The 122,701-nt window shown below is 29.7% G+C and overlaps 12 protein-coding genes and 1 pseudogene across 15 annotated transcripts; 11 read left to right on the top strand and 2 right to left on the bottom strand.

Annotated features, from left to right (window-relative positions):
- Positions 1 to 27,583: 27,583 nt before the first annotated feature.
- LOC113871836 (proline-rich receptor-like protein kinase PERK2) lies at positions 27,584 to 28,744 on the bottom strand. Its single transcript, XM_027508931.1, has 4 exons — positions 28,435 to 28,744; positions 28,128 to 28,154; positions 27,924 to 28,007; positions 27,584 to 27,810 (listed from the first exon to the last, which is right to left on the bottom strand). Exons 1-4 carry the CDS (start codon positions 28,727 to 28,729, stop codon positions 27,584 to 27,586), a joined length of 633 nt encoding a protein of 210 aa, XP_027364732.1. The 5' UTR covers positions 28,730 to 28,744.
- Positions 28,745 to 30,798: 2,054 nt separating this feature from the next.
- On the top strand, positions 30,799 to 31,959 carry LOC113873126 (non-specific lipid-transfer protein-like protein At2g13820). The gene is made up of 3 exons (XM_027511117.1): positions 30,799 to 31,195; positions 31,542 to 31,580; positions 31,675 to 31,959. Exons 1-3 carry the CDS (start codon positions 30,877 to 30,879, stop codon positions 31,794 to 31,796), a joined length of 480 nt encoding a protein of 159 aa, XP_027366918.1. The 5' UTR covers positions 30,799 to 30,876; the 3' UTR covers positions 31,797 to 31,959.
- A 14,243-nt stretch (positions 31,960 to 46,202) lies between these two features.
- On the top strand, positions 46,203 to 49,183 carry LOC113872103 (FCS-Like Zinc finger 8-like). Of its 3 annotated transcripts, none has more exons than XM_027509372.1 (3): positions 46,203 to 47,116; positions 47,230 to 48,097; positions 48,709 to 49,145. In XM_027509372.1, the coding sequence occupies exons 2-3, from the start codon at positions 47,295 to 47,297 to the stop codon at positions 48,806 to 48,808; spliced, it is 903 nt and encodes a 300-aa protein (XP_027365173.1). In that variant the 5' UTR covers positions 46,203 to 47,116; positions 47,230 to 47,294; the 3' UTR covers positions 48,809 to 49,145. The 3 variants fall into 3 exon arrangements, with proteins under 3 accessions (XP_027365173.1, XP_027365176.1, XP_027365174.1); XM_027509375.1 differs by having other exon boundaries at positions 46,251 to 47,116; positions 48,675 to 49,183; XM_027509373.1 differs by having other exon boundaries at positions 46,251 to 48,097.
- Positions 49,184 to 50,737: 1,554 nt separating this feature from the next.
- LOC113872153 (folate-biopterin transporter 1, chloroplastic) lies at positions 50,738 to 55,638 on the top strand. 2 transcript variants are annotated; one of them, XM_027509470.1, is made up of 9 exons: positions 50,738 to 51,063; positions 51,328 to 51,563; positions 51,805 to 51,869; positions 51,976 to 52,138; positions 52,963 to 53,111; positions 53,228 to 53,482; positions 53,608 to 53,776; positions 53,869 to 53,961; positions 54,664 to 55,638. In XM_027509470.1, the coding sequence occupies exons 1-9, from the start codon at positions 50,847 to 50,849 to the stop codon at positions 54,961 to 54,963; spliced, it is 1,647 nt and encodes a 548-aa protein (XP_027365271.1). In that variant the 5' UTR covers positions 50,738 to 50,846; the 3' UTR covers positions 54,964 to 55,638. The 2 variants fall into 2 exon arrangements, with proteins under 2 accessions (XP_027365271.1, XP_027365270.1); XM_027509469.1 differs by having other exon boundaries at positions 50,840 to 51,063; positions 51,334 to 51,563; positions 54,664 to 55,562.
- Positions 55,639 to 66,123: 10,485 nt separating this feature from the next.
- Positions 66,124 to 69,355, top strand: LOC113873242. The gene has a single exon (XM_027511288.1). The coding sequence runs from the start codon at positions 66,413 to 66,415 to the stop codon at positions 66,773 to 66,775; it is 363 nt and encodes a 120-aa protein (XP_027367089.1). The 5' UTR covers positions 66,124 to 66,412; the 3' UTR covers positions 66,776 to 69,355.
- A 2,969-nt stretch (positions 69,356 to 72,324) lies between these two features.
- On the top strand, positions 72,325 to 73,684 carry LOC113871837. Its single transcript, XM_027508933.1, has 3 exons — positions 72,325 to 73,047; positions 73,156 to 73,305; positions 73,394 to 73,684. Exons 1-3 carry the CDS (start codon positions 72,325 to 72,327, stop codon positions 73,682 to 73,684), a joined length of 1,164 nt encoding a protein of 387 aa, XP_027364734.1.
- Positions 73,685 to 88,810: 15,126 nt separating this feature from the next.
- Positions 88,811 to 90,005, top strand: LOC113873337. The gene has a single exon (XM_027511416.1). The coding sequence runs from the start codon at positions 88,998 to 89,000 to the stop codon at positions 89,586 to 89,588; it is 591 nt and encodes a 196-aa protein (XP_027367217.1). The 5' UTR covers positions 88,811 to 88,997; the 3' UTR covers positions 89,589 to 90,005.
- A 2,056-nt stretch (positions 90,006 to 92,061) lies between these two features.
- On the bottom strand, positions 92,062 to 94,493 carry LOC113871838 (protein OBERON 1-like). Its single transcript, XM_027508934.1, has 4 exons — positions 94,082 to 94,493; positions 92,679 to 93,259; positions 92,548 to 92,602; positions 92,062 to 92,459 (listed from the first exon to the last, which is right to left on the bottom strand). Exons 1-4 carry the CDS (start codon positions 94,491 to 94,493, stop codon positions 92,062 to 92,064), a joined length of 1,446 nt encoding a protein of 481 aa, XP_027364735.1.
- A 2,714-nt stretch (positions 94,494 to 97,207) lies between these two features.
- On the top strand, positions 97,208 to 98,553 carry LOC113873456 (late embryogenesis abundant protein D-34-like). Its single transcript, XM_027511586.1, has 2 exons — positions 97,208 to 97,531; positions 98,101 to 98,553. The coding sequence occupies exons 1-2, from the start codon at positions 97,208 to 97,210 to the stop codon at positions 98,551 to 98,553; spliced, it is 777 nt and encodes a 258-aa protein (XP_027367387.1).
- A 5,336-nt stretch (positions 98,554 to 103,889) lies between these two features.
- Positions 103,890 to 104,426, top strand: LOC113871839 (transcription repressor OFP12-like). Its single transcript, XM_027508935.1, has one exon. It carries the CDS (start codon positions 103,890 to 103,892, stop codon positions 104,424 to 104,426), a length of 537 nt encoding a protein of 178 aa, XP_027364736.1.
- Positions 104,427 to 109,328: 4,902 nt separating this feature from the next.
- LOC113870772 (pentatricopeptide repeat-containing protein At4g14850) lies at positions 109,329 to 111,890 on the top strand. The gene is made up of 2 exons (XM_027507223.1): positions 109,329 to 111,047; positions 111,291 to 111,890. Exons 1-2 carry the CDS (start codon positions 109,462 to 109,464, stop codon positions 111,754 to 111,756), a joined length of 2,052 nt encoding a protein of 683 aa, XP_027363024.1. The 5' UTR covers positions 109,329 to 109,461; the 3' UTR covers positions 111,757 to 111,890.
- A 2,937-nt stretch (positions 111,891 to 114,827) lies between these two features.
- LOC113870775 lies at positions 114,828 to 116,447 on the top strand (annotated as a pseudogene).
- A 1,466-nt stretch (positions 116,448 to 117,913) lies between these two features.
- Positions 117,914 to 119,522, top strand: LOC113870774 (geraniol 8-hydroxylase-like). Its single transcript, XM_027507227.1, has 2 exons — positions 117,914 to 118,801; positions 118,911 to 119,522. Exons 1-2 carry the CDS (start codon positions 117,914 to 117,916, stop codon positions 119,520 to 119,522), a joined length of 1,500 nt encoding a protein of 499 aa, XP_027363028.1.
- The last annotated feature ends 3,179 nt before the right edge of the window (positions 119,523 to 122,701 follow it).

The raw sequence follows: 122,701 nt of genomic DNA on the forward strand, positions 1-122,701 counted from the left end.
TTTACTATTACAATAACATAAAATAAAAAGATTAAAAAAAATTTCTACAAAATTTAAACTGAAAGAGTCAAGTATTAAAATAATTTGTGTTTACTTTCTGAAAATGCCACAATATCTTTTATTTAGTTTTTTTAAGTACGTCCAATGTTATATAATGATAAATAATAATTTTTTACTAAAATTATCATATTTAATAATAGTAGTATATTAAAATTTATAATTTTTATGAAATATATTATATATAAATTTTTATTATATGTTATTAAATATGCTTCAAAAATTATTTTATTTCATTTAATCAGTGTGATATTGTTTTTATAACGCTGAAATTCTCCGATCTCTTAAAGCCTTGAAAACCACGAACATTGCAGCATGACCCGTCTGATTTTCCGGGCCTATAAAATTCTCACTGAATCTAATATCCATAGCCAGGTTCAGTTCTTCATTCTTGAACCACCCCTGTCCTCTTCCAATTTTACTAATTTGCCTCGGCGAATTGCCAAGAAACACATGGCCCACTTTCATCGGCTACCACTCTAATTCTTGGCCTTCTTATTATATTCAATATTTCAGCGGCTTGTTTGTCACTTTTTTTCTTCTTTTAACAATTTTTATAACATGATAGCATATCAAATTGTATGTGTACCTACGGCTGCAAAAATATATATGTCTACACAGAGAAAAAATGGTCTAGAACTTACACATTATTACAAAAAAAATTTAACCGTCTACTAAATTTCACTCTTTTGCAGTCATATCCAAGGCGAAGACCTGTGAACTATCTGTGACAGGAGGGGGTTGTCCAGATATAGAAGAATGCAAAGAAAAGTGTCGTCCTTGTTATCGGGGCATATGTAAAATCCACGTATATGTGTGCCCGCAGGTGAGGCATTCCCTTTGATGAATGTATTTGCAGAATGATGAAAGGTGCAACCTGTGATCCACTTGGACCACCGCGGTACCCCAGACAATGGCCACCTACGGCCACTGTTGGCACCAACGACTCTAACTCACAATGCCACTCTTTAAAGACTGCTAACCTACACAATGCAGATTACTTTTTACGCTATGTGACTGATAGTAACCCTTTACATTTCAATAGATAAACAATGTACGAGATTTTATATTCTTATCCAAGTTATTTTTCAACCACTTACAACAAAACACAAAAGAACAAATTTATGTTATCATTTTTTTACTGAATTAAAAATAAATATATTAAAAATCATATTTTTTTAAAAAAATTTGCATGAGTTACTATAAAATACTTTTATAAAAATATCATTTCTGATCAAATACTCATTTATATAGTTTAAAACATAAAACAAGATACAAACTTCGTATATTCATGCTGCTTGAAATGTCTATACTTTCATTTGATATAATTATAAAAATGACTTTTTATTAGACAGTATTTTGTGTGTGTAAAACTAGTAATTATTCTCACATTCTTTATTACTCACTGCTTTCTTAAACATATTACAATATTATATCAATTTTAATTTTAATCAAATATATCATGTGTATAAATTTAATTTTAATTCTCTCGTTAAATGTTCTTAAACATATAATAATATTACGCTATCGATGAACTTTTTTATTAAAAAATTTCCCATAAAATACAATGTTTCATATTGTTCTGGTATTAAATATTTTAAAATTAAAATCATACATAATATTACATATAATTAATTTTTTATTTATTAAATATATATATATATATATATATATATAAAACATCTTCCCAAATTAAAAAATATATATCTATTTTAAATGTCAATAAAACAATTTCCAAGCCCAATATGATACATAATTAATTGCATAAGTTACCACTTGAGATAAAACCATTTTAGAAAGATTAATAAATTTTTGTTTATAGAAACTTAGATAAAAAAAAAGTAATATAAATTTTTTTTATATAGAAAAATAATATAATTTTATTTAATTTTTAAATTTTTTTATATATACTCAAATTTAAACTTAAAATTTTACTTAAACGATATTAAGCTACTTTTCACTTAAAATAACTTCCGTTGGTAAAATAATATTATAAAGTAATATAATTTTTAATACAATATGTTATCTATTTATTCATTTAAAATATATAGATACTTATCCCACGAACTAACTTAGACAAATCCTTAACAGCTTATCTATTTGGACATATAGACTTGTTCCACGCGCGCAAATCAAATAAAAAAATCTTAAGGTACTACTTTTAAACGCATATTATGACGCGGGCTTCATTCGGTCTGATTAAAAAAAATTTAACTTTAAAATTTATTAATTCTCTTAACTTCAGTTTTTAAGATTAAATATAAATATTAAATACAATGATTTTTTAAAAAATAATTTTTACATTAAAAACAAAATTATAATAATTTAAAACAAATATATTTAAGTGAATACTCGTTTTACCTATTATATTGGGGCAAGAGAGAAGAAATCAAGGAAAAGAAAAAATAGTATAAAAGACTGGATAATTTTAATTTGAATAATAATTTTTCCTATTATTTTAAAAATACTTGCGGATGGCATATTACACACAATATTTATTGAATATTTTAATTAGAAAAAAATTTATATATATTTGAGATCTTCAAGAAACTAGATAATAAAATTTAGCTTAACCAATAAAAATAGAATGCAAAGTGACTCATTATCACTTAATTAAGATTTTATATTTGAATCTTTATATATAAAAAAAAAATTAATAATAAATTTATTCATCACATCCAATTACATCACATGAAAAAAAAATTAAACTTAATGTGTAGCAGAGACCGATAGATTGATAAAAATAAAAGAAATTCATGGATGACATTTTATTAATATCGTCGTCATTGTTGTTAACAACAAGAGGAGCCAAAAAGAATTAGAACGCCTGTCTACAAATACAATGCTACATCGCTACAGATTCTTAAAAGCTATTCAAAAACCATTGTAGTCAACTTCGGTGCATTCTACCAATCAACCCTTGCCACGTCCTTCGGTTCCTTTTCGGCCTTTTTCTATTCTTCCTTTTTTGGGTCATCCCTTTTCAGTTTAATGCAGCTAAACATAAATAATCGGAGTTATTTAACACAAAAAAAACATGATAGAAAATCAGTTACTTATCATAGAAAGCACCTTCAGTAAGTAACGATTTTTTCTTTAAAAATATGAGTTTCACTGTTTATTATTATTGAGATAAGTATGAGTTGCAGAATTAAAAATGGTCTAGTGCTTCTCGTTCTGGGCTGATATGAAGTCCTGGTAGTCTTTCTCAGTTGGTACAGGTAACGTGCTTGATTCAATGTTCCTTAAGCCAGCCGGTGGTGAATCTACAACAACGTAAAGAATAATAATAATAATAATTAATTAGTAGACTAAATAGAACAACAACGTCGACACTACTATATTATCTGTTATTATTTTTTTAATCTTAAAATATATATAGGGAGAGAGATAAGATTAACAAGGAAACAAAAAACTTACGTCCCCAGAATGGTGAACCTTCGCACTGGCCATCACACCACCAATTGCAGAAGCCCGTGGGGAATACGCAATTTTTGTTGCAACGAGCGGTGCACTCTTGTTTGCGTTTGGTCTCATCCTGAGCATTCACCTCAATACCTGCAGCCACCACAAGGCACACCACCATTAACACTGCAACGTATTTATTTCCCATCTTGGTTTTCGGATTTCTTTTGCTCTTGTTGCTACTTTATTTTATTCACTCCTTCCTCTCCTTCCATGGTAGGTATATATAGCTTCTTAAATGGTTCATGAGCCTCACAGAATGTCATTGTTCGTTCCTCAAGTTTCGGGTTCTTGTTAGACCCAAGGCCTCCTAAATTAAGAAAAAGAAGAATTCGAATTTGATGAATTGTTACAAATGGCACACTCTTCATTGCCTTCCTTCCCCAATTCTTGGTATCTTCGCATGGAAAGTGCTTCTTAACGTGGACCCAGTCTAAATTTATAGAATCGACTTTAAGTTTAGATGATTTATTTGTCTAAACAAATTTTGTAACATATTTATATTATTATATTAATTGATCAGCACTCCCTCTCAAGTTTTATGACCTAGTATATTTACCTTCCTTAAAAAAATAACTCTTTTTTACGTAAACTTTATATCATGTTAAAAATTTGAGATGTACGCTTGATTCAAATTTGAGAGAAGGTAAATTTTAAATTTGAGTAATTTATTTTTTAAAAATGTTTTCAATAATTTAAAAGTCATAATTATTTTATTTATATATTGTTAATCAGTTAATATAAAAATTTTATTATCTAACAGTAAATGCACGTTAAATAAATATAAATTGGAGGTGGTCGTCCCGGATATGAATTATGAATGAATGTATAGAATCAAAGTTTTCCCTTTAACTGGGGATATGCGAATTGTCGATGTGTGTTCCCATCCTCGGGTGGAGAAATTCCATTTGATGAATGCATTTGTAGAAAGTAAAGTAAAAAAGATGTTTTTCAATGAAAATGAAAATTAAATCACAACAAACATCCATATTTTATCAAATAATTAATTTTAAATGATAATAAAAAATAATTAATTTTAATATGATAATGTCATAATGATCTTACTTATTAGAATAAGACTTAATTAATTATTATTATTGTTGTCATCTTTTAAATTTAATACTTTAATCAAAATAATTAAATAGTAAAAAAATGTGATTTAAATTTTTATGTTATGTTTTATATTTTTTAAAATATATTTCAAATAAAATTTGTTTTAAATAAAAATTATTAAAAGTGTAATGTGTTATTTGTGCAATAATTTATGTACCTAAATTGCGAACATAAAAATCCTGAAGTTTTTTTTATTATGTTTTACAAAAAAAATAAAGCTTAACATGCTATAAATAAAAATTTATATTTTATTATTAAACACGTAGATCAATTAGCATAAAATTATCTATAATTCAAGTTTTACATATTTAGAAGAAAACTCTGTGCCATAAAATATGATTATTTGTAGAAAATATTTGTGGTCTGAATAAAAAAATAAAAAATTATATTTTGAGATATTTATAGTCTAAAAAAAATATAGTTTGATTTTAAACAAAATAATTAATTAAATTGGCTTCCTGTAAATCCAATTATTTATGCTAGCCTTGGTAGCACAAATTGAAGACTGCGCAGAGTTAACCTACAATAATTAACTTTGAAAAGCGAAATAATTAGAGGAGAGAACATGAACTTCTATAACTTAATGAATAAGAGGAGAGGTGTGAGAGATAAGAATAACAAATTGAACTTTATTATTTGAAAGCTGAAGGAAAAGGAAGATATAAGCCCATGTATGTATAAATACTTCACCTTCCGTGTAAATATAAAACTGCAGGTTAAAGTAATGCCTACACATTGAGAAAGTAATCAACTACTTCTTCTGTTTTTTTTCTCTTTTTAATCAAAACCATTTTTTTAAATTCTTTTTTTGTCATTTTATAAATTCAAAAAATTATATTTATTATTTTTTTCGTATCGTATCTTTAATTTTTGCAAACTAATAACTAAAAAAGTTAATTAATTTAAAAGTAGAATTAGAAATTAGATAATAAATTTTATACAAATTATTAAGACATTTATTAATTTTTAAAAACTGTATAAAATAGCTTAATTAATAGTTAAAAGAGAGAAAGAGAGATGGTAGTCAATTTGCAAAAATCTACACCGAGTCCATGGTTTTTAGTTTTTACCAGGTCAAGCAAACTTTTACAATTCTTATAGCCTTGCTAATTAACCTGGTCGACTTAATTATTGAAGTGGGCACTTTCTTTCATGTATACCTTGGACCAAAATTGTATGTCGTGTGGTAATGGAATACCAATATTCCATAAATGTATGCTCAGTTTAACCTTGAAAATCCCAAATTATTCCTTGCTCTGAATTTTTTTAAAAAAAATTAACCAAACATGGTACATAATTAAGTCGAGCAAGGATTCAAAGCATTTCTTTGTAGAACTCATCACCAACTCACTTGAAAGATTAACTACATGAATAATGAATAATAAGCAAGCGCTGACAGTTCTATTTTATGGGCATGAATCCTCTCCAATGAAAATTTTACTACATTGAGATAATGAAAAATTTTCACCATCTTTTTTTTATTATTATCGAAAATACTTGTTTATTATCTTTCGAATAGAATAAGTTAAATATTTTAATGACCGTGATAAAACTTACTAGAGAAGATATCCCAACACTACACTACATATTTGAATAGAGAAGAAACCGAGTGACATTAAAAAGTAGTCGGGACTTGGATATTTGATAATTTATTTTTTTATCAATTTTATAATATTTTAAAATTACTAATCGATAACATATCAATGCAGATTAAGCAATATATAATCTTATTATGAAAGGAAAAAAAATTATGAAGTACAATTACTCAATGAGAAGAAGAAAAATAGAATAAATTAATGATATTTAAATGGTATTATTACGATGGTAGTTAATGGGAAATGGAGGGAAAGAGGATAAGGACGAATATAAATATATAAAGGCTTGTCTTGTGCTCCCTCAATGAGTTGTCTCAGGCAAGTGGTGGTGGCATGTGAGGTTTCATGCTTCGATAGAAAGTCTGGGCCGAAAGAGGTGATTGGGCCGGGCTTAGGGCCGATTGGTCTTGCTCAGTTGGGCAGGAAAGCCCCTCATCATTGCGTCACGATCTAGTAAGCTAGCTGCAACACACAGAGAAATTTCAAATGTTTAGAAATAATGCTTTTTTTTTTTTTTAAAGTTATACATGGATAGTTAGCACAATGAATAATAAATATTAATGTAAATAGAAAAGCAATTTCAATATTATTATATTATTTATTACTATTTTCGTTTAGAGATTTTCAGGACAAATTAAAAACAATGCCAAATGATATAAAAGTAGAAATACGTTATTTATATTGTCCAAAAGATAGATATCCATGATGATGCCTTTTTCCTTTAAACAGTTAATATTTAACAAAATAAATAATAAAATTTTAAAATATTAGAATAAAAATAGTAATAGCTTGTTGTTGGAATATTGCACAGGGTCTAGAGATATATGAATGAGAAGGGAAGAAAGAATAAGTATCGTACCTCCCCAGAGTATTGGGTATTGCTTCCCTTTTGCTGTTCTTCCTCTTTTATTTTTCCTCCTTCCCTGCCTTCTGTTTTTATGTGTGTGGGGATGTGGGTCATGTTTAATTTTTTTAATTTTAGTATCATTTTTCTTAAAATTCAGCATTTTTTATTTTTAGTGATGATATTACTTTTACTGAACAAAAAATTGATGCGTTATAAAAAAATAATATATAGCAACGTTTTAATTAGTTATGTAATTATTAAAGACTAAAAATATTGAACTTCAAAAATTAAAAAACAAAAACTATGTTTAAATTTCTTATTTTTGTTTATAACTTTAATTTATACATGATTTTTTTAAATTTTCACACTATATTTACATGTAATGAATTTTTTTCAAATCAAATCAATCTTCTTTGACTATTGAGCTAGAAATACAAAGGCTTTGCCCAGAGTATGAGAAGTGAAATAAAAAAAAATTAGAGTTTAAATGAATTGAAATAAGAGAAGAAATTAAAAAAATAACCTTATATTTAGATGAAAAAAAGTAATTAAATTATATTAAATTTATTTATAAAAATGTCAAAACTAATACAAAGATTTTAATCATAATAATATTTTAATAAAAAATGTAATTTAATATTTTGTATATTGTATAAATATTTATAATAAACATGACATGATCAGTTTCCGTAAAACAATCTACAGAGATATGTCATTCTAGTAATCGAGCCATAAATTTATATTATTAAGTCTTTTCATAAGTATGAAATTATTTTTATTGGAACTTTTCGTTCTCAATTTAATGGTGTTCATAATTTTGAGAACGTGTCAAAAAAATTTATTTATTCTATCACCAATATACCAAAGTTAGTTCTATTATATTGTACATGTCTTAAGCTCAAATATAACTGCCACTCATAAAATACACTTGTAATTCTATACTTTGGATTTCTAGCTCAAATATATCATATTTATATTTGTATGCATACATATGTTCATATACACAAACGTTTGTTCCTTTAAAGTGACACTTATATCAATATAATTTATATATATAAAAAAAACATATAGTTACAACCAAATTAAATTACTGAAAAAAATTATTGAAAACTAATGTTTACAAACAAATATAGATTTCATAATAAAGATTGACAAATAATAAAAAAATATTCATATGTTTATTTAAATTGATATTATTTCTATCATTATTATAAATAAAATTATTTCAATGATTATGAGACATGATGATGATAATAATAATAATAATAAAGGAGTGATAACTCTTAATAGAGAGAGCTCAAAGAAATAAGGAGAGGGATAGAATAATTTGGATAATAATTTAGTGGTATATTATTTTAATGGCAATTAATGACAGGGAGAGGGAAGTAGGGTTGCATTTTCTTTGCAATGCTTTGCCTCATCCTTCAATTCTTTAACTCAAATTAGTATTTTTCAGCTGGCACGGGGAAATTCCGCAATCCGCTATTTTCTACATTTTCTGCTGCATAAAGACGCATTTCAAAATTACTAAGTTTAAAAATAATAATAATAATTAAGCTTACTAAATTCTTTTGTCCGTAAAAGTTTATAATTTTTTATTGTACGATAATCAAATAGAAAATCTATTATATTTATAAAGATTAAATGATAAATTTATGATATTTATAGAAATTAAATAATTTTTTATAATATTTAAATAAATAAAAAATATTTAGTAAAAAATATATGAAATATAAAATATGAATTTGAAAAAATATTATTAAGAAATTAAATGAAGAGCAACAAATTTTTAAAATAACAAAGACATAATCAAGCTTAATATTTTTTATAATGTTATACACAGATACAAGAAGTATGGTTAACAATAAACATAAAAGTGAACAGAACAACAATGTCAACAACACTATTATTTTTTCCTATTTTCGTCGAAATTTTATCATGCCAAACTTTTCAGACAATTTACACAAGAATGCCTTTATTTTCTTTAAATGGTTTTAATTTATTCATGAATAATAAAAATAAAAATATATAAATTATGTGTGATTTTTTAAAAGAAATTACGGGTTTTTTTAATATTTTAATCTTAATTTTTATGATTAGGCCACTCAATTTTATTTTTTATTTTTATTATTATTATTATTATAAAAGAAGCATAATGTAGTTATCAAACAATGAAGGGAGAAATAAAACTCACATCGGTCAGTAGACGTTCAGAATTCATCTCCGGCGGCAGCTGATTTTGGCTGGTATTAAAAATAAAAAATAAAAATAAAAACAATGCTAAAACAGCATTTGCTAATAATGATGATTAAAAAAAAATACAGATTTGATAATATTCTCTGAATAGAAAATTCTAGAGCGAGAGAGAAAGAAATAAATATACCTGAGAAAAGTTGGGTTATGGCAGCGGCCATCGCACCACCATCGGCAAAATTTTGGTGTGAGAGGACAACCATGGTAGCAAGTTTTGTTGCAATCTTCTTGGAGCTTGTTTATGTCCAACCCCTCAACAGTACTTGCAGCAACTATGAAGCACACCACCAAGAAGAAGATATTGTATTTGTTTACCATTTCTGTTGGTGGTGATTTTCTTTTCCTTCTCTCCCGTCCTTTGTTGTTTAGAATGATAGGTATATATACAGCTTCAATGGTGCTTCGGCCCCACATAATCTCATGGTTCTCTGCTAAAATTGGACTTCTCTCTAATTACTCGTTAGTTCCTTATTTTAAGAAAAAAGAAAAGAAATTGACTAATTAGGGTCCGTATGAATCTCTTAGCTTCCGTGCGCTGTCCAAAGACAATTCATTGAGGGTACGATTGGGTGACGGTTTTTGAGGAGGGGGCTTATTTTAATATTTTAAATAAATATATTTAAAATTAATAATTTTTAAAAATAAAATATATAAATTAATATAATAAAAAAAATTAATATATTAATAATATATTTATTATCTTAAATAATATATAATTTTTTTAATATAAAATTAAAAAATAAGCCCTTACTTCTTTTTTAAAAAAAATTTCAAACATATTTTAAATATTCTGACTCTAAAATTGAACAATTTACCTGTAGTTTATTAAAATAGGTATTTTTTTGGATTATTTTACCCTTCAGCCTGTGAAGTAGATGCAACACCTGTTATATCTACTCACGTACGATTATCGCATTACACACACAATAGTATAAACAAAAATGTAAAGATGAGCTTACAAAAATAAAATCAAATTATATATAGAGAGCAAAATATTACTCACAGTAACAACCTTATGCATTCCCAATCCATCTAATGCACAGCATGAAAATGGTTTTCAACTGATTTCACAACCTAAGTAATAAAAAAAGAACTGAGGTTTTAAAAGAATTTATACTCACGACACTTGTTGTCGAAAATTTTTTACATTATTTACTTATTTGATTAAATAAATAAGAAAGAATATAAGTATAAAATTTACTTTTCATTTAAAATAAATAGAATTTCTTATGATAAGTATTTAATAGAACAATATAATATTACATTTAATTCATAATACTCAAAATACATAAAAAAATTTACTACATTACTCGCTCTATATGAGGTCTTAAAATATAAAGAAAAATGACTTTAATGTATAATTACTCGACTCCAGCTTCTAACATTTTTCCATTGACCCCTCAGCTTGTGAAATAGATGCAACACCCGCTATATCTACTCACGTACCACCGTACAATCATCGCAGTAAACACGCACACAACAGTATAAACAGAAATGTAAGGGTGAGCTTACAAAAATAAAATAAAATCATATATATAGATCAAAATATTACTCACAATAACAACCTCATGCATTCTCAGCCCATCTAATGTACAGCATGAAAACGGTTTTCAACTGATTTCACAGTCTAAGTAATAAAAAAAAATTGAGCCGATCCGGGAGCGACTCATTCCAGTATCTGGATCCAGACAGAATAACACAGTTTAATATGCTCTATTGTTATACGTCTACCACCTAAACGTGTAACTCAGTTCTATAATAATGTAAGATATATATATATATATGTTGAATAAAATAAATTACTTTTAGTAATGTAATAATTTATAATGTAAAAAACTTTTACTTGTAAAGTGTTTGACTTATCGTTTGGCGTTAGTTTAAGAATAAAATTTACCTTCCTTAAAAATTAGACATTCTATTGTTAATCAAAGAGAATCACGTCGTACTTATGTATTAATGTTAGATGTTGAATAAATTTTTCAGATCTTTTAAATAAAAATGTTTTGATTCATTTTTAATCATTTTTTACTCTAAATTTTATTTGATTTTCTTATAAGAGGCATTATCCCAATTTTAACAGCAGTTATATACAGATATTGTTTTGGTAATATAAAATTAAGGAACATATTTCCAATAAGATATATTTTCATAAATCTTATTAGAATTTTAATATACTTGAGCTTGCTTTTATATTTTATTTTTGTTTATTTTAAAACAACGCTATCGAGTTTTGTCTCTCATTTTGTATTAATTGAGTGCAACTTTTTTAGTTATACGATGTCAATAATAAATTTAAATATATGAAAGATAACAAATGATCCAACAAAAACATAAATATAAAATGTGTAAAAAGTTGTATCATTTTAATTTATCATCAATTAAAGAGTAAATGACTTAAAGATGAATAGTTTAATAAATATATAATTCTTTGTGATAGATAATATAGGAACAATTCTATGGTTGTTACCATGTCAAGCAAACTTTTTCTGTCCTTATCTCCCTAGCTAATTTTGCTGGATTAACTTGAATAATAGAAAAACGAAGTATGGTAATAAAAAAAAAAAAAAAAAAAAACCGATCCAACGGAACATTCCATAAATATTGTAGGTTAAGTTCAACTTGAAATCACAAATTAATCTCATGTTTTGAGAATTTTTAAAAATATATGTATCAATCAATGATTGTACACATATATATTAATCTGGAGGCAATGATTCAAACGATTTCTTAGAAGAATGCATCACTAATTTGAAAGATTAACAAGTTTAGACACTCAATATACTAACATAATGAGTTATAGTTAGTGGCGCAATGTGCCCACTCTTTTGCATGTCATCTGTATTTGCGGATGGGAAAGAAAAAATTCAAACAACAGAAAAAGCTAGTTGGAAATTTAATTTTTTATAATATTTTAAGAAATTCAGATTCAATTACGTTAAGTATATATTAAACTTGACATTTATATAATTTAACAATTTTTTTTTATAAAATACAAGATAAATTATCTTATATTATCTTTATAATTATATATTAATTTTTATATAATTTAAATATTTATAAATATGTAATACAAAATTTGAAATTTACTCATATTTTAAAAATATATTATTTGTTAAATAAAATAGTATAATAAAATATCAATTATATTTTTTTATGAAATTTTATGAATTAATCTACTTGAGAAAACTCTTTGGCGCAACGATTAGATTAATTATTTTTATATTATATAAAAATTTCGTATGTGGTATAATTTTTAAATTTGACATTAAATATAAGGAAACAAATAAATATGACTCTTTTAAATATTTTTAAATAAAAAAGTATATTACGTATCTTTTATTTCTTGTTAAATCTACGCGAGAAATTAAATCTTAATTATAAGTTTGATTGCACGTATAACCTATGTATGTGCAAATTATATATAACCTTTGAAAGCATAAGAGGAAAGATAAAATAATAAAAAGTGTAATTGCTGAAAGAGAATAAGAAGCGAATGGATAACATTTCAAAAGATGTTATTATGATGATGGTAGTTAATGACAATTCCAGGGAAAGAGGTGAAGAACAGATGTAAATACGACAAGAATATGTTCTCTGTTCTAATTCATGAGAAAGTCTTATAACAAGGTTTAGTGCATTTTGCCCCTCATCCTTTGATTCCATATCCATCCATCTCAATTTTTCTTCACCTTATGCACTGCAGGGGCCATAGCCTCCTCAGGTCCCTTTACAGCATCTGGATGAATCTTCCTTGATACAGCACTATCTTTTCCAGACTTGGCTGCAACACATAAAGAGACATAAATAGTTATACATTGCATGAGAAGCATAATTGATAAACAAAAAGTATTAGAGTTAAATTCAAATATCTGACTGACAACTGATCGTGGAATCTAATATATTGTTAAAAACTATTCTTCAACAATAATTATCTTACAAATTATATTTGAAATATTGTTTAACTAGTTGATCGAGAAATTTAAAAAGTATAAAAATAAAGAACTAAACAACGATAAATAGAGAACAAAAATACAATAAAAAATATTTCCTTTTCAAGAAGGAAGGAGAATGCACCTGTAACTCTTGTTTTGTGACTTAAATGGAAAAGAGAAAAAATAATGCATATTTTCTTATGCAAATTTATTTTTTAAAAATTAACTGCTACTATAATAATAATAATAATAATTCATTATTCAGAATATTTATTTATTAAAATATTAAAAATAATAAAACTGAGGATAAACAAATAATAATAATAAATAATTATATTTTATAAATTTAATATAATAAATATATTTTTTAATAAAAATTTTCAATGAATACTTAAATTCAAGCATAACAACTCAGATTAACAAATCTCTTAAAATATTCTATAGAAAGACGTAAACAAACAAAGTGGATGCAAATTAACTCAAAAAATATTCAGAGTTAGGTTTGAACGTACTTTAAAATTAAATAATGTTAACATAAAAGTTATAATCAGTGACATTTGTAATAAATGCAGATGCATACTAATAAAACGTAAATTCATACACCTACTTACCGTCGGTTGCTGGGATAATGCAGATACCACCACAGTAATAATAGCAGAAGCGATTGTGGAACGTGCAAATATTTATGTGGCAATTATCTCTGCATTTCTTTTGGGCTTTTTCGATGGGTGAGTCTCCTTCAGCAGCTGCACCGACTATAAGGCACACCACCAACAACAATGCAAAGCATTTCTTTGCCATTTCGATTATATGATCCTTTGTTCTTCCTTTGTTGTTGGTGGTGATTTATTTATTTTTCTTCTTTCCCTGTCTTTCTTTTTTCCCATTGATAGGTATATATAGCTTCATATGCGGCTCGTGAGCCACAAATAATAATGTCACGCTTCGTTGCTAAAATGTGGGGTTCTAATGGATTGTCCTAATTTTAAGGAGAAAAAAAGAACTGGAATTGGAAATTGACTAATTATTAATTGCCTAAAAATAAGATTTATTGCTTTTCTGTATTCTCTTAGCTTCAGTGTCTCTCTGGCTAGCCTTGTAGAGAGAGAGAGAGAGAGAGAGAGAGAGGAAAGAGAGGGCTATAAGCTTGAAAGCCAAGTCATGAAGACGGAGAGAGTGCAGCCGAAAAACCGGTGAGTTCCATAATTAGGATTTATATTGATTTTAAGATTTTTTGAAAAAAAAACTAATTTAAGAGATTAAATCCTTTTTTAATAAAATTAATTAAGAAAAAACAATAAAAGAAGTCCATTTTATAATTTAATCAATTATCGCGTGAGAAATCAAAATAATTTAAAAAAAAAAATATAAAGTATAATTCTTTCTAATCCTTTTTATAAAAAACAAAATAAAATATTTTTTTATCTTTATTATAAGAACATAAATTTAAGAAGTATTAATTATTAAATTTTTTTATACTTTTTTATTAGTATCATTAATTGTACAAATTACTAATTATAACATTTAATATTATGAATATTTTTAAAATAAAATTTATATTTATAAAAAATATAAGTGACTTAATTACTTTTTTTGTCTTAAAAATTTAGTCTTTTATTTTTTTATAAAAAAGACCAAAAATAATATAAAATAACATAAAAGTTAATTTATTAATCAAATTTATTTACTTAAGATTTCGTGAGAGATTTTTTTATTTTATTTTTTATTTTTTTAATTTAAATTAATTTTATATGTTTAAAAATAGAATATCAATAATTTATTATTCACTAAGTTTTGAGATAAATGTAAATGATGAATATTTTTTCAAAAATTTATTAAAAAATATTTTTTTAAAAACATAAAAATTAGTTTGAGACAAAAATATTCCTCTTCATAATTTTTTTTCTTAAAATATCTCCGTAAATATAACCATCGTGTTTAAAGATGGAAATTGAGATAATGATAAAAAATAGAATATGATAAAAAAAATATTTAATATTTAAATAAGTTTAATAAACAAATAAAATTCACTTGTTTAAATTAGTAATAAAGAAAATGAAATAAAATAATTAAATGATATTAAAAATATTTATGAAAAAATAAATTAATTAAATTTTTTATCTTATATAATATTTTTCTTGATAAAAAATTTTATTTTTATATTTTTTAATATTAAATAAATATTAATAAAAATAAAGTTAAAATTAATCAATATTTTGAATATTTTGAATAAAAATTAAAAATTCATAAAAAATTAGTTTTGATTGTTTAAATTAATCGAAAAGCAAGTATAAAAAATAATTAAATTGTACTAAAAATATTTATAAAAAAATAGAATTAATTTAAATATTTTTAATTTTTAATTTAATATTTTTCCTCAATATTTTATATTTTCAATCTTATATTAATATTTTAAAAAATAAAGATTGAGAAATAATATAAAAAAAGTAAAAAAAATATTTAATGTATGAATGAGTTAATAAAAAAAGAAAAATAATACAATTATTTTTATTTATTTAAACGAGTAAAAAATAAAAATTGTTAAATTATATTTAAAATATTTATAAAAATAAAATTAATCTAATTTTTTTATGACATGTGCTTTTTTTTATAATTTTTAATATTATTGATATTAACAAAGAAACTTCTTCTTCAATCTTACAAGGAAGATATTTATTTCTTACATTAGTTCCAAAAGAAATCATTTCCTTCTCTTTTCTCTATCCATTCAAATATAAAATTTGCTTTATTTTTTTTTCCTTTCTTTATTGTTTCTTCTATCCAAACAAGTCCTTAAAAATAAATTAGAGATTGATAATTTTTTAATTGTAAAATCTTTATCTAAATATAAAATTATCATATTTATATAAAAAATTTGAAATAAGTTTAAATTAAAATAAATACAACTGTATTCAATACTAAAAAAATTATTATTTACTGTGATTTATTCGACTCAAATAAGATTTCTTTCAATAAAAATATAACACAAACAAATAAATATAATCATATTTATAAAAAAATTTGGAAAAAAATCACAAATTTTCTCACAAAACCTGTCTTTAAATATGAAATTTAGAGAATATTTAAGAAGAATTTTTTTATGCAAAAATTGTATCTAAATATGTAAATTATTTTCAAATAATGAGTTTAAAATTAAAGAAAAAAATTCTCTAAACCAACATGTAATTAATCATGGCAAAAATTTTAAAAGATAATATTAGATAAAAATTTAAAAACAAATAGTTTCTCTATAAAATAATATGAATTTAAATTATTATTTTTTGCAAAATACTTCATCTCTAAATTATTTCACTACTATATTTTACTTAATATTTGAGAATTTACACCTAGAGAGAGAAATTGCTAAGATATTTCTCTTTGTTTTGTCACTTATTTTATATGCAACGCATTTATATAAATATATTGATTAAAATGTTTTGTTATTGATGATTATATTTTTTAATATTTTAACTTTAATCTTTCACAAATTTTTTAAAAAAATTTCGTTCCAAAATTAATAGACTTCAACACTTTTGATTTTAAAATTTGACATATACAAAACTTTTAATTAATTACGTCATTACTATGAATAAAAAGTCAGTGTTATAAGTTCAGAAAATTCAAGGGCTAAACAAACTAAAATAAAAAAAAATGTCACAAAGATATATAAATTAAAAATATATTTAAATCTTGAATTTATTACGACTTATTTTATATCTCGCAGATTTCTGGAAAATAAAGATAATCTTGAAAATTAGTTGCATCAATTTTAATTTTGTAATTGCAAGCATATAAAATTTAGACATCATTTACTCATCTCTTACTTATTAAATTAGAACCGTCCTCTTTGACAAACTCAAAAATGAGTTAGACTGAAGAGAACTTAAATTTATGATATTAGAATTCATGATTATTTTAAGTTTATTTTAAAATCATCATTAGTTATCTTTCTTATATTCAAATGTTATTAATACTAACAGTTTATTGCATGAATTTAGAGCATTTTTACTATTTAAAAAAATGTTTTAGATATATTTTTTTCATAAGATATTATTCAAAATTTTGAAAATAAAATAAATTCACTCATTCACAAAATTTTAAAAAATGAACTTAAATAAATTGATGAAGAAACTAAAAGAAACATTATTATTATTATTATTATTATTATGACTGTTATTATGTATTTGTTAGCAAAATATTATTAAAACAGAGAATCTTGTTGGACATAAAAGTAGAAATGAGTATAAAGATAAAATAGAAAAAATAAAAAAACAACGCGAATGAAATAAAATAAATAAGAAATGAAACGGAAAATATATATTATTTGAAGGGATAAAAATAAAAAATAATTAAAATTTTAACTTTTTTATTTATATTCTAGCAAAAAGATTATTTATCACAAACTACATATCTAAATATTTTTAATAAATAAATTTTGATATATTTTGAGAGAAATTTATTTCTTCTTAAAGCTAGATAATAAAATAAAATGATGTTTGATTCCGTGTTTATGATATGAACGTGCGTTTTTCCAGAAGTACCTGAGAGTAGTTTATGAAGTATAAAAATATACTAATTGGCATTAAAAGAACGCAGTAAACTTTTATAAGTTTGATAGCACGAATGACCTATGTATATACGCAGATTAAGCAATACATAACCTTTAGAAGTTAAACAGGAAAGATAAAATAATAAAAAGTGTAATTGCTGAAAGAGAAAAGAAGAGAATAAGAAGAGCATGATGATATTTCAAAAGGTATTATTATTATGATGATGGTAGTTAATGACAATTCCAGGGAAAGAGGTGAAGGACATATATAAATAGTACAAGAACATGTTTTCTGTTCTAATTCATGAGAAGACCTTGTAATAAGCTTGAGTGCATTTTGACCATCATCCTTCGATTCCATTTTCATCCATCTCAAACATTCACCCTAGGCGCGGGGGCTATAGCCTCAGGTTCTTTCACAGCACCTGGATGAATCTTCCTTGATACTGCACTATCGTCCTCCACCTTGGTTGCTTCGGTATTGGCTGTTGCAACACATAAAAAGACATTTCAAAATTGCAGTAAAAAAATAACACGTTCATGAAGTTATACATTGTATGAGAAGCATGATTGATAAAAAGTATTAGAGTTAAATCGAAATATTTGACTGACAACTAATCATGGAATCTAATATATTGTTAAAAATTGTTCTTTTACAATAATTATTTTAAAAATTGTGTTTAAAATATTATTTAACTAGTTGATCGATAATTTTAAAATGAGTAAAAGCAAAGAACTAAATAATGATAAAGTCTCAGGTATTGTGGAGAACAAAAATACAATAAAAAATATTTCGTTTTCAAGAAGGAGAATGCATATGTAACTATTGTTTTATGACTTGAATGGAAGAGAGGAAAAAAAAAAAAAACAACCAATACATATTCAGAGTTACGTTTGAACGTACTTTAAAATTAAATAATGTTAACATAAAAGTTATAATCAGTGACATTTGTAATAAATGCAGATACATAACTAATAAAACGTAAATTCATACACCTACTTACCGTCCGTTGCTGGGATAATGCAGATACCACCACAGTAATAATAGCAGAAGTTATTGTTGAACGTGCAAATATTTAGGTGGCAATTATCTCTGCATTTCTTTTGGGCTATTTCGATGGGTGAGTCTCCATCAGCAACTGCACCGACAACAAGGCACACCACCAACAACAATGCAAAGCATTTCTTTGCCATTTCGATTATATGATCCTTTGTTCTTCCTTTGTTGTTGGTGGTGATTTATTTATTTTTCTTCTTTCCCTGTCTTTCTTTTTTCCCATTGATAGGTATATATAGCTTCATATGCGGCTCGTGAGCCACAAATAATAATGTCACGCTTCGTTGCTAAAATGTGGGGTTCTAACGGATGTCCTAATTTTAAGGAGAAAAAAAGAACTGGAATTGGAAATTGACTAATTATTAATTGCTTAAAAATAAGATTTATTGCTTTTCTGTATTCTCTTAGCTTCAGCGTCTCTCTGGCTAGCCTTGTAGAGAGAGAGAGAGAGAGAGGAAAGAGAGGGCCATAAGCTTGAAAGCCAAGTCATGAAGACGGAGAGAGTGCAGCCGAAAAATGGGTTGAGTTCCATCGCCCCGCACAAATGTGTCAAAAATAGGATTTAGACTGATTTTAAGTTGTTGACGGAAAAAAAAGAGAGACTAATTTAGAGAGATTAAATGCTTATCTAATAGAAATGAATTTAGAAAGGACAATTAAGAATTGATTTCTAAAACTTTTGAGATAGATTTAGACAGGGAATATTTCTCTAAAAATTCTATCACAAAATCTTTTCCTTAAAGCAGGAAGATAAGTTTGAGACGAAAAAATATTTCTTATTAAATTTTTAAAATTATTAATTATTAATTTTATAATTTTTAATATCATATTAATGTTTTGAAAAATAAGAGGATGAGAAATATATTAAAAGTAAAATTAAAAATATAGAATCATTAGATGAGTTGAAATAAAATAAATATTATATATTTTTCTCTTATTTAAATGAATAAAAAAAAGTAAAAAATATAATTAAATTATAATAAAAATATTTATAAAAATTAAAATTAATCTAAAAAATATCGGAATACTCACTTTACCTCTAAATTAACTCCCTGCTAAATTCTGCTAGAATTTACTCTTATCCAGAATTTACACTTAGAGAGAAATATCTTTATAGCAATTTCTCTCTCTATTGTTTTGTCACATATTTGATGAAAATCACATTTATATAAATATGTTGATTAAAATTTTTTTATTAATGATTTTATGAAAAAAATTAAAAAATTTAAATATATTTAGTCATTACATTGTCTAAATTTAGATATTTATATAAATCAATGTTATAAAATTTTAAATGATTATATTTAAATTGCTTTATAAATTAAACAATGTAAGAGAAAAATAAAAAAATATTAAAAATATAATGTTTATGATTAAAATCTCAATGACTTATTTTAGACAAAAATTGGTAAAGTATTTTCAAATTGACTTATTCAAAATTGCATTACTAACTTAATACCTATATTTTAACTCGTAAAATTTTTTGTCTATCTAGTTTTAATTGTTTGTATTCAGTTTTTCTAGCTTTTTAATTATTTAAATTAAGTTTTATATCTTAAGTTTTTATTTAATAATTAATAAAAATATAATCAGTGTATAATATACTATTAATTTATGAAAATTAATAACTAAAATATTTAAATAAATGGTATGAAAGGTATATAATTATTAAGTTTTTTATTTAATTATTTTACATGTTTTGTTTACGAATTTATATAAATCAATGATATATTGTGATTTTATTAATTATTAGATGAAAGTTTAGAGTGGTAGACTTTATTAAAATAATTAAGAAACTAGATAGAGTAAATATAAACGATTAAAACTAAAGAAACGAAAATCATATATAAGTTAAAAATACTTTATTCAATTGCTGTCATTCTATACTTCATTGTTAATTTTCTTTATCATTTTTATTTATTTAAATATTTTATAATTTAAATATAAAAATAGTAAATATGTTAATTTTTTTTTAGTTTTAATTTGATGAAAAAGTAATCGATACATGTACCAATTTATACAATATTTAATTTAAACTTGATTATGTTGTAGTTTCTATATTTTTAAAAAAAAATTAATTTTAATCAATCACAAAAATTATTTGTGAGTTTTAATTCTGAATTTATTTCACTTCGAAGCTTTTGATTTTAAAGTTTGACATATCAAAAACTTTTAATTAGCTACGTCATCAATATGAATTAAAATTCAGCGTTAAGTTCGGAAAATTCAAGGGCTAAAAAAAACTAAAATAAAAAATGTCACAAAAATATATAAATTAAAGCATATTTAAAAATTGAGTTTATTACAACTTACTTTATCTCTTGCAGATTTCTGAAAAATAAAGATTAAACATCTTAAAGATTAGTTGCATCAATTTAATGAGACTGATATTATTTTTTGCTGAAAGACTGATATTATTTAATTTTGTATTATAAAGCATATTAAAAAAAAAATTTGCTACTTAAAGCATATTAAATTCAGACCATTTATTAATTTATTATATATTAAATTAGATCCGTACTCTTTTTAACAAACGCAGGGACGAGTTAGACTGCAGAGAACTTAAATTTATAATATAAGAATAAATTATTTTTAAAATAATAATTAATTCTTTTTATTATATTCAAATATTATTAATATTAATTGTTTATTTTGTGAATTTAAAGTGTTTTATTATTTTAAAAGAAAAATATTTTAAGGATATTTGCATAAGATATTAGTTAAAAATTTGAAAATAAAATATTTAAAAAACGTAACTTACATGAACATTATTATTATTATTATTATTATTATTTATTTGTTAGCAAAATACATTTTAAAACAAGAAATTTTGTGCACCCTAAAAGTTTAAAAAAAAAAAAGAGTATAAAAATACAATAGTTAAGAAAACAGTGAAATAAATGAGAAATAAGACAAAAACAATGTGTTATTTGAATTAATAAAAATAAAAGGAAAATAAGTAAAAAATTAATAAAAATAAAAGGAAAATAAGTAAAAAAAAAAAAAACACTTTACTTATTTATATTTTAGCAATAAATTTTTGTTCGTCATAAACTATATATCTAAATATTTTTAGCAAAATTTTTTGATGTATTTACAAAAAAGTTTATTTCTTCTCTAATTTTAAATAATTTGGTAATATATCTGAAAGCTACGTAATAAACTAACATTATGTTTGATTCCGTGTTTAGACGTGGAGTGCATTTCTTGGAAGTAAGTGAGAGATGCTTATGATCTAAAACGTTCATATAAATAACATGACATCCAAAAAACGCAGTAAACTTCTATAAGTTTGATAGCACGTATAACCTATGTATAACCTTTGAATGCATAAGAGGAAAGATAAAATAATAAAAAGTGTAATTGCTGAAAGAGAAAAGAAGAGAATAAGAAGACGAAGGATAATATTTCAAAAGATATTATTACGATAATGGTAGTTAATGACAATTCCAGGGAAAGAGGAGAAGAACAGATGTGAATACTACAAGAATATGTTCTCTGTTCTAATTCATGAGAAAGCCTTATAATAAGGTTGAGTGCATTTTGCCCGTCGTCCTTTGATTCCATTTTTATCCATCTCAATTTTTCTTCACCTTATGCACTGCGGGAGCTATAGCCTCAGGTTCCTTTACAGCAGCTGGATGTATCTTCCTTACTGATACAGCACTATTTTTTTCGGAATTGGCTGCAACACATAAAGAGACATTTCAAAATTGCAAAGTAAAAAAAGAACACAAGTTCACCAAGTTATACATTGTATGAGAATGCATATGTAACTCATGTTTTATGACTTGAATGGAAAAGAGAAAAAAAATACAATGCATTTAATAAAACGTAAATTGATACGGCTACTTACGCGGCGGAGGGATGAAGCAGGCAGCAGCACAGTAATAATAGCAGTAGGTCTTGCCGACGTGACAGACATTTTGGCGGCAATTATCTCTGCATTTCTTTTGCTCTTCTGCGAGGGTTGGGAGACCTTGGTCAGCAACTGCACCCACTATAAGGCACACCACCAACAACAATGCAAAGCATTTCCTTGCCATTTCGATTGTTTGATCCTTTGTTCTTCTTTTGTTGTTGTTGGTGATTTATTTTTCCTCTTTCCCTGTCTTTGTCTTTTGCCATTGATAAGTATATATAGCTTCGTTTCGTTGCTAAAATTTGGGGTCCTTGTGTAACGGATTGTCCTAATTTTAAGAAGAAAAAAATTGAATTTAAAACTAAATAAATATTAATTAAAAATGGGATTTGTTGCTTTTTTTTATTCTCTTAGCTTCAGCATCTTCCTCGGTAGCCTTGCAGAGAGAGGAAAGATAGGGCCATGAGCTTGAAAGCCAAGTCATGAAAATAGCGGAATTGGAGCCGAAAAATTGGAGAGTTTCATCGCTGCCCTAAACAAACTTTTCAAATTGAGGATTTATACTAATTTTAAGATTCAAATTTAGACTTGAGTTGCTCGCAATAATAACTTTTTTAGTGAGAAATGGCTTTGTTTTGTATATGAAAAGAAAACTTAAGAACTTTTATTATGCTTGTGTATTTGAATATATGATTTTGTAAGTAAAATTTATTTTTTTAGTTCTCATTTATTAGACTTAAAACTTATAATTTATACAATAATTTATTACCACAATTATGATTTGATTTTAAATTCTTGTTGGATAGATTGGTGAATTTCTGAGTTTTAATGATTTAATTTTTTAAAAGAAGAATATTAGTATTATAATTTTTTAAATTTATTTTTAATTATTTATTAAATTTTATTGAAAATTATAATTGAATTAAAAAGTAACATTAATAATTTAAGGAAAAAAATGAGACTCACATAATTTTTATGATTTTTAATATATTTTAATTAATAATTAAGACTGTGCTGCTAATATTTTTCTATTTTATAATTATTGCATTGAATATATAATTTTTTTTCTGCACAAAATGTTATGAAAATTAGAATATAATCAGGCAAAGTATAGAATCATAGTATGAACATTTTAAACCAAAAAGAAAATTTGGATGGGTTAAAAAACAAATAAGCATTCATGTATAAATTCATTATCCACGTCTTGTCATTTTAAGTGCAGAAATAATTATCAATTTTTCAAGTCTTAACTACATAAATTTGCTACTCACATGAAATTAGATTGACTTACCTGAATTGATACCTTTGAATGCGAGAGGAAAGAACACTAATGATATGGAAAATTTCTCATGCTTTTATTTATATATGCTTTAATCTCTTTACTTTTAATTATTTTTATTTAATTTTTTAAATGCTGATCAATTAATTTTAATTTCTTATTTTCACATTATGTTTAATATTTACAAAAAATATAATAAATATGCAATATATTATTATGATAAATAGATTTAAAACATTACATAAAATATTTACAAAATAAAAAAATACATATAGAACAAACTATGAAAAAAATATTTATACCTTTTTGTTATTTTTCTGTATAAATTTATGTAGATTAATATTATATCACTCGGGGAACCACATCGTGCAGCTCCGATCTTTCTTTATAAATGTTGTATATATATATCATTTTGTTTTTATGTGTTTTTATTAATTTAGTCTTTTAATTTTAATTTTTGATTTTCAATCAGTCCTTTTATTATATCATTGTTAAATATCACTAAAAATTATAATTTTCATTTAAAAATCATTAAAATTTGTTGAAAAAATTCTCTAAATACTGTATTGCGATTTGTGTACTCATTTTATCGATTAAAATAAAATATTAAATTTCGGGAAGAGTTATTGTTTTTATCAAACTTGAGTTTTGAATATGCTGATTTTGCATGAAATGCCACAGATTTAGTTGGACCACATATGAATTATGTTCCATTTCTAAACTAAATAAAAAGGCAAAAGTTTTTTAAATCTAAGAACGGTAATGATATGGTTTGATGATAAAGAAGTTAAGTTGTTGCAAGGAACTAGGCTAGAGAACACTGTTCTGTTTCTGTGGAGAATCTATCAACCCCCTTCTGTTGACATAAAAGGAATAATTTTATTACTCAAAATGGAGGCCCCTCTAACTAGTTTCTGTTTTGAAATTAGATAGAAATTAAAAAAACCAGAAAGCTTTTAAATTTAAGAAAGGTGATGGTGCTGTGGATAGGTTCGATGGTAATAAAGGTATGGTGTTGCAAGGAACTAGGCAAGATGATAGTTAGGCAAATCACTGCGGAGGAATTGTGTCTTGTTCATCCATAACTTTTTGTTTTCAGTAGAAGACTTGTGTTCTACCAACTTGTCCTGTACTAGGACAGCATAACAATTACGATACAGTTGACAACTCTCAACAACCTATGTACTGTCTGATTATATTGATACAGTTCTTGTTATGACCAAATTAGTATGTATTTTCTACCAATCTCCCCTACCCCCTGTCTTGTTTCAAATTCTCATAAGATAAATACGCCCCCTATTAAAAATTTTATCCCTTCCTTACAGAAAAATCGAAGACTAGGGAATATGGCATAATTTTTCAAAACAAGTGAGCGTACTGTAATTAAAGAAAACCTTGGAAACTGGAATCGATCCCAGGTTGATGGAATTTCTAATTTAATATTCAATTATGGTTGATGAGTGTTTCGATTTTGCATGTAAGTTCACGTATTTAGTTCTATCTTATTCTTGGTGTTGGTCTCTTGGTCTTGTTCTTGTTTTGTTGGTTTTATTCTTATGTTCTTGTTCTTCGTAGGTCTTACTCATAATCTTGTTCTTGTTCTTGGTCTTTCGTTCTTGATTTCGGGCTTGTCCTCATTTGTTTACTTGTTCTTGATCTTGCCCTCATTTTATGTTCTTTTTCCTGTTTTGTTGGTCTTAATCCTAATCTTGTTGTTGGTCTTTCGTTCCTGCTCTCGGTCTTGTCCTCATTTATTTACTTGTTCTTGATCTTGCTCTCATTTCTGTTCTCTTTCTTGGTCTTGATCTTGGTCTTGTTCTTGCTCTCGTTTGTGTTCTTTTTCTTGTTCTTGATCTTGGTCTTGGTCTTGGTCTTGCTCTCGTTTGTTTGTTCTTTTCTTGTTCTCTTGCTTGCTTTTATTTGTGTTCTTGATCTTGCTCTTGTTCTGTTTTCTTTGTTCTTCGTTCATGCTTTGTTGGTCTTAGTCTAGTGATTGTTCTTGTGTTCTTTGTTGGTCTTAGTCCTAATCTTGTTTTTGTTTTTGGTCTTGGTGTTGTGTTCCGTGTTCTCGTACGTTCTTGCTCTCGTTTGTTTACTTGTTCTTGCTCTAATTTGTGATTTTGTCCTTGATCTTGGTCTATTTCTCGTTCTTGCTCTCATTTGTGTTCTTGTTCTAGATCTTTCCCTTGTTCTTGCTCTTATTTGTGTTTTTTTTTTCTTTATCTTTGTCTCGTTCTCGATCTTGCTTTTATTTGTGTTCTAGTTCTTACTGTCATTTGTGTTTTTGTTCTTGATATTGGACTCGTTCTTGCTCTTATTTGTGTTCTTTTTCTTGTTCTGAGTCTCTTTTTCTTGTCTTTTCTCTTCTCTATTTCTGTATACTTATATACTTATCAGTTTTACCTTTGGTGACTCTTGCAATTTATCAAGATCAATACTTCTTCTGCTATAAAGCTATCATAGATGAACTGAAAGACCTTGTATCTCAACAGTAATAAGAGTAGCGAGGTACGTATACTGCTTCTACTATATTCTTTAATCTACTATATCCTTGTTAAAATTATTCTTTTTTCTGCTGATGAATTACTGTACTGTGTGATGTAAATCCAGTGTCGGCCAAAGGTATTAAACTACTTGCTTCTTTCATATTCTATTTGGTTCCAGCAATGCATTATGTCTCCCAGCAGCTGAGTCTGAAGCATTAGCATTCTTGAGATAATGTCATTGTGATCGACTTTTTAAAAGAAAAAATGATCATTTTTTAAAAGTAGAAATTTATTAGAAGCTGATAGAAAGTAATTATTCTCTCAAAGTAAGTTATTCTTTGGACATGATCTGAAACTTCTAAGGTGATTGTTAATTACCTATTTGTAAGTCTGTTAACATGATCTATCCAATAGATTGCAGATAATTGTTGGGTGTCAATGGGTAGGGACGGACAACAAAATGTATCAAGAAATAAAACACCCATAATAGTTCGTTTTAAAGTTATGTGAAATTAATAGAATTAATTTTAAATTATTGAGAATTTAAAAAATATAATCAAATTAATTTCATTTATAATTTTACATTGGAACATATGTTCATTATTAAATAATATGAGAATTGATTTTTCAATATATTCCAAAATAAACAAGGTTACATAAGGTAGTCCGGTTTAGCAAAGAAAAAGTCTCAAGCCATTTGGAAATTTAAAAAAAAAATGAAAAAAGAAAATTCCCATGGAGAATAGATCACAGAGATAAGACTCTATATTCAGGGCAAATGATTGATAAATATTTTTCCCCTTCCTTTCTTGGTTCAGAAAAAAAAATGAACAAACTGATTCCTAAGTTCTAACAGAATACAAATAACTTAATTAACTTCTAGTCAATAAAACAATAAGAACTCTAGTATTCATTTTTTCATGTACATTGCAATGCAAAAGCTTTTTTATTTGATAAATACTCCTCAAATATGGGGTCTGAACCAATCATATAAAAATCCCTACGCAATAACCACACTGGAAAGAATATGTAACAACATATACATATATATATAGATACTTGTACATAGGATATGCCAAACACACAACCTAGTAGTATTTGAGAACAGTATATCCAAGTGCAATCAATAGAAGTGAAGATGGGACATTGTAAGATGTTATGGCAGATGATGGAGTCAGATCAGTGCGGCCACTTCCCGTTGATACAGATGGGTTGCCAGAATCCACCGATGGAGATGGTGGAGTCAAAAGAGGAGGAGTTGTGTCAGACTGTGGTGCCACAGAAGGTGAAGTAGGAGAGGGAAGGATAGTAGAAGCTGCTCAAAGAAAAATTAGTCTGATATTAGTATCATACACTATATATTGAAGCTACTCTTAGCACTCAAAACCGTTACAATATTTGCATCTATGTATTAATGAAGTTAGTAACCTTGAGGACTAGGAGTTGGAGTAAATCCAGGAGGAGAAGATGGAGCTGATGCAGGTGAAGGAGATGGTCCAAGAGCCACTGGTCCTGCGAATATATATCAAAATCATTCAATAGATTAATTACAATGGATTAAGATTTATATAAGAATTTTTTTGCAATATATATATATTGAAATAGAAATGGAAATTTTGCGTTTTGGCTTACCTGGAGCAGGGAGTGGTGAACCCGAGGCTGCAAAATAAGTAAGGGGAAAAGAATAACACATCTTAGCCTTACCGATAAACATGAATAAGAATAAAATTTAAGAAGATTTTTATGTAATTATATAGTTTCTCGGCTTATTTTTACAAATGTGTTTTATTATTAAACTTCCAAAAGATTAGATTGAAGTGAAAAACATTACAATTATAATTGAAATCATGTTAATAAACTTAAAAATCGTTACTAAATTAAGTAAAGACAATGAAATTATATTACATAAATAAAAGAAAAAGATTGAAGAAAAAATTACCTTTGCATTGAACTGGGACACCAGGCATGTTGCATGCACGAGGGAGAGAGATGGCCACGGTTCGGTTAACTGGAATTCTGAAGGGAACGCTGCCAGTGACAACGAGACACAAACAGTCCATGCCACCACTTGTGAGGGACTTGAGGGCACTGCAACACTCCGTAGTTGGTGAGGTGCCATTGGGACTACTATTTGTGAGGAAATTCATACAAGGTGTGAAGAAAGTGCTTAGCATTGAAACGTTACATGGGGTGCTAATTTGGGCGTATGCTGGTGCACCCATCACCATAGCCATGGCTAGTACTAGGGCTAGAGGTCCACATTTTGCCATGTGTGTTGTCCTTTATGTTTTGGCAAAGAATTTGGAGAAATTAAGAGAATTTGTGGGGTTTAAGATGTACAGAAGAAAAATGTATTAGGAAGTTTTGATGGTTAGGCTAGAGGAAGATTAAGGGAATTTATAGAATGGAAGGTATCAATGAGAGAAACGAAGATTAGGAAGCTTCAAAGTTGGTTTAGAAGCTCAACTACCTAAACCAATCAATGCGAAATGGAAGAGTTTGAAGTAGGTTTGATTGGCATGTTATTAGTGACATCGGCAGAACCCACTTTAGCCAAGCATTTTATGCTCAACAAGTGGCATCCAAAACGTCTTACCCTGATTAGGTGTCAAACAATGTTGGGTTTTTGACATCATCCATGTCATATAATGCTTTGTTAGTTCAGCTGTTCAGGTGGATAACTGAATATTACACCAGCTTCCTAGTTCCTTTTCTTTCTTTGTTTCCTTTATTTATTGGCTTTTCATTGTATTTTATTTTCGGCAGTACCAATATAATATATTTATCTCCCATAGTCAATAATTCTTCTAATCCTTTTTTCTGGATCTTGCATTTTTAGTTAGGTCCGTGTATTAGTTTTACTTCCCATTTTTGGTCTCTGTGTATGCATCTTTTGAGATTAGGCTCGGTCAGTTGTTTTTTTATTCTTTCGAACAAATGTCAGTAGCCTAGTCTTAGTTGTATGTTTTTTTTCGGGGGGTCAAACTATGACTTAGTTGAAATGTGCTACTGGGGAACACAAACCCACCTAAATGGCCTTATACCCAGGCCTGCTTTTTCAGAAAATATATTTCAGTGGAAATTCAAGTAAAATTGGGCTCTGAGAAAAAAAACTAATATTGGTCTAAGCCCAAGCATCTGCCATCAAATATCTAACCTTGTTTTCTAAATATATTTACACACTAAGCTTTATACAGATGTTTCGGCTATGGCCCAACCTTCATTACTTCAAAAAGGATCAAAATATTTTCGCCACAGGCTTGTATATATAATTTTGAAAAGTCACAAGATAGCATTTCGTTTGGTAATTATTTTAACAATGGTTCATATTCTATCCACGAGGCTCTTTAATATATTTTAAATATTAATTATATTTTAAAAAAATATTATTATGGACCAAAAAATTATTTATTATTAAATACATTTTATGTGAAGTCTATTAATTTTTTTTACACTTTAACAATTTAATTTTTTTTATAATTTTATAATCAATGAATAATCTTTTCTAAGTTTATCCTTATCAACGAATGAGCGTTTGGTTAAAAATATGTTTTTCTTTTTAGAAGTTATAAGATAAACGAAAAATATAACAGAAAATTAAGTAATGTTTTTTATAAAAATTAAAATACTAACTATTTTTTTACTATAGTATAATATCTTAAACGTCAAAAGGAAAAAAAAATGAAAGGAGAACAAAGGCCAAGACTTTTTCAAAAGTTAAAGAGTGTAGTACAAGCAGTTGAAATTAACTAGGTTCTCCATATGTACCAGTCTCTCTTTTTCAAAAGACACTTGTACATGGTAATTACAAGAGAATTCCATACCCAATTCCCTGGACCTGCTTAGTTGCATCTTAAATGTGGCATCCAAATTTCCCTTGACGCTGTTTCCATTCCACAAATTTCTTATGTTGACTTCGGATTGCCAAAGACAAGTTACACGAGCCAAAATCAATAGATTAAGCGTAAAAAACACGTAGTTCGTTTTATGGAGTCATGTTTTCAAAGTCCATGATTTCAACTTCAAACAAAAAATGCTCGACAAAGTTCCATCAATCTAAAATCTTAAAGGTTGGTCATCCACATAACCGATTCATCCTCAGACTTTTCTATGCAAGCTAGCTAATTTAATAGACCAAGGGTCCAAATCTAAGCGTCTGAAAAGCTTAAAATACAAGGGTGCCACCAAATACCAAATACTAATAGATCCCATTTGGGATTAGTTAACCCACATAACCTGCCTATTTTTCTTTCTTCCCCTCTCATCACTATAAAAAGCCAAACAACCATCTCTTTGTTACACCAAATACTAGCTGAGGTTATAGTCATAAACAATATCCGCTTCTCAGTTAAAAGGATTGAACCATATTTGTATAGTTCCAATGGCACAGGGGAAAATGAAGATGGGTCTAGTTTTGGTAGTAATGGGCATCCTATATGGAGAAGCTGCGGCACAATCAAGTTGCACAAGTGTGTTAGTGACCCTCTCACCGTGCCTTAACTACATCACTGGGAACTCCTCAACCCCATCTTCAGGATGCTGCTCACAGCTAGCCAGTGTTGTAAGCTCACAACCACTGTGTCTGTGTGAGGTTCTTAACGGGGGAGGATCATCACTCGGAATCAACATCAACCAAACCCAGGCTCTAGCCTTACCTGGTGCTTGCAATGTGCAGACCCCACCCATCTCCCAGTGTAATGGTAAGTAAAATCACTAAGTTTCTTCTATGCTCATCATATTAAACTGAATTTTCCTGTCACACGTACTTGCCAAATATTCACTCTTCTAACAATGTAAATAAAAATGGGATTTAAATCTTTCCAAGTTGTTAACATGGTCATGAAAACGAAAGGAAAAGTATGACTTTTATTAAAGGAACTACCATGATTAATTGAAAGACCTACTGATTAAATTTAATAGCATTTAAAATATCTAAATTCATAAATATTAACCTCTAACATCAATAAGATAGAATGTAATTATAATTCATATATATATATATATATATCTTGGTGCTAATTAAATTGCATAATGGTTTGTGATCAGCTAATTCGCCAGCAGAATCTCCTAATTCGGATCCATCAGGTAAACAAAGTTAATTCAACAAGTTGAGAAAGTGATATTTGCAACCCTAGTTTTCCATGTTAAGCGTTAACAATGATTTGACAATAATTTGCAGGAACCGTACCCACAACAGACAATGGCGCGTCCGGTGGAACTTCGGTCAAGTTATCGATTCCTCTGCTGTTCATTGTTTTTGCAGCAACATATTCTTCATCAATCCGTTCTTCTCTCATTTAATATGATATCGACTACATGTGTGTGAAAATGGATATGTCATTTTGTTCCTTAGTTTCAAGAGTACGCCCATATTCATTTATTTGACCTGTTCTTGGTTACATAATTTTGTATTGTCGAGAGATATTCATTCTCGCCTTCACCAATAAATATGGATTGTTATTTGTACATGTTTAGTTCCTTTAAATTGAAGAAATTGCATTTTGAAAGATAAATTTAATTATAATTGTTTATTAAAAGATTATTGATTAAAATTTTAATGATTTTATAATTTGTTATACATGTATATTTAATCTATCAAATTTTCAATTTGTTAAAAAAGTAATTTAAGGATTATAACTATACTTTTTTTTAAGTGCAATCTTCATTTTAGAGGATATAAATCTTATTAGATTTAACTTTGATAGAATGTTAGTATAAAAATAATTATGTTATTAACTAGTTAAAAGTATCTTAAATATAACTTTTAAAGAAATTATAATATTTTTTAATTATATTACAATTTATTATTGAATAAAGATATAAAAAAATCATGATCAATGTATTCTAATAAAATTCAATATTATTTTATTAAATAAATAAGTTTGTTAGTGATGCACTTTAGAGACAATTCCACATCAAGTAAATAATTAATTAAATTTAGACTTATGTTGTTAAGTAATATGATATAATAAACAATTTTTAATAAAAAAAATAATATAGTTATAGAACTCATTATTAAATTTGCTAAAAATTATATATCTTTCTCTCAACCTCGTTATCATAATACTCAACAATACAATACAAGATGATTCAAATTTAAACCAATTTGGTTTCCTAAAAATATTATATTGATATTATTCCTGTTAAAAAATATATTGTTTCATAAGGGTTTGGAATGTAAATAATCATTTTTTGTAACTCAAAAATGTTAGGGGGAATATTATTAGTATTTTGAAGACAAAAAACATTGATGACACAAAAAAAAAGAAGAAGCATTACATAAGTCTTTAAAATACGTATTCCGTTGATTAAATTAGTACTTCATTTAATGACATTAATAATTAAGTTGACACGCATATTTTAAAATATTTATTTAACATTTATAATTATTACACTTTAGGAAATAATCAATAGACAGTGTACAATTGTTAAAAACTGATAAGAGGTATCCAATCCAACCTTTCTACTATAAAACAATTTGCGACATCAGAAAATATGAAACAATTTATGCAAGAGGGGAAAAATGATAAGCTGTGAAATATTAAAGAATTAAATATATTTTAGATTCATAATTAAATTTTTAATAATTTAAATTTGTTATTATTTCTAGCCTTATAAATTTTGAAAATATTAAAAATAATTCTTATCATTTTGTTAATAATAACATAACATGTATTTATGTCACAAGAACAATTATTTTAAAATAATATGAAATATAATATGCCTATGCATATATAATAGGATTTAATTAGAATTCATTAATAGTATAATTTTTTACGAATTATAAATTGTTATATCAATAAAATTATTATATCAATAAAATTATTATTTTTATAATAATTAATTTGGAAATTATATTTATAATGTATTATAAATAATTAATAGTATAAAAATATTTACAAGATACATAGTAAGCAAACCTTAAATGATGTGTTATTAATAACAAGTGACTAGAATTTTATATCCGTGCAGCCCAATCAACAATTAGTCGCCAAGACCACACTAAATTTGTATTCGGTTTTAAGAAGACATCAACAACTTTTTGTCAAAAGAGAAGACCCCACCACCTGAAACACTGTGATCAGCAAAAACAATACGGGCTATTTTTTCTAGTCCATTGTTGGGCCAATCTCTGTTGTAAAAACTAGTAGGAGACATGTTGGACAAAACATTGTGGGTATCTGTAGTTTTTGTTTTCGTCAAAATTGCATTCTACTGCTTCATTTGAACGTTAATTCAAATACATAATTTAACTATCTTCATTGACACCCAAAAAAAGTTCATATGTTAAATGAACTACAAATTACATTAATAAGTTTAATGAATTGGGAAATAGCTACTTCAAGTTCAGTGGATTTCGTAGTCCTAACATTGGTGCAAGTTTGTACGTGTGTGTGTGCATATATATAATGGATGAACGATGAATCACTATTAATGCAAGAAATGAAAACAAACATTTCCATATATTATTGAGAGGGAAGCAATACACAGTCCATGACAAATGAAAATTTATTATATAGATGCACCTAGGCAATGTACAGAAACCATAGGCTACCTGCTTACAGTTTATCATTTCAATTGAGCCTCGGAAAATGACATATCCAATATGGCGTTCTTTTCTTTTGATGTTTTGCTTCCCTGCCTATTGAATTGCTAATTGGTCCTACTTGTTTTTCTTTTAGACTTTCAACTTCTTTTTCATATAGCTTCATTTTCACAATTCAATTTGTGACTGGACCAAAGATGTATATATGATGCAAATTGTTTTTTGTATGACCCACATCCACATATGGGAATTGAGAGCTACATACAAGTGGGCTTGGATTATAATTTCAATATTTGGTCGCAATCAAGCTTTTGTCATGACAAGTAATAACCTCCTTTTCCCTTTTTCCTTTTTTTTCTTGCGTTTTTCTGCCATCCCTCTCTATTTGATGCCTTGAGCATCTTCTGGCTGTATGATTTGAACTTGTTTAGACATTTTCAAATAATTATATCAGTTTTCATTAATCATTAAAATATAAAAAGGGATTTCGTCTTTCATAATTAGAAATCACCACAGTAGCATCCTTCATATGTATTTCAGTGTTAAATAGTAATTAATTAATGTACATTCTCTCGTTCCTTACATTATCTAGTTAACTTTTCATTTGCTAAAGCATGGAAAGTAAACAAAATTTAAATCCCGAGGGTGTGATTCGTTTGATAAATTAAGCTTCATGTGACGTACTTTACATATATTGTGTAGAATGAAAATATATTTAAAGTAGTTTTTAATTAGAGTGATGAGCATGCATGTCTAAAAAATCTATACATATGTAGTATGTCTAAATGAAATTTATTCTGTACCTAACAAATGTGGTGATAAGAAAATAAAATATTAGTAAATGCGGATATATACATATTTTTTAAAATGAGATACAAAGTACAAAATGTTTTTTTAATATGATGTCAGCGACTATTATAATTAATTAAAGAAAAATATAATGTGTTTAAGAAGTATCATTGTCAAGGGAAAAAATACAAGAAAAAGAAAGATATTTGTTTTACTTCTAATCTTAAACTTGAAATGATTGACATAAATGAAAAATGTAGCCTCTGCTTTTTTATTTTGCTTTTTCGTTTTTTTATTTCTTAAAAATCTATAAAACACTGTTGCGCACTGTATAGGCACACATTTGATGGGAGGTTTAGTTCAATTATTTAGATTTATGGATATTTTCACTTTAATTTGGTTTATTTTAATGTATGATTTCAGCAATTATTGTCCATACTTAAATGCATGACACAGTAAAATTAGTAAGGTCCTTGATTGGCCTACTCTAACCTAGCTAGAAACCGATAAGAGACCAATAAGAAGGGCTTGGTGGTTGATTTAATAATGATGTAAACCATTTGATAGTTAAGTTAGAAGGTACTTGTAAGAAAACTTAAAGAGACAATTGATTATGAAGAGAGAAAAAAGGAGATAAAATCTACAGTGCTATAAGCTCTTCTGAAAATAAATGTACTTTAAAATATAAAGTATAGATATAATTATTGATTAAAACATTAACCATAATTAAATTTATGATATAATATATAGACATGTATAATAAATTATAAAATTATTAAAATCTTAACTGTTAATTTTTAATCAATAAATACCTTATACTTTACCGATCATTTATACTGCTTTTACTTTTGAAAAATCAAATTTTGTATTCGGTACGTATAAACTTACTTCTCTCAAGCATATATATTGTTGTGAGTGTGTTTCTTAATAATGCAGCATAGTTCTTTTGGCTATAATTTTCAGCTTAAGAAATTAAAAGGCTGAAAAACAGTTTGTTTGCTTTTTTTCGAAAAACATAAAACTTGATGATTTGAAATAATTTATCTCGAAACAGTTTTCACCGAGAGAAGAAAAAACCTCGATGACAAGAGCACGGGCATAAACAATACCTAGATCCATGGATTTAAAATCTGGAGAAAGTTGAGCAGCTATATATTGCCATTAATTTTTTGAGATTACTTGGAAACTATAAACTGTGAAACCAACTCTTGTATTCTTAGGAACTTTAACCTAAGTTTCATCAGAGTTCCTTACTTGATTTACCAAGCTATACCATTTACGTATTACAAGAGTTATTTATAAAAATACCCAAAACGTATTCCTGAATGTTGTTATTTTTAATAAAATCTGGCAGAGAGAAATCAAGGAACGTAATGCGAGCTCTATATTAATTACATGGAGAGTCCTTTCTGGTGCCTTTTTAAGGCATAAAAATCTTTAATCTCTTACAACGAAAATAGTTCATCACAATTAACAAATTGTAGGAGCGGAGCTAAATAAATAAAAATCAGCGGGCATTCAATTCCTTATTAAATAAATGAAATAATACACTTTCACAGGTTATCGGATTCATGGATCAATTGAATTTGAAAGATCAGAAGCTGCTGAAACGGTAGACCCATGATAATCACTGAACCTCATGGAAAAAAGTTATATATATAAAGAAAGATTTTTTTATACCAATATAAGTATTAAAAACTTTTATATTTAATGAGTTTTTTTATTTAATTTCTATTTACTAATCGGTAAAATAATAAATAATATAAGAGTTTTTAACTTTAAATTAGTGTGAAAAGATGTTGCTGTATTAATGAATGAAAATGTTGCATCGATCTGGATTTGGATTCCAACTTAGTTGAGCTATAGACAAAAGCAATGGATCAATCCACGTCAATTCTCTAAAGAGGGCAGGATTGTGAATTAAGCGACTTGTAAATTTTCTTATCTATTTCCAGGGGCTTGAAGATGTAAGGTCCTTTTCTAAAACATAAGAAATGATGCTACCCCTCTGTCTCTTCTTTTATCTTGGCAAAAGTTAAAGTATTAGTTTAAAATATCAAAAAAAAAAATAATCGAAAGTGTTATTAATAAATTATATTATAACTTTTATTATATCTTAAAGTGTTTTTTAATTTTAAAATCATTTATTAATTTCTTCACTAATATTAGCAATTTTTTTAATCTTTAGAATTCCCGTGTTAAAGCAATTATTGCTCATGCCGAATTAGGATAATGGTTGAGATATGTAAATTTATTTCTTTTTCTTTTATCAGTGGAATGATTTGCATTTTAATGATTATATGTGTCCCAATGTACCTCTCAACTTAGACAAGGATATATAATAGCCTCAAATTTGGTAAAGATGGCGTAATAATAAATGTGAGTAAGCATGGTGTGCATAAATAGTATTTTATTTTAGAAAACATTTCTATTTAATTCAATTGTTTATCATGTATTTAAAAATAAGTAACATTTTTATAATTAAAAATCGAAAATATTTTTAAAAATCAAATAACTCTTGAAAAAGGGTCATAGCTGGTTGGAGTAATCATGGCTTAGGTTGGCTAAAACAAACTAACAAAATTTTCTTACAAGATACGAATATTATTAATGTTAAATATGACTTTATATTTTTAAATTTGTATCTCGAGCCAGCTTTAATGAGTTTAAAAATCACAAACTCAATACCCAACTTGAGGTGTGTTTGGTTTAATGTTAGGAAAATTGTCTATACCCAATCGTCCAAATTAACCAACCTATTTTAGCTCCCGTCAAGTCAGATTACTTTTGTTGATCCAGTCAACTAATTAAACTCGTGATCATCCATAATAGCTGGTGATGATTTCACAACTAAATATGAGTTATTGGAACGAAAGTCGTAATCATCAGTTAATAATGATAAGTGAGAACCGTTATTTCAAAATTTGGATTGAATCAGCCAATTTGTCAATTGAATCAAAAGGTGATTAAGTCATCAGTTTAGAGACAATTTTAAAAATAAGAAATTAAAATAATAAAACTACTTAATCTAGTCTCGAACTAACAAAAATTATTAAAATTAAGTTAGAACTTACTCAAAAATCAATTTAAATTAATTCTTTAAAATTGTTTTTTGAATAATTTAATTTAAAATAGATAAATATTCACACATGAAATATATAACTAAAAGGTTTTAATTATTTATTTGAATGTTTGTTTATCTTATGTAACGTGTGTAATATGTTTTATGTTAATTTAAAAATGTATTTATTTTTTATAACTTTAAATTTATTATTGATTTAAATTAAATTAATAAATTATAAGTCAGTATTTTATTAATTTTTCTAATTTAAAAGAATATTTAATTATTGTAAGAAACGAGGACATTGAAGGGTCACCACATGCATGATTTTGAATCAAACCCGTCGAAGGAGAGAAATAGTAATAATAAATATAAAAAGGTGATATACAATATAATAAAGATATTAAATAGAGATTATTATTTTAATATTTATAATCATGGTTGATAAAAATTAGCATCCAAGTCTTCTAGTAAAACCAAACCAATGACAGTGCAGCAAGGTGGTGTCTACTCGTCAGTCTCATCAATTTTTTGGTGTTGTAAATTGTAATAAAAAGAAATGATAGATACGCAAAATTTTATCATAATCCTAACATGAAAAAAAGACATAAGTGGCTGAGTTTAATTCTGACGTGGGTTCAAACAAGATCCAAGTCAACGTAGGTCCCTCTGCTCAGTCCACGTTCAAATGATTTTTTTTTAATATTACAAATACCTTTTAACAAAATACTAATAAGTGTCTTAAGTATATTAGCTTAAAAAATAAAAAATATATAAAACACACACACACACCCCTATATATGTGTGTGTGTTTTATTACTTATTTATATATTTTAAAAAAAATTAAGCAATATATTTAAAACACTGATTAACAAGACTTATAATTTTTATGAAGATTTTTTACATTCAGTGAGCTTAAATTTAATATTTCATTTAATATATATATATATATATATATATTATATTACTCAATCAATTATTAATAAATAAAACTAAATTTATATATATTTATATCATATATACGTTTTCAAATTACACCTGAAGGATATTCATTAAAATGATATTACTTATTTAATTCCTTTTATATAAATTTTCTGAAACAAAATAAAATAATATTTGTCCTTCTCCTGTTACTATTTATCCAAATAATTGAGTGATTATCATTTATCTTAATCAAAATAAAAGTATTTATAATCTTAATGTGAATTTTTGGCATTATTTATTTTTTTTGTACACGTTAAGAATTATAATATTAATAAATATGTTTAAATACAATAAAATGATTAAAAGATATGTAAAAATATTTACTTTAGACTAGACAAAAAAAATATTTAGTTTAGGGCATAATTTTTTTTTTAAAATGATAAAATATATGAAAAGTTTTCTTCACTTTTATTTATTTTACAGCTATTTAAAAACTTGTATATTAAAATTTCAATTAAACATTATTTATGTTTTTGTAAATATGTGATATTTTTAATTTTCTTTAATGTTGTTATTAAGAAAGATAAAATTCGCTTGCTTTTTACGGAGAAAAAAAAAACTCACTTATTTTAAGTTAAATGTAATGAATAAAAGCCAAAAAATTTGAAGATAAATTAAGTTTGAAAAAAATAAATATATTTTCCTATGTTAAGAATACATTTAAATTCTAAAATAATTATAGTATAATTTGTATTTTACGCTCGTTAATAACATACACGTATTTAATTACAGTCTTCCAATTTTGTCCAAAAAGTAAAATAAAATTAACTTTACTTAAATAATAAATTTTGTGAAATAATATTTGTACATAATACAAGTATTAATAATGCTATACATATCTTAAGAACAAAAGAAAAAACTGGCCTACATTTTTCCAATCCCAAAAATACAAAAGACAGTTCATAAAGGACCATTAGTATGTGTGTCTAAGTAGGGTTACATCATTATTTGAGTTTGAAAGTTGTTCACTAACTTCAATCGGGATTAAGGTTTTAGGTGGCATAATGTCGACACTATGTATTTTAATTTTCTTCTTAATTAATTTTTTCAAAGAGGATAATCTAGTAGCTACCCTTAAATCTGCTGAAATATAAAAGATTCCATAAATAAAAATTAATTACAGTTTTATCAAACAATTTATTTAAATGTATAATGTCATTTTTAAAATATAAATTAGTATTTATCAAAAATTATATTTTTATAAACATTTAATTTATTTAAAATTAATATACGTTATTAACATGTTAATATCATATTATTTAAAAATAAAATAATAAATTTTAATATTAAAAAATAATTATTAAATGAAGTAAATTAATAAAAACACATTTACACTAAATCTTATATAGTAAGTAATTTTTCATAAAATTCGATTTTTCAATTCAACTGCTATATAAACTAAAATTATACATTGGTTAAATTATTTATTTTAAATTTTATCAAAATAAAATACTATAAAAATATAATTAAGTTTTTTAAAATTTTTATATTTTAGAAACATATATTATATTAATTTTAATATATATATATATAAATAAGATATTAACTAGTTTTATATTAACTTAAATTTTATAAATTTTTTTATATACAAAATCTAACAATTATTTTGATGATAACATTATTCACTTAGAAATCGGAGCGTGGAAGTTGGAACCAGTGGTGAAGAAATCTCTTCTCTGCTTCTAAGCAGTTCCTGTTTGATGAACGGATAGCTCTGAAATCGACGAACAAAAAGAGTAAGAGAAATCATTAAAACAATTTTATTAATATGTTATGTAAAAAATATAATTTTTTAATTGAAATATTTTACTATGTACTATTTTTTAATTTAACTTTATATATGTTAATAATTTTGTATATATATATGTAAAATTGACCCTAAAAACTATTATGAATAAAATTCATACCCACCAGCGATCTTCTACAGTGCGACCATTGCCCGCATAGCCTGATTACAGTGTCATATTATTTATTAATATTTGGCTTAAATATTTTTTTATATTTTTTTTTCAGTCTCTTGAAATGAATTTCTTATTTTAGTCTTTATTTTTTATAATTTTTTATTTTTACTTTTTAATGGTGACGTGATTAAACAAAAAATTAACACATAACATTATTTCAAAGAATTAGATCAATTTTAAAGATTAAAAAATAATTTATTAAACAAATTAATTATTTAAATAAATAAAACAAAAAAATTATTTAAATATGAGAATAAAAATATATTTAAACGGAAAAGGAATCAGCTTTCATGGGGAATGATAACATCTTTTTCTTTTAGCAAAATAATATTAAATCTCAACACTGAAAATATTAAGAAATATTGGCTGCCAAAACTAAGTTGGCAAGATCTGACCTTTAATAACTTATTTAGTGTAATTTATTCCGTTGTTAGGTTGACTGTATTTGGACGCTATACAGCATTATTAGATGAATATTTTTATTAAAATTATATTTTGATTATTAATATCAATTTCATTATATGAAATATTAATATAAAATTTTAATTAAAAATAGTGTAAAATACATAAAATATTACACTTAAGATTTATCTTTGTTTAATTGTTAAACCAAGGAGTAAGTAGAATCCATTATTACTGCGTAAAAACATGATCGGCTAATATTTCACCTGTTTATGCAATGAAAAGAATATATTTTCACGTAAATATGGTTAGAACAAATAAAACTGTGATTAGACATTACGTTAAAAGAAGTGTGCATCATAAGATTAGAATCTTAAATTGGAAATAATTGAGTGCATTATGAGATTATAACAAATAATGTTTAAAAAACTGATTATAATTAATCCGTATTGATCATGCAATCATGCATTACATTATATATATTAGCCAGTTATAAAAATTCGCCACGGCGTCGTCAAACACTCACCATCTCTCCTGAACAAATGCACGAGGTTAAGGTGCAAGTGTCATATTTATGGTAACTTGCATGGGAATGTCATGCAAGAAGGGAGGCAAGAACTAATAAGAACATTATAAAAATAAATTAAAAAAGGAAAAGCTAGTTTGCCTAATAGATAGGTAGCTATATATAGGGGCATTATATCCACCAAACATATGTAGGTGCATTATTTACCAGAATCAATCAAGCAACCCACCAGTGACCAACCTTTTGAATTTGATATACATAAATAGTGGGAAGGAATCATTGCACCTTATTTCTTCAGAGTTTATTATTAATAATATTTTTTTAAAGATTACATTAAGTATTAAACTGATGAAAGAGATCATTTCTAAACTACTAATTTTGTCGTAGTCGAATTGATATTGATTTGGTAATAGTAAAACATATAATTTTAAATATTACACTACATTGAATGATAAATTACTATCAGAATATAACAAATAAATTAGGTAAATTTTTTAATTAATGTAAATATTTTATATTATATTTTTTATAAAATAAAAGACGTTCATAATAAATAATTAAAAATAATAATGATAATCTACACATAGATTCTGCCTATGAATATTCAATTATTTATAAATTATTTCAAATACTCTTTAAAACAAAAGATTTTATTTTAAAATCGCATGAACCAATTTTTTTTTTATCAATTTCTATAAATTTTTATTAATTTTAACAAATTTTTATATATTAGATCAACCTTTTACTCTATTTTCTAAAATTAAAGATTTAAATTGGTTTTAATTTTGTTATATGAAAGACTATTGTTTTAAGTTTTGTTAATATTTATTTTTTAACAAAGTAAATGAATAAATCTTAGTCACTGTTGTTTACTTTCATCTATTAAGTATTATTAAACATGTTAATTTATTGTTGAGAGGTTAACTTTGTTTTCATAGTAATTTTTTTTACTAAAACAAAATTGTCTTTAATAAATGATATTTGTGATCTAAAAAAAAAATATTTATTAAGTATTGAATTGAATAGATTCTTAACATGTTAAACATATGCTAACTCATATCACAGTCAAAATACAACATTTTTAAAATAATTTAAAATATATGTTTAAACAAAATTTTTGTTTATTAAAAGTTTATTACTTAGATTTATTTTTTAAAATAATTATTATGATTTTGACTATAATAAATTAAATAAATAAAAATTTTAATCTTTATCGTTAACTCATGTGTTGTGTAAGCTAAAAAAATTAATTTTAACATTGTCACAATCACATTTGTAATATATTTTTATTTTAATTAATACACACTTAAATTTTATTTTAATTAATACATTTTATTCACAATTTAACTTATTAGAACTTGTTTAAAAAACTTTTTTATTTTTAAAAATAAAAAAATTAAACATAAAATTTAGTTTTACTTTATCTTTAATTTTTTTAAAATATTATTTTTAAAAATTAAAAATCAAAACAGAAACAAACAAGCCTTAAAATTTTCATTAAAACACTGTTAGAAAAAATCTTAGTCTATTTTTTTTATTAAATTTGTTTAGTACTTGTAATATAATTTTTACTTGTATATTTTAATTTTAAATTTTTTTTCATGCTCTATCTTTTTTTTTTAATGTGTTAAAGTTATAAGTGGTTTATATCATATACTTTTCACTGAAGGGTGAGTATTTTGATAGCTCTGTTTTCATTATTGAATTTTGAAAGGAGCTTTTAAAATGTTTACAACAATCAGCAGTGCTTACAATTCTATAAAAGAATACATTGAGCTTTTAAAAATGTTGACAATAATATTTTGAAAAAATATTTTGATAAAAAATAAACAAGTATTTAATAATGTTTTAACAAAAAACTTAAAATGAATTAAATTGTAATCCAATTTAATTTATTTTTAAAAAGGGAGGGTGTTATATAATTTTCAAATAAAAAATAGTAATGTAATATATGTATCTTTTAAGAAAGAAAAATATAATTTATTTTAAAAATTAAAGACATGATTAATTTTTATTTAATTATTTTTTCAAAGCTTATTTATAAAACATAGAGGTTTGTTTTATATATGAAAACACAGAAAAACACCAAATCTTGCTTGCTTTTATAGTTGTATACAAGTTATAAAAATATTTTGAGTTTGGTTAATTTAATCATGCTTGAAGCACCCACGCGCCTCCTGGCCTCCACTTATTGACTCTTTCATTGGACGTTGCATGCACCAAATCCATTAAAAGAATGAAGAGAACGCCGCGCATAAAAACGGTGACGCAAAATTGAACCAACCAATGGGCTAGCTGGGGCCAGAGGGATGGGTTCGGTATGGTTCACTGGCTTGGTGTTATCATGAACCATGATTGAGCCTGTGCTGGCTGGCTAATCCCAAAATGGGTCCCCACGCGCTCCCTTTTCTTGTATGGGCATTTTAGTAATTATGTTGTGCTAATGCTTAAAAAACAAATTCAAATGCTATTTCATAGGGGTGAAAAAAAAAGAGATATAAAAGATCACTGATAATTATTTTGATTAAGTTACTTTATTAATTATTTTAAACTAATGAATAATTTTTTAAAAAAATATAAAAGGTATAGCAATTTTTTAGTTGAAGAATTAAAAAAAGAAGACGTCCCATTCTCATTAAAAATGCTAGTAATTGTAAACGAGACCAAGGGGTCCGAGTTAAGTGACGTACATGGACTCAAGAGTTTAATATGAATAAAAAAAGAAAAGAAAAGAAAAGAAGTGAAGTGGGACCCGTTATTATTAGGTTGACGTAGGACAATGGTAAAGTATTTTAGTGATATTTGATATGATGCTACTCTCTACAGACGGGTCCGTGAACTCCCCACTACCGTTTCTGTGGTAATTTTTAATATTTTAGAAAAGGGCCCCACGCAAATGACTATGAAACTTCACTCATTCCTTCTTTTTTAGTCTGTTCGTTTTTTTAATTCGGAGAATTAAAATTTATCAAATTAAATTGAACCGGTCGAGTATAAATAACTGCTATACATTAGAAAATGTTATTATATATGCATTTCTTAAGCAGGATTGCATAAAGATAACTTAAAAAAGTATATATAATGTATTTTTAATTTTTTTAAATATATATAAATAGATTCAAGTAGATAGAAGAATAAAAGCATGCTTGATTTTATTTGTATTATATTATATTTTTAAAAACATAACAATGACCGGATCGCTATTTGTTAGGAAGAAAGCAGTTACCACATCAGAACATATAAACAGTTTTCTTAAAAGCACGATCAGAGTTCGTTTGTTTAAAATGATTTCACAAGAAAAGTACTTTTTCAATTTTTTAAATGTTATAACAAAATTGAAAGGTGAAATATATATATTTTTTAATTAAAATAAACACATCTTAAATTTAATAATTATTTAATTTATCATTATAATTTATTAAAATAAAGTTTAAGCTCGAGTGATAACAACTAGGGTTCTACAATATAGGAGGGCTTAAGAGAAATAATGTCAAAAGCGCAATTAAGATCATTTATCCTAAAATAAAAATATAATCACCGCAAATTTTTATATTACTAAAGGCAATGTACGAAACTTTTTTCAACTCTGGATGAATCAGAATTAAATATATATATTTTAAAAATATAGTATAAATAAAATCACTGTGTAATAGGTATAAATAAAAAAATTGCTGGTGAGGTATATTTTGACAAAGTGAGTATAAATTTTCTCTCTTAATATAAGAATTAAATATATTCATTTTTTTAAATTAATAATGCCTATATATATTATTGATAAAATGTATATAATTTCCTCTCCTAATATAACTTAGTTGACATTACTATGAAATATGCAATAAAATTAAATAGTCGTGCTCAAATCTCAAATCATGAGTTTATTTGGAAAAGTTATGTAAATTGTATGAAAATAATTATCTATAATGTTTATATTTATTTTAATAATTTTAATAATTAAATTTAAAATAAATTTACGATTAAAGATTATTAATTAAAAATTTAGTTAAACTTTGTATTTAAGCACATCCTATGTCATGTCTTCTTTCGAGTTCTTTCCCCGTAACTTTCTCCAAAACTCACCTTACCAATAAATATTTCTCTAGGCTTAAAAATAATAATTGGATTTTTTGAACAAGAAATAGGTGAGATTTATGTATTTAATTAATTTAGAGTCTCGTGACTGCCCCTAACGTACGATGGTATATGTACTCCCATAATACACTCTGCCTCTGAGAGAGTTGAGAGTGAAAGATAAAGATAGCCGATCGGAAAATCCACTCACATAACGCCACCTTACCTTTGTTTCGTGACACAAACAACCTTGGTAAAAACTGCCATTGCTGAGACCATAGTGTGCTTTTTTATTAAAATAAAATCACTGAAAGTCTCCTGAACCAACACAAAAATAAAATTTAAGTTAAAATAAAAACCACCGATTCTCAAGCACACGCGTCTCTATAAGAACCCACCAACCAGTTACTCCCATTCCAAACCCAAACCGCTTTCTTATCTCTTGCCTTGTGTCCTTTGCTTCTTCTCTCTTTCTCTGCAACTAGTTACCAATTTTTCATGACTCATGATGGAAGGCTGAACTAGTGGGCAAATAAAGAGTACTGTGAAAAAGATAACCCCACTACTCATAAAAGGGAGAAGAGAGAAAAAGAGAGGGGCTTTATGAATTATCATCACGGTTTCTTTTAATTTTTTTATTTTGTTTCAGAATTTCCCTTTTACGTTTCGGTGCTGAAATGGGATTTTAGGGACCAGTTGTTTTGGTTTTACTCTAGAGGGTGTTCGGCTTTTTACTGGTTAGGCACTAATTATTTGTGCTGAAATAGGAGTCCAAGACAGAAATGCAAAAAAATTGAAAGAGAGAAATAAAGGTAGGCAAAAGAAGGAACAAAAATACAAACTCTTCTTTGTTCTGCTGTCTGATGCATGCACGTCTGGTCCTTTGATCATGACCACTGAGGCTCTCTTTGCATGTCGTTTTTGAGCCCCATCGTGATTCTATTCTCAGAAACAGGAGAAGGGAGGGCGAGAAAGCCGGGGAAAAAGTCACCTTTCTTTTCTTTTTTAAAAAACCCTATTATTTTCTGTATTTGTTCCTCCAATTTTCTCAGTGGTTTAGGAATGGAGGTCACAGAGGTTTAATATCTCAGAGAAAAAGAGAGCTTTCTATCCATGGAAACTTGTTTCTGGCTTTCCTTAGAATGGTGGATTTGACTTGTGGTACACCTCCAAGCCTTCAAAATTTTATACCCTCTAAAACTTCTTCAGTGAAGCTTCAAGTTGGTTTTGATGTTGCCTTCTCAAACTCATGCCAGTGTCTAGGTGACAACCTTGTCCTTTCAGGTGATTCCTATAATCTTTCTGTCACACACACACACACACACAAATACTGTTATAAGCACTACAACTTAATAAGGTTCTAAATATCTGGGATATTCCGTGTATTGGTTTCACAGTGGGAAACATAAAATCAAATTATGCTGAGTGAGAGATCCAGGGCAACGGTTTGTGAGAAGCTCTAATGGCAGATTCTGGTTCCTCAACATCACTGGCAGAAAAGTACAAGAAACCCACTTCATCTTTCTTTAGTTCTCCGAGGTTGTTCACCAATTTTTCACCACAAGTGTTTCATGAAACCGAAACTATGATGAGCCCTACCTCCATACTCGACAGCAAGCCTTTCTCTGGCTTCAAGAACCCTTTCTGGTCCGAAACAAACAGCCCCCGAACCCCAGGGGGTGAACACAAGCGTTACTGGGATAAATTGGATTCAAAAGGCGTAGGTCTTGGCCTAGTTGATGCTCTTGTTGATGAAGACAAACATGGTGAAGTGAATTCAAAACCAGAGAGCCGAATGGTTCTGTTTGGATCCCAGCTCAAGATTCAGATTCCTCCCCTTTCTCCGTCTGAATCACCCAAATTTATAGTTGATTTGGGCATCAAGATGAGAAATTCTCAATTGGGTTCTTCCTCTGGGAGCTTATCACTCTCTCCGATGGAAAACTCTGCATCTGGTTGTGCCAATCCACTAATTGAACCCTGTAATTCTCACCAAATTTTCATGGGGTGTCTCTCTGCAAGCGAAATGGAACGCTCTGAGGACTACACTCGGGTGATTTCGCACGGGCCTAACCCAAGAACCACTCACATATTCGATAACTGCATCATTGAGAGTAGTTGCTTTGATGTTGGGTGCCCTGCTTCTTCTGCCAAGGAAAATGGGGGTTTTCTTGATCACACCAGCTTTCCCTCTCAGACTTTTCTTAGCATCTGTTTTCACTGCAAAAAGAATCTTGGGCAGGGTAAAGATATCTACATGTACAGGTAATTGCTTGTTGCCTTCTTCTTTATCCCTATCTTTGATTACTATTTGGTTAGGAGTTTGTTAGGGTCATGATATTATACTTGTCTCGAATACTTTTTTTTTTTTTAAATACTAATTTGATTGGCATGTATGTGAGAATCGAGATATCAATTAACTGCAAAATTGGCTCATTTATGTGCTGAAAACTTCCTTTAATCTCTGACCGACAAAGGGTACAGCTTTACCAGATTTCTGCAGCATATTAAATTTAGTGTCATAATGAATAAGTTTGGCCTTGTGTAGCTAATTTCATTTTGTTTTCTTTGTATTTTTGGGTCTGGGCTTATTTCTCAATGGTTAATAACCATTCCCACCCCGCCTCCCAAAACAAAACCAAAAAAGAAGGGGAATTGTGAATTAGGTATTGGAAGCACAAGTGTTTGTTTTGGTATAAAATATGATGTGATTCTCAATTATAATCAACGATGTCTATTAATTTTACGTTTGGTTATTGTTGATCAAAATAAAAGTATGCTTTGCTAATTTGTGTTTGATTGGAATCATCCCTGGAAATAATGGCATAATGAACCCAAAAAGATCTTCAACCAAGTTGCATGGTGTTGTGTTGCAGGGGTGAGAGGGCATTTTGCAGCCATGAATGTCGTTACAAGGGGATGCTGTTGGAGGAAGAGATGAGCAACTTGGAAATCGAGGATGTTTATGGGACTTAGCTCCATTCCTTTAGTCCCCACCCACCTAAAATCATTCGATCTTGCTTCGAAGTGCTTAGAATAACACCCTCTTTTTTTATTTTATTTTATAGTTTTCTAGGTTAATTTCTAGGACTAAAAATAGTCCTTGGAAATCCTGGATCACTGTACCTGGTTTTGCTATTTCTGCTTCTCACCCTCTCTGAGATAGCAGTGTAGAAGATAGAGAGGAATTGAAAGGCTGAGACACTGTAGAGGTGATTTTGTTGAAATTATGAATTAGGGGATTGCTGTTGGGTTGGGCACAGTTTTGTCTTTTGATTGATGTGTAATGATCACTATGTATGACTTGAGCTTAGCTCACATTATCTTTCTTTATTGTTATATATAAAGTATTCCACAATAATAATACTATAATCACGCACATAGGACCAATGACATCATCTCAAGTAGATTCTTTTTTCATTTCACATCGTTTGATTGTTTGTCCTTTTAGCACATAATACAGTACATGACGATCAGACTTCTTTGTACATAGCATTTTTTTTTTAGATAATCCGTAGATTTGTATATCGTTTTGAGGGACTGGAGCACATGTAAGTTTTGGAAAGGGAACAACTTTCTGACTTGTTCAGAAGAATGAATCTGTGAGGGGGAAAAAGAAAGAGGTGGAGAAGAAAGGATGAAATATTATATTTTTATTATTCGTTTATGGGAAGAAATCGAAAGGAGGAAGTCGTTTCTTGAGATAAAAATAAACTTCAACAGAGTTTCTTTTGTTTTGTTTTTTTTAATTTTATTAAATTCAGTCTTGAGAGTTGAGTGTAAGTATATATAAAAATTATTTTTTATTTATAAAAACAGTATACAGTATATAGTTATTGTATCAAAATTTTAAAAATATTATAAATATTTTTTTAATAAAATTTTATTATTATTAATTATTTATTTTTTATCTTAAAAGTTCTAAGAATTGAGAATAACAAAATATCTTTTTTAATAAGTTAAACAAAATTTTTAACAATGTGAAATAAAAAATAATTTCACATTAAAATAGTATAATAAAATATTTTTAATTAGTAATATATATATATATATATGTATTTTTTTATTCATTTAAATAAAATTTTAATTTCTTATTTACCTTGTTTATCTATTTGTGGATAAAGTAAAACGAGTCCGCGTCTATATTTGTTTTTCTTATATTTAGAATTTTGGGTTCGGTAAGGCACACAAACCTTTGTGTTCCGAGTCCAAGTAAACTGTTATTATTAATTTTTCTTCAAATTAAAAATGAACGTCCTCAGTTTTTTCTCTGGGTGGTGAAACCTTTATTAAAAAGGAGAAAATCACTCTGCGTGGAAGTGTACTCCTTCAGAAATATCAATTGTATATCATTACCATAATTATTAGGTAAAACAACGCTGCACAATTCATTATATTTGCTAATTACGGGCACACTCGTGTTACAAACTTGGTATTTCAAGTAAACGTGTGATTGCGTGTTTGTTTGTTATATATCTAAGTATCATTCTTTTTGTTAACAGTAGCGTCTCTATTATTTTGTTGGAAGAAAGACAGAGTGGGAAAGAAAAGTGTAAAATCTTGTGTACTAACATGTAAGCATTAATCACCAAAAGGATCCTCAATCGTCCAGTCCAAGCAGAAACCTGAATTGATTCGACATCAATTGTCTCGTTTCGTTTTTGACGCACATTTACGTCAAATCTTGATTAGGCCCTTGACAATGATATCAAACCCAACTCATTGCGAATTATTGTTGGAAACACTTCGCAGTTGGGGCATTTTGTAGGCCCATAACATACCTTTCCTATATGGGCTTTGAACTGTTTTGTTGAAGGCCCTAGGAAGATGAATTATCCAAACCCCAACTTGAAACACCACCACTCATCCGTACCTTATTTATTCAATTTCACACAGAGGTGCAGCAAGGACTGTGAGACTGTGAAGTGTGAACAATAATAATAACATGCTTGAAATTTGATTTGTTTAGCTCCTTAATTTAATAACACTAATGTTAATAAAGTAAAATATAATAATGACTTGTGTATATATTTTGTCCTTAATACCAATCTTACCCTCCAAATTTTCTATTTTTTATCCCTCTCGCACACGCCACGCGCCGATTGTCGTTCACTCGCCGCGATTCCGCCGGAAATTGCCGGAAATGGAATTCTCCGGCACCGTTCCGAGGTCGGGCTCCTCTTTCCGACTTAACTGCAATGATGGTGACCCTTTGTTGGGTTCTCGTGCCGGTAAGCACCAAAATTGAAAATTCTCTTCCATGGAATTCGCAACAATTCGTGCCTTTCATAGCGTTTCTTCTGATTTAATGTGATTTAATTTTGCTATGAAAAAGTTTTAAGTTTCATGGAATCGATTATGCCAAGTGATATACTGTTTAGATTGAGCTTGAATTTCTTTTTTATTTATTAAGTTTTTAAATTCATAAATGTATATTCAAAAGTGTTAGAAGGAAAATTATTGGCAGCATTGTTGGATTTTGATTTTTGTGGCAGGTGCAGGAAAAGGGGATGCTTTAACTACTGAGACTGATCTAGAGGCATCCTCCTCAAGTAGAAATGCTCCTAGAAAGCAGAGATATCGTATGAGCAACATCAAATTGTTTGGGGTAGAATTATCCCCAGATAATGTTGCTGTTGCGATGGTATATTTTGTTCAAGGGGTTTTAGGACTAGCAAGGTTGGCTGTCAACTTTTACTTAAAAGATGATTTGCATTTGGACCCTGCTGAGGTATGTCTCGTTAACAACTAATGGTTTCATATGCAATTCAAACACATTTTTTTTGTCAGTTTCATTTGAATTTTATAACTTGTGCTCGTTTACTTAATCTAAGGTGTAAACAGTTGAGTGTGGGCCCTTGCTTGGATCAAATGTAGAAACCAAAAAACTGAAATTCGGCTCCTTTTCCTTTTGGATTGAATCAATTATACACTAACATTAGAAGGACTGACATGTTACATATATTGACCAGGCAGCTGTGATTTCTGGTTTCTCTGCATTGCCGTGGCTTGTCAAACCTCTGTATGGGTTTATTAGGTGAGTCTAAAACTGTATTACGTTGTCCTCTTCCTCAACTGTATGGTTCATCATTTTCCCTTCTTTTATCTCTCGTTATTGAAGTTGTTGTTAATATGGCATGCAGTGATTCTGTCCCCCTCTTTGGTTATCGAAGAAGGTCATACCTAGTTCTATCAGGGCTGCTTGGTGCACTCTCATGGAGTTTGATGGCTACTTTTGTTGATAGCAAATACAATGCTGCTTTTTGCATCCTTCTTGGATCTCTTTCTGTTGCCTTCTCGGATGTTGTGAGTGTCTCCTACTTAGTAGTTCACATATGCCTGGAATCTTTTAATTGTGAATAATGCTTGGTACACATCCACACCAAGCAGTCCACTTCATCATCTGTGTGAGGTTACTGGGTTAGATTGTTGGTGTACAGGAAATGAGGTAGGACCATTTGTAATCAAATGATAGAAATTAGGAAATGTAAGATGGCGTGTATATATGTGTGGGTCAGCATTATTCTATAATTATGTAAGTGTACTTCCTATCTGCTTTATTATACATGCTATTGTTGTGTACCAGTACATATCTGGCAAACAAGGGTTACGAATGGGATATTTTCTTTAATATTTTTTTCTTTTAAATAAATGTTACTGGCTATGCTATGAGTATTGAGTGGAAATGATTGGTAAAACTTACCTTTTTGCTTGATGCTTTGTTATAATATCAGTGTCTAATTTTATGCTATCAATTTATGCCAAAATTCTGGAATACTTAAAAATTCCTGTTTTCAGTAATCAGTTATCAAACTCCATACAGGAAATCTTAGAAAGGAGAGCCAAAAATTTAAAAAATTCACTGGAATGTCTCTTTCCTTCATTCTTCCCAAATCACTACTCAATATTTACCGAGTTACTGTCAAAGGAATCTTAATTACTAAGGTTTCTATCCTGGGAAGGATGGTACTTTTGCGGCTATTCCTTTTCTATCACTGTGCTTCAGGCACAGATACAAACTCAAGTGTTTTGTGTATTCAATTTTATCTATCTCTGATATTATCACTGTACTATCTTCTATAGATTGAAATTGTTCAAAGAACTTTGTCAGACCCTGAGCTATGTTTTAGGTTGTAGATTCAATGGTTGTGGAGAGGGCACGTGGTGAGTCACAAAGCACCTCAGGATCTCTTCAATCTTTATGTTGGGGTTCTTCGGCTTTTGGTGGAATAGTGAGTTCCTACTTCAGTGGGTCTTTGCTGGATACATATGGTGTAAGGTACTGAAAGAAGTTTGTGAACCAAGATACATCGATTTCTGATAGCAGCATTTGCTTTTTGTTTGTTTTTCGGTTTGTCTTTTTTATGTTCTTATAATAATTATGTAGTGTTCCAGGTTTGTTTTTGGCGTCACAGCATTGCTTCCATTGATAACATCTGTAGTTGCTGTTCTTGTAAAAGAACAAGCTATCCTTGGTACATCAACAGGGCAAAATCTTCTTATTGCTGGGCCAGAGTTTTTGGAAAGTTCAAAACAGAACATTATTCAGCTGTGGGGTTCTGTACGGCAGCCCAGTGTTTTTCTTCCCACTTTGTTTATTTTTTTGTGGCAAGCAACTCCCCAGTCTGACTCTGCCATGTTCTATTTTACGTATGTACATTCTGTGAATATGACAATTATATTTTGCTATGTGTAACAAGTTTCTTATCCTATTGTATTCTCTTACCAGCACATAGCATTTACTTCAAATTTAAATAATTTCTTATCCATTTCAGCACAAATTCTCTTGGTTTTACCCCAGAGTTTTTAGGGCGTGTCAAGCTTGTTACCTCGATTGCATCTTTGCTTGGTGTTGGACTTTATAATGGATTTCTGAAGAATGTGCCTTTGCGGAAAATATTTCTTGCAACTACCATTTTAGGTTCAGCTCTTGGGATGACTCAGGTTAATTGTATGTTTCTAGTAAGTTTATGTATTTTTAATTTGATCTGGCTGTTCTAACCTTCTTTCTGTTGTTTTTAACCTCTTTTTGTCAGGTTTTCCTGGTTACTGGACTAAACCGGCAGTTTGGAATAAGTGATGAGTGGTTTGCAATTGGTGATTCATTAATTCTCACTGTTTTGAGTCAGGTGGTCTTCGTCTTCTTTCACTTATTAGTTATACACTACTGGCTCAGAAAAACATATCACCACAGCTGGAGTTGTTATTAATTTTCTTGTGTTTACCAAAAACAAAGGGTTTCTTGTTTTTTGTTTATCTTTCTCTCATTGAGATTTTCTCACTGTAATGTTAAATCAGGGTAAGTTTGAATATTTGGTACTTTTTGAAGCTGCTTTTACATGCTAAACGCAGTAAGAACTAAGAAGGGTCTTTCAAAAAGCACCGGCTACCAGCTTTTGTGGGATTTAGCAGACACTTAAATTTTATATGCTTGCGTTTAACTCTATATAGACTACTTGTTTATAGAGAATTAAGGATACATGGTTTCCCGATTTTGAAGGCTGTCTAAATGCTGAGTATTATTGTTTCTACTCTTTTTTGCGATTAAAAAAAAGTAATTCTTCAACCTGTATTCTGAGGATTTTCACACCTTATGGAAAAGTAAATTCGAAGGAGGAATATATCTGTTTTGTAGTTTTGATAATGGTAGGTCAAATTTAATCCCTTTTATGACTTAGAACATAATTAATGCCATTGCATACCATTAAATAAGCAGTATCAACGTACACCTCAGGAATAACTTTCTGGTGCTTTGGTTCTACCATTCAACTAATAGTCTGTCATTTGTTTGAGCAAAATTTGTCTTGCATCTGATTATTGGTTTCTTTCAGGCATCTTTCATGCCCGTTCTAGTGCTAGCAGCAAGATTATGTCCTGAAGGAATGGAGGCAACTCTTTTTGCAACTCTCATGTCTGTATCTAATGGAGGAAGTGTTGTTGGGGGATTGATAGGCGCAGGTTTGACTCAACTATTTGGAATTACAAAGGACAGTTTTGATAACTTGGCAGCTTTGATAATCCTTTGCAATCTTAGCTCATTATTGCCTTTGCCTCTTCTTGGCCTTCTCCCGGGGGATAATCCTGACGCTAACTTGAAGGATAATTCCGATAATGAGATGAAGTCTAATTGATTCTGGTTGTTTGCCACTGGCATTTCTTAGATTTGTCTGTCTTTGCCAAGCTGTACTCAAGTTTTGCTCTCATTGCTTGCAAATTCAACAGACATCATTACACAAGTGCAGACAGAATTTTGTACATAGGACAATGCGCTAAAGTTGCTTCCACGGCCTTGTTTTAAAAACCTCTTTGATTATTAGGTGTCAATTTGCATAAGATCAAAGTTCACTCGGAACTAAAACTGACTTTGTGGAGAAAGAACCTCGAGACAGTGCTACACAATGTGCTCCGGAGTGGCTCACGATAGTAATAGTCATCGACGACAAAGTTTTAGTCCTGTTCGAATTTAGAACTATCCTTCACGGGGTTTCTTTGTAGTATGCTTTCTCCTTTTTGTTTAATCATGTACCCTTTTTCATTTGTAAGAGAACATGGGCTTTGTAGTTATTAGCCAATAATCGTCTTTTGACAATGGGAACCGAGGTTTTGGCCTTTCCTGTCGTGTTTCTATAAGATATTGTAATTGCCAATTACCTAAAGTCGACACCGGGCACCAAGCTTTTCTTATCTTCTAGTGGAGGGACGGTTCATTGGGCCCATATCCTATCTAAGGTTAATTAATTATCTCGGGAGTTTATCCTCAAGTCAACGTTCTCATGTATGGTAACATGGAGGATTTATTCTGTTTCAATCATGAGTTTTGTTAATTTTAATTTTAATGGCTGAATTTAAATATTTATAAATAAAAAATATTTATAAAAAAAATATACAGTTGTTATTGTATTAAAGTTATAAAAATATAATAAATATTTTTTTAATAATATTTTTTTATTATTAACAATTTATTTTCAGTCCTTAGAATTAAAATTAACAAATTTTTTTAATTATTCTAGGTATAAATTTATTCATTAGAAATTGTCAAGTAACGGTGGTATTACTATTTACTATTACATCTTCTCTCAAGAGTCAGGAGTTTGATTTTTGCATTTTGTTTCTCTGATGAAAAGTTATATTTCAAAATAAGGAAGAGTGTGTATTATTTATGCTTCATGACTAAATAGCTCTGAATTTGTGCCTAGAAAAAGTTACAAGGAGAGGGAATGAAAATGCATTGACCAACGCTGAAGCTGATAAGGCCCTGGAATTTTATCTTCAGACAAAACTTGGTCAAATTTTGTCTCAAATTTTACTGTTAGCTTTTTCGAGGAATGCGGTTTTCCTATTAAAATTTGTAATACATATTTAATGGAGGTTCTTTGATGGTAAGGATGTAAAAAATTGAATCTAAGTTTTATTCTTTATTTTCCATATTGTGATGGTGACAGCATCGCGATTTTAGGGCAAAAAAAATCCAAGTTTAATGAATATTGAATGATTTTCCCTTCACATTCTCGTTCACTTCACAAAAATCTAACCTTTCAAAAGGAGGAATTAAACATATACTCAAGCATCGCACAGACATCTTAATTTTCAAAGAGAAAAATTAATAGTAACAGAATATATTAAAAAGTAAAAAAGTACGTTGATATATTTATCTTTTCTTATTTAGAATTTTACTATACATATAAGTTTGGTTTAATGGTACTTAGAATATGCATTATTTAAATACATGGTTAGGATAATTTTACTTGAATTCGGTGCTTCCAACTCTTTTTTCATCCACTTTAAATAAATTTCTTAATAACTAATTAAAAAAAATAAAGAGATAAAACAATTAAACTTCTTCTAAAAGTTAAAATAAAGTTATACATCTTATCTTTTATAAAATTTAAATGGAAAAACTTTTAACAAAATAAATTTTTACTTGTAAAAAAATTTAATTCATTTTCTCTTTATATTTTTTATAAATATTTATTGATACATTAATACAAAGTGAGTTTTTATCAGGACTTACCTAACCAAAAATGTGTTGCTCCCTTTTCTACTTACGAATTTTTTTAAAGTATTATTTCCTACTCAACTTTTCCACTTCCATCTTCTGATTACTCTTCATCTAAACTATATATTATATCCCTATCTCTTGCATTTATTTTATCATGTGACTGGTTACATTACCCAATCTCTCTCTTCTTTCTCTTTCTTTCCTCCAATTCGCATCCTTTAATGAGGAGTGAAAAAACGTTTTTTTGATTCAAAAGCAATGCATGATGAATGAATTCCTATACGCGATCCTGGTGTCCATTTTTTTTTTCCCTGTGGAAAAACATACGGCGCCGAACTTTATCATGAAAACAGTAAGATAGTAAAAGATTAATAAAGATAGATGAATATCTAAGATATTAATAAGACAATATCAATCCTCAAGGAAGAAAGGGATATTAACCCAATGTAGCTTCGGATATGGCGGCTTCACATGTGGCGAGTGGTGGATGTTACAGTCAGTGTGCACATGGTGGGTCACACTATGCTTTGTCATAGTCTACTGTTTCATAGTCATACACTTAATATCATTGAGTTGACATGTGGGGTCATGCATCACAGCTTTGGAGCCATTATGGTCTGGTCCAAGGCACACACTCACACACGCATATGTAACTGATCAATGAATTCAACTCTTATTTAAAACAGTAATCAGTAATACGAGGACAGGGTTCCCCGGCAAAGGGACTGATGTTCATGCTTGCTTGGCTCATATACCCGTCTTGCTTGAAGCATTTTACGTAGATAATCATTGTTGTTCACAAGTCAAAAAAGAAACGCCATAGGATTATAGGACATTGTTCACTTACCCATGCCACATATTTACCATGCATGCTTCTCTAGCAGCAACTTGAGTCCTTGTTATGATAAAGGTGCCTTAACCTAGTGGCTTTCTAATTTTATTTTCCTCAGTGAATAATATAAATGCATGTTGCATGTTATATATTCCTGTCATTTCAAAGAATTTCTGTCCTTTCCACCCGCCCAAGTTGCATTCACAATTGAATAAACTTAATTGATTTCTCTGCACAATCAGTATACTATTGATACGAAATGCCGGCTGAAGAAACCCTAGACGCCATATAAATCCCATATGGGGCTTCCCAAGTTGCGATATGGCATTTTCTGCTAACTAATGCAACGGTCCAAATCATTCCGCACCATCAGATCAGAAGAAATAAAACTATTACCAACGCAGAAGAATATATATCTTCTTTGATCTAGCAATTTTGTTGTACTTGTTTTATATTTTTCTACCTTTATATATATATATATATTCGTTTCCCCTCAACGTAGCATATAATAAAATTACTTAAGTAGTTTGTTTCAGGCAGATGTAATTATTATTTTTCTTTCTGTTGTTACTGGCTTTTCTTTTTCTATTTCTTGCCTTGCTCGCTTAAATTGGATGTTTTATGCAAAATGATTAGGTTTTGCCAATTGAGATTCTTTGAATATCCTTCTTTAGGACAGAGTGGCTATCAACAATCGAAAAGCTTTCCGATAGGAAGGACTCAAATTGAAATCGAGCTGTTTTGAGTCCAAATGATCAAAGCTGATATAATAACAGAAGCTCACGATTGCAACAATAAAGTATTCGAAGGTATAAAGACAGGTGCCCCACTAGCAATTTAGAAAAAGAAAATGTTCAGACCACAGTTCCATCACCAATACAAGATCCTGTTTATTGGTTACATATAATTAAGATACCCCACATAATAAAATATCGCTGAGATACACAGTTACAGCACTCAATAATGTTTATAAGATCTTTGGATTATGTTCTCAATTCCATGAAGCTGTTGGTTCAATAAATCTATTTCTCAGTGAAAAGATGGTGATAGCCAGTTTTTTAAAGCTTTTTGTTGATGTCGGGATCAGATTTTTGTCTTACAAAATTCTGTGGAAGAATCAAACTAATGAATCTTCAAAAACAAAAGCGTAAATGATGATACGTAACATTTAACATTTATAATTGTTGGCTATATATCCTCTTCATATTTCAAACTATCTTTTAGTCTTTTTCCAATAATTTATTTTATTTTATTTTAGTTCTTACATAAAGTAAATACGTAAAATTAAACATTTATAATTTTAATAAATGATGAAGATCAATTTATAAATATTTTTTTATGTAAATACTAAAATAAAAAATGTAAAAATTAATTAATATGTCGTAATTCATTACTTCAGCAAATGAAACATTTTTTCACATAAAAAATAGAACCAAATAGAATGTAATTTTTAATTTAATAAAAAAAAGAAAGAACTTCATTTTCAAAGTGTTGTTTGACAATTGAAAGACCTAAAATATTTTTCTTACATACATGCACCGTTGTACTTTGATAATTGGTGGTTGTTGCTGCCTTTGTGATTTTTAGGAGGCAATAAGACTGCCAATAATGATGGACAAAGATTAAATTAAAGCAACAATTATGATTGATTTGGAATTTTTTAGTTAAGACCTATCTGTATGAAAGCTATATCCATTTTCATGGCCTTCTAATAGCGTGTCTGAAGATAATGTTCAGTTGTTAAGAAGGAAAAGTAGATTAGCAAATGCTAAATGATTGATAACAGAAATGGAATTGAGGAGTAGTTGGATAGGAAGAAAGAAAGAATCCACATTAGGAAGGTAAGTGCCATGTGGGTTGCCATGTGAACGACATTAAGTTTGTGAACAGTGCAATCTCCCAACTATTACTTAAACATACCTCCAAGCAATGTCTGCATGTGAGAAATCATTGACTTCTGAAGTCTGAATGGATATATAGCCAACAGCATATCTAGGGAAAATTAAGCAAAAGAAAGTCAGACAAATCTAAAAGAATAAAACAAGGTTATGCCATGTGATTGAGAAATGCGAGATATATAGTACGAGATGAAAAATTTTACAAGATTTATCATGTTATTATTTTTAAAACTAATAGATTTAAAAATATTAACTATTTTAATTATTAATAATATATATTTTATTATATTAAATAAATTAAATCAATGAGATAAAAGCTTTACAAATGAAATATACATTTTGAAAATTTTAAATTAAATTAAAAAATTCTCAATACCCTAAAAGTTACGTTGCATAATAAAAAGGAAAACTGATTCTTAAAAATATTTTTATTTAAGAACTAAGACTTACAAATTGTATGTAGAAGTAGATAAGTAACGAGCATTTTCATTGACTTTCTTTGCTGAGTTACTAAATGACTTACCTCTCCTTGACCATATTTTCATCACACTGTAAATTTTGAACTCTTTAATGGGGTAGTTTCTTTTTCCACTAAATGTTACGTAAACACGTCACTACCACCTAACAGTGGTCAGGCTTGTATGTTTAAATTTTTTTTAAAAGTTAATGCTTACACTTTTCAATTGAAAATACACACGTCTTAATTAGAAGTATAATTAAGATTAAAGAATGCACATATATCTCAATTAATTTTATCGGCTGCTATGGAAACATAAATTTTATCATTAGGTTTAAACTCTTGAATGTAATAGTTTCTTTTTTCTTTAAACTTTGTGTAAACACATTACTGCTTCACTGCAGTGAAGGGTAACTGTAATTCTAAGCAGACTCTACCTATGGTGATAAGGATTTAAATCATGAAGATGTCGCCCTTGCGGGAGAGTTAGTAGCACAGCCGTAAGATACCCAATTAAAGACAAAAGAAATGCATTACGTGCATGTTTAAGTATGATCGCGAACCCAATGGTGTCCCTTGAGAGAGTTGACGGGTTAGATTCTTTATTGTTTTCACTTTTGCTTTTTGCATGAAGGATTAGATTCACATTATACTTGTAATATTATATAGGACAACAAACTTGACAGCAACACAAACAAACAGGCACAATAAAAAAAAATTTGCCTAGATTCTCGAGAGGAATAATGCTATTTGGATAAATGCAGCATGCAAGCCTAGCCGCAAAAAGTAAAACTGAAATATTAATTCGATATGGATCACTTAAAATTGAAAATATACGCCATATCAATTTTTTTTAATTATACATATATGTATTATTTAAAAATAAAAGAAAATAACTTTAAATGACTTTTATTAGCCACAAAAGCGATATTTTTTAATAAAATAACAGAGATAAAGGAGTTATAAAGAATGGGTTTTAAATGATAATATATATAACAAAAAATATATTTTAAATAAGAATGTAATTCTTTATACTATTGTCTGATGAAAAGTACATTATTATTATTATTATTATTGTGGTTGTAATTACAGTTAGAATCAAAATTAAATTTAAATGATCCATTTCATAAAAAATTGAATTAAAAACTTTGAATAATGTCTTCCATGCAAGAAAAGGGAGACGTACACTGATTTAATTTCTCTCATTACGATATATATTTGACTATTTGGATAAAAGAGGAAATGATATCTTCATGTTCGCATCATAAATTTTCTGATGCGAGTGATAATGTGGTGTAGCTCGTGACTCCCAAACATTACTCCGACATACCATTTTTGTGGTCATCGTAATTGCAATACACCTAACAGACAAGCAAACCCGTGTTTGGAATGAACGAAAATGGCACAGTAGCTTTACAGCCTTTTGGCTTGTCTGTGGACCTATTGGTAACAAGGGATGTACAGTTTTTATCTCTGAGAAGGACAATGTTTGCTTCTTCTTCTTGATGGTCCCAACAAAGAAAACCAAACTCTCCTATCACAAAGCTCGTATAATAAGCAAACGGAGTTTATTCTCACGCATGCTCCTTCTATTATGTCTTTGTTTTCAGCTTCAAACAGTTCACATCTGGATACATATTTTAGTGTAACTAGATGTCCACTATTTGTCTTTTGTCACTTAGTAGCTAACCTAAAAATTCCAACTATTAAGTGACGGCTTATAAATGATTTAATACGTAACACGATTCATCAATATCACTTGATTTGAAGCTTTTGTCAAGGTAGTATTCCTAAAGATATAGTTTGTGAGTCTAACTTTTAGACTTGAATTGATAATTAGGTGAAATCTTTTTACAATGACAAATCTAGAATTTGAATATGACATTTTAGGTAAATTCGTTTGTAATCATAGTTCACGTTCACTGTGACCCACGCATATTTTTTTTTTTATTAAAGGCTTTAATATTATGTCAATGACTGTCAACTTTCATTATGACTATAGTAAGAGTTTAAGCTACGTACTAGGTAAAGACTCACGAAGGTTTTATAGACATTGTTGTAATTTTTTAATAGCCTTTTTCATTGAAAACTATTATATCTTAGAGTTGGATATAAATTCAAATATGATGGCTTTATGTAGAGATACGCTGGGTTTTGGAGAAATACAAAAAAGAAGATACATTTTAATTTTAAATTACTATAATAGTTATAAAACCAAATAAAATAAACAAGATATAAAGTTTTTAACCGATCGGTTTATTTTTTATTTTAAAAAATATTGAATTAAAGAATATTTATTAAAAATAAAGATTTTATTCTCTCTTTTTCCTTCAAAATTTAAATTTAATTCTTAACATATGCTAAGTAACTAACTGTTTGTTTAAAAACAAATTAATGATGATGGAAAGAAATCGAAAAAGCTAAATTGATCAATGAACTAACGCATGATATATGAACAGTGATACATTACAAAATTCTAACCTGTCCATTGTTTCTCCTACTCATTTGATTTTCAAAACAAAAGCTAATTTCGTAGTTTAAGAAAAATTATGAACTTCGGTATTTAATATTGTGAGCTATATACGCGTCTATTAGTTAAAGATTGTGTGAGCAAGAAAGATCACACGCGTGTGAGATTGCAACGGACTTTTGTTGTTGTTATTAAAGTCACACGTAGATATTTATCTTATAATTTTATTTTGATGCCACCTTACTTTTTTATTGTTCTAGGTTACAATTTTTACTTGCTGCTATTTTCCACATCAGTGTCAACTAAAGTTAATAGTCCTACCCATTTTTTTAATAAAAAAGTTAATAGTCACACCAAGTACAGACTATTTTGATCTTAAAAAAAATGTGATTAGATTTTAGGCTCTGGTCACTAACAAAAGTGGTCCTAAAATTATTACCTAATATGTGCAATTATTGTTGCCAAGTTAGCCTGCTCAATTATGATTCTTCTAATGTCATGAACCTAACTAACTTTATTTTCTGTGGCTTAAAATAATGATCCGGGCCTTCAAAATCAGATCACTAGTCCCAACAGGACCAACCCTCCTTGCATTCACTATCAGTTTCATTTCAATGTGATCAGATTAAACCCTGAAAGGTACCATTTTATATTTGTTGGACTGATATAAGCATATACACAGTAAAAAAATCTTCTAAAGATTTATAAATTAAGAGCATGTAATGAATTTCAAATCCTAACTTAGTGAACATACAAATGGATCGTTGGGGGAAGGGGTTCAAACTCTCAACAGAACATGCACGTTCCATGTTTCCTTACGTACTTCTCCAATACATATACACCAAATCTGACTTTGACTTGCCTTTTTTTTTTGGAGCAACTCAATTCAGGGTTATGAGCTTGTAAGCAGTAACAGACCAATTGTGATCTTCCACGTGTCTCAATTGTGAGAAGTCCATATCTATTTGCTCCCAACAACGAGTCAACATTATTAGACACAGCATTGTAGTTGAAAGCAACGCTCAAGGGAGGAAGCCTAGCTGCGTTAATTAGATCACAAAGAAAAAAGTATGGGAAAGTATAACAGTACACAACTAATGATACTTCATTTTCAATGATGCAAGGATATGGTCACTTTGCTATCATGTAAATGAAGATCAATAAAAGTGAGTACAAAATAAATTGTAGACTTGCAAAATTGTGTAGTGGGGTGGAAATGTTTCCCATGAGTGGTAAGTCCTTGAAAATAAATTTTATGGGTTGATTACCCAATACCAGTGCTAATTAAAATTCTTATGCTAGCTAGCTTTGCGAACCTTTTGGCCAGGACATATAAGGGCAATGGTGTGTAATTGCCTTGTGCACTTTGTTGGTGGGGAAAAGCAGCTTTGCATATACGTTTTGGACTAGAATCTCATATGAAGATACTTTGGTCGTTGTGAAAGAGGAAAAGGAAAGAAAAAGAAATGGTTTTTTAGATGGGAAATAAATAAGCCAGAGAGTAGTTGTATTATTGCAATTTTCAACACCATTGAAAAATCTGGCAACGTGTAGTCAAGTCGTCAATTTGTTGTTTGTCACATTCACCTGTCAAGTAATTTTAAAGTGATTTATGACAAAAAAAATGGGCATTGTTTTCTAAAATATTTACTTTTATATGCACGCTTGTATCATTTCTTTTCATCCTTATATTATATTTTTTCTTAAAAAAATAAATAAAGTTAGGTGGTCAATCGGCGGACAACCTTCACCGGCATAGTTATCTTGAGATTTCAGATCAATGTTAATTCTCTTCTGCTTTAATTTTGGTTAAAATTACCTTTTTCCTTCATAAAATGGGAGTGTTGACTGTCATTCTCATATTTCTATTGACTTAAATAAATTTCAAATATTATTTTTATATTTAAAATATTTTCTTCGTTAATCAAACTTAAATGAATATTATAAAATATAATTAAACATGAGTACTAACAGATATCTTGGAGTGAGAATAGACGCTTTCTCACTAAAACCTGTCGGTGATATTTGATCTTAGATAAATATAGCTTTATCATCTAAATTAATTTGCACATTCTTAATTTCTTAAAGCGCGTTATTGAAAATTATATATAGACAACACTCTTTTATAAACCACATTGAACATGAATTTATGCTAATCTATGAGAGAAGTGTAATTAAATTAATTGAGATAAGGACATCCAGAAACATGGCTAAGTTCACAACTATTTGTTTGATAAAGTTTTCATTTTTTTTTAATGATTGTGACCGAACCTTGCTAAGCAAACCAGCATGAACCATCACAGCCATTGTAGGGGAAAAATCATTGCACTGCAGTCAACATTCATGGAATTAAGCTAATCAAATCGGCAAGCCTAGCCTACGCTGCCCTGCCATGTGCTTTGAATTTCCGAGTTTTCATTCCCTTTCTGTAACAACGGGTGGAACCAAATAAAGGAGCAGAAGGTCATGGCCAAGTCAAAAGAACATTAGCTTGAAAACATGAATAAAATAAGCGTTCATTTTGGTGATTCACATGCATGCTTTCTTTCCTAAATTTGGTTTTCTTTATATTAAATTCTTTTCACAGAAGCAAATACCTTGAGCAACGAAAGGCAAAAAAAATAAAAAATGCAAAAAATTATTTAATACTAATTTTTTAAAATAATTAGAAGTATTTAATATGATTAATTAGAATGACCTTTTAGTAAATGCTAACTAATATTTTAAAGACATTAATTAAAGAAATAAAAACCATTAAAACTGTTTACTATATTATCAGAATACTTCTAGTTTTTTTTTTATGATATCATTTTGTTAATACTCCTACTTAATAAAAAGCTTTGTAGGATGATATCATATTATTTAAAAAGAAAAAGAAAAATGCTGACTTGTATTGCTTTTTTTCTACTAAAGAGAGATGCTCACTTTGTGCCAAAACGGTGGTAATGTGCCATTGTGTGTGAGTAGCTGTGCTTGTGTCAAAAGTAGCCGTTCAACTAAAAAGAATGAGGAGGCTTACGCAGCTCTTGTAATTATGTACCATTATACTTGTGCTTCTGTCACAGTTTGATAAAGTAGAATTGCTGCTGACTTTGGAAGCTTTTTAAAAAAAATTTCATAAACATCTTATAAAATAATTTATAATTTATATTAATTTTCAATATCATATTAAATAAATAATCTTATCTTATTCTAAAAAATTTATAATTAAATTTCGGGCATAAATCATCACATAATAGAAATTCATTAAATAAAATAAAATAATTTATTTAAACTCATGATTTAGCGGGATTGTAACTCATTGTCCAAGTTTAAGATATCTCTTACAAAAACAATTAAGAAGTGAAAACCTAATTAGATAAAACCACTGAGAGAACGGGACAAACAACCAAAAGTGACAAGAAAGAGTAGAAAATTAGTAAAAAATGCAAGAAAAGATTAAAAAAGAGCGTATTATTAACTATGAAGGGACCCCTTTGCCCCACCTATTTTACGTTTTGGGTAGTTTGATTTAGGGGTCTATAGGATTAAAGTATTAAATGCTAGAAAGGGCCAGAGCAAAGGTCCCTCCGACCACCCTTGTCACATTTTCCACTGCCCATGTCCCTTAGAACATGGAGGAAATTATGGCATTTCCTCTTTCTTTAAACTCACATTCTCTCTCATCTCAAACACCACCATAAAACCCCTCGTTGAACAACAAACACTTGCTAGTTCTTGAAGCAACAAAACCACCAATCCTAAGCGGGAAAACACAGCAACATACAACTAAATAAGCAAGATCTCAATCATTGTGGTCGAATCTAACCAAAGGAAAACCAACCCAAACCACCCTTTTGCATGTTTTAAGGAGAAAGATTCTCGTCCTTAAAAAAAGATAAGCTTTACTTGAAGCTGAAAAGAGAGGTTAAGAGTTATAAAGAGATGGAGGTTGAGTCAGCCAAGTGTGAGTGTTGTGGCTTGAAAGAGGACTGCACCCTAGACTATATCAACGAAGTGAAGGCTAAGTTTGATGGAAAATGGTTATGTGGGTTGTGCTCAGAAGCGGTGAGAGATGAAGTGAGTGGAGGGAAAAAGCCATCAGCCATGGATGAAGCTGTGAAAGCTCACATGTCATTCTGCCGCAAGTTCAAATCCAACCCTGCAGTTAGAGTGGCAGAAGGTATGAGACAGATGCTTAGGAGGAGGTCTGGTGATTTATCATCTTCTCCAGCTTCGTCAAAGAAGTACACAAGGTCAACCAGCACTTCTCAAGTTGGGGATTCTTCGAGTTTCCCTTTGTATTGATGAAAACAGGAGAGGGTGATGAAAACAGGAGAGGGTGCAGGGTGTAGCACGGCAGAGGCAGGGGACACTCTGCTTTGGTTGGAATAAAAGTTTTTAGTTTCAGCCTTTTTTTGTTAAGTTTTTTTCCCCTTCTTGTCATGTATAGGAAGTGTTATTTCAGATGAAGGGTCTTTTCTTTTTTTTTTTTTTTTTGCTTCTTTCTTTCTTTTTCCCAACTGATCTCTAGTTTGGTATCCTAATTATCTTTGTTATCTCCTTGTTTACTTTCTTGGCAAAATAGAGACCTGATTTTCAAGAAAGAAAAACGATGATCCTAACTTTATTGTCCATGAAGCAGATCAACAGAACCATTCTGGTCCTAAACTTTTTGAAATTTGATTCATTTGTGCTTAAAATGGACATAACAAAGTTTTAATGCTTCTGAGTAGTTCCTTTCCTTTGGTATATTAGAATGGTGTTTTTGGTACTACAAACTTCTTTATTTAATTAACACAAGTACTTTTAGGACTTGGTTGTTATGATAAATTGAAAAGATTGGAATTTTCTCAAGTCTGGTATCTTCCGCTCAATTTAGTTTTTGTATTTCTGATGTGTTTTTCTTTTTTCTTTTTTATGAACTCTGATATTTAGAAATTGTTTTAAACTTTTGACTAATTAAAAGTTGAGCTAAATGGAGCATATATAAAGCATAAATTTGGTAGTTTTTGGAACGCTTATCAATGCAACTGAAAAAGAGTTGCATAACATTTTTGTCTTTAGGTTCCTATGTACATGTGTCTCTGGATCTCTTATAAGAACCTTGTTACAAATGATATAATCGTTCCTTATCTTTAAGTAACATGAATAATTTGAAAAAAGATTCATATTCAAGACATCATGAGAAACCAAAAATAAAAGTAAACTAAACCTCAACAATATTTTTCTGTAATTATTAAAAAAAGAAATAAAATAAATGAATGTTTCTTTAAACTTTAACATTTCCGTGTATACTCTGCACACATTTTCCTTTCAAGAAGATAGACAAGAAGCTACCGTACTTTGCAAGGCAAGTGACTTTAACACCTATATATTTCTCATACTTGATTAAGAGGCGCATAATTTATTTAATAACTTCTATTACGTGAATACTCATGGTATAAATATAATTGTGAAATTTATTTTAATAAATTAAATATTGTATTTTGATAAATTATACAAAGAAAATATTTAAAAAGTTATAAGCTATACGGTTTATAAAATCCCAGAAACAACTTCCGCAAACCTATATGAGAAACAGATAATCTATTCATAAAGCAACATCTACATTCAACTAAATTTCCAAATATAAAATATGAATTTTGTCATTATTTTTTCATGGACGTAAGAATAGTTTATTTTGTAAATTGAAAAAAACATAACTCAAAAAGTTGAGAGTAGGAGAATTTTCTCCATTATGGACAATGACTTGATCACATATTGGCAGTTATTATGATGATAGTTTTAATCTTTTCTTTTCTTCAACTTTGTTATGTGGTTGAGGCATACACAAGCTACAAAGTTCCATTAAATGAAGAAACATCGAGTGGCTAAGACACTAATTTGGTTGTGGCTAAGGATGGTGTATGGATTATGCTCATTATAATATATACTTGATTACAATCAACCTAGGTTTGTTTGAATTATGAAATTGTCATTAATCTGTTGCCATTTGTTTAGTGCCAAGTTGAATTAATCTTGGCCGTCACTAGCGCACAGCCTTTGGAATACGATTCTTCAATCTTTCATGCAACAAAGAAATGATTGATTTTCCATTATTCCGTAAGGAATAAGAGTTATGATGTCAACCACAAATCCTCATATAGCCGTTCTTTTGAGGAAATCCAGACATTGTGCTAATGGCAAAAGAGTGCTACCCCTAGTGGAAACTCTTTTTAGCATGGACATCTCTGCACTTTATTTATTATCCATGTCATTATTTTCTTTGAAAATTATTTTATGCAATCATTAATCAAGAATGACAATTTTTGTTATTTCATATTTTTACTCACTATTCTAGCGTTCAAATAAAGCAAATATAGATATATATTTAAAATTCTGTCCTTCTCATTCTTATTTAAGTGATACTTTTTTCAACTTTATTACTCTTTTATTCATCACTTTTTCTCATGGAGGAGGAAAGAAAGTGTGAAATAGAAGCATATATGGTCAGCTTTGTATAGAAATGTATAAATGGAGTTTTCATCTTGACGAATTTAGTGATAAACATACAATGTGCTATTAATGAATTTGATAAGGAAAGAAGGCTAAAAAAGGGACAGATCGTTGTCTATGAATTTGCAATGTCCCAATTGCGGAGGACAAAGCATAATGTTTGAGAAGGCAGAGCAACGATTGCCTCACCATTGAGAAAGCTTTGGAATTAATTCATTGCGCAATCTCTTGGAAAAGTGAGCATATTCCACCGCAGCTTCGTACTTTCATTGTTATAGCCCAGCATTGATGAAAGTATTCACAAGTGAACTTTCCCTTCAATTCATACACGCTAACAATTTCAAAAAAGTGCTTCAAATTTCCCTATTGTGAATGAATTGTCAATTGTCAACAGAATTAATAATTTCCAAGGGATTTGGATGCCTCCTTACACTGTAAAAGGGACAGAACAAAAGAAACATAAACAATGGGTCTGAACTAGGTGTTTTATTATTATAATAAATAGAATAATTGTGTGAAAAGAGATATGAATGTTATAAGTTTTTACGTCCAACAGATAAATGGCAAAGATAAATCGACAGTGCTGATTCAACAGTAGCAATAATTATAATAGTAGAGAGACTAAGGGGTAGTGATTACAAGTTATAAGGATGAAAGTGAATTATAAAAGAAAAGGTTGCTATTTTGTACTATCTTTTAACCTTACTCCCGTAAGAATAAATGAAAAATCTACACTCTTGTAATTTATAAATTAGTATAAGTATGTAATATTAAAGTTTATTTATTTTTTGTCCTCGCTTGTACGTTTTCTAATTTTTTTCCCTATATAAAAGTTAAACTAATGAACAGGACAATATAAGTTTATCACCTTTTTTAACCTATCAAATAATGGGTAAAAAATAAGTATCAATAATTTAACATAGTCTTTTTATCCAAACAACCAAAAAAAGTCGTTTAAAAGTGAATGAAAAAATGGGATATTAAAAAAAAAAAAAAAGCCAACCTTAATTATGGAAAGTCACTTTTCTAAAGCAAGTATACAAAATAAGAAAATAAACTTTTTCGCTTAATATAATTTTGCTAACTTTAAATGAAGATAAACAAGCATATTGGTTTTGCATTTTTGGGGGATTATAAAAAATAATTATGCTGAATATGTATCAAACATTAGAGGTGAATGTCTCTCTAAAACCAAGTAACTCCATGAAAGATAGAGTATATATTACGTGGGTAGACATACATTCATATGATTAAATTTTAGTTATACACCAACCACATAGAATTAAGCCACAGGAAATAAGTATTGAATTTTAGTATGTGTTCACTTTTTTCAAAATAAGTAATTATTTCTAAAAAATTGCCAATCACATGCCTCGAAGAGAATTGATTACCTTTATCCGAATAATAAAATGTAAAAAAAAAAATAGATCACATCTATGATTAGTCATGAAATGAAATGAAATGGTTTTTAACATTTGATATCTCTTCCCCTTCCAAGCTCCAACTCATTGTAATTATTTTTAAAATAAATTATAACTGTAATTATCAAACTCTATATTATAAATAAAAAAAATTTCATTTGATTCACAACTAGTTACATATATATTTTTTTAATTTTACAGTAAATAATTTTATTATATATACATGTATATTTATATGCATAAATATTATTAAAAATTATTTTTTTATTAAAAATATATATTTTATTTTAAATTGAAATACATGTGCATTTCACATGCTACTAACTAATTAATTATATTTTTGTCCATCTTGTCTGAGATATCCTACAACAAAAGTAATGTTTTCAAGGATACCTCCCGCAAAGGAAATCTTTGGATGTTCCAATCACACACCTGTTGTATGTAACACAATTGATCTTTCAAGAACCATGGCCAAATTAATTCGTTGGAAAATAAGCCACCAAAAACGCTGATAATGCTTGCTTCTTTTTCAAGTGCCCTAGTTAAAAGGTCAATTATCATCTTCATTTTATTCATTGGGGATCCCATCATCATCATTTTAACGTTTTGTTTTTAATCTGTAATTAACTAGAATCTTCAAGAATATTTTGGCAGCAGATTTGGTATGGTAAACTCTTTTTTAAATTTCGGACTTCGAAGTTGGGCATTTATGGTGGAATATAAACACATTAGGTACTTTCTTGCGACTAATCTGTTACTCCCAAAGTTTAAGCGAATTTAAACTTGAGTTAATTTTGGTAACAGTAAACAAATTGAAGTTAATTCGTTCATGAAGTGGGCTAAATGTGATGCTGAATTTAAGCTCACTGGATTGAAGATGTTATTTAATATATGTAGATCTATATTTATTATTATATGATGTGTATAAGTCATTTATTACTAATGATGTCTCATTTAGCATATATTTTATAATGCGAGTTTTATTTTTATTTTATGTTGGGTCACCACAGAAATTAGAAAAATTTGAGGGCCATAACTTTCATGAAAGATATGAGTTGGGTTATGATAGGTTTAACAATATCGTTAACGACGACAATAATTATTTAAAAGTTTAATTACTAAATACTACAATCAATAATTATTTTATGATAGGCTAAAATCTTATGAAATTATATTTATAAAATATATATATATATATATATATATATATATTATTTTCACCTAGTTTCTGCTTATCCGAGTTAACTTATTTTGGGATTGAACTTCGTGATTTGAAAATGGAAATGCCCAAGTTTGACTTTTGTTTATATAGTCGAAGAGTTTTTAATAAATCTTCTTGCCAAAGGTTTTCCTTTCCTTCTGTAATTAAAAAATACCCTTGATAGTTTAAGGATAGTATGGCAATTTTCAAGATTTATTTAGAACAGTTTAAGATAACTTGTCATATAAATTTAGGTTATTTTGTGACTATTTTTTATTTTAATTTTATCATTAAATTATTTTTATTAGTTCTACTTTTATCCGCTTTGTATTATAAATCTAAGTTCTAAATTTAAACAAGAGTATTTGTTGGACTATTTTTTTATTTTTATTATAACACACCTTTTCCTACATTGAGCATTTATCTTATTCTTTGAAGTGCTATTACTGAATTATAATTTGATTTGTATTTTAAATCTGACCACTAGATCAAATTGAAGATATATTTTTTTAATAATATTTTGTTTAATATAATAAAATATTTTTATTAATAATAAAATGTTCAGCATGTCTTATTAAATTTATTTTTATTATAATTTATTTAAAATTTTAAATACCTGTACTGGATATTTTCTTTTATTATGCTTTCGTATATTTAAATTATAACAGGAAAAGGAGCATAAAACATTCAAAGGAACAAAAAGATTTCCTTAAAAAAAACGAGTCCTTGTAGATAATATGACCGTTGGATTCAAATTCAAAGCTGTGAGCTTGAAACAAACAAAATTTGCAACAGCGACCGCAGCAAGAAAAAAAAAAAAGGAATCTCGAGAGAAGGAAGAAGCAATGAGAACCGTCATTCTGCAATCAAAATCAAGATCCAATTCATTGGAAGAAGATAATCGTGACAACGGCTGCTACTTCCCGGGTTGCAAGAAAAATGCCAATTGTAACTGTGAAATTTGTTTAGCCAGCATCAATGCCACCCTTGATCTCATGCCCAATAGCATCCACAAAACCTCTCTCACCAAACTCTCTGCTCCCAAACCCAATGTTGAATGCACTCCAATCTCCTTTGATGCTTCCATGTTGTCCACACCCGGATCCAGTGATTTTCACCTATCACCGCCCACTCCTATAATCAAATCCACTGCTAGATCAGATTCCTGTCAGAAAATGAAAATCCAAAAGGGACAAGAATCGTCTTTCTATGGTATCAAGCTCTTGAGATTGATATTGGGTTTGGGATTACTTTTATCTGTAGACCTTGTTTTCCCCTGGGCTGTTTCTGGGGTTTTTCAACCTTCTTTGTCACCGGAGGTAGTGAAAAGGGTTGCTGAGAAATGTAGCCAAGTGCATGATTTGAATGCAAAGTTGAGGTTATTGCAGAAAGAGTTAGCTAGTGTTGTTGGCAAAGTTTCAAATTGCAGCTTTGAAGAAACCTCATGGCAAATCAGCCAGGTATTATACTACTCAATTTTATAAAGTGATGTTTTTCTACTTGTTAGAGAAAAATGAGATTGAAAATGTTATATTTTTATTTTTTTTTGCAACTACAATTGTATATAGGATGGCCTGCTATTGAATTCAAGGTGCACATTGTACAAATCAGCTATAGAGGAGGTAACAATCTGGGGATGGCCTCTGCAAACCGCAGGACTGCTCACAAATGGTTTCTCTTTCCGAACATACTCTATCTTATCAGGAAGAGTCACCCAGGTAAATTCTCAGCAATGCCTTCTTTTTTTCATTTGTCATTGCTTCTTGTTGTGGACTAACTTAAGTCATTTTCTATCTGTTTATAAAGTGGAATGGTGGACAAGTTGGCTATTTGATTCGAAAGGCCAACACATCATGGGTACAGCCAAAATGGGGTGCTTCAGTAGTGCAATTAGACCCCAATACATGGGTTCTTGAATATCAAAGTAGCTCTAATTTTTATAACACAAGATTGTACTCGGCATTGTTGGAGTTCTTCAAATATTGGATTACAAGAATTATTGGCAGGGTGAAGAAAGATTTCTGGGTGTTTGCTGCGTTTGAAGATAGTCACTGCATGGGATTCACGGCAAGCAGTGGGTTTAAAACCCCAACTTGAAGTGAGTGGTAGATTTGGAGTTTAACTCATTCTCATAAAGCACAAATCCCGTCCTCATTCCTTGTGAGGAGCTTCATTTTCTTCTGTTAAGGTTCTCTAGTTGGATTTATGTTTTGATTTTGGATATTCGTTTGTATATTATTTGACTATTTGAATTTGTCCAGTAATGCTATGCTGTTAGCATTTGAATATTATAACTTCATCTTCATAAGAAGATTATGTAAGTCCAGTGGTCGAGTTTCCATCTCCAAAATCCATCAACCATCTCTTTGGTATCTTTAAAGTTTAAATCATTCTCCTTGTCAACAATGGATTCTAAACCTCTTCCAACTTTTATTTTGTTTCCCTCTATATACTCAGATTCTGTGACTGACATTCTTGATCTATCGAAGTTAACTCTAGCCCAAGTCTTAAAAAATTTATTTTTTCCGCATTAAAGGCACAACCAGAAAATTTGTGAGCACTATTTCAAAGATCCTTTTGATTTATAAGGTTCTGTGACTCAAGTGATCCTAGATTTGCATGTTATCTTTGAAACAATGTGGTCAACGTCCAATGAGTGAGATAAGATCACAAGCGGTTCACCAACACCACAAGAATTATGGAAGCTAATAAAATAATGGAATCGATGTTGACTGTGTAAGACTGTTTACCATTTCTAACACCACAATTAAGTTTTGCATGGAAGCTGCTTCAATTCTAAGACCACATAAATTTGTAGCATTTTTCTACGAAAACCAGATATCGTTGCACTTCAACATGCTTTATCAATGTCATAGTAAACTTCATTTATTCTTTGACTTTTTAAAATCTTCATTTAATTCTAGAAGTAAGCTTTTCACAAAGTTAAATGAGAATTTTAAAAAGTGGAGGTTAAAGTGGCTGATACAATTTCAAATACTAATCTGAGTAACATTTTAAATACAAATCTAAGGGTTTACGCCTTTCCAATCCTGTGGACACTTAACAACCTAGCTTGTTACACCATTGCAAGTTTTGCATACCCTGTAGGCATTGCAGTTGAAGAACTGCCGAGCCAAATCCATTCCACTCAGAAAACGATCACAGGCAATAAAGTACTGAACAGAAAGACAACAAACATTTATAACATCTTACTCCATCTTCCAAACAATTGTTTTGCTATTTAGTTAATGTCCTGAAAATTATTAACTAAAATTTATTAAAAACTAATTATATAAAAAAATTATTAAATTAAGAGTAAAAATCATGAGTATAATAACCTAATTTTTTTTATTTTTTAATAAATTTTAATTAATAACTAAAAATGTGTTGTTAGTATAGTTTAAAAAATTAATATAATATATAATATTATATAGAGTATTTATATTTTTCACTTATTGTTTATCTTTTTTGTGTATACATATTTAAAAATATACTTCATAACACAACGCGAAAATACACTTAACCAATTTATATGTTAAAAAAACATTTTTCATCGCTATTTACTATCATACTTATATAAAGAGTTATATAATGAAGAAGAAAAAATACCAAATACCAAAACTAAGTTATACATAATTAATAAATTATTAATTTATTTAAAAATAAAATAACTAAATCACTAATTATAAAGTATTTTATGTTCAGTATCTGATCGATCTATGTTATTTATTACATATAATAAATATTCAATATTTTTGCATGCTGTGATATGGTTATCACTATAAATTTATCATTTAGATTATGTTTGGCACTTTTTTTATTTTAGATTTTTTAAAACTAATTTCATATCATAATTTTAAAAAATATTTTAATTACATTTAGGATGTCTAAAATATGAATTTATTTGAACTACATTGATGGTATAAAATATTTTTATGCTATTGTCTAATTTTAAATTGTCATGTCAATAAGAATAATTATTTTTTAATATCTAATTAAAAAATTATATCTATAGTCTATTTTATATAATTAACAGAGTAAAATTTTTTATACTTAACACATGAAAGTTAAACTATTAAAGTATTTCTAAAAATCTTTAAAAGATGTTCCATTGATATGTCTATAACTTACCTCTTTTATAGAAATTTAGATTATCATTCCCAACCATAGAATGTTTTGTTAAAAAGAAACATGTTAAAATAATTTTATACCAAATATAAAAATTTAAAACTCATGGATTAAAATTTCACAAAAACATTAAAAAATCTTCTTAAACACGACTTAGAACTAAGATTATCGCCTTACGATAGTATTTGAATTTCTGTTACAACTTACAAATACGAAAGAATCCAGGAGCACCGGCCAGAAACTGTAGCAAATGGCTGAAGGAAGTGTTCATCTATTTGACAAGGAAATCAAGGATAAGAGTGAGGCGTTTATTGAACAACAACAAATTTTCCTCTCCAAAAAATGGTATCTTTTTTCATTCTACCCACTTCCCCTGCAGCTTTTTTCCCCCTTTGATTCCTCCGTGATTATCATTTCTCTTTATTACAGCGCGTTCATTTTTGTGAAATTAGTATCAATGGAAGTCCCTGATCATGCTGTATCAGAGTTATTTTTCCCTATCATGATGGCTAATATAATCGTTCGGTATTTTGGCTTCGAAGAGCATAAATTAGTTGTTTATTGACTTAGTTTCAGTTGGTGTTGATAATTTTACATAAAATAATTTGGACAAATACTGAGTTAATTCCCCCCACCTCTTTCAATTGCAGTTGTAGTGTTGGTATCCAAAATGCTTTGAAAAGTTATTGGAAAGCAAGATCCTAAGGGTGCTTTAAAATGCTGCTGTTTGGAACAAGAAAGTTCATTGAAACTGTTCTTGAACGAGTGCTACCCACATTATCATCAAATATCTGTCCTTTTTTCGTTGGAAAATTTGACTAACTCGAGGAAAATAATCTTCTATCTTGCAAATCTAGAAAGTGGTCACTTGTCAGGGACTTTACTTATTATTCGCTTGCTGCAAGTGCTTTTGTAATGCTGTATGGACAGGTATGTGACTTCAGTTTTCCATTGATTCTGGTACTTGTTTACTATCAATACTACTTTATACATTGAATTTCTTGTTCCAGGCTCGTGGTATCTCTTACGTGTTGAAGTAAATCTAGCTCGTGAGTAAACTGAGCTACTTCTTTTCTAGATTTCTGTCTTTTTATTCTTAATCACTAGTATGAGATCTGTTGGGGTATCAACACAATGCGGAAGACTAGATCGAATTTAATTAGAAATAAAGAGAAGTAAGAGAATAATGAAGGCAGGATTTTAACGTGGGAAAAACTCCAAATTGGAGAAAAAACTCACGGACAGAGCAAAATAATTTCACTATGTAAAAGGGAGAATACAAGAAGTCTTCTAAAATTATGAGGACAGAGTAATAAATCACTCTATTTTTCTCTCAATAAATACTCTCTCAAGTAGAATAAGAGCTACAAAAATAATACTCTCAATTTTTCTCCGATCCGTAAGTTGATATACAAAAGATCATAATTTTTGGTGTGTCTGTCATTCATTCCTACACTGGGTATTTATAGGCAAAATTTTGTAAAGTTTTTCAATAATTACTGTAGCAATTCGGTGCCTACCAAATGAAAAAATCAGTGCTTACAAAGATTAAAAAAAAACAAAGTCGGTGCCAGCAAACGTTGACAAACTGAGCCACCTACTAACAATCTCCACCTTGGATCAGTTTTGATAAATTGCTCGACGTCGTTTAAATCTCGAAGGGCATTCAAGTGCTGTAGAGGCCAACCAAGTCCAAGCAATGCTGGAACTTGGCCTTTGGAAGAGGCTTAGTAAGCATATCAGCTGGATTCTCAGATGTATGAATCTTCTGAACCACGACTTCATCCTTAGCAACAATTTCTCGGATAAAATGATGTCTCACATCAATATGTTTTATCCTGTTATGGTAGCGGTTATTCTTGGTCAAGTAAATAGCACTCTGACTATCACAAAACACAGTAAGAACATCTTGTGTAAGACCAAGTTCATTGATCAGACCTTTAAGCCAAAAAGCCTCTTTCACACCCTCTGTTGCTGCAACATATTCAGCTTCAGTCGTAGATAATGATGGAAGAGATTGAAGCTGAGCTTTCCAACTAATAGCACAATTACGGAAAGTAAATATATAACTAGAAAGAGATCTTCTTTTGTCAAAATCGCCACCATTATCCGAACCAACAAAACAACTTTATCTTCATCATCGATTTTAATATCGATATTTTACAGATCCATAATAATAGAATTAAATTCATCAAGATGATATTGAATGGGAGTACCTTCTATCATACGGATCATATATAATCGCTCCTTGAGACGAAGCTTGTTGGCGAGACTTTTAGTCATATACAAAGTTTCCAACTTTAACCACAATTTTGCAGCAGTAATTACGTCGACCACTTCACGTAAAACCTCCTTGGACAAGCAAAGTTGGATTGCTGAAAGCGCCTTTTCATCCAACTCGTCCCATTGCTCATCGGTCATGGAAGCCAATTTTATCGACTTTCCATCTAAAGCTTTCTTTAATCTGTTCTGAGTGAGAATGGCTCTCATTTGGACTTTCCAAATAGAAAAACTAATCTTGCCATTAAACTTCTCAATGTCAAAATTTGTAACGGTAGACATTTTAATATTTTCAATTAAATAACAGCTCTGATACCACTTGTTGGATCTGCAAAATATCGATATTAAAATCGATGATGAAGATAAAATTGTTTTGTTGGTTGTCTCTTTACCTTGTACCTACAAACACTTCAAAGAAATTATGTTGTATGGTAATAATGACACCTTATCCTTTGAAGATGTTAAATCTAATTTATTGTCCAAAGAAAAATTTGATCTTGAAATTCATTCTGAGGACAAGGGTGAGGGTCTAAGTGTTAGAGGTAGAACTCAAGTCAAAGGGAATGCTAGTCACAAAAAGAGTAGATCCAAATCTAGGGGACGAAAATCCAACACTACCTCTCGTTATTGCAAAAAATATGGGCATAATATTTCTGATTGTTTTATCTTAAAGAAAAAAGAAGAAAATAAACAAAAGAAAGAAAAAGGTAAACAACCTGTTAAAGCTGCTAATAATGAGACTGATTCTAATGGAGATGTTATGGCATCTGTTGTCTCTTCTGACAAGAGAAGCAAAAATAAGTGGCTTATTGACTCTGCATGCACATACCACATGTGTGCTTATAGGGATCTATTTACCACTTTTGAACCAGTTAATGGTGGTATTGTCTTGATGGCTAATGATACCCAATGCAAAGTTGAAGGAATAGGTACTATTCAGATCAAGGCTCATGATGGTGTTGTTAGGACTCTAACTAATGTTCGCTTTATTCCTAAATTAAAGCGGAATCTCATCTCTCTTGGCACCCTAAAATCTCTTGGGTGCAAGTATTCATCTGAAGGTAGAGTCCTAAAGGTATCAAAAGGTGCCCTTATTTTGTTGAAAGTAACCGAGTTGGTACTTTATATTTCTTGCAAGGTTCTGTTGTGACAGGTTCAGCAGCTGTATCTTCTTCTATGCTTGATAATGATGTCACCAAATTATGGCACATGCACCTGGGCCATATGAGTGAAAAAGGCATGCATCTTTTGAGCAAGCAAGGTCTTCTTGGTAATTAAGGTATCGGTAAGTTGGAGTTTTGTGAACATTGTGTCTTTGAGAAACAAAAAAAAGTAAGTTTCTCTACTGCAACTCATCGTACAAAGGGTATTCTTGATTATATTCATTCTAACCTTTGGGGGCCTTCTAAAGTTCCCTCTTATGGAGGACGCAGTTATATGATGACTATTATTGATGATTTTTCTCGCAAAGTTTGGGTTTATTTTCTCAGGTATAAAAATGAGACTTTTCCCACTTTTAAGAAGTGGAAAACTCTTATTGAAACCTAGATAGAGAGAAAAGTCAAGAAGCTCAAAACGGATAACGGATTGGAGTTCTGTAACGGTGAATTTATCGAGTTATGCGCAAATCATGGAATTGCTAGACATAAAACCATTCCAAGAACACCCCAGCAAAATGGGGTTGCAGAACGAATGAACAGGACTCTACTTGAGAGAGCTCGTTGTATGCTCTCAAATTATGGGTTATGGCATCGACGTGAATTTTGGGCCGAAGCAGTATCAACTGCTTGTTACTTGGTTAATCATTCTCCACACTCGTCACTTAATTTCAAAATTCCAAAAGAAATTTGGTCAGGTAATCCTGTTAATTATTCCAATTTGAGAATCTTTGGATGTCCTGCTTATGCACATGTTAATGATGGCAAATTAGCTCCAAGAGCTGTCAAGTGCATATTTCTTGGTTATGCATCTGAATCTAAAGGATATCGTTTATGGAATCCTAAGTCACAAAAATTAATTCTCAGTAGAGATATGACTTTTAACAAGGATGCTTTATTATCTTTTGGAAAACAATCTTCTGTTATTTCTTCTACTAGTACTAATAATCTACAGGGTACTAGCGAGAAGGTGGAGTTGGAGTTGAAATCTGCAACTCCTAATGTTGATGTTCCATCTTCTTCTATCAATGAGTCTAACATTGATATTCATGGTGATGATGATTTTGATGAGATTACCACTTCTCAAATTCAGCCACAGAAAGAGGAGCATTCCATTGCCCGAGACAGACCAAGAAGGATGATTACTAAGCTAGCTAGATATGCAAATTATGCTTGTGATGATAATTTAATTGCATATGCATTATCTGTTGCACAAGAAATAAATGATGACATTGAACCAACCAGCTATATTGACGTTGTTTCTTGTGCTGATTCTTCAAAATGGCTAGTGGCTATAAATGAAGAAATTGAAAGTCTTCATAAGAATGATACTTGGAGTTTAATAGAGCGCTTCCCAAAGGCAAACGGCCTTTGAAATGCAAATGGGTCTATAAGAAGAAAGACGACATTCCCGGGGTTGAAGATCCTAAATGCAAGACACGATTGGTTGTTAAAGGCTTCAGTCAAAAGGAAGGTATTGACTTTAATAAGATTTTCTCACCTATTGTTCATCATACCTCCATACGTGTTTTGCTTGCTTTTGTTGGTTTATTTGACTTGAAATTGGAGCAACTTGATGTTAAGACAACTTTTCTGCATGGAGAGCTAGAAGAGGAAATTTATATGGGACAACCTGAGGGATTTATTGTTCCTGGAATGAAGCATCTTGTCTGCCGATTGAAGAAATCTTTATATGGATTCAAACAAGCTCCGAGACAATGGTACAAAAGGTTTGATTCCTTTATGATTGGGCAAGGTTATTGCAGAAGTCAATATGACAACTGTATTTATTTTCAAAAACTTCCTGATGAATCTTACATATACTTGTTACTATATGTTGATTGCATCACGTGACAAGTCTCTAATCAGGAAATTGAAAACTCAACTCAATAATGAGTTTGAGATGAAAAAATTGGGTGCAGCTAAGAAGATTCTTGGTATGGAGATTTGCAAGGATCGTCAAGCTGGTAAATTGTTCCTATCTCAACAAAAATACATTGAGAAAGTGTTTGACAGGTTTAATATGTCTAATTGCAAATTTGTTTCTACTCCACTTGCTGCACATTTCAAGTTATCATCTGACCTTTGTCCTAAGACAGAGGAAGACATGGAGCGTATGTCACGCGTTCCTTATGCTAGTGCTGTTGGCAGTCTTATGTATGCTATGGTATGCACTAGACCTGATTTAGCATATGTCGTTAGCATGGTGAGTCGGTATATGCATAATCCTGGAAAGGATCATTGGAGTGCTGTAAAATGGATTTTTCAGTATCTCAAAGGTACTTCTGATATTGGCTTGGTATTTGATAGAAATCATGCAACAACTGAAGTTACAAGTTTTGTTGATTCGAATAATGGTGGCGATCTTGACAAAAGAAGATCTCTTTCTAGTTATATATTTACTTTCTGTAATTGTGCTATTAGTTGGAAAGCTCAGCTTCAGTCTCTTCCATCATTATCTACGACTGAAGCTGAATATGTTGCAGCAACAGAGGGTGTGAAAGAGGCTCTTTGGCTTAAAGGTCTGATTAATGAACTTGGTCTTACACAGGATGTTCTTACTGTGTTTTGTGATAGTCCCGCTATTTACTTGACCAAGAATAACCGCTACCATGACAGGACAAAACATATTGATGTGAGACATCATTTTATCCGAGAAATTGTTGCTAAAGGTGAAATCGTGGTTCAGAAGATTCATACATCTGAGAATCCAGCTGAAATGCTTATTAAACCTCTTCCAAAGGCTAAGTTCCAACATTGCTTGGACTTGGTTGGTCTCTACAGCACTTGAATGCCCTTCGGGGTTTAAACGACGTCGAACAATTTATCAAAACTGATCCAAGGTGGAGATTGTTAGTAGGTGGCTCAGTTTGTCAACGTTTGCAGGCACCGACTTTGTTTTTTTTTAATCTTTGTAAGCACTGATTTTTTCATTTGGTAGGCACCGAATTGCTACAGTAATTGTTGAAAAACTTTACAAAATTTTGCCTATAAATACCCAGTGTAGGAATGAATGATAGATATACCAAAAATTACGATCTTTTGTATATCAACTTACGGATCGGAGAGAAATTGAGAGTATTATTTTTGTAGCTCTTATTCTACTTGAGAGAGTATTTATTGAGAGAAAAATAGAGTGATTTATTACTCTGTCCTCATAATTTTAAAGGACTTCTTGTACTCTCCCTTTTATATAGTGGAATTATTTTGCTCGTCGTTGTCCGTGGGTTTTTTCTCCGATTTAAAATTTTTCCCACGTTAAAATCCTGCCTCCATCATTCTCTTACTTCTCTTTATTTCCAATTAAATTCGATCCAGTCTTCCGCATTGCGTTGATACCCCAACAAAATCCAACCACTGCGTGCTGTGTTTTAACATTTTGTAGTACGTATCTACTACTGTTGTGTCACTTTGGATGGAACTGATAGTGTATAAGAATTGGACGGCTTCCAAGGATGTGAATCCCAGTTATTCTAACTTCAAAAAATACCAAAACGAAATATTTTTCAGCTTACGGTAGATAATCATTATTCGTGACTGCAGGGTTGGTTGAAATTTGCTTCTTTAAAATATACATAAAAAGTTTCTTTGTGACCATTTATGCGGATTGTGGCAATTTCGTCATGGCAGCAAGTTCAGTAATATAACTTTCAGTAAAGTATTTTGAATCTACCTTTCAGCAAGTAATATAAATCATCCATCTCCCTTTCACTTTTAATTGTTGTATCTTTATGGATACTTTGAACTGTGGAGAGGCGGTACATCGATTGATTCTTGAAAATATCGCATTCTTATACTAGGGAAGAGTATGTTAAAGAGTTAGCAAATGTGTTGGTCCCCTCGTCTCATTTGCTGATATTTAATGAATTTTTGTTGTTTGTGCTACATGTTCTTGTTAGTTGTTGGTATCCCTCTCTGATATTCATAAATAGGCATAAAAGTTAAAAAAATGCTTTCTGTCAGTTGTTAGATATCAGGAACACAATTCAGGTTATCTTTTCTGTCTGAACAGAAGTAGTACCAATTCTGTGTGAAAAAAAAAGTTGCTTGTTTAACTTAGTGACACTCATTGCATGTAAGATCAAGGAAATATTGTAAAGATACACTTGAGAGGGCTGATTATGAAGAGTTATTAGAAATTAGGAAAGAATTATTCTCGCTTAGCGTAATAGAAGGCAAAATGAAACTGAGGTGATTGTTATATGTTTGTCAGTGTGTGTTTAAAATTTATAAATAACATAAAAATAATTTTATGATTTTTATAAGTAATTTTTAACTTTTTTAAAAATAATATTTTTAGTATAATTTATTAAAATAAGTTGTTTTTAGTTTATTTTGATAAATTTTAGTTAAATTTACAGTACAAGACATTGTTGTTGAAAATTATTAAAATTAACACTTAAATAAATTATATATTCAAACACACTCCTGTGCATGTATATCATGAATAGGATGTTGCAATAACTAGTGCAAACAAATGGCTCCGAATATATTAGTGTACAAGTATTGTATATCATGAATGCAAGAATTAGAGTAAAATGACAGGACAAAATAACATTTTAATTTATATATATATATATATATATATATATATATATATATATATATATATATACTAAAACATAGATTTATTGATTGACTAGAGTGTCCTAGATTATTTAACTTCGTATTGATATTCTTGTAACTCAGTTAGATATCAATGTGAAAAAAAATTGCATTTACGCAACAACTTAAACTTCTGCAATATTGATGTATGAGATGATATTGAACTTTCTATGATTAAGAGGTCTAGCGTATAAGTAGTATAACTCATTTTAAAAAACAATGATAAGTATCATCCTGTAATTTTTTATCGTATTTAAATATCTAAAGAAATATATCTATTTTAATATAAGTAGTTGTAATTTTTTTTGCTGCATCCAATTATGCTATATAAGAAAAACATATATAAATGAATTGCATTAAAGAAAAAAAGTATGTAGATGATTGATGTTCCTTCACTTTCTTGCAAGGAGGATGGTTCGTCTAATCTTGTTGCTACTGAACATGGCATTGTGGCCCCTGGAGCGAGTCTGGCGCCTTTACCTAGATTTCAGTGTGACAAGTCCAGCCAAGCAATGAAGCTATCTGCCATGCAATGAACTGAGGCAAGAATGCTGACAGTGACGACAATGTGCGATTGACGTCAAAAGTTGAGTTAATTGAGACGTTGATGTTACATACGCAACTTTTGCAATCAGACCAATGCACCAGATTTGTATGTCTATTTGGATCGCTATGTTCCATTCCCGCCACCCTACAGGAACACAAAGCGAGCTCGTGTTCCATCAAAGTAACTACATAATTTCATTTCGATTAGAAAACTATTGTTGCCTTCCATTGATCTTATGTTGAATGTGATTCAGCTATTTGGCTTGCTTTATTCTTTCATATTTTATTTACTTACTTAAATAGTTGAAACAATTTTGTTTTTTTAATTTAATACAAATACAAATCTGGTGCGTTGTTGCATGTGTTTTAATAATTTAGTAACACATTCAAGGAAGCAATTTTTTCTTTTGATTTTATCTTGTATTTTTATACAAAATAGTAAAAAAAATAAATTTAAAACACTGTTTCTCATATAAAACTTGGAAATAAAAAAATAAAACAATATAGCGTTTTTATAATTAAAAAATAAAAAGGTATTTTCTGAAAACAAACATCCTTTGGATTTCTTTCATAACATCAATTAAATGGTCACTCGCAAAGAGCCCAGAAGAACAATGTTCTTACAATTATGGAAGGTTTGAAGCGAGAATCAGATCATCCAACTTGAAGAACTGATTGAGAAACGTCCACGCAAATGGAAAGATTTAATCACAAGATCGGCTGATTGATGAAAACTGTTGAAGACCAAGAATTTCTAGCAAGTTTGGAAAAATATCCCTTTTTTTCTTCTCATAGCCACTTTATAAACTAACACAAAAGTGGCTTCTGTCTGTCTCTCAAATTAAAAATTGGGAATACCCATCCACACGTACGCTATAATGAACATTCTAAGTGAAGGCGTTGCAAGAAATTTAAAATCATGTACTGTACAACGATAATTCTTACAATGGTAATTTTTAATATATTTTAGTCAATAAAAAATATATTATAACGAATATGTTAAATAATGTATTACTGATTAAACTTTAAATAAAAAAATATTATATAAAGAGTGATCTCTAACGAATATGGGCTTCCTATGAATAGTTTTATTAACCATATTCAATGAATCAATGGTAATTCTTACTCCTCTTCTTCCTTTTTAGGGGATTAAGATTAAGATAGGGTCCTCGCAATGCACTTATATAGTCCAACTTAGTGTGATTTGCATCCTACTTTGTTTGCGTATTAGTGAAAGAGTTGTTTTTATCAAATGGCTTTGTTCTCACTTAGAATCGCCCAAATCATAGTAACGTGCAACTTTTCTGTATTCCATGTTGGGCTATCCGAAATGACAAAATCTACAAGGATTATTCATTCAAGTCAAACTCTGTCACTCAAACAAGTCAAAATACTCCTTAGAAACTCTGCTTCGCCTATATGTTGGAATGCTCCCACTTCTTGTTGACTGAAATTTCATATAGACACTGCCAATGATGGCATTAACTAGCTTTGGAAGGATGCTATAAGAAATCACCAAGGCCTGAATATTATTATCTCAGATGTGGATGAGGGTTTGGTTCTTAAATGCTTAGAGTATACATGCAATTACTGCTAGAGCACCGAGTAAATTAAGAAGGTTATTGTGCAGAGTGGAGACTGAATCATTCACGGTTGCAAATTGCTTTACAAAAGTGGAAATCCTGAGTCAGTGAGTTGATTCTTATGGTACAGAATAGCATTTCGCTGCTTTGTAATGATTTGAATACTTTTTCCTAAAATATAAAAATGGGGCCGGGGAGATAATAAATGAGAATGGCGTGGTAAGTTCTTCTATGGCTTATATGCTGAACAAAATTTGGAAGTAACTTATTCTCTACGAGTTTTAATATAATTAATTAATGGGTAGGTAAACCGACACACAAGCGTGTTATTATCTATTTGCAGGAACTCAATTACAGCTTTGACTAAAGATTTTTTTATGGCAAATATTAGCTTTAGTCATTTTGTAAAATTCGAAAAGTTTTGTATTTTGACTAAGAAAATTGAGATTTTTTTTCATACCCTTGGAGGGAGGAAATTTTCAGTGCCTTCATAGTACTTCAATTTTTAATTTAACACCTTGTTTCTGATTTTATCTAACAATTTTAAAATGTAGAAAAAAAATTCTTGCCAAGTGTTACGGCTTTATTTTAAAAAATGTGTTTTTAGAAAAAAAAAATTTGTTTCTATAATATCTTAAAGATTTATGAAATATTTTATATCTTTTTTTCATGAAATGATGATAACTGTTAATATTATACAATAATGATTAGTAATTTATATTAAAAAAATATAAAAAAAATTATTTTTAAAATATTTAGATGATTATAATTGTGTATAAAATATTTTTTAAGTTTATAATCACTGTAATAATTATTTTTTTAAAGATAATTATACATTTCGGAGGAAGGAGAGATAAAATAATAATAATATGATGCGACAGTGGGTGAAAGTTTAATAGAATTTTGATATAAGAATTACGAATATAATTGATGGGGCAAGCAATCTTGGATCAGATGTTTTACATTTTGTCATTCTTGTGCGTAATCAAAATTTAAAGGCGGGGATGTCTTGTCCCATTTCAATTTTGACGTTTCAGAATCCCTATGTCTTTTTGATGATACCACAGAAAATTTTAGGAACTTGTAATGTGTTTGAATTTTCAAACTTAAAAATCAAACATGCAGGGTCGAAGATCACAACCTACATTTCTAATTCAAAATGTTGAAATCAGTAGTCGGTTATGGGGAGTCGGTTGATAAATCTTTGCACCGTCGTATCTACAGCATAACAATCCAAATACAGTTGATGATTAAGATAAGACAGTTCTATCTAATACGATTATAAATAAGACGTGAAGGTGCTCTAAATAAGATAAGAGTGAGGGTTTGCATGAAGAAGAAAGGAGGAGATGGAGAGTGTTCCAACATGCGGCTAAAGACATGGTGGAGCCACCACATCCTGCAGCGATTGCCAGCCATGCGTGCGCCTCTAACATAGGCTCTGCTCGTTCCTGTCTAATTGAATAGTAATGTTGCGCTTTTTGGTATCCTCGTCAACTCAGCTCTGTCATTGTGGAACAAATCTTTCATGATCACATGAACCCTTTCCTATCCAAGAAAAACTCATCATCAAAGAAAGAATCATATACCCATATGCTTTTTCATTCAATTCAGTTCCTTCAAAAATATAGAATATAGGATAGAAAAATAAGGGTTTATTTACTATTTATTTAAATTAACAAATCTTGAATCTTTTAACATTAAATCGTTTTTTCTTTTCCAAGAAAATATAATTTTTATTAGCTATCAGGGTAAATCATCACTATCTTTTTTTTTTATTGTGTGTTTTAAAGAATGTTTGATAAAAGTTTATGTATAATATTTTTTTCTAAGATATCATAAAAATATTACAAAATTTAATGCACTGATAATGTTAAATATAATCAATTTTGATCAAAAAACATTTAATATTTATTGTGTACCTTTAAATATATGTCGAAGGTTTTGTTAATCTTTTCCTGAAAGTTGTTATCCACAATGGTTCATTTATTTGTTCTTTCTTTTTATTAATATATAAGATATTTTAATCATTTATAGTAAAGCTTGTGTCACTCAAATTGCATATTTTTTCATTCAAATAATAATATATATTTGAAAAATAATAACATTAGCATTTATTTTAAACATGCAAAGTGATATATAATTTTTTATTAAGAAAGAAAGCATTTAATATATTTTTATATTTTTTGTGTAACATTTTTTTTCTTTTTAATAAAAATTTTGAATCTTGACCATCGTTACCAATTTGGTTTAGAAAATAATGAATAGATAAATTTGTTAAAATATGCTAGAGAAGCATTTAAAAAATACAATAATAATAATTTTTCATTCTATAAATAATATTTCAATTAAATTTTTCTTAAAAACTTTTGTATTTTAAGTATTTAAAATTAACTTTAAAGACTGACGTAAATAAAATTACTTATAATTATGCTCTAATAATAAATATATTATAAATCCTTTTTCTAATTATTCAATACTTTGAAATTTTCTGTTTCGTTTGAATAGCTTCCATTTTTCTTTTGCTAGGGAGTTATAAGATATATTTGAGATTTAAATTTAAAAAAGGAAGGATCAATTATTTTTTTAATGAATGTTTTTATTTTAATATATTTTAAAATAAAATGATTATATGAATATATTAATTTTTTTATTAATTTATAAATATTATAGAAATATATTTTAATTAAAAAAATATTTATCTTTATCTTTATCTTTTTTTCTCTCCAAAACCTAATGCCGAATATATATTCCCATAGTATCTTTTATATATCAGTTTTATTTTTGGGCATATTATTATTTATTAATAATTGAGGTGAGACAAAAATTAGTAAATTGGAAGAAGTATAAGGGCATCATAGTAACATCATATCCGAATCATCTTCTTCTTTATCTGTGCAGTTATTTCGCTTCTTTCCTTCTTCAATTATATCTTCCCAACCTCCCCATTTTTTCTCAAGAAAGGGAAAATTATATATATTAAAAAAAAAACTTTTTCCAACCGGAAAACTCGATCGTTGTGGGAGGCTATTGAAAATTAGGGTTAGGGTTCCATTTCTTCGCCCAAAATAGAAAGGGGGAAGAGAAAAGAAGCAGAAAAACCGTTCCTTTATGATTCTTTCTTCGATTGGAAAGTTTGCTTTGATCATCACGCTGTTAATCTTGGTGGTGCAATCCTCTGCAGCGTTCCACGGCGACATCATGAAGGTTCACCCTGTTCCCAGAAAGCGCAACATTACTATTCAGTTCGGCGTCGACGGCGGAAACCCTATGTCAGAGGCGCAAGCCTTGCTGGGGGTCGCCGGCAAAAAGCTCCGGCGACTCCCACATGTCTTTAGCCGGGTCCTGGAACTCCCTTTCCGCTCCGATGCTGACGTGGCGGTGGAGGAAGCTCCTGATTGCTTCCGCTTCGTGGCGGAAACCGACGGAATCGGTAACGTTAGGGCTTACACGGTGGAAATCCACCCCGGCGTGACGAAGATCGTGGTAAGGGATGGTGAATCGGTGGAGTTATCGCTTGATCAACTTGAACTTGATATGTGGAGGTTTCGGTTGCCGGAATCAACGCGGCCGGAGCTGGCAAGTGCGGTGTTTGTGGACGGGGAACTCATTGTGACGGTGCCAAAGGGCGACGAAGAAGAGAATCGTGAAGATGGGGATGGTGATAGAGGTATGGGTGGTAGACTCGTGCTTGTACAGTGATGAATGAATGAATAATTTTTTTGTTAACACCTTGTTGCCTTTAAAACTTGCCCTTAGTATGTCAATTAGATTTCAGGTCATTGTTGGAACTAGTTTCCCTGTTTGATTGTTGCTATTGTTGAATCAGAAAAAATGTAAACAAAAAGAGCTCTTTCTTGAGAATGGTCTATTCATAGCAAGTGAAATGCTAGCAACATGCCCCCTTTTTTAACATACTGATCATGTGATTATTAAATTTTTTAAAATAACAAAGCATTTGTTTCGTAAATTGATGGCTCTTAAAACTTAATTTGACATTTTATAAATTAATTAATCACATGAAAGTGTGTTGGAGAAAGTATTTGAAAGAGCAAGTTGTTAACATTTCTCTTCATAGCAATGGCAAATTTTGGAATATAACTGTGGTACATTCTGATTACAATTTATTCAGTGTGTCTGTGCTCTGTTTAGGAGATTATTTAATTTTGTATATGCCAATTGTGTGCCGTTTTGGCTTTAGGTGGTACAAAAATTTTAGGGAGGAAGCTTTTTTGTTTTGGTCTCGAATGGTTGTCTCAATGTTATTTTGAATCATGAAAGATAACTGGCATCAATTTAGTTCTGAAGGATGGGACGAGATATTACTTCCCCCAATAATAGAATAAATGACGTCAATTTAAATTAAGTCTCAATCTCATGGTTTACGAACAGAGGTTGATATGAATAAAGATAGGTTGAGAGAATCAAAGAGAGATTTTAAGAAAGAGGAATAGAGGGCTCGGTCATTTTCTACACAAGAAAAATTGAGAGGGAAAAGGATTTAGAAGAGGAGAGCAGGAAGAAATTGACAGAAAGCTAAAAAGAGAGGAATAGAGAGGAAAACCCAGAATGTTTTAGTGGGATTCATTGGTCCTGGTGGAAGGTCTTGTTAGTTTTTTTTTTAAGTTATTTTTTGTGAAGAGGACTGAACAGTTGGGAACAACATACCCAATTTGTGCTAGCTCCATGTATGATGTTCCATGATGAGTTTATTTTTATTATGGTTTCTCTGAATCGAAAGTAGTTGATGAGGTGTGATGTGCTGATATGCCTCTCACTTCTTTTCATTGCACACAACAGATATGATAAAATGTTTGAATTCCAAACCTTTCGTTTTTGCGTCACGGGATCGTAGGGTGTTGAACAGGACTTCTCTCTTTTTTCTTTTTCTTTTTTTTTTCTTTTCTCTCATGTTAATGGCTCTCAGTGGATAGTGGTTTTCACCCAAGTAACTCTCTCTCTCTCTAACCTGTTATTGAAATGTATACTTATGTGATTTAGATAAAGACAAAACTTACGTATCATATTATAGATATTTTAGTGTTGTTCGGTAATTAAAATTATATTTTGCTTTGGTAATTCGCGTATTAAAAGTCAGTTTTAAACGTAAGAACACATTATGTAACAATAGAGTGAAGAATAACTGAAATCATTATTTAATTATTTACTTATTATTTATATATGTCTTGAAATGTAATATATAAACCTTATTAAATTTAGAAAGTGCGTTGGAATAGTATTAAAAGGCGTGTGATGCTTCTCAGCAATAAATGTTTGCTTGAACATCTTGGCGAATTATCACTTTAGGTTATTATTCACATATCAGTTTATATTTTATTATCTAAAGCTTTAGGGATTAATATTTCAACATCATAATTTATCTCTAATTTAGTGCTCTCGTTTCTCCACACCCCCCCCCCCCCCCAAAAAAAAAAAATTTACATTTTACCTCTCATTTCACGAGAAAATGAAGGAACAGGGGTCTAAGTTTCCCTATCAAAGAAATTTTTTTCACTATCACAGGCCATCACCAAATGCCCATAATGAATGACTAGCACTACGGGGTTAGCAATATGATCAAATACGAACTCGTTATGTGTGTGACTAGTGATGTTCTTGTTTCAAGAGATGTTATTGCAAATTCAAATAGGTGACCTGCCAAACGTATTTCAAGAGAATGTGAGATGGTAGGCTCGTCGAGCTTGAAAAGCAAATATTTTTCAGATTAAATTAAAGAAAAGAAACCTTGTTTGTTTGTGCAAGTCTTTTTTTTTTTTTTTTTCATTTGTGTACGATTACAGGTGATTGTACAAACTAGTTTCAATAGGTTCTTTGGTTCTAATATCCAGGACTTCAGAAGAAAGCATAATTCCGCAAAATTGAATAATTCTAAATTCTTTATTTTATATATTTATAATTTCTATATTATTAAATAAAAATTACTTAATATTTTTTATATTTTTAAAATAATAAATATAGATTTTTTATTCAATATTTACTTAATAAAAAAGTATAATAAAATTTTTAAAAGAATATAACAAAACACGGTATTATACGATTTCAATGCGCAATTTATTTGAATGGCACGAGTACAGGACAACTTGCTTGACAATGCCACGTGATTATCCATCTCACGTCAGTAAGAAAATTTATGGTCAGATGTTGGGAAAATTGATCAATTGAATCTTTGTCGAACCCATAAGCCAAAGTAATTCTGTAAAATGTCTTTGGAGGTCCTGGCAAAACCGATGTCCACCTTTTTCATTTCTTCAAATTTCATGGTTTCCTTCTCTATCTGTTCCTTTTTTTGTCTGATCGAATCTTCCAAACCTTCGGGGGCAGATGAGGGGCGTACACGTAGTTGTTCAGCCTCATCCTCCAGTTGCCGGTGCAAATCTTGTAACAACTTTTTCTGTTCATTGAGTTTTCCTGCTGCCCATTTATATTCATACTCTTGCGAACTTTTAAGATCCCGCAGAATACAATCAGTCTCGATCTCAAGTCTTAATTCAGCAGACAAATGACAAGGTTCTGTCGCTATTGGAACGTCTAAAGGGCTTTCAACGGATAAGCCTGTTCATATATTAAAATATTGCATCAATAATAAAGGTAAACATTGGACAATATTATTTGAATATTACGTAACACATGATATTTTTACCTTCACAACCGTCATCGAATAAACTTGTATCTTGACGATTAGTCTCACATTTAACCTGAAGCAAACTATCAAATTCGTCATATATACTGTTGCCTTTCAAGGACATCATCATTTCTATCATTTAACCATACCTCTTGGACGCTCTTTCCGATTTTGATCAGAAGCTTCCTTGCATCGTCTTTCTTTGAATTCTCTAAGAGAGACGTGCAAAGATTTAAAATATTTTTTCTAATGTCACTGTCCAAATTAGTAGTTGTACATGACTCTATAAGCTTCTTAACATGAGAAACCAAATCAGTTCTCCCTTTACAGCGCCGGCAATAGTACTCGGCATCAATTGCAACGTCTCCTCCAGCAGTGCCAGCCAGGCTATCTCGAAGAGCACATTCCATGTGAGCAACATGCCCACAAATGTTATCGTTAGTTTTTACTAGGCACTTGATGTAACTATAGCCACCATAAGCTGAATCCACATTTCGGGAACAGAGAATGCAGCTACAATCACGGCAAAAATCAGCTACAGCGCAGCATATGTTACAGGGCATCCCAGGTGAATATTTTTCTCGTTCTTCCAAACTCAAGCTGCTGCACTCCTTATTCCCAGCTTTACACACAACGTTAGATTCTATCTGCTTCAAATGTGATGACTCTACGAGTGATACCGCAGGTGCAGGCTGCGGTATAGGCTCTTCAGCGCCAGGCTCTTCAGCGCCTATAATGCAAAACAACCTTGTTAATTGTGATCATCTTTTAAGATGCGGAAAAGCATTTACAAGTAGGAGACTAAAACAGATGCATATATGTCAAAAGGTATTTATGTTATAATTTCACATAGACTACCTTCAAACCAGACAACTTACGGAGCCAGATTCGAAACACTAAACATCAAAATTTCATGTTATAATTTTCAAAGTTTTATATTTTACCTCTATTTTCTTTCACGTTTTTTTTTTTTTTCATTTCTCACTTTTCATATAACATAATATCATTTATTATATTATTTAACAATTATTTTTCTTTTTTCTCATCTGATGTATATATACACATCTTTAAAATACTCCATAAAATTAAATTGACGCAAAAGAAAAAAAAGATGGATAAAAATTAGTTTCCTTTTTCAAGTTATTATGGTATGACGATGGTTTTGACTTTTTTTGAACATAAATGCTGTTAAAGTGAAAGTGCACCCCGTGCAGAAGACAAAACTCGGGAAATGATAAATCCAAAACATCATAAAACCTGTTTGAGTGTCTATAACATTTTTATGGTTACCTTTTATTTTAGAATAGACACAGAGAAAAAATTACCCACGTTTTAATTGCTTTAATTTGTTTCGTTCACCGTGTCATCGTGAATTCTCTGCTCTCTTTTTTTTTTTTTAAATGCGGGAAACAGTCACAAGAAAAAAAATTTCAAGAACAAGAAGGAGAATGATTCTCAAGAACACTCCAAGTGCAAGAAAGAACGGAAGACATAAAACATTATGAAGAAAAAAAAACAAAACAAAACGAAAAGACAGGATATAGAAACTGACCAGGCATTACACAAGGAATCATCCAGCTGAAGTTACCAAAGAATTCGTAGACTTTAACATCAGGGAATGTATCTGTCAAGTAGCGTTTAACCGCAACCTTGCTAGCAAAACACTGTTTCCGCTTCTGGCCTGCGGTTCGGCCACGACTGCTGATTCCGCAAAGACTAGATGGAAGATAAAGGTATCGGTTCAGGAAGTGCCCAGTCGTAGAAACTTTCTTACCGGTTCTCCATCCCCAAATGTCGCCGGGCTTCGGCCAATTTTCCGGCGCATAAGGCAAGCCCTCGCCGAATTGTTCTGGTGCCACAGGCGGAAGTTTCCTTACTTCGACGTGTGCCCGATCATTGTTATCTCCGTCCGCCCCTTCATTGTTATCGTCGGGAATCTCAGCATTTTCTTCTTCGCTATCCATTGGGGTTTACAGTTGCAGCAGCGCAATGGTGAGTCTGAGAGAAGAGAACTTGCAAAAGCCTTCAAAGTGCAGAATGGTGGTAAGCGTTTATGAATATGAATGCACTGTAAGACTGTATCTCACAAGTTATATATATGGGAAAACCATGAGGTAGTAACTTCTTTACTTTTCTGTTTAAGATATGTTGGTAATTATTTGATTTCTACGAAAACTTTAAAAGATATAGTTCTAAGAAGTATAATAATATTTTCATAAATTTTATTTTATACATATAGAATCTAGATTTTATACTTTTCTTTCTTATACATCCATAAAAGTTGAGTTATATACATATAGCAAATTAAGAAAATTACAATTTTTTTTGGGAGCCATGCCCACCTCTAAAACCAAATACTCCCCCCCTCTCTCTCTAATCATTTTGATTAAAAAAATTTCACTCTAATTGAAACTAGATATGAAGATATTTAATTTTATTTACATTTAAATTTAAATATCTATTTGACAATATTGCCTCAATTAGTTTACTTGTTATATTAAAATTTTGTTTGGACATGGAAAGAAATAAAAAAAAAATATAAGGGGATATTGTTTTGTCTAAAAGGAAAAAAAAATATAGGACATTAATATTATTTGAAATTTAACAATATAATAAATTTATCTTGATAACTTTCTCTCTTTTATCATGTCATGTTTTCACTGCTCGTGTGCCATGAGATTTTTTTTATTTCGTGAGTCCATACGCAACTTAATTTTCTTTCATTTCTCAATTTTTTGACTAATCCGAGCTAAATAAAATGAATTGATTTTTTTTCCTTAAAACAAAAAGTCTTGATTTCTTTCCTTTGTTATTGGGGCTTCCAAACGATGGTTAAGGATAATAAGTTATAATAAGGAATAATGATTGTAACTTGTAAGTACAAAAGACAACAAACTAAAATAACTCTCTTCGGAATTTCAAGTAGTTACAAACTAACTATTAATAGTTATTAAATGATGAACTATAGCTAACTATAGTAAGCCTAAGAGTAAACACTACAATTATAAATTTATAATTTATTACTTTTTATAGTAAGTAGTTAAAAAAGTAAAAACATAAATTTAAGTTGATATGATCAATTCCTAACCAGTCCTATTTTTTATGATTCCAGAATTAAATAAGACTAGTGCAAATTATATTTGAAGCATATATAACTTGAAGCTCACGCTTTTGATTCCATAAATAAAAATATTATATATTGATTTCACTTTTTGAGTGTAAAATAAGTAGAGAAAAAAAAGATAGTGAAAAATAATAAACATCTTAAATGGCTGTTCATTTGACCGACATTACCAAATAGCTTGAATATGTAATGGCACTCTTAAATGCATAGCGGTCAATCGTAAGTGCATAGCGATTGTAATAGAAGATTTCTAAGTGTTTACTATTTAAATTGCGATCAAATGCATTTATATATATATATATATATATATATATATATATAACGAATAATGAGTTTGATTAAAAGGTGGTTTTTAAAAAATGTATGATTTTAATTTTATTTTTTAAAATAAATTTCTCATAAAAAAATTTACTACAAAAGGATTTTTATTTGATTCCTTTAAATACTACATTATGTTTATTGAGTCTCTTATTTTAAAATAACAAAATATAAAGCTTATAATATTATGAAAATATTATACTGTTTATAAAAATAAATTAAAAAATTTATAATATTTCAAAAGACCAAATAAAAAAGAATAATTTGATAAAAATAAATTATGAATGGTTTGATTTTTAAATTTATTACCTCGATCGAATCACACTAACACCGATTCGCTGATATTTCTACCTTCAATCAAATTGTATACACGTTTAATTTATTTTTTTACTACCCAGAATATTAATTTGTGATAACATTTTTTCAAGTTATTAGATTTGATTTCAACCTGAATAGAAAGGAAAACAAATTTAATTTTCTTATATTCATATCTTGAAAAACATTTAGTTTTTTTTTTTGGTCTTATCAACTTCATTACATTAGTAATTTCTGTTTCCTTTAATTTCTAAAAAAATGTATACATCTCATTGGGTATGAAAAAAAGTATAATTACTATTTCAATTTTTCTAAGAAGGTATAGAAATATCTCGAATACATTTAATGACATTGCGATTGCCACCGCCAATTATATTAGAGAAATAAGATTAATTGTATATATTTTACTAATAGATATACTCCTGATTTTATATTTGAATTTACTAATTCAAAAAAAGTTTTTTTATGTAGAGTAAAAGTATTTATTAAAATATAAAAACATAATAAGTATTTAATTTTGAATAAAAAAGAATTATAATTAAACACTTAAAATCAACCCTAAAAAGGTAAAAATTTAGATTAAAAAAATAAAATTTAAAATAAGTGACATGCTATATAATTAGCAATGTAATTGCAACGATTAGCATGGCATATATTATTTTCCCCTACAGCAGGTGGAAAACTTGGCAAAAGGAAGCTAGGTGGGTGTGAATGAGCATGCCACGTCCCCTGCTACAACACTTCTTATTGCCATGTGTAACGCTTGGCCACGTATTCTCCCTCTCCACTTCCATTACAACCTATTTATACCTAATTAGCTACTCCCAACTCCAAAACACTGAACCTATATCCATATATATATATATATATATTCTCATCATTCATCGCTGTTATAAGTGATAGCAAAAGCATTCCGAGAAGATGAGTCAGGAGCAGCCCAGGCGCCCCCAAGAACCCCAAGATCCCATCAAATACGGCGACGTTTTTGACGTCTCCGGAGACCTCGCAAAGAAGCCCGTTGCGCCGGAAGACGCGGCCATGATGCAGAGCGCCGAGACCCGAGTGCTGGGCCACACTCAAGCCGGTGGAGCAGCTGCTGTCATGCAATCCGCCGCCACTCGGAACGAACAGGCCGGAGTCGTCGGTCATCGAGACGTCACCGACGTCACCGGGGACCGCGGCGTCACTGTCTCAGAGACTCATGTCCCCGGACGACGTATAATAACTGAAGCAGTCGGTGGGCAGGTTCTGATTCCGACCCCCTTTTTCTAGTTAATTTTTGTCTCGTTTTCAGTGTCCGCGTTTGCTTTTGTCATAGGATTTTCCTTGAGCAATCCTATTTTCAGATTGCATTAAAATTATATTTATTATGGATATTAAAAAATTTAGACTTTGCTTTTTTGTCGTAATTATATTTGTTATTAACATAAAACTTTTTATAGTCACATGACATTAAAATTATATATATCATTTTTTCCTTTTCTTTTTATTTTCTAATCTCTTTGGGACGTCAGAGTAATTACTCTGTTTACATCTGATTTTTTTTCAAGTTTTTTTTAACAAATTTCTTTATTATTATTTTTTCAGTACATAGTTTTTTTTCTTTTACTTTTTATACAGAATCTACACTCATCGCTATATTTTTACATGACTATTTAACAACGACGAAAGAAAAATAAATATAAAAAAACTGTGAAATATTATATAATAATATGATATAAAGAGATGGAAACGAGTATTATTACAGTGTTTTGAGTATTTTACGTTACAATGTCATTATTCTTTTCGTTTTCCCTTTTTTCGATACTTTGAAGGTTGTGGAACAGTACTCTGAGCCGACTCCGGTTCAGGCGGGGCGAGTGGGTGCGGTTCGAGAGAGTGCAATAACCATAGGGGAGGCGCTGGAGGCGACGGCACAGACGGTGGGTCAGAAATCGGTGGATCAGAGTGACGCGTCGGCGATACAGGCGGCGGAGGTGAGAGCGACGGGGAGTAATGTTATAGCGCCGGGTGGGTTGGCTGCTATGGCTCAATCGGCGGCCGCTTACAATGCAGACTGCAAGCGTGACCAGGAGAAGATCAAGCTCGCCGACGTTTTGACGGGGGCCACCGCCAAGTTGCCGGCTGATAAGGCGGCGACAATTCAAGATGCTGAAGGCGTGGCGAGTGCTGAGGTTAGGAACAACCCGGAGGCCACAGCGACTCCCGGCGGCGTGGCAGCTTCTGTTGCGGCTGCTGCTAGGCTTAATGAAAATGTTAACCTGTGATCCTCAAAAATAATGATGCATGTTTTGTGTTGTTTTTTTGGTCTGTCGATGTGTTGTGGAATGATGGTTGTGGGTATATCAAGTGGTAGTAGTCTGAGTGGCGTTTCTAAGTGTCTCTTTTCCTTGCTAATAAGATATAGACTACTGTTTCGAACTCTATAATAACATTCTCATTATTTTATTTTCATTTTTGTCATTTTTTTCGCACTGACATTTTATATGCGGAAACGATGATATTGTTTTATTGAAAAATTGTAATGTTGTATTTAAGATACTGATTTAAGAATTTAAAAATTAAAAATATTAATTTTTTTTTTTTTGCAATTTTTGGTGTATTTAAAATTCATTATTATTTATTGACTCTTTAAATAAGATTCTTGAATTAATTGGAATCAATTTTCAAGAATAATTGAATAATAATAATAATAAATAAAGATAAAATATAAATATGAAAATCTAATAATAATAATAATAAAGAAAAAACTTAACGTCAGTCGTCACATTTATACCTAAAAGTTTGGTGATATTCAGCAAAGTTGATAAAGCAAAACTTAGAAGAAATTGGTGTCATCAACTGTTTTCCAAGTTTTAAATAATCATAAATGAAACATTATAGCTAGGAATTAGCAAATTTAAAACTACTGTAAAGGAACTATGATGTTTTCCTGCATATACAGAATTGTTTGTATCAGTGCTTATATATAATTTAAGCTTTTTATATCATCCATGTAAAAAATAATTTGTATAAATTTGTCCACTAAATACGATGTTTCATGTATCCGTACGTGTGTATGTACATTCACATGAAGAAGAAATAAACAATTTATATAAATTTGTCTAGTGATTAGAGCTATGATGTTTTTTCCATACACTCACGAAACATCATATTGTGCTCCAAAGTTCATTTGATGGGGATAATTGTGTAATGATATACCAAATTCCAATAAAACTACTAAATATTTGATCTCGGAAATATCGTATTAATAATGTAATAATTACTTTTAAATCTAAAAGTCAACAGAAGGATTATATATAAGTGAGAATTAATTCACTTCAAAAATAACTTTCAGGTTTGGAGGCAAGAAATTAAAACAGAATCAAAACACACATAATTTAACTTTGCGTTAAACATTTTTCTGAAAAGATTTTTATTTTTTTGTACTGCGATTCTTTTTAATTATACCACTTTTTTTAATAAATTTTATGGAAATAATATTCTGAAACATATAAATCGCTTCATTCTTGAATTTGATTTTTGAAAAGATGATGAGAAAAAAAGGGCATAAGGTATCTAGTGTTGACACTTGACAGTCATTATGGAAGTAATGTCATGTACACAACAATGAACACTTTATATAACAATCAAAGTGTCACTGAATTACAATTATGTACATTGAATCAATGGCATATATTAATGTGTAAAATGTGATGTTGTAAATTTCTGGGCAGAGGTACAGTGGAGAGAACATTGTATGTTAGAAGTTAGAGAGAGTAAAAATATGAAACAGACAAATTGAAACTGAGGGCACAAAATCACAGCTCACGATGCGGACCCTCTTTATAAGTTGGTAGCATATATTAGCTAGAAATGGGAAATGGGAAATGGTAAGGACAAAAATGATCATAAATTCACGTGATTCCAGTGGAGAAGCAAGGACACTCACATTCACATGGGACAGCTGCAGAGGACAAATTCAGTCTCACTCACTAACAAGTTTAAAAAGAGGGGGCATTTTTGTCACCCAAAATCCCACTCACCCTTTGCATGCCTGACATGCCATGCATATCTATTATATAATACTATATAGTAATTTTCATTTTCTGTTTTCACCACATTTTTGTTCTGTTTTTTTAACATTTGAGAGACAGATTAAAAAATTATAAGCAATGTTCAAATAATTTCATTGTTTCTTTCTGTGTACATTTTCATCTATTATTACTATCACGCCAAAGTTTTTTTTTTTTTTTTGGGGGGGGTTCGCCTTTCCAGGTTATTTCATGTTGCGAAGACGATCAAGATGTCATGCATGAAGAAAGTTTCATGTTTAAATGCTAAATAATTTTGCATTGGTTTTGCTCTATATGTTATACGCTGGTTTTTAAAGAAGAAAAACCGGACAACTTAGATTTCAACTTGAGTGATGTTGATGAACATAATACAAAAATCAGGAAATTCACAAAAATGGGAGGTCAAATGAAAGCCTGGTTGAGCAATGAAGCGCATCATTATTCTTGTATTGTCAGGGGATTGTGCATACCCTTCAATCATCTCTGAAATGACAGATGCGACCAAACGATGTTAACATGCTTGACTGTACCTGTGTTTTAATTTTTATTCTTTTATTTTTTTATTTTTTTATATAAATCAATGATAGATTAAATGTTTTTTTATTAATTATTAAATAAAATTCTAAGATAAAAAACTTAATTTAAGTAATTAAAAATACTTAAAGCTAAATATAAATAAATGAAATTTAAGAAATCAAAATTACAGTCAAGCTTTATGAAATGAAAACTAGTTATAGGAAGCTCAAAAGTTGTAGTTTTACTGGAATTAAATTACTCCAATAACTGATAGCTATTAGTAAGCTTAAAGCTACGCAATTATTATCTATTCTTTTCCATTTTTATATTTGTCAAGCACTTAGCAATTGGCAAACTTGTTCATGACATGAAATTCAACATGAAAGATCTTTCTCTCACCAATCACTTTGTGTAAAGTTTACGCAGCTCTTGAAGAAATTTATAAATAATTCAATTGGAACAAATATTATTTGAAGGCAACAAAAAAAAATGTCCAAAACACGCGCACCGCACATTTCTCTGTCTTGTATAAATGTTTTTTCTTTCTTTCTTTTTGTTAAAATTTGCATCTCATAATTATATTCAAACAGTGAAAAATTATTGTAAAAACTATGCAATTTTTTAAATTAATATTACAGAATTTGTATATTTTAATCTTTATTGTTTTTAATAGAATTTAATAGCAAACATTTATTATTGCATTCTCACGTAAAAAAAGTATTATTATTTTATATATCTCTAGCGAGTATTAATTTACTCCAAAAATAAATTCTGTTAACATTAATTTTTTATAACATATTGAATTAATAAGTTGAATTATTAAATAATGTGATATTATGTTATGTACTATGTGATGCAATAATTTAAATAAATTAAATATTCATAAACATATAATTAAAAAATATATTATATGTTAAAATAAAAAAGATTTGATAAAGTATTAATTGTATTTTGAATCATATAAATTTTTATACACTTAATATATTCATACGTAGAATTTCAATTTATTAATTCAATTAGTAACATTTAACACTATGCTTGATAGAAGGGACATAAGATTTACTAAAACATTTGGTTGTTGCCACTTAAGTGAAGTAGTGAATTACTCCACACTTAAAAGACTATAGGAAAACCCGTGAACTGCAAAAGCTGAGTAGATTAACGTTTATTTCCAATACAAAGCTCATCCAACTTTCTTTGCTGTCTCTCCCTCAATTTAACACATACAATGATAGCACTTTATTATCACTATCGAGGAATTTATATTGAAAGGTATATTAATTAAACTATTGTTAGATTGTTCTTAATATACTAGTAAAAAAAACAAAATGAAATAAAAAATAGGAGCACAGGTTAAGAGAATGAAAAATAAATAAATATTTTAAAATTATTATATTAAAAATAAAATCCATTTATTGAATTTTAAAAATATTTAAAACTACTTATATGGGCATATTTCATCCCATTATTCCATACACCCTGATGTAAGATTAAAAAAATATTCATAAAAAACAATTGTTAGGTTGAAATATAAGATTATTGAATGTTTATTTTTAAATAATTTTAATGTCTAATAAAATATGTTAAACATTTTTCAGTTAAAAATTTAACAGATATCAAATTTATATATTTTGAAAAAAAAAACTTTAAAATTAAAATTACCCATAACTCAAATTAGAGGATCAAATATACAATTAAATATTTACATTTTTAAAATTTAATTGAAACTATTAATAATACACATTTGTATCATTATCTTATTTTGCAAAAATGTATTCTTTTAGATAATTTCATTTTTATCTAACTTAAACCATGTTCTTAATTAGACTCGTACTATTGTACTTTTTCCAGTTTCGAGATGGCTCCGGTTTAAGAAATTTGGCCTTAAACATAAGATTGTGAGGGACAAATATAACTCGTTTCATAAACATTCATATTATCAAATTTTAAATTTTATCCAAAATTTCCACCTAATATTCTTAAGTTTCAAATTTAATAGTTGGAATCTAAAATTATATGACAATGATGTTTAGAGTAAAAAATGGTTGTTCATGAAACACGCGTTTACGTTAAAATAAAGTGTAATATATATATATATATATATATATATATATATATATATATATATATATATATATATATACCTTAGAGCTAAATTTAGTCATTTAACAGTATTATATTATTTGTTAAACTTAAATATAATAAATAAAATTATATAACGGATTTAAGACTCTCATTACCGTTATATATATATATATACGTAAAATTTAAATTCGAAACTTGTACATTTAGGAGTTAAGATTAACCAATGTTTATAATCTAAAAAACATATGTGGAAGTAAGGATGGAACTCTCTCTATATATATGTATATAATATTTTTTATATTTTATCTATGAGTTATCTTGTTTTACATATGTTTTTTACAATGTAATATCTTTTTAATGTACCCACGTGTTATTTAATAATACATTAATTTTATATTAAGTCCATATTTTAATTTTTTATGTTAATAATAGTATCCTTAAAAAATGAAAATAAAAAAATTATAGTACATCATCTGCTTTTTTCGAAAACTCATTTTAAAACCAAAAAAATCTATATTTACATTTTTTAAAGTAATTTTGTTTTATATATTTTTTGTTGCATGTATCATATTTGTTAGTTTTTTAATCCGGTTACTTTAACTTATTACACATCCTAAAAAAGGTGTCTGTTCATCATTTGTAATTCAAAGGGAGAAATGGTATTTAAAAAAATTTACTTTATATCTATTAAAAAGAAAACAAAGCAATTAATAAGTTTTAAAATGTATTTTTAAATAATAAAATAAATATCCTTTTGTGTTTTCGTAGGAATTGTAATTTTTTTTTATAACAATAAGAAATCTCTTAAAATCTGGCATTGAAGTGTTGAACGTATATGTCCCACCTAACAAATAGCTGAAGATAGCAACTCTGTATAAAAGCGCACACAAAGAAACTCTTTTCTTCTCTTCCTCCTCCGTGTTTTCTCTCTCTCTCATTGTGCAAAGATGCCCAGCCTGTTCTCCAAACACCTTCACCTCTGTTTCTTCAAGCACAAATACCCCACCATCCTATGCCACTCACACTCTCCACCACCCTCACCACCATCCACCACCGATCACTACTTCTCTTCTTCCTCCTCCTCCTCCGACTCCACCGAACCCGACTTCGCCTCCATCTTCGCCTCCCAACGCTTCTTCTTCTCCTCCCCAGGCACCTCCAATTCCATCATCCAATCCCCCGACACTCGCACTTCCACCCCAACCGGTGGTGGCATTACGGTCCCCAAGTACTCCCTCAACCCCTACGTCGATTTCCTCCGTTCAATGCAGGAAATGATCCGTTCCCGCCAAATCTTTGACGTTAGAAAAGATTGGGACTATCTCCATGAACTCCTCTTATGCTACCTCGCTCTCAATCCCACACATACCCACAAATACATCGTTCGTGCTTTCACCGACCTTGTCGTCGAACTCTTGTCCTCCACCCCTCGCCGGACACGCAACAACCGGCGCCAGAGTAGTTTCTCAGGGAGCTTCGTGTAAGACAACACTGATTCAATATTAACATGGGTTTGATGTTATGTCAGTATATTTCTGTTTAGTTGTTCATTTTTTTCTCTTACGGTAAAGAAAATATTGGCGGTTGTGTATGTATTCCACTTTATGGGATTAAAAAAAAAACAAAACAAAACTTTCTTCGGTGAAAATGGGAGAAGAGAGAGCGGCGTTTCTGTTTTGATTGATAAAAAAGACAAATTTAGTGAAAGTGTGAAACCAAGGAGGCGTGTGAAGGAGAGGGACGTTGGGGTTTCGATGCTGTTTCATATTTATTGTAGCAATAGTGTATAGTGTATAGTGTATAGTGCTGTTTCTGTTCTTGATTTGTTATGTAAGATAACTACTCTCTCTGGGTTGTGTTTATTTTTATTGGGAGAGGAAAACGCGTGCTGTAATTTCTTGGAATTATTGTATGACGTTGGTGATGGGGATAGTGGGTGACAAGGCGGGTTCATTTATTGTCCTTGTGTTTGTTGTTGCTGCGTGTGTGTGGTCCTGTTACTCCTGTAATGGGCACTAGAGGCTAGCTAGGAGGAGAGTTCTGCACACAAACCCACGAGGCAGCAGCAGTTTGGTTTTCTTGTGCGTGTAGGGTACAATGTCTCTCCAGTATCATAACCTCCAGAAATTAATTTGCTCAAATCACAACAATTAATGAATATTTTGTTGGTTCCGCCAAAGAGAAAAACAAGGCAGCTCTATATACATAACCCAAAGTATGAATATGAATTTGGATTATGTGCCTAAAGTTATGAGATCTCATCCTAGCTGGGAGAGACGATGATACTTAAAATTTGGTGAGGATTGGTCGTTGATCAATGGAAAAGGGGTATATAAGGGTTTGTTGGAAGGAAGAAAAGAATATTAGGCTTAATTAATCTTGGGCGGGTGCAGTTGATGTTGCAGGTGGCACGACTTCCTTTTCTCTCTTTATTTGCAGCTTTTTTACCCCATGAAAAATAATGCACCTATCAAAAGCAGAAACAAGTAAGAAAACAATCAAGGACGAGCGAACTAGTAAACCTGACAAGTGACAACAAGAAAACATAACCAGATAAGGTTCTTTACCATTTTCCCAATTATCAAGAAGCTAGCTAGCAAAAATCCTTAGAGAATAACGGCCAAAGTAAGAAACAGCTTAGTGATTTTAATGTCCCAAACTCCCAGGTGCCTCTGTTTCAATTCATTTCCCCGAGCTGTATTTGTGTTATCATGTATGATAAATAATTTTATCTTAGATCGATTAATAAATTTTATTAAAAATAAATAAAAATTATTATTTTTCTAATCTTATTAATGCAGTTAAAATAAAGTTATTTATCTCACAATATAATTTAGAGAAATTCACTGAGCTCCGTATTCATCTTCGAATGTCTGTTACTCGACTCTACGTTCTCTAAAAAAAGTTATCGAGACGCTAAATAGTAGGAAAACTGTCGATATGAAAACAGATGATTTTAAAATTGACAAATTAATGTTAACAGCTAACTTAAAGGAACTTCTTAAATAAACAAGTTATTAAAATATTTTAATGGTGTATTTGATGTTTATTAATTATTATCATCTTAAGATACTTGGTAACAACATCCTTCAAAATTAAAGAGCAAGGTTAGGCATAAATATTCAGGAGTGAGGTGCAATAAAAGTTAAATTTCCAATATAATTACGACACCTAATATTCATAAAGTATTTTCGCACTGTTTACCACTTCCTTAGTTATTATATACCTATGCTTGTAAAAGAAAAGAATATTTTTTGGATGTCGTCTCATGCAAATGGAAATTAACTTAAAAGAGGTCAAGAATGATGATTTGAATCAAACGTGCTTCCTTTTCTTTCTTTCTCTCTTTTTGTTTCATTCTACCCATGTTTGCTTTTGCCATTCAGAATAGCTTTAACACATGTTCTTACGAACAAATAATCAATAAGAAGTGAAGAGTCTTGAAATCTAGCTTCAAAACGAAATTTCTCAAGGTCCAGTGGTGGTAGTGTCAGGTTGGAATCCCCGGTTGCTCTTGAAAATGTTAAGACAGAGCCAAAAGTTAGCGTTGAATAACTAAAAATTCGCATTGGGCATAGAAAAGGGTTTGGATGACTTAGAATATACTCTGCTTACTAATTCCTATTTATTTAATGCGCCCTGCAGGGGAGACTTGGGGACAAACCAAGAGGATCCAAAGAGAGAGCTTCAACAACTACGGCAAAAGAATGGATAATCTTAATAGTTTTTCACACTAAAACAATTTTAATTATAAACTAAAGGTAGTTGGTTTAGGTAAGTTTATATACCAGACTATTTGTCTTTTAGTGTATGCACTATTATTATACACCAATGTTCATTTGAACAACAAGTTCATATGCCATGTTAACTTAGAGTGAGCGAGTGTACCTACTTCCCTACTTCTCATTTGGACTAAGAACATTGTTAGTATATAAAACAATAAAACATCCACGTTTAAGACCGCCCTCCCCATAACTCAGTTGTAGTTAAACAATAAATCTATATATTAATACTTTATGGAATAGAGTGCTCTATAAAGTCTCGTGCTTATATTGAAATTAGATCTTCTATTGAACAAAGATGAAATCTGCACATAAATGATTCAATCACAAAAATGTTGTAAGCTTGTTCTGTTATCTTGTCACCAGAAAGAGAAAAAAAAAAACACCGAAATTTAAGTTTGGACAGGATTTGACACCGTGGCCCCTCCTATAATTGAAAATAATGCCAACACGAAGGACAAGTTAAAAATAGGGTCCAATTATGAGGATAATCAAGCAAGATTGGCTCATCTGAATCCATTCCAAATAAATATTCTGTCGACGGAAATCATTGCTACACTATTCAATGCCTAATTTTGTAAACACCACACACATACATATTAGAGTAAGTAAAAAGTTGTAGAGGGAGAAAAAGGAGTAAGTAAAAAGTTAATTAGTTGAAAATACAAAATGACAAATCTGAGTTGTTAGATAATATATAAATATAGGCATCAATATATTGTTAAAATTTTTGTAAACTTTTAATTTTGGTATTTGAAAAAATGTTTTAGTTCTTATTTTTTTAACATTGAACACATTTTCTCTTTAGTAAAAATGTGATTAATTAAGAAATTAATATATATTGATTTTAATTAAATTCCCAACTAAAGCAGTAAAGATTTCTGTTAGCATTGATGATTGATGTATTATAAGTTATAGATGCACAAAATTGATTTGTGGTAGGTTTGGAAGATTTGGGATGGGGTATTGTGGCCGCGGAGACATTACGTTGTGAATTAACTCATTTTCCCACACAGCAATGCATCAAACAAAGCTTTGTTGTTTTGTGATCACTGCTGTTGAGTATTGAAACGGAAGATTGGAAGTGGTAAAAGTGCTTTTGTCTTCTTCTTAATATCCTGTTCTCTTTTACACTTTTTGTGACCTCGGGAATCACTACCAGCACCGTTTTCTTTTGTGACATGCCTATATAATACTCGTTGCTACTGTTTTTGTTTCCACGCATAAGGGCAACCAACTTCCCATGCTTTTCTATCCATCCATGCATATTTTTTTTTAAATAAAATTATAAAAATATAATTTCTTTCAAAAATTATCCGTGATAATTTTTATTTTATTTTTAATTTTCAATATATTTTTAATTAAATCATCATTGACAATTTTTTAGAATTTATTATTTTTTATTTTATCTCTAAATTAAATTTTTATATTTATACAAAAAATTAGTCTTAACAATTTTTAAATTTCATATTTTAATAAATTTTTTAAAAATATTATATTGCAATATAATTAATTTTTAAATACCATATATAAAAAAATAATCCTATTTTTATCTGCTTTATTTCGCAAGATTTCTTTATTCAAGAGATAATATTTACAGCTTTAATATTTGAATTTTAAAAGGTTAATATTCCGTGAATATTATATATATAATATTCTTTAAATTTCAAGAAAATGGTAAAATGTATCGAATTTTAAATATATGATTTTTTTATAGTTCAAAAAATTATATTTTATATTGATTTAAAAATTAATTTAATTTTTAGTTAACTTTAGTAACTTCAATTCTTAAAAGTTAAGTTTAAACATTTACGAGTAGTAGTTTTTTATTAAAAAAATTCATTATATTAAAATTATAAAGTGTAATGGATATTTTTTTAATATTAATTTAATCCTTCATCTTCTTTTTAGTTTCATATTAATTCTTTTCATTAATTCTATTATACCACTTAACAAAAATAACATTAATATTATTGACTTGGGATAAAAATATCGTGGTTTTGATTAACACTTCATTTTTTCCTCCACGATGGAGGTTGATGCAACCATCTTATTTTGTGATCCTTTACTTATAATTTTATCATGCTCCTCAAATTTTTTTATTTTTTAACTCTAGTTTCCTCAATCACATGTTAGCTTTCGCTTAGACAAATGCAAAAATGACAAGTGAGCAATCATCAGAAGTTTATTAGTTGTTGGAGGGTAGATGGAGGAGAAGAACAACCTTGATGGGACCGATTAAAGACGGTGGGGTTAAAGGTATGGCCGGTGAATCGATGATATGTGTTGTTAACACATTAATTATCCATGTAAAATTACTTTACTAATGAAGTCCTGTTTTTAATTGATTAGTATTAAAATGTATTTGATTTATAAGGTTAAACTAAGCTTTCAAGCATTGAACTATAGATTTTAACTTCAAATATAACTCAACTCATTTTCAAAACACATCAAATTTAATTTTTAAATGCAAACCAATCAAAATTATCTAACTTAGTAGGATGAGCCAAATCATAGTTACGGTTACTTTTGTGAAGCAAAACAACGTAAAAGATCCTGAATTAAGAATTGATAAAAAAAAAAGAAAAGGGTTTTGACGTCCGTAGGTGTGTATTACAGTTATGTGGATTTGGGTGTTGTAGCATGAAGCATTTTCCTTGTGTTTGAAATACCATGAACAAACTGAACCTTTCCTGAAAAAGCATTGCAGTGTTTTCAAACATCATAGGAAAAACCAATGAACGTGCATCCTCCAAACCTGCTGGGATGCTTGCTCGAGTCAGCTGTTTCAACTCATTCTCCCGTCCTTGGTCGTGCTGTTCATGCACAAATCATTAAGACCCATCACACCCCTCTCCCATCCTTTCTCTGTAACCACCTCATCAACATGTACTCCAAGCTCGACCTTCTTAACTCAGCCCAACACGTTTTCTCACTCACCCACCTTCGCACCGTTGTTACTTGGACCTCTATCATCTCTGGTTGCGTTCAAAACCGTCGTTTCATCCCTGCTCTCCTCCACTTCTCTAACATGCGCCGCGAGTGTGTCCCCCCTAACGACTTCACCTTTCCCTGCGTGTTCAAAGCCTCCGCTTCCTTGCAGATGCCCATGACGGGAAAACAGGTCCACGCCCTTGCGTTGAAGGGTGGCCAAATATTTGACGTGTTTGTGGGGTGCAGTGCCTTTGACATGTACAGTAAAACCGGTCTTCGAGTTGAGGCAAGGAACATGTTTGATGAAATGCCGCATAGAAACTTAGCCACGTGGAATGCATATATTTCTAATGCGGTTCAGGATGGGCGGTGTTTGGATGCAGTTGGTGCATTTAAGCAGTTTCTTTGTGCGGATGGAAATCCAAATGCAATAACATTTTGTGTATTTCTCAATGCCTGTGCTGACATGTTGAGTTTGGAGCTTGGGCGTCAATTACATGCGTTTATAGTTCGAAGTAGACATAGGGACGATGTATCTGTTTCCAATGGGCTTATTGATTTCTATGGAAAATGTGGGGACATTGTGTCTTCTGAAATGGTTTTTAATAGAATTGTCAGCAGGAATGTTGTTTCTTGGTGCTCTATGCTTGCTGGTCTTGTGCGAAACCATGAGGAAGAGAGGGCGTGTATGGTCTTCCTGCAGGCAAGGAAGGAAGTTGAGCCGACAGATTTCATGATATCAAGTGTAATTAGTGCTTGTGCCGAGCTTGGAGGGCTTGAATTGGGCCGGTCGGTTCATGCTCTTGCTGTCAGAGCATGTGTGGAGGATAATATATTTGTTGGGAGTGCTCTTGTTGATTTGTATGGGAAGTGTGGAAGTATAGAGAATGCAGAGCAAGTCTTTAGTGAAATGCCTGAGAGGAACCTAGTCACTTGGAATGCAATGATAGGTGGATATGCACATCAAGGTGATGTTGACATGGCTTTGGGTCTATTTGAGGAGATGACATTGGGCAGCTGTGGTATAGCGCCAAGTTATGTCACACTAGTTTCTATATTGTCGGCGTGTAGTAGGGCTGGGGCGGTGGAGAGAGGCTTGCAGATATTTGAATCGATGAGAGTGAACTATGGAATTGAACCAGGTGTTGAGCATTATGCATGCATTGTTGACCTTCTTGGGAGATCTGGTTTGGTAGATCGTGCATATGAATTTATTAAAACAATGCCCATTCATCCCACTATATCAGTGTGGGGAGCTCTACTGGGGGCTTGTAAGATGCATGGGAAAACACTGTTGGGGAAAATTGCGGCCGAAAAATTGTTTGAGCTTGATCCTGATGACTCTGGCAATCATGTAGTGCTTTCTAACATGTTTGCATCTGCTGGCAGGTAATAATTCAAAACATTGTTAAATAGTTTTCCTTCTTTCGTAGCCTTGACAAGTTAGTTCAATCGTTCATTTTTATTTGCTAGAATAATTTGTCATGTCCTAATTAGTGTCAATGAATTTTCTTTCTTTTTTCATTTTTCTGCAGTTGTGTAACATATTTTTGGCTACAACTTATTCTGTCTCATCGTATAACTCAACATTGTTATAGCTCATTGGCTCATGCTTATAATTGTTAAATGCAGATGGGAAGAAGCCACTATTGTCAGGAAGGAAATGAAAGATATTGGTATTAAAAAAAATGTTGGTTATAGTTGGATTACTGTGAAGAATAGAGTCCATGTTTTCCAAGCAAAGGATAGTTCTCATGAAAAGAACTCTGAAATTCAGGCTATGCTAGCCAAGCTCAGAGGGGAGATGAAGAAAGCTGGGTATGTTCCTGATACCAATCTATCGCTCTTCGATTTAGAAGAAGAAGAAAAGGCTTCAGAAGTATGGTATCACAGTGAGAAGATTGCTCTAGCTTTTGGCCTCATAGCTCTCCCTCATGGAGTGCCCATACGGATCACAAAAAATCTTAGGATTTGCGGAGATTGCCACAGTGCCATTAAGTTCATCTCAAAAATTGTAGGAAGAGAAATTATTGTAAGAGATAATAATCGTTTTCATCGCTTTAAGGATGGTTGGTGCTCTTGTAAAGACTATTGGTAGTAGTTCCTTATTTTATCTGTTTTATATGCCCGAAAGGATATAGTAAAACACAGAAAAATAAGAGAAGATGAAACAATGTACCATACTTTTAGTTGTTCAAATCTTTCCAAGCTGAGATTTTCTTGGGGATCTTTCCAAATATTAAAACATTTCGTTTAAGTTGTCGAATATTGATAAAATTTTCCTTCCTTCCAAGAAAGGACTGGACTTTAAGCACGAAACTTTTTAGCTGCCGGTGGTTGTTATTTGCATTTCTGGCCTATACACATTCTCACAATGAAGCATGAGAGAAACAAGAAAAGACAAAGAAAGAAAGAAAGAGGTGTAATATATGATGCAATAAAAATACTAAATAAAAAGAAACTAAAGTTGAAAAGTGAATGCAAAAATAGTGAATGTGAAAATATAATAGAAGAAGGAGATTGGAAGCATCGTCTCAACGCATAAGTCGGTAACATTCTCCATATGTTAACCTGCTGAACCCACTTTGAATCTCGATCTTTCAGCCGAATTACAAGACATTGGTCAATCAGGGCTATTACCCCATTGGTGTTTTAACATAGAACGAGTCCACGAGAAGCTCAAATTTTTTTTATTAAAACTTAGTAACCAACGTTGGCTCGGTCTTCCCAGAAAGAAGAGAATAAGTCTTGGTAATATGAATTGCTATCATTTTTTTTATTAGTCTAAAGAAAAACAATTATTATTAAAATTATGTTATAAAAGTAAAATTTAAGTTTAATACCAAATTATATACCGGTTGATTTCTATCCCTGTCGAGAATGAAAAATGGATACATTTGACTCCCATCTCTCATTGGGAGTTACCAAAAGCTGCTCGTGCTCTTAATTAAAAGGTATATGAAAATGGCAAAAACTTTTAAGAAAGGAAAAACTAATCATATTACTAGTATAAATACGTAGGACTTTTACGATGTAACTAGTATATATTATAATTAAATTATTATGACTCAGTGTCCCGTATAAATGTAAGTAAAAAAATGTAAATGACTTGGATTTATGAGAAAAAAAGGAATTTGAAAAAAAAATGAAAAAATAATTTTAGTATATAGATTATAGTTAGTATTAATGTAAACAAAAAGTCTTTTTTTTTAAAAAAAAATACATGTTAAAAAATTATGAAACAACGGGTAAAAAAGTAATGTAATAAAAAATATTCTCATATTTGAAAATGAAAGATTCAGTTTTATAAAAGTTTATTAGATCAAATAGCTTATGATATCCAATAAAATTAGATTCTTATATATCATCGGAATTAGCACAGAAGAGTTATACTGCTGGTTACATATCCGTAAGAGCAAGTCCAGTTACATCCATTACACACCCAAGAAAATGACCAAACCTACGGCTTAAGCCCACCTTCAAATATAGCAGATAGTTGCCATTTACTGATGTTAGGTTTGCATAGTATGTAAAAGAGAAATCCCTAGCGATAAATTCTTTAATATATATTTTAAACATATTTTTAACTAATAATTAAAATTTATTAAAAAGTAAAAGTAGTATGAATCACACTCTTTTTCACTTTTAATTTAATATTTGGATGTTATATGAGAAGGGAAAAGGTTTATTCTAAATTCCATTTTTTTAATATTAAACAATACAAAAAATTATTAAAAAATAAATTTTTGCTAAGAAATAATATAATAAAAAGTAAAAAATTTTAGATTAATTTTAATTTTAATAAATATTTTTAAAATAATTCAATTATTATTTTTTTACTTTTAATATTCATCCAAACAAAAAAATATTATCATCTTTTTCTTATTTTAAATTATCTAAATATCAAATATTTTTTATTAACTTGTTATTTTTTGCCTTCATTTCATCTCTTATTTAAACAGAGTCTAACTAACACAATAATCTATATAAAACTTAGCATCCCCTCTTTCATTTGAACATTGTTTCAGGGGAGGCGAGACTTTTCCTTTTCATGGAAATTTTTGACTTCTTATCGTAAAGGTTCATATAGATAGATTTCTTCTCTGTAATCCGTGCGCCTTTTCAATTTGTCATCATTAATTCTTCTTTTTGTTATTTCTCTTTCGTCAATTTTATTTTATTTTTAAATTATAACCCTAGGTTGTGTTTTGATGAAAAATTTTAGAATTTTTAAAAATTTAACATTAATAAAAAAATTAAAATGTGAATAAGTATAAAAAATTTATAAATAATAATTACAAAAAATTAAACATAACAAGGTACATTTTAAATTTTTTACAAAGATACGTGGTTTAAAAAGTAACACAATCATCTTTTAAAACCCAGCGTTGGACCTGGCCTAATAACAGGACTTTATTTTGGCATACATGCATGGTATCATTGAAATATAGTTTACGCGCTTTAAATTCTAATTTGATGCGTGCAAATTGAACTTCATTCAAAATTATCATATTTGAGAAAATTATTATTTGATTACAATGCAATTAACACGATGGCAGAATTTAAAAAATCAGATTTGAGGTGGAAAAAAATAACTTTCTATTTAATTAAAATATAATGCACAGGCTATAATGCAAGGATGCTAGATGCTACATGTCTAACGCATATGATAACTCCTGAAAAAACCCAAGCACACATGTCTGAGAAATAAAATTTTCGCATTGTTAGCTTTAAGGTTATCATTTCAAATAGAATGCTAAGTTTATATACAGTACAAAAAAATTCAAGGAATGTGTGGAAACAATCTCGCTAGCTTTCGTTACAATTCAATTACGGGAACGGGGATGGTGGTTCTTTTTACACCATGCATTTTGTAATTATAAATCTATTAATTCAACAAAAGATAATTGACACCAAATAACAAGTGTTTACATTTCAATTCTTGAGCTTTGCTGAAGACTATTTGGGTTTTGAATTGGCTCACAATCTATGGGTAGAATCAGTCTACGTATTTTAATAACAAGTGGGATTATTTTAATTCAACTTGTGCTTAAGTATAAATAGAGTTCCCAAGCAACGAAATTGCATCAAACAACATTCTCGCCTTTCATCTCCAAACATTCGCATACAATTTGTGATCAGCTCACTCACATCGCAATAATAGCAACAATGGACTTGGCAAGTTGTGCAGTACTCCTTCTATTGACATGGCTAACCATCTATGCTATTCGTTCAATCTTTGCAAGGACCAAAAAACCAAACTATAAGCTTCCACCGGGACCATCCCGTCTTCCCATAATCGGTAACCTCCTTGAATTGGGAGAAAAGCCCCACAAGTCATTGGCTAACCTTGCTAAAACTCATGGTCCTATAATGAGTCTAAAACTGGGACAAATAACCACTGTTGTTGTCTCTTCAAAAGAAATGGCCAAGGAGGTGCTCTTAACCAATGACCAGTTTTTGTCAAACCGAACCATTCCCCAATCAGTTTCAGTTCTCAATCACGAGCACTATAGTTTTGCCTTCATACCCATTTCACCTCTTTGGAAGGAACTCAGAAAAATATGCAACACCCAATTATTTGCCCACAAAACTCTTGATGCTAGCCAACACGTTAGGCGTAAGATAGTGCAGCAACTAGTGACAGATATCCACCAAAGTAGCCAAATTGGTGAAGCAGTGGATATTGTAACGGAAGCGTTCAAGACTACCATAAATCTATTATCAAACACCATTTTCTCCGTGGATTTGATTAAGTCTACAGGAAAAGCTGGTGAATTCAAAGCTGGTGAATTCAAGGATATAGTGACCAATATCACAAAACTGGTTGGAACACCAAACTTGGCAGATTTTTTTCACGTCTTAAAGATGGTTGACCCGCAAGGCGTGAAGAGACAACAAACTAAGAACGTTAGAAAGGTGCTGGACATCTTTGACAGCTTGGTTAAGCAACGGTTGAAGCAAAGAGAAGACACAGTTTCAGACACCAACAAAGACATGTTAGATGCCATGCTCGACATTTCAAAGGAGAACCAGTACATGGACAAAAAATATGATTGAACATCTCTCACATGTACTTTCCTATACCTTCTTATTAATTTTCTCTTGTCATTTAAAAATAATTGTGAATCTTTTTATTAGAATTATTGTGAAATTAATCAGCGGTTGAATATATAGGATATATTTGTTGCGGGAACAGACACAACAGCATCCACCTTAGAATGGGCAATGACTGAGCTACTTCGCAACTCAGAAGTAATGCTGAAAGCCAAAAAGGAGTTACAACAAACCATTGGAAGTGGCATCCCACTTGAAGAGTCTGATATTTCTAAGCTGCCATATTTACAAGCTATAATAAAAGAGACATTAAGGTTGCACCCACCAGTTCCACTCTTGCTCCCACGAAAAGCAGACAGGGATGTCGAAATAAGTGGTTACACTATCCCAAAAGATGCACAAGTGCTAGTCAATGTGTGGACTATTTGCAGGGATCCAACATTATGGGAGAATCCAACTTTGTTTTCTCCAGAGAGGTTCATAGGATCAGATATTGATGTTAAAGGACGAAATTTCGAGCTTGCACCATTTGGTGCTGGTCGGCGAATTTGCCCTGGCATGCTATTGGCCAATAGGATGTTGCTGCTAATGTTGGGTTCACTTATTAACTCCTTTGATTGGAAGCTTAAAGATGACGCAGAAACAAAGGATTTGGACATGGATGATAAATTTGGAATTACCTTACAAAAAGCTCAGCCTCTTCGAATTGTTCCTATTAAAATAAGCAATTGATTAAGTGTTCTCCATTCATTCTGTAATAATGTATGAGGTGACTCGTTTGCCCTTTTCGGGTCAGGAATTATTTCATTGTTTTTATTCCTCACCCTCTAAATGTAACAACTTGAGTGAAAAATAAACTGCTGTATTAATAAAATTCATTGAAATTATACACACGAATATTTATAGATAATATTTTATGCAAAAGAAAAGTTGTTCTTAGATAACACTAATTGCGTGATTACAACTTTTATAACCTGCTGACATAGTCACGGTTTCCCCAAGATTTATCATGAATATAGAATTTTACACTAACAGGATGCAATAAACTAATAAAAAAAAATGTTAAGATCAATCTTTAAACCAAAGATAAGCAATTAAAACATTATTTTATTTTCTAAAAGCATGCATCACTTATAAAATATTATTGATAATACGATAATTACTGTCACTGTTGAAAGAATTTTTAAATTAAAATTGATGTAGTTCTAATTAAAATAAACTATATTATATGATATATTGAAATATTTTCCATATTATAATTGTGGAGAGTGAAATATTAAAATTAATTAATTAATCATAAAAAATTAAATAATGTCACAAAAAATATTAAATTAAACTAAGTCATATACAAATTTTGCATAATACTCTAAATTTTCTAAACATTTTATAGACTGAAGTTTGGGTTGGCTAATATTTTACCTTTATAAAAAATTACCAGTTTGTTGCTCGAAATATTTGGGTCACGGAATAGCCTGCTAGAAGTCCAACGGTTACTTTTTGACATGTAAAGTGAAATAAATATATTCAAGACGTATTAATAAATAAAGGATCATTATCAGCATCTCTTTAATATATATATCATTAGCATGTGAGTTTATTTTCTTTTTCGTCTCCTCGAATTACCTATTCCAAGTCTCTCGTTGGAAAAATAAAGAAGAATACCAAAAGGAATTTAAGTTAACTATACCATGCATTTAATTTGTCATTTAATATAAGCAACAAATTAATTCAACAAAAGTTAATTATATTAAAACCAAAGAACAAAGTCTACATTTTAATTATTGGGCATTGGCGAAGAGGTTTCCTTTATGAATTGGCTCACAATCTACAGAATCAGTAGTCTACGTGTTATGTTCCTCTGTTCTTAATGTAAACAATTGATTTAAACCTAAGTATGACACGTTTAATTTATAAGTGAAATTATTTTAAGGTGTGGTGTGGTATTTTAATTTTATTTTTTTTATAAGTGCTCTATCTAAAAAATTGTAATAATTAAAAAAAAAAATCTTTCCTGAATTGTATTCTAAATTTTTTTCAAAGATATCATAGAATTTATCTTATTTTAATTCAACTTGTGCTTGAGAAGTCAAGTATACAATAAATTGAGTTCCCAAGTAACGAAATAGCATCATTGATACCGACGTTCTTCCATTTTGTCACCATCCTTTCTCATATAATTTGTCATCAACTCTCCCGCAATGGACTGTGCAAGTTGTGCAGTACTCCTTCTATTGACATGGCTAACCATCCATGCTCTTCGTTCAATCCTTGCAAGAACCAAAAAACCAAACTACAGGCTTCCACCAGGACCATCCTGTTATCCCATCATTGGAAACCTCCTTGAAATGGGAGAAAAGCCCCACAAGTCATTGGCTAACCTTGCTAAAACTCATGGTCCTATAATGATTCTAAAACTGGGACAAATAACCACTGTTGTTGTCTCTTCAAAAGAAATGGCCAAAGAGGTGCTCTTAACCAATGACCCGTTTTTGTCTAACCGAACCATTACCCAAACAGTTTCAGTTCTCAACCACGAGCACTATAGCCTTGCCTTCATACCCGTTTCACCTCTTTGGAAGGAACTCAGAAAAATATGCAACACCCAACTATTTGCCCACAAAACTCTTGATGCTAGCCAACACATTAGGCGTAAAGTAGTGCAACAACTAGTGACAGATATCCACCAAAGTAGCCAAATTGGTGAAGCAGTGGATATCGGAACGGCGGCGTTCAAAACTACCATAAATCTATTATCAAACACCATTTTCTCCGTGGATTTGGTTACGTCCACAGGCAAAGCTGGTGAATTCAAGGATATAGTGACCAATATCAATAAGCTGGTTGGAACACCAAACTTGGCAGATTTTTTCCCCGTCTTAAAGATGGTTGACCCACAAGGCGTGAGGAGACAACAAACTAAGAACGTTAGGAAGGTGTTAGACATCTTTGACCGCTTGGTTAAGCAACGGTTGAGGCAAAGAGAAGGCACAGATTCAGACACCAACAAAGACATGTTAGATGCTTTGCTTAACATTTCAAAGGAGAACGAGCACATGGACGAAAATATGATTGAACATCTCTCACATGTTCTTTCCTCTACCTTCCTTATTAACTTCCTATTATTGTGAATGTTTTTTATTAGAATTGCCGACTTAATTATTGAGCAAATAATTTAATTTGTGGTTGAATATATAGGATATATTTATTGGGGGAACAGACACAACAGCATCCACCTTAGAATGGGCAATGACTGAGCTACTTCGCAACCCAGAAGTAATGCTGAAAGCCAAAAGAGAGTTACAACAAACTATTGGAAGTGGCATCCCGATTGAGGAGTCTGATATTTCTAAGCTGCCATATTTACAAGCAATAATAAAAGAGACATTGCGGTTGCACCCGCCAGTTCCATTCCTACTCCCACGAAAAGCTGATAGGGACGTGGAAATACGTGGTTACACTATCCCAAAAGATGCACAAGTGCTAGTCAATGTGTGGACTATTTGCAGGGATCCAACGTTATGGGAGAATCCAACTTTGTTTTCGCCAGAAAGGTTCGTAGGATCTGATATTGATGTCAAAGGACAAAATTTCGAGCTTGCACCGTTTGGTTCTGGGCGGCGAATTTGCCCTGGCATGCTATTGGGTAATAGGATGTTACTCTTAATGTTGGGTTCACTTGTCAACTCCTTTGATTGGAAGCTTCAAGATGACAGTGAAGAAAAGGATATGGACATGGATGATAAATTTGGAATTACCTTACAAAAAGCTCAGCCTCTTCGAATTGTTCCTGTCAAAATACGTAATTAGACATTTATTGTGTAATAATGTATCGGGTGATTCATTCACCCTCTTTATCTTGTAGAATAAACTGAAATTTGGGTTGGACAAAATTTTACCTTTATTATAAATTATCAGCTTTAATTTTTGTTGCTCCAAATGTTTGAGTCACGGCCTCAGATTCCCATCCTAGTTTTTGACATGTAAAGTGAAATAAATATATTCAAGATGTATTAATAAATAAAGCAGGATTTTCAAGATCTCTTTAATTAATTCAGTTGATTAAATTTTATGAGATATATATCATTAGCATATGAATTTAATTTTTCGGGACATATTTCATTTCTTTTTCTTATTTTCTTTTCTCGCATGATTGATTTAAAGTCTCTCGTTGGAAAAAAAAAAATTGCCAAAAAAGTTAACTATAATTTTAAGTAAATAATAACTAATTAAGGTGCATTTTATGCTCACTTATAATATATAAAATATAATTTGAATAAATAAAAAAATGAAACTAAATATTAATTAAAATATCGATAATTTATTAAAAATAAGATAGAAAAAAGTCTCCATAATATATATATCTTATTGTAAAGTTAAAAAATAGCTTGACATTTGTTTTGGAGTGTTTGTGAGACCCTGAATTTTCTATTAGTTGAATTTTGAGATATTGCCGCCTTAAAATAGGAAATTCAATTATTTTTTGTTTTATTTTAATTTAGTTGCGTTAAATTTTCTTATCTCTTTTGCAATAAAAATGTGTATTTGGATAAATAATTTAAATTTAATAATTTATTACTCATAAAAGCTTATAGTATAAATTTATTAAAAAAATAAAAATTCATTTTAATAAATTACACTAGAAATTATTAAAATAAATTATAAACTATTTTTATAAATTTTGTTAAAGACCCCTAAATGAGAATTGATGGGCATTATAGCAGACACGGTGGGAGGGTGCCTCTGCTTGTAATTATCATGATTGAATAGATATGGATGCCCATACAAGACCTTCACAATTTGCAAGCACATTCAATTCTCTCACTCATCTCACTCATTCACCTTCTGCTTGTTATTCTATTTATTTTGCAATGACCTAAGAAAACATTAATTGGATTCAACATTAGTGTGAAGAGTTGACTCATAGGTAAGCTTGCTAAATAAAAATATATATAACAAGGAAAAAATATATAAAAATACAAAATAATAATAATAATAACATGTCATCAAATTTAATTATTAAATCGATAATTTAAAATTTTTTAAAAAATATATGCATAAATAGACCCAATTTATGCTAAGTGACTTGTCTAATTTGCAAGTCGAGTGAATCGAGTAAAAATTAATCTAAAATTTTTGTGAATTAAACTATTTTTAGCCCAACTCATCCAAAATTCAGGGTGGACCATGCTAACTTGTGGATAAGAACTTGTTTTAAAGCTATACGATCTTCATTGACAAAGAAATGTAATCCACTCCCTTCGGCTCATTAGTTAAGGTGGGGCTGCGTGTTAGTACAACTGTTAGAAAAAATTCACATTAAGTATTAAATTTAATAAATTTTCCTTTTTAATAATCTTTTATAAATACTAAATTTTATTAATATAGCTATCACTCTTATTTTTCAAAAAATAAATCCTTAATTTATCAAAATCAATTAAAATTATATATATATATATATATATATATATATAATAAATCTGTACTCTATTTTAGAAACACTCATGTCAATATTAAATGATTAAATTATTATTTATCATTTTATTATTTAAATATTGTTGTGATAAAATAAATAGTACATATCAAAATTAAACGAAAAGAAAAGGAATTTAATTATTAGTTAAATATTTTAAATAGTTTAAATAACGAAAAGTAATATTATCTTATTTCACTCTATTTCATTTTATCATTTTATGAACCCAAACATAACTTTAATATGTAATTTGAGCTTGAATTTATTCTATCCAGTCAATATGTGTATGAAATTGTATTGCTGAAATTCTTCGTTTATTCAATTCAATTCAATGTATTCCTTGACTCAATGCATTTCAAACAGTACCTTCCAATTATAATCCACAAAAGGCAACTGTGGAAAGCCCATCTAGAACACACTATGTTTTACTAATGAAAGAGAATCAATCATTTCGCAATCAGTGGCATATGTTTTGGGTTTTGAATAGGCTCGCAAATTATGGGCAGAATGCATCTACATGGATACATGTTCAATCAACTATTCAGATATCTATGATTAATTTTGTCTCACATGATGCAGTAACACTGAGCTCTTCCTTTGCTTATTATATTTTGCCTTTGTTATACAGTGAGATTCAAACTTTCGCATTGTGACTAATATTCTGTTACCCAAAGCTTTGACTGTAAACTGACATATCTCGTCGTTTAACATTTTCAGATTATTTACATTACCTTCCATATCATAATCTTTTAGACAATTCATTTAATAATATACATCCATAAATGTATTTTTTTTAAATATTGGTGCATTCTTAATATAAACCCATAACTTACAGGAATTCATGATTCAAAAGCATTACTCCCTCGACTGGAATTCATGATTCAAAAGCCAGGCACGATGTTAAAATGAAATTGTCAACTAAGTGAAACGTTGTTTTGTAACATAATGATCACCACCCATAATATCAGCTGGCGTCGATCAAACAGGTGAATTAAAATCAATAAAAACATGGAACTGTGTTGCAAGTTCTCAATAGACATTTCTAAACACTATTACCAAAATTTGTAGGTTACTGCAATAAGTTTTCCAGCATTTTCTGGTCTTTTTGCTATCTAATGATAGTCCCCGCTACAATAATATATTTAGTATAGGTTCAACAAATTATACTAGTATTAGTGTAAAAAGAACATAATTATGAGTTTCTCATTTGCTTTCCAAATTCAAATATGAATCATGAAAGACATTCAATAGATAGCAATCATAGTCAGAACAGCTTAAAAAATATAATGATTATTCCAAAAACATTAAAAGCTTACCTGAACTACCTCATCAAGAAGACTAAACTCCAATAAACCGAGAACCAATCCCTTGAATCTTGTGTGGTCCTTGATGTTCACGATGACAATTCGCTCATCAGCAACAGCTTAAGAAGCATGTTCTTATCCTAGCTCCATGGTTTTATTATAAAGAAAAACCACTCAAACCGTATCAAGTAACTACCTGAGTGAAAACAAAC

Source organism: Abrus precatorius, unplaced genomic scaffold (assembly GCF_003935025.1).
Source record: "Abrus precatorius isolate BTA unplaced genomic scaffold, Abrus_2018 Scaffold7, whole genome shotgun sequence".
Taxonomy (NCBI): domain Eukaryota; kingdom Viridiplantae; phylum Streptophyta; class Magnoliopsida; order Fabales; family Fabaceae; genus Abrus; species Abrus precatorius.

Bases quoted from the DNA above. Each gene is read 5' to 3' on its own strand.
- LOC113871836 (XM_027508931.1), bottom strand. From the start codon at position 28,729: ATGGCTATGGTGATGGGTGCACCAGCATACGCCCAAATTAGCACCCCA. The intron at 28,008-28,127 runs GTAAGCCAAAAC...ATATATTCGCAG, and splicing joins TTCACCACTCCCTGCTCCAG to GACCAGTGGCTCTTGGACCA. The intron at 27,811-27,923 runs GTTACTAACTTC...TTCTTTGAGCAG, and splicing joins TCCAACTCCTAGTCCTCAAG to CTTCTACTATCCTTCCCTCT.
- LOC113873126 (XM_027511117.1), top strand. From the start codon at position 30,877: ATGGCACAGGGGAAAATGAAGATGGGTCTAGTTTTGGTAGTAATGGGC. The intron at 31,196-31,541 runs GTAAGTAAAATC...GTTTGTGATCAG, and splicing joins ACCCATCTCCCAGTGTAATG to CTAATTCGCCAGCAGAATCT. The intron at 31,581-31,674 runs GTAAACAAAGTT...AATAATTTGCAG, and splicing joins TCCTAATTCGGATCCATCAG to GAACCGTACCCACAACAGAC.
- LOC113872103 (XM_027509372.1), top strand. From the start codon at position 47,295: ATGGCAGATTCTGGTTCCTCAACATCACTGGCAGAAAAGTACAAGAAA. The intron at 48,098-48,708 runs GTAATTGCTTGT...GTTGTGTTGCAG, and splicing joins AAAGATATCTACATGTACAG to GGGTGAGAGGGCATTTTGCA.
- LOC113872153 (XM_027509470.1), top strand. From the start codon at position 50,847: ATGACTTGTGTATATATTTTGTCCTTAATACCAATCTTACCCTCCAAA. The intron at 51,064-51,327 runs GTAAGCACCAAA...TTTTTGTGGCAG, and splicing joins TTTGTTGGGTTCTCGTGCCG to GTGCAGGAAAAGGGGATGCT. The intron at 53,483-53,607 runs GTATGTACATTC...TATCCATTTCAG, and splicing joins TCTGCCATGTTCTATTTTAC to CACAAATTCTCTTGGTTTTA.
- LOC113873242 (XM_027511288.1), top strand. From the start codon at position 66,413: ATGGAGGTTGAGTCAGCCAAGTGTGAGTGTTGTGGCTTGAAAGAGGAC.
- LOC113871837 (XM_027508933.1), top strand. From the start codon at position 72,325: ATGACCGTTGGATTCAAATTCAAAGCTGTGAGCTTGAAACAAACAAAA. The intron at 73,048-73,155 runs GTATTATACTAC...AATTGTATATAG, and splicing joins CCTCATGGCAAATCAGCCAG to GATGGCCTGCTATTGAATTC. The intron at 73,306-73,393 runs GTAAATTCTCAG...CTGTTTATAAAG, and splicing joins TATCAGGAAGAGTCACCCAG to TGGAATGGTGGACAAGTTGG.
- LOC113873337 (XM_027511416.1), top strand. From the start codon at position 88,998: ATGATTCTTTCTTCGATTGGAAAGTTTGCTTTGATCATCACGCTGTTA.
- LOC113871838 (XM_027508934.1), bottom strand. From the start codon at position 94,493: ATGGATAGCGAAGAAGAAAATGCTGAGATTCCCGACGATAACAATGAA. The intron at 92,603-92,678 runs GTATGGTTAAAT...AGTTTGCTTCAG, and splicing joins TCGGAAAGAGCGTCCAAGAG to GTTAAATGTGAGACTAATCG. The intron at 92,460-92,547 runs GTAAAAATATCA...ATATATGAACAG, and splicing joins ATTCGATGACGGTTGTGAAG to GCTTATCCGTTGAAAGCCCT.
- LOC113873456 (XM_027511586.1), top strand. From the start codon at position 97,208: ATGAGTCAGGAGCAGCCCAGGCGCCCCCAAGAACCCCAAGATCCCATC. The intron at 97,532-98,100 runs GTTCTGATTCCG...GATACTTTGAAG, and splicing joins CTGAAGCAGTCGGTGGGCAG to GTTGTGGAACAGTACTCTGA.
- LOC113871839 (XM_027508935.1), top strand. From the start codon at position 103,890: ATGCCCAGCCTGTTCTCCAAACACCTTCACCTCTGTTTCTTCAAGCAC.
- LOC113870772 (XM_027507223.1), top strand. From the start codon at position 109,462: ATGAACGTGCATCCTCCAAACCTGCTGGGATGCTTGCTCGAGTCAGCT. The intron at 111,048-111,290 runs GTAATAATTCAA...TGTTAAATGCAG, and splicing joins ATGTTTGCATCTGCTGGCAG to ATGGGAAGAAGCCACTATTG.
- LOC113870774 (XM_027507227.1), top strand. From the start codon at position 117,914: ATGGACTGTGCAAGTTGTGCAGTACTCCTTCTATTGACATGGCTAACC. The intron at 118,802-118,910 runs GTTCTTTCCTCT...TTGAATATATAG, and splicing joins TGATTGAACATCTCTCACAT to GATATATTTATTGGGGGAAC.